At 33.7% G+C, this 111664-nt stretch overlaps 4 protein-coding genes and 1 long non-coding RNA gene across 7 annotated transcripts; 2 read left to right on the forward strand and 3 right to left on the reverse strand.

The window, feature by feature from the left end:
- Positions 1–831: 831 nt before the first annotated feature.
- Positions 832–9414, forward strand: LOC120355802. The gene is made up of 3 exons (XR_005573841.1): positions 832–1100; positions 2057–2226; positions 3809–9414. It is a non-coding gene; the product is annotated as an uncharacterized LOC120355802 (long non-coding RNA).
- A 1038-nt stretch (positions 9415–10452) lies between these two features.
- On the forward strand, positions 10453–51675 carry LOC111046435 (nicotinate phosphoribosyltransferase). 2 transcript variants are annotated; one of them, XM_022331984.2, is made up of 14 exons: positions 10453–10938; positions 14215–14385; positions 24067–24193; positions 25479–25562; positions 26343–26470; positions 31044–31162; positions 34357–34407; positions 37949–38142; positions 39235–39375; positions 39538–39662; positions 44540–44683; positions 45141–45277; positions 45975–46103; positions 48794–51675. In XM_022331984.2, exons 1-14 carry the CDS (start codon positions 10848–10850, stop codon positions 48869–48871), a joined length of 1719 nt encoding a protein of 572 aa, XP_022187676.2. In that variant the 5' UTR covers positions 10453–10847; the 3' UTR covers positions 48872–51675. The 2 variants fall into 2 exon arrangements, with proteins under 2 accessions (XP_022187676.2, XP_039300430.1); XM_039444496.1 differs by lacking the exon at positions 34357–34407.
- Positions 51676–52363: 688 nt separating this feature from the next.
- On the reverse strand, positions 52364–59378 carry LOC111046425. The gene is made up of 5 exons (XM_039444504.1): positions 59105–59378; positions 56045–56161; positions 55084–55319; positions 54211–54357; positions 52364–52898 (listed from the first exon to the last, which is right to left on the reverse strand). The coding sequence occupies exons 1-5, from the start codon at positions 59195–59197 to the stop codon at positions 52643–52645; spliced, it is 849 nt and encodes a 282-aa protein (XP_039300438.1). The 5' UTR covers positions 59198–59378; the 3' UTR covers positions 52364–52642.
- Positions 59379–61607: 2229 nt separating this feature from the next.
- On the reverse strand, positions 61608–77802 carry LOC111046433 (sugar transporter ERD6-like 8). 2 transcript variants are annotated; one of them, XM_039444520.1, is made up of 9 exons: positions 77427–77801; positions 76148–76342; positions 75285–75469; positions 73732–73954; positions 71883–72055; positions 66607–66846; positions 65247–65369; positions 63157–63270; positions 61608–61933 (listed from the first exon to the last, which is right to left on the reverse strand). In XM_039444520.1, exons 2-9 carry the CDS (start codon positions 76245–76247, stop codon positions 61670–61672), a joined length of 1422 nt encoding a protein of 473 aa, XP_039300454.1. In that variant the 5' UTR covers positions 76248–76342; positions 77427–77801; the 3' UTR covers positions 61608–61669. The 2 variants fall into 2 exon arrangements, with proteins under 2 accessions (XP_039300454.1, XP_039300461.1); XM_039444527.1 differs by having other exon boundaries at positions 61609–61933; positions 76148–76261; positions 77427–77802.
- Positions 77803–81041: 3239 nt separating this feature from the next.
- On the reverse strand, positions 81042–104682 carry LOC111046423 (sodium channel protein Nach-like). The gene is made up of 10 exons (XM_039444534.1): positions 104375–104682; positions 101633–101836; positions 100422–100596; positions 98960–99105; positions 97108–97384; positions 91040–91313; positions 88797–88856; positions 86956–87091; positions 84129–84226; positions 81042–81490 (listed from the first exon to the last, which is right to left on the reverse strand). Exons 1-10 carry the CDS (start codon positions 104611–104613, stop codon positions 81255–81257), a joined length of 1845 nt encoding a protein of 614 aa, XP_039300468.1. The 5' UTR covers positions 104614–104682; the 3' UTR covers positions 81042–81254.
- Between the last annotated feature and the right edge of the window lie 6982 nt (positions 104683–111664).

The raw sequence follows: 111664 nt of genomic DNA on the forward strand, positions 1-111664 counted from the left end.
ACTATACTCTTTGCAGATGATGCAAATTTCATCATAACATCTGAGGAACTAGAGAGCTTGAAGACTAGTGCGGAAAATGTCTTGAGGGATGTTGAAATATGGTGCAGGGCTAATGAACTTCTAGTTAATGTCTCAAAGACAAGCTTCATTAACTTTTCGATCAGAGAGCAACAAGAACACGCATCACTTCAATTTAGAATGTGTGATGCTGCTGTTGAACGGGTGGAGAACACTAAGTTTCTTGGCGTATTCATTGATCAGTGCCTGACCTGGAGACCACATGTAGAGATCCTTATAAAGAAATTAAATTCAGCATTTACACTCTTCACAAATTGGTTAGGATGTCTGATGAGAAAGTTGTTACCATGGCTTACCATGGCTACTTTGAACCCCTTTTAGTTTATGGTATAGTTGCATGGGGAGCTTCAATCCATGGACGTCGTGTCTTCCTCACCCAAAAGAGAGCCATCAGAGTGATGTTTCGTAAACCGCCACGCCATCCTTGCAGGGACTTATTCGCGACAGCGGGCATTCTTCCGGTCCCTGCCTGTACATTTATTTTTTGGTAAATATCCATTGTAAATGAAAATGAACGACTTGATATCTTCAAAACCACTGATTTACTAAACTAATTAACTAATAGTTCACTCAAGATTGATAATGGCGTAACAACCGAAACTAGTATTTCAAATTGTTCTATAAATCAGTGATTTTGATAATTTCAAGTCGTTTTCATTTTATATTGTTGTTATTTCGTTTCATCAATCCAATCTTTCAACTTGATAATTGATGTTGACGATTTCACTTATATGTGAAGCCAATTTATTATTTTAATTTAAGGACGTTTTATTTATTTATTCGATGATGCACAAAACACAATATTCATTGACTGTTTTCTGATTTGTTTCAGATTCAAGACACAATCAAACCTGTACCGACACAAGGAGTATCACGGTGGCGTGCAGTACCCGTGCTTGGTGTGCGGCCGCGTCTACCCGACCAACAGCACTCTCAGAGCGCATAGCATCACCCACAGCACCCTCAGGCCTCACAAGTGTCCGCTTTGCGAGAAAACATTCAAAAGAAATCAGGATCTTAAAGTGAGTAGAATCTCAAGTTTGAAAATCAAAATTTATTGTTCCATTTCAATTGTGAAATATCTATGTATGAAATAATGTGTTATTTGTGATGGCGCATCCACATGTTGGTCCAACGAAGGCCATTGTCAGCCAGCGCCAATGTGTGGATGGGTGGTTTGCCAGCGCTGGCTTTTACTTGCCTTTATTTACCCACGTTGAATTACCAGACTGGTGAAGGCTGGGCACTTGGGCAGTGCCAGCGACTCGGCCAAAATGTAGATGCGGCTTAAAATGTGTGAAATGTCTATGAAGAAACCGAAACAACCTCAACAAATTCAAAAGAAATTATTAGTTTAGACTAATAAAACTTCAAACTTTCAAACTTTCCTTTGACTTTTTCCACAGGTATTGTCTGGAAATGTTTTCTCTTAATTTTATTACTGGCCGTTTCTCATTTAGTGAATTTCCTCTCTTGTAAAATTGTGTACACTCATGAAGTTAGCCGATGAACTCTCATTACAAATGAATGATACATTTATCTGAATCTGGGTTTGATTAAACTTTGATAGTATAACTCACTTTGGAAATGGAGTTAAGTAAAATGTGGGAAAATGAAATTTTTAAGATTGATTGAAAATTTGTTTTTATTTGGTGTCAGTGGCTGTGTAGTTCAGATTATTTTACAAGAATTTCATATCTTGTATGATATTGTATCTGATACCATCATGTGATTATATTTATTGTCTATATACTGTATATTGCAAAATATTGTTTTTCTCAATGTATTGAACAATATTTCACTACATCACTCAAAATAATGTTGAATTCTTTTGTAATTGCATCAAATCCTCTCAAGCCCGTAAAGTTTGTAATATGATCAAACTATTTTTATTCCACTTATCATTTCATTTCAATAATAGTTTTGAAACGGTTCAAACGTGCAATATTGTTGTAAAGTATTTTTTTATAAATTTCAGTTCCACATAAATCAGCATACTGGTGCCCGTCCTTACAAGTGTCCCTATTGTCCGAAAGCGTTTGCCAGCTCGGGAAACTGCTTCTCTCATCGCAAGCGAATGCATCCGACCGAAGTGGAAAGAGACCGAGAAATGGCCGACGAAATAGCACGATGATCACAACATCTACGGTAATATTCACTATCATTTACTTCCAAATTAACTGTTTTATTGACTTGCAATTTTCAGCTCTATTGACTTTATCATTGAAATTTTACATGTATAACACTGTCCCGTCGACTGGAGTGACTGTCCCACCTCTCGGAAAAATATTCAAATCAATTTATCTCCTATCTCTGTTATCCGAAATCGATGTTCAACATTGATAGCCGTAGCCCTGATCATTATCGAGGTTCTACAATCGATATCTTGTCGAATCTATTCAAGATATTAGTTGTCGATAAGTATTAGTTGAATTATCGACATAAAACATAACTGCTTGCTTCATCTTGTGATTTCGTTGTCGGAAAACTTTGTACTGGAAAATTTATTTCTAAAAGACTTATGTTATCGGTGAGTACATATTATTTTGGTCTTTTTATTATATTTCAATTGGTATATTATTTGTAATATCCATAGTTGAACTTGTTAGGTTTCTGTTACTAGTTAAATACAATGATGTCACTTTTAGGTTGAACTTGGGGTGACTTTGTCCCAGTAAAAAAATTGTGACATTAACTTCGAAAAATACTAACTTTGTATAATGAAAAATAATCTTCAAACATTGCAGAATACAATAAAAAATATTGCAAGAGATTGTTGCAACTGAAGTATTGATTGCAAACGGTTTAAATCTCAACACCCCAAAATTAGGACAAAGTCACCCCGGTTTACAGGTATGTTTTTTAGTGATTATCCGCCATTTTTTCCGCCATCTTGGATTGAATTTGATTGAATTTCTTATTGTCGGGTCCTCATGGTATAAGGACCTTAAGTTTAAATTTCAAGTCAATCGGTTAATTAGGAATGGAGTTATCGTGTTCACAGACATACACACATACACACACACACACACACACACACATACACACACACATACACACACACACACATACACACACACACAGACCAATACCCAAAAATCATGTTTTTGGACTCAGGGGACCTTGAAACGTATAGAAAACTTGAAATTGGGGTACCTTAATTTTAACTTACCTATGGTAATAGGGCAAGGAAAGTAAAAATCAGCCTTGGCTCTCCCACTAGTATAAAGTGAATGAACAAAAGTCTTCCCAGTTCTATTAACCTTCCTGAAGGCTAATTACTAAGATTTCTTTTTTCTCTGAAAAACATGCTCACAAGTTTTTTTTATAGTAAATGTGTAATGTGATGTCTGATGATTAGAGATGAAGTCTAGAGAAATATTCAATAGTGGGTTTCAAACCACGAGCAGTCATTCTCATAATGCGAGTTCTGAAAGTAAGTTTTTTATATAATCTGAGAGACAAGAAATTATTAATGGTTGGGTCTCAGAGCTACTGACGGTTGACGATGTAAATCCTATAGTATTTCTTTAGTGTCACTTCTCTGATGGTGAGGCTACTTTTCTGCTGAATACTGCTCTGCAATAGCTAATGCTATTCTTTTAATATCACTAGTTTTTATTGAGAATATTAGCTTTTTCATGTGTTCTGAATTCAATATTTGTCACTAAGTGTTAAAAACTCATCAACTTGTTATAAATTTAATTTATTCATTTAATGATTGTTCCAGGTAAATCACTGTCATGGAGAATTTGAATGATGAATCAATAGAAATTACGCCTTTTATCGTAACCTCCAACCAAAATCTAGTCACATCAATAAGCTCAAAATCAATCAACATAGGCTAGAAGTGATGGGTAAATACTTTTTAATCGTATTTTTATTTGTACTTCTTCCTATTCGTTTGACTTTGACTTAATTTTTTATAGGATTTATTCATCTAATGAAGTATCTCATTTTTTCTTATTTGTATTTTCTTAGACGGAGTCAGATAAAGCCTCCTCTTTACCAGCCAACCTCAAGTTTCTCTAGTCGTCTGAACAAATTGGTCATAGAATTAAGCTTTTCTCTTTTTGAATTATTCTAGTCCAAGCTATGTTGGAGAACGGGAAATCCACCTTCTCTTTCATTACTACGTAAATAGCTTTATCAGCAAATTATTAGTAGGCATACCAAACGAAAACAAAATTAACATTACTCACAATTTACGTGCGTATATTGCCATTGGTAAAAACTTTGGATCAAAAATATTATTCAACCTTTTTTTCTTTTTTATTTGTTGAAAATTAATTCAATGAGTGGAATAACATTATTTTTTATTATTTTTCCCCACAACATTGTTTCTCTAGCTGAATTATTCTAGTCCAAACTATGTTGGAGAACGGGAAATCCACCTTCTCTTTCATTACTCGTAAATAGCTTTATCAGCAAATTAATAGCACCACACCAAAACAAAATCAACATTACTCACAATTTCTGTGCGTATATTGTCATTGGAAAAAACGTTGGATCAAAAATATTATAACTTTTTTCTTTCTTATCTGTTGAAAATTGATTCATTAAGTGGAATAACAATATTTTTCAATATTCTTGCCCACCACGTTGAAGTGGCATGTAAATATCAATTAATTACTGTAAGTTATTGACACATTAGTGCTCTGTTCCCTAAAATTCATTTTGAACTGATTATATTCTTAGTTTTATTTACAAGTATATTTGTATTCAAATAAGGATAAGTTTAAGACAATATAGTTCATTTTCAAATTATTCTTTTATTGCGGAATTCAAGTTTACAATGTCTCAAATATCTAACCTATTCGCCAAAGATTTATTCAAAAACCAAAGATTTTATACAATTAGAATAGAACCCTAATTTAGTTTCATAGTTACTGATTCATGCATTTCAGTACAAAAACTCACTAGTCCATGTCAGATCTCCTTCTCTTGCCAGGCATCAAACCTCATCCAAGAATGATAAATGTATTTTGTAACCAAAAGTAGTAGTTTCTACCCAAAATCTACCAAGCAAAAGTTCACTCCCACCATCTTAAACATACTGATCGGATATCTAGAAATTTTGGTATTCTTATATAATGACCAAAGTTCAATTTTTATCAATTCTTATTTAACATTTTATTTTTTGTTTAATATAAATTATCAATTCATAACTATTAATATTGAGATCCTAATTTTTGGTCAATTCCTTTTCTTTTGTTTAGCAGTAAGAAGTAAGTAATCTAGTCAATCATCAAATATATTATCTCCATTTTTTTATAGACACCATCACTTTGGCTTGGCTTTTGCCAAGGAATATTTTGGTTTTTTAAGATCATGAGCGATAGAAACTGTTAATAAAAGAGTATGGCCATTGTAGATATGCTATAAGTTATATATGCCGTGGTAACTGGCAACTCGGTTGCTTGAAATCTATGAAAAGTTTAGTTATGAGCTATAAAAAGTCCATGAATAAAAATAATAAAATACCATTGTAATGTTGACTGTTAGAATATTGATAGCTTACGGTATTTTAAGTATCATCCATTCACTTACTTCCATTAAAACTTATTAGGCAACATTTTACACACAGAACAAAAACACATGACATTCTTTATAAACGATCTTTGAAACTGTCTTAGCGAAGCACACTTGGTTGCCTAGTAACCATTCAATGCCTCCCAATTTGCCTAAGACCAGAATCCTGGATTGGGATTGGCTGTCACATCTGGGTGGTTCTACGATTCCTCAAATGAGCTTCCTAGGAACTTGTCGAGGGAATAGAGTGGGCTCCCCTTCAGTCATGTCTTCATTGTCCTTGCAAATGTGCAAATGTTCACCAAACCATTCTTCGCTGAGAACATCTTAAAAATCGTTTATAAACACGGCCCATAGTTTTTGCAGCTTCATTATTAATTCTCATTTTGAGCTAAAGCCGCAAACTCGCAAACCCTCTTATACTCGATCTTTATGTACATTATCTATTTCGTATTAGTCTATTATTATTGTGTGATGTATTATCTTTGTTGTATTTTATCAATTGCATTATTTTATAGAATCGTTTAATTATAAATTGAATTTAATGTTTTTTACGTATTATTCACAAGTATTATGTGTTTTTCTTCTAAGGTTTTCATTCTAACTTTAACTATTGGTAAATAACTGACTTTATGACTAGTACTGTACTTCTAAGAAGTACTATTTTTAAAGATAAAACCGTGAATCATAAAGTTCAGTATTTTATTCAAAAAAATAATACAGGCTATTCTATGAATTATTGTTTAGTGGTGTTATTTCGATCAATGTTCGTATTTTGTTCACGTCTTTCAAAAGTAATTATTTGTGTTTTTTAATCGTCGATTTTGCTTCGGTGTATTATTTGTTCAATGTACTAGCTTTATTACAATTATTATTTATTATACACATGTTGTGAATTACCACCAACATTACATAAGCATTAGTTGAATCCATATCGGTTTGTTTTATTGCCATAGTTTATATTTTATACACATAAATCTTTGTATAATGTTGTTGTTGTCTTAATCAGTTTTCAAGTTCCAAGTACCGTAATCATGATATTATAATAAATAATAATCTAATATTTTTACAAACATTAGGTAGGTATGCAAACTATATTTGCATTAATAATGGAATGCAATTATTATATTTTTATCATAATGTAGTGAAACTGTTTAACTTAATATATTGGTCGAGAATAATATAATATCAACTAAGTATTATATGTCGGAAGTAACAAAGACTTGATAATACCATAGAGAAACAATAGCATAAGTAGATATCCCATGGTATAGGGCGTTTATGTCGCAACTTTTACTGTTATCTCAAGCTGATAGTCCACGTAGTTCTTTCCCGTGAAGCTTTATGACGCTGCTAGTCTCTCATATTGTGCCGTTCATACACTTCGTACACTCCATGCCCGGTCGAAACAGTAAAAATTGAAAATAATCGACAGTAATCAGCTTGAGATAACAGTAAAAGTTGTGACATAAACGCCCTATACCATGGGATATCTACTTACGCTATTGTTTCTCTATGATAATACCATGTATTTGCAAAGTATTCAATTTATTTTTATGATAACATGAAATATTATGTTGAATTCAGACAATTCAGACGTAGTCATAAATATGTTATTATAAGAGTAGATAATGTAAAAATGAATTTTATTTATTAATATTTTTTTGAAAGATGATCATTTATTTTATTTATTCAATAATTAAGGTTTTTTATTATTAGAAAATAATAACTTGTGTGAGAATTGTGTGTAATACCTTCAACGGCTTCAAAAATCTTATTTCATTTTTTGAAAATGTCTTTGAAGTTTCTAATAGAGTGATCATTGTAAACAATCGCCATTCAGAAAACGTTGAAATTATTTGTAATAGTATTCAAGTCACTAAGAATACTAATATTGAAATTTTTGTTATTATTTTTCCTCATATTCACATCTTTTTGCTTTAAAATTATTCCGTTTAATATACTCACCCATAAAAATTGATTATTTGATTAATAATTATGAGAAGTAAATCAGTTTATTCCACGTTACATTATTTTTTTTTAATCAAATAACAAGTAAATATGTTTATATTAGTTACAATAGAGTATATTACCGGTGTTCATGAAAAGTGCAATTACAATATATTTAAAACATAAGCCAGCAAACAATAAATAATAGAGTACCTGAATTTTGAACAGTTCATTGTTACAAAGAAATACTGTAGAAGCATTGTCCATAGTAATTAATGTCGATTTTTCAGATGTGTGGTTGATTTTAAAGGTTTGTTTTTCAGTAAAATTGTATATTATATTATGTTTTGTCTTAGTTTGGAAACATATTTGGTAGAAGTAATTCATATTAAAACAGTGTTTCCAGCTCAAAAGCTACTTAGTATTGTATTTTAGTGGATATTAGATATTGTGAGAAACCCCAATTAGATTATTGACAACTGCTTCAATACTATGTTTATAGAAATAGAATACTACAATACCACCTCAGGAATTTTTTATTTGCATTTCCTTCAAAAATGTAATACAGTAGAACTCCAATTATCCGAACTATGACTATCCGAATCGCCGATTATCCGAATCACTTTAAGAAAAGAATTTGTCCAAAAAAGTCCAAGTTCGCTATTATTCTTCCCCCCGCGAAGCCAGTGTTTGCGCGTTCGCTCACTATTGTCCTTCCCTCCGCGCAGTCAGTGTAGTAAAACATGTGAAAAATATCATGTTTCTTTCATTTAATTCAATAAAAAAAATAGTGCAATATCAAAACGTAGCTTTTTTCTGTCCAATGGCAGTTTTTTTTAAAAACTCCGATTATCGATTATCCGAATATTTGATTATCCGAATGGGTTCCGGTCCCCATTAATTCGGATAATTGGAGTTCTACTGTATGTTAAACTCTATTATGACTATTTATATTCTATTTAAAATAATCGGGTTTTGAATATTGTTGTAATGAACTAATTTACAAGCTATTTTATATTTAATAGCTCTTGAAAAATTTGTTAACTTATTTTTTATTTCTTGTAACTTTTAATGAAGCCTTTTTATGAGAGTAGAAGAAAATTTTCAAGACAACCTGAGTTTATCAATACCTTGAATACCATGTTAATTTGAATAAAATAAATTTCCCAACTACCTTATTGGAATATATTCATTATTAGTGTGAGAGATCTAAAAAATACCTAGATAATACTGCGAAATTACCTTTTGCATTAGTTTAGTACCTATTTTGTTCAAGACTTTATAAAACGATTTCAAAAGTATTCTTTCTCTATGTACCTACTGTACTTTATTTCATCAATTTCGTTGGCTTATCTCATAATTATTATACTTTTACCTGAGCATGCTTTTACAATACCGTATTTATATCTCTTGAACTAGTTGAATCTATCTCTTCATATGTGAAAAATCTCTGTTCACAGAATCAATGCAATAAAACAGATATAGGCTTTGTTACAAAATGTGGGCTGGATGAATTTTTCCAGGGCTATTTCATTGCAATGTGCTCTTGCAAATTCATTATTGTAAACGTGAGTCAATAATTTCATGTGATTTTTTAGATTCTATCAGTTTAATTAGTCAAGTGAAAAAAATGTTTTGTTAAAATATTTATATTTACCCAATGTGTGGTACTACCACCTTATAGTTATCAAATTATTTGTCAGCAGTATCATAGTATAATATTGCAAAAGAAGGATAAAGCTGTCTTGTATGTACCGCGTACTGTGTACTGTGTTGTGTGTTATAGTTGTAAGCACTTTTGATAGAAAAAAGCATTGGTATAAAACGTGCAATAAAAATAACTTAATTTGACCATTTTTACGCTTTTATTACTGTTTCCCACTCAATAATTTATATATATCTTTTAGTGTTCAATTATTTTCTCTTGAGAGCAGCTGAATAAATCCAGAGCTTATTAATGCATAACTTACTAATAATATATTATATTATCCAAATAATTTATAACCTACTTAATAGCTATTACTTATAACTTCAAGTTATTAGTAAGGAATAGGGTAATCGATTTACTTAGTGCCCAAAAATTATCAAATGTATTTCCTTGAAATTATAAAAGTCTTTTGATAATTTTTGTGCAGGAGAGGTCATATATTTTTCTTTCACCGAATGACAGTATTCGCTCTGTTGTCAATAAAAGTCGCTGATGAAGAGTTGCATTGGTATTCAGGGTACCTACCGCGGTAATTATTGTAGTAGGCCATCAATAGCCTATTGGAATTTCATCTTGTTGATTATTTTTAGGAATTCAAAATCAATCGTATGGTTATATAATTGAATTTTGATCCTCGGTTGGAATTGCTGTACAGTATAAATATTATAATATATTGTAGAGCTCATCAACTTCCTAGCTGTTTCCCCTTTTGTCAACATTTGTGGGCACTGACTTTGTCTTCAAGGTAGTTGCAGTTGTTACTGTAGCTTGTAGTTTGAAATCTCGTTAACAATAATCAAATAATCACAGTTTGTAAGTAGAGAAACTACAGTACATTATAGCTAATATATTTGACTGTATTATAGTTAACACACTCCCTTATCCAATAAATTCAGTAAAAGAAATTCAAAAATTGAAAATAATGAATCTTTCAACGTTTGAATTTTGGCGCACAAACTTGGTAACGAGTAGTGCCAACTTGAAGTGAAAAAAATAGACACACGATTCTATTTGATGATTTTTTTAGCTTGGATGATTCTCATGAATAATATAATAAACATATCTTGAAATTCATCCATAAAAATTTATCTTATTCACTTTCTAATTATTTTAGTGTCTGTGACAATAGATTTGAGCAAAGCTATTTTGATGGCATTGATTATTTGATAACAGGTTCGCAGACGTCGGGACGTCGCAGAAGGAGAAGGCAGAGTGGCAGAAGCAGCCAGAAAGGAACGCTGATCGTTGAGGTTGAGTCAGGCTACAGGCACTTTCATTCGTTCGTTTGCGGTCGTGATAGTTAAAGTTGGTGATTAGTGTCGTGCTTATTATCTTTTATCAACGCTAGTTTGAAATATCATTGAATGAATAATAACTTACATGAATCCTGTCATATAAATATTTTAAATTGATCAAAGTCATGTGCGTTGAGGTTACTTCAGAAAGTTGAGGGGTGCAACTACATGTTTCTAATATAATTGTGCCTTACAATAATTAAATTGAGTTGCGGTGCTTTTGATGGTTATAATAATATATTTTAACGTACTAAATAAATGAAGGTTTGAAAAAAACAGTGAAAATGAATGCAGAACACGAAATGAGAATTGCCAATGAGAACTGGAAAACCCAGGCCCATCTGCAGAATAGGATAGTACAGCCTCTTCTAACAGGTATAACATTTTATTCTGGTTTATTTTTCATTTTGAATTGTCTATTTAGTAATTTCGCTTGAAACAATTAATTTTTTACAGGGAAATTATGGGTATTTTTAATGAACTGTATTGTTGCAAGAAATCTGGCTAATGCCTGTTAAATAGTCTCATATTTAGATTACCATAATTATTATACGGTATTGTAATTATTTCATCTTCTACTTAGAGTTGGGGAGGGCAAGTTGGGTAGATAACCTATCTATTATTTTTGAAATTGTAAAAGCCGCTCCACAAAATCATACCACAGTATACCTATTCTGTGATCATACTCTCCAGTACCGTAGTCTTTTAATATTTTTGATCAACCCACCATGCTCAATGACCATGACGTAATCCCCTCATTCAGCACGTTTTATTCACTTCTTGTCATACACCTACTTTTTACCTGTTTGGGACAACCCTTCTTAATATTTGTTTGGCTATCATAGCTCCCCCTTATGTGGGCACCCCTATGCAAATTCAATATCAGTTGTGACTGGGTACAATAAGCCAATAATTATTTTCATAGTTTTCTTTACCAGCAGGAAACACCGCTGGGTGCATCCCAATATTCCATACATGACAATTCCCTGGAAGAATGAGAGCCAATAAATTCTTAGGTAGGCTTAGTTTTCTTTGCTGGCTGAACCTCAATACTTCAGACAAGACAATCTCTGGAAGAATTAAAGATAGGCAGTTTCTACATTGTTCTTATGCATCCACAGTCTGAGTAGATAATAAGATGATCCGTGACAGCTTCGAACATAATTATGTGACATTATATTACTCTTTTGTGGATTGGTCAACTTATTCAGCATGAATTGGTGGAAATTCGATCAGTTTATTTCAATTATATGATGAATAATTTTGGTTACCTTATTCAGATTTATATAATTTTAATCTTCATTAAATAACAGTATTCAACAGTACACCATTCTGTAAAATACATTTTCATTGTTAATTAATGTTTTAGTAACGACAAAATAATTGAAATGGCAAATTAATAAAAACAATATAAAAACTCGTAGTACCATTTATTAAAAACTTTAAAATATTTTAAATATTAAATATCGACTAGTTTTGACCGTAGGTCAGTTAAAATAATCGTTTAAATATTTTTAAGTTCTTAATAAAGTGTACTACAAGTTTTTATATTGTTTTTATTAATTTGAACAAAAGTAGCCCATATAAGTAAAGTGATTTTTGAAATGGTAATTATGACTGGAGAAGAGCTGGTGGATATAATGCGCTGTCACTTGGAGGACGCTCCCACCAACCAGTCTCACTACCGCTAAGTGGCAAAGCATTCGCAGTCTTCTATTGCCAGACTTTATTGCAGACTTTACTTCCATTTATTGGTGACTCAGACTTGAGTCAAGAATGAAAAAGACAAATTCAATTGTATAAGAAAAACTTGTAATTACTGGTTGGATGGGAGATGAAGATTCAGTGAATGAATTTGGTTTTCCTCTAAACCTAAACAAACACAAATAATTTTCAACGCATAATCTATATATAAATAATCACAAAATAATCGTTTTGAGTTCTGAGTCTTTGTAACATGTAGACTATAAATTAAATTATTTCATGAAAAACTAAAAAGTTACTGACTTGTCAACAGTCAACGTATGGTGTGATAATTAGATACCGTATCAAGTATCAATGGTGAAGTGAGTGTGGTATGGCATTTGGGCCCTCATGATCTCGTACAACATTGTTGCATCGATATCATTGACTGTGGTCAGAAGGTCATCAGGGTCTATAAACTTCTAATTGTTTGAATATGACTCCAATAGGCCTGTATCATGTAAAAGAATATTCTCTTTTTCTTTATAGAACTACTACTATTATTAATATAAAAAATAAATAGCATCCATTACGCCTCTATATTCTAAGGTACTGGATGATAATTTTTATGTAAAATAAATTATATTAACTTGCGTGATTGTAACTTGGACTAGATTCTATCCAGGAATTTGGGTAGATAATGCGAAGGAGGACCAGAATTATAGTTAAAAATAGTTATTCTCAATAAAAGGAGAAGTTATAGAAAAACAATACACTTTAATCACAAAACGACTATAATTTTAATCAAAGTAACCTATTAAATATTCGTCTTCAATTTAACTCATTTGAAATCAATAATCCCTCTACATCTCTTCAGATGTCTTTAGCATATTTTAGTATTAAAAATTATTCCTTATATCCAATTCATAATGCTGTGTTGAAAAATTGAATTAAAATTTCAAGTAAAATGATTTGTAAGCTCTAAATAAAAATAATTGATTTTAAATTTGAAATGTGGTTTGGCCTTTATTTAGTAAACAATATAGGCTAGGCTGTAACAATATTGAAAATATTGTTCTCAAATATACTTCGGAAAAATTCTATTCATAAATTGATCCTAATAAATTAATTTCCATATAGAGTAGGTGCGTTATTTGTTCCAGTAAAGTGAAACAGAGAATCACTAAAACGGTACAGTAACGACTTGTTACCTTGACATAGTACCACGTTTCTGATTCATATGCATGAAATCTTTTTGAACGATTTAGTGACTATAATGGGAAATCGGGTAATTGCAGTATGTAACTCTACAAGGCTCCAAGTTGATAAATAATAATACAAGAAGACACTCAAGGTTCTTATTTACATGTGCATGAGAAAGAAAAAAACAATTAGAAAATTAATACCTGTTAAATAATGATTCAAAAGCACAGCCCAAAACTGATTCTTCCCCACATTAGTACCAAAAATTAATACATTCATTACTACCTCATTAACAATTAGATAGGCTACATTCATTATAATCTCATTAACAAGCAGATAATAATTTTCCAATAAATTCAAATTTGCTTCAGTATCTGTCGTTTCTCAAGCATTTAACCACAGAAAAATGTTTCAATTTTCCTGGTGAGCTTCGAATTTTCCCCTTAATAAAATCATTGTGACAAAACATTTGTATCAAATCATTGCATTATATTATATTTTATTGTTATTTCTTTATTAAGTTAATGAGGCTTAGCGTTAGTTCTTTGCTTGCATGTCATGAACTTTATTTCTATTTTTGTTGACATTGCTCAATCGTTAATGGCTTATTCCAATCATTCAAATAATTCAAAAATCAATTATTTAGTGTAACTTACTAAAACAATTTCTTGCAGATGTTACAACATACCAGCTATACAGAGTCTTTCTGTATTTTTGCAATCCTTATTCTATTTCGGTATAACAAATTACTCTTTTGTGTTTCAGATTTGTACGAGATTACAATGGCCTACGCTTATTGGAAATCTGGAAAGACAAAAGACTTTGCTATTTTCGATCTATTTTTCCGACAAAATCCGTTTCAAGGAGAGTTCACAATATTCGCTGGCCTAGAAGAGTGCCTCAAGTTCCTTCAAAACTTTCATTATTCTGATAGTGGTGAGTGCATTAACCATCTTTTTATTGTTTCTTTTCTTTTCACAAAAATGGCCTTCAAACAATATAAATAAAAAGCAAAATTCATCAATATTGTTAGAATCTTGATTTTTCTCTAATGAAATAAAATGTTCAACTTTTAAATTCCCAAATAAAATGAAATAGTCTGGTTCGAATTAGCCTTACTCAAAATATTTTACTGTTCAAAGAACAGCAGTGAACTAACAGAGATTGAGCTCAAATTTATTGCTGCTTCTCTGATCCATCATCGTAACTTGCGTAATACAACTAGACCATGCTGAATCTGAGTAATCTTATAAAAAAGTACGGATAAACTCTTAAAAATACCGAAAGTTGTTTTAATCCTTGAATGAAAATTTCGTTCAAAACAATTAGTATTGTTAATCTCAATGAATATATTGTTTTGAATGCAGCATGTTGTTGAGAAAATGAATTTCAAATTTCATTAAATTAGCGTGTTTTTAAAATACATACTTTTTATATTACTATTTTTGACTTTCCTTAACTTTGATTAAAATAAATAATTACTGCCTCCAATTTTTCCAGTTCAATGTATCGATAGACAAATGTTTTTCGTTTCAACACATTAAACATTCAAAGTAGATTCATTTATTCTTTTATCATTCACTCCTAGAACTGAGTTTTTAAATAGAATTGTTTAATTTCTGATTATTAGGTTTTAATACAAATTTTCTAAACTCCTAGTCTTCTTCGATCAGATTGTTGTTTGATTTGATGCGTTTGGTTTATCGTTCATATTATGAATTGAATTATAAGCAACGTTCGTTAGGTAAAAACCTGAAAATTGAATTATGAATTTGCATTATGTTCTGTAACTCCTTCCAAAACTAATATTTAACAGTAACTTGACTGTAAATAACTAATCTGTAAATCCTCAACCCCAGTATCATTGTTACAGAGTATCGTCATTACTTCCATGAAAAGTGAAATTTTAATAATCTATTTGAAGTGATTTGAGTTGTGATGAATCGTGTTTTTCCTTTCGTTTCGAATTATCTAATAGTGTATCGACTGGCTTGCGCAAATGTGTTTGACCTCATATTCCAGCTTCTAGTATTCGCAATTGGCCAGTTTGCCTTGAACGTGGCACACATTTGAGCTTTTTTTTTGTCAAGAATTTGATTTTGTTTGAACTGCTGTGCCATATATTTCACTTAACTCGGTATCAGTACTTTTTCCTAAAGGTGATAGAAACTAATTGACAAATTGATTTGTTAATTTTTTTATCTGACACTTGTTGTCTTAAATAGTTGAAGCTTTGAAATGTCGTTATAGATTTTCAAGTTATGATGAATTGGTGGCTCAACTACTAGATTTTTACTCTTTGATATGATGTGGAACTGCAACTCCAACCACCCCAGTTTATCGGCGGGAAACCCTAGTTTAGTGGAAAACCATAGTTTAGGGATTTACCCATTATTTTAACTGTTCTTTAGGCCTATTCATTTACTCTCTGAGAAGGGAAGGGAAGGGAATTCTATAGGCTATGTAAACTTTATTTAGGTTCATTTGATTTATTCAAGTTCATACTTCAAACAAGTATCAAAACCTCTGCTTGGAATAATTTTTTTGTTTCTTCTATTCTATTTTCTAATAACATTTCAATTGGTTTTTGAATAGTAACTTATAGTTATAATTATTCTTATCAGTGTAAATAAGTGAACTCTATTAAAACATTCATGATCAAAGCTATTAAAAAGTTATTGTTGCAATACGTTGTCAAATATGGATCAGATGAAGATTTATTCTTATTTACTCATTGTAGAGGCTAGCGATAACAATAATCAGACAGGCAAGATAAGATAACCGCTTTATCTTTCTTATATCGCTAAAATTATACAGTCCATTTATACCGCAACCGCCCCTCCATTTATACTTATTCTTACATACTTATACTCATCAACTAGTTCAATCAGTTTTCCAATGAACTTTATACTATATGTATTTAATTAACACCTTGAAATTTTTCATGCGGAAATGGCAGGAATACACAATAGGGTGGGCCGAAAAAAATAAGTTTTTTTTTTCGAAGTTGTAATAGCTCGCAAAAGTGTCTCTTTTGGAAGGGGAACACAATGAAATAAAAAAAATTAAAATCGGTTGACATCTTCCGGTCGCGCATGGGCACTAAAGTTTGTTAAAAATCTAAAAAAAAACGAAATTTTTCAGAATTTTTTTTCAACTTAAATGTTATTTTTTTGTGTTGTAATAGGTGAAAAATACTTAAAGTATAGCTTAAAATCATTGTGATTTTTTTTCATTTAGGTTAGGCAATATCTACCGGTGGCGCACGGAGCCTAAAATTCGCCAAAATATAGAAAAAATCACATTTTTCACAGAACATAACTTGAGCATTTTCAATCAATGTGGGCTACTTAAAGACAAGTTTGAAGAGCCTGATACAATATGATGGGTGAGTATAGAAAAACGAGCTTTGTACATTGTTTTTTTATGTCAAGAATCAAATTCATATGTTTAGAAACTACATATTTCCTTCAAATGGAAGAAAAGACGATACTTTGGTGATAGAGCAGGCCCACTTGAAACAGTATCGTAGAGTCATAAAAGAAGAGCACTACTCCCTTATTCAAGAACTCAGCTCACTCTAGATTGGTCATGTTACTCCAAACTCTGGAAGCTCAGAAGAAATCGTTAAATCTGTTATTTATATCTATCTTAACATGAAATATCTCTTGAAAACTTGATTGTGATTGGCTGCGATGGTACTGCAGTCAATACAGGTTTGAAATCTGGTTTGATACGCCGAATAGAGCTATTTTTGAGAAGACCTCTACAATGGGAAATTTGTCTCATACACTTGAATGAGTTGCCATTTCGGCATTTATTTGAACACTTTGACGGCATAACAACGGGGCCTACTTACTCTAAAGGGCCAATCGGTGAAAAGTTATCTAACTGTGAAAAGTTCCCAGTAGTTGCCTTCCAGATCATTGACTGTGAAATCCATGAAAAAGACAGACAAGTAGGTACTCAGTAAGGATCAGCAATATTTACTTGATGTTTCTAGTGCAATTAAATCAGATATTTGTGAAGAAGATTTGGCTGCTTGAGATCCAGGACACTTATCTCATTCTAGGTGGTTGACAAAAGCCTACAGGACCCTCAGACTCTATGTAAGTGAAGTAAGCCCCTCACCTGAACTAAAAAAACTCGTTCTATTTGTGCTACCGCTCATATATGCCAATGTGGTTTGCAATAGAAAAAGTAGACTATTCACTGACGGTCCAAAACGTGTGTACCAAACCATAAAATCAACAAGGTATTTACCAAAAGACCTGCTTGACATTGTTGATCCTGTAATCGAGAGAAACGGTTTTTTTGCACACCCTGAACACATATTATTGGCAATGACTCAGGATAACAGGAAACATATAAGAGAGCTCGGATTCCGGAGAATTCCATAGTCAAGGCAGGTCGATGAAAGAAGGAAAGCCATAAGAACATTTACCCCTCCAAAAATCAACTTTTGTGCACAAGACTACTTTGAATTAATCAACTGGATGGACTCCAATCTCACACTTTCATCAAATCCGTTGTTAAGGGACTTTACAGACAAAGCATTAAAAGCGCACATTGACTTCAACAGTAAATCCATCCCTGACTGGAACTCTACTTTTAAAAAGTTCCCAGTTCACACGCAGGCAGTAGAATGGTGCATTAAACTTGTCACCGAAGCTTCGAGAACGCTTTGTGAATTTCACAACCAAAATGGCTTCATAAGAGCAAATCTTCTGTCAAGATCGTCTATGGCCAATTACACAAGCAAAACAGATTTCAGAGTTCCATTTGAAGGAAAAATGTAGTTTATAAACATATGAATTTGATTCTTGACATAGAATTGGACAGTTTTGAAATTTAGTTTTGCTTCATTTTCTATTTCAGTTTTTATTGTCCAATAACATTCAACAGTTCCTTGTATTCTACAATTTGTGAAATAAAAAAACAATGTACAAAGCTCGTTTTTCTATACTCACCCATCATATTGTATCAGGCTCTTCAAACTTGTCTTTAAGTAGCCCACATTGATTGAAAATGCTCAAGTTATGTTCTGTGAAAAATGTGATTTTTTCTATATTTTGGCGAATTTTAGGCTCCGTGCGCCACCGGTAGATATTGCCTAACCTAAATGAAAAAAAATCACAATGATTTTAAGCTATACTTTAAGTATTTTTCACCTATTACAACACAAAAAAATAAAATTTAAGTTGAAAAAAAAATTCTGAAAAATTTCGTTTTTTTTAGATTTTTAACAAACTTTAGTGCCCATGCGCGACCGGAAGATGTCAACCGATTTCAATTTTTTTTATTTCATTGTGTTCCCCTTCCAAAATAGTTATTTGTGCAACTAGTGCGCAAAGTGACAGTTTGCTGCACCGAAAGAAACGTTTATGGAATGGTTTCTTGAGTGCAGCAGAGGAACTTTGCGCACGTATTTCACATTAAGTTTTTCCTACAGTTACCATTGAATATGAAAAGTGGGTAATTATGGGTAAAATTGCCTGAAATGCATCAAATGTAAATCTGTGTAATTTTATTATTAATAAATAAAATAGAATGTAGTATTTGTGTTTGAATGGCGGCTGTGTGCTGTCAACTGCTGTCATCCACTGTTGTCCACCCCATCAAGATTCTCATAACGTGCACCAGTCACGTTACCAACTTAATTTTGATTTTGCTGCACTGGTGCTCCATATAACCTACTAACTATTTTGCGTTGCCATGTTGAAAATCTGGAGTGCAGGAAAAATTTCTCCCGCACTAGAGCGGAAAAGTGATTCTTTGCGTTCTGTAATCACTGCAGCAATGGCCACTTTTCAATGTGACTGTAGGAAAACATGATTTTTGGGTGTTGGTCTGTGTGTGTGTGTGTGTGTGTGTGTGTGTGTGTGTGTGTGTGTGTGTGTGTGTGTGTGTGTGTGTGTGTGTGTGTGTGTGTGTGTGTGTGTGTGTGTGTGTGTCTGTGAACTCGATAACTCCATTCCTAATCAACCGATTGACTTGAAATTTTAAACTTGAGGTCCTCATACCGTGAGGATCCGACAATAAGAAATTCAATAAAATTAAATTCAAAATGGCGGAAAATTGGCGTATAATTTCTAAAAAACCATGTTTTTCACGGTTTTCTCGAAAACGGCTTTAACGATTTTCTTCAAATTTATACCATGGATAGCTATTTATAAGCCCTATCAACTGACATAAGTCTCATTTCTGGGAAAATTGCAGGAGCTCCGTAATATTCTTGAAAAAAAATGGCGGATAATCACTAAAAAAATTCACGGTTTTCTCGAAAACGGCTCTAACGATTTTCTTCAAATTTATACCATGGATAGCTATTTATAAGCCCTATCAACTGACATGAGTCTCATTTCTGGGAAAATCGCAGGAGATCCGTAATATTCTTGAGAAAAATGGCGGATAATTACTAAAAAACCATGTTTTTCAAGGTTTTCTCGAAAACGGCTCTAACGATTTTCTTCAAATTTATACTATGGAAAGCTATTTATAAGCCCTATCAACTGATATGAGTCTTATTCCTGGGTAACTAATGGGGGTACCACCTCATCTTTGAGAAATGGACTTTGTAGCCTCCTTCTCGTGCATGAGGTAGGTAGGTAGAGCAGTTCATAAAAATAACACATAGTCGAGATATTTCATTTGTGGAACAGCTGTTTTGACGACTTTTAAAAAATCATCGAATTTCAAAATTTACACAAAGGAAAAAGTACTCTTAAAACAATAATTATATATACATATATACAGAAGTCTGATAGTAGTTTCAAATATGTTGCCGCCAATCGTCATTATGTTATTCCCCTAAATTATTCTCGTTTAAGAATGAGGCTTACAGTTCAATGAACAAGGAAAGTTGTGTGAGTGTACCACACCAGATTTTTATAATAAAGACTTTGATGACGGTGACACTTACAGTTTTTCAAACCCGTGTAACTGCTATTTTTCAAATAATATTTTGTGAAATGGAATTCCGTCAATAAAAATCCACATTTCCGGACAATTATTATGGTTAATATGAACTTATGTTTTTGAACGGATTCAAGGATCCAAAGATTCAGAGAGCCTCACTCGTCCACCGAAGCTTATTGTGTGCCCCTAGTACGTTAGTTGGGCAAACCAATACCTGTGTCCTTAACAAGATCCAGGAGTTTCTTCCCTAACGGTCGTCACACCAACGTCTGCTAGCGGTAGCGAGCTCGCTCCCGCGGAGGTAGTTTTTCTGGAAGCAGTTCACACCAAAAAACGTCCGCCAGCGGTAGTTTGGTTTTGTTCTTGTTTTGATGAGGCTGGTTCTCTAGAAGTGGGGGAAGGCCGGCAACCGATGGCGAAGTTCTGGAGTTCGCTTTCCATGTTATTAGATTGGCCACGTCAGACCGAGCTCACTACCGCTAGCGGTACTCCCACTAGGAGACGTTTCAAAAGTTCGCCTGGCTCGCGAAGTGAAACTACCGCCGAGGTACTACCTCCGCGGTAGCGAGCTCGGTGTGACCTGCACAACTTAATAACATGGAAGGCGAGTTTTTTGACTTCGCTACCGCCGCGGACGCGAGCTCGGTGTGACCTGCCCTTTAAGGGCAGTCTAACCCTAAAAGGCCTACTAACATCCCATTAATCACCTGGTTGCTTGCAGCTAAACAGAGCCCTTCTTCTTGCCCCTAGTCTCTGCAATCCAGTATGATATGCTTAGCAGTCTCTTCAGACTAAATATTAATTCAAATTTACTCGTAAAGTAACTGCATGTAAATAAATTATATAATTAATTAAATGTGAGAAATATTCTCTGAAACGTTCATTGACTGTATTCAATTTGTAATTCCATTTCTGTTTTTCCATTTCAATTGTCTTATGATGCTTTCCTAATCAACTGTGTGAATTTCAAAACGAACAGTTAGGTACAAAAAATCGAAAATTAAAACTAATTAATTTATTTATTCACAATATCACATCGCTAATATTACATGCTTAAGGCCATCACACACCAGAGAAGACGTAGCTAGAAATTCACTTTTGGAAGACGTAGCTGTCTTATAACCCAATGTTAAATCGCTACGCTGGTTTGAAATGTACATATTGATTGACATAGCAGATTCGTTGCCTACGTCTTCCGAAGAAGTATTTCCAGCTGTTTTCTCTGATGGCTATTACAGTTACCATGATTTACAAATTTTTGCATATTATAAAAGTGCGTTTACACCAAAGTTATTAACAAAATGTTAATAACTTAATCATTATAGATTCTATTAGATTGAACATAACTTATCATATACATGATGAACATATGTTTTTGTCAAGTTCCGTTTAATCCAATAGAATCTATAAGTTATTAACATTTTGTTAATAACTTTGGTGTAAACGCAGCTTTAGTAGTAATATCACTGTATATCCTAGCATATGTTCCTAAATAAAATTGTTGGAGACATACAAATTTAATACTAACTTTGAAGATCAAACCAGAAGATTTCCTGCTATAAACAAAACATACCTTTTCAATAAAAACTGAAATATTGTATTGTATATAACTGAGACATATATAGGGTTTACATATTTTTCCCCAAATAAGTATGTAGTCGATACATAAAAATGAAACCTCTTATTGATTGACATCTGTTTGAAAATATACTTTATATCCTAGAGGTAAATCAGAAAAACATTTGGATTAAAAAATTATCTTATTGACTATATTAAACTGGAAATATAAATACAATTCTGGAACTTTATTTTTAAACTAGAATTTACAATGCTATTCAATAGAAATGAGGTTGCTACTATTTGTAGCCAGATTTATTTTCAATATACAGTAAGTTTGTGTTGTACATGAAAAGCTTATTCTATTGCATATACGGAGTCTATTATAAGAGTGAATTTATTGACAACCCTCCTGTAATTCAAAACTTGAAAATTTTTAGTACAACGAACTTGGTATCATGCCATGTTATCATAACTACTCCAGCCATCTCAGTAATGTTTAGTGGATTGTTCATGATTTTTTTCAAGTACAGTTGGATAAAGAACTGCAAATTATACCCATTTGAAACGTCAGTGAAGTAATAAAAGTTTTCAGGAAATTAGGTTGAAAGAATATTGTTCCGTGACCTACAGTAGGAGTAAAAATATTGTGCAGCATCATCGGGCTTCGTTCAATCAATGTTCATTTTTAGGAGTCTATTTCGTTTGCATGATGATGATGATGGTGATGATGTCGGATGTTGCTTTTCAATAGTCCTATTTACGAGAAGTCAGTTCTTGGTACAAGCAGCCATCAGCGACAGCACTTGTTTAGGCGTTCGTGAGAAATCCAAACTGTGGTGCCAAGAAAAGAAGCTACAAAGAAAGCAGCCCAACTAAAATGATAGACCGTTGTCATGAAACATCACTTTTGAATGCTGGCGCGATTCACGCTGTCAGGAGTTCAGGGACGCTGATCAAATTGTTTGAGATTTTATCAAGTTGAATAAATACTGGGTATTGATCGCTTTGTTGACTTGAACAGGAACTTGCAGGCCTAGGCGTTTGATTTATTGTTGCCGACGGAAAGTTGCCGCACATTCGTGGGGATAATTAATTACAGAAGTTGGCTCTGTAGAGATTCAGTTCAATAGACTTTTTAAAACTATTCAAAATTTATAGTCTGACGACCCTTATACCTAAAAGTTGTTCATTGTTGTCCAAATTGGTTTATGGCTGTTTCACTATCCAGGGCAATTACAGAAGTTGCATGTGAAGAACCCCTAAATAAAACTGGCGGGTGATTCCGAAAGAATTTGATGAGCTTGAGTTACCTTTTATTTTTATAATCGTTGTTATCAGTAAAATACAAAAAGTTCTATCTAATATCTTATACATTTAAAAATGAATTTGAAGATTATCAATTTTTACGCTAAGGCATTTTTCGAGATCTAGGTATTCAATAAATACTCTCCTTATTCTATTACTAAATCAATAGTTACCTCAAGAATTCTGTTTCCTCCAGGATAGGGTTTTCAATGATTAGACATACGATAAAAAAGAATACAATGATTCCCTAGAGAGCGAAGGTAGGGCGCAGTCGGACCTCTCTTACAGTCAACTCTTAGATAGTTCACACACAACACACTTAGTTGTTAGCTGAATGTAATGCTTGCACAAGATAGATTGGTATATATATTTTTAAATTATCATGTTACCATTTACGTGTTGTTAAATTATTAAGTTTTGAATGCTGCTGCATTCTGCAAGGAATGAGAGATATTTTTGATGATTTTGAAGTCTATATACAGAAAACTTTACTATTTATAATGTTCAGAGCACGAGGCAGCATTTATTACTAAGTTTTATTTTTAAGATTAAAGATTGTCGATTATAAAATGCAATTATCTACTATCCTGAGGATCTAATCTTTATATTTTCCGATTTAACTTAAATATCAACTTATCCTAACATTGAGAAAAATAACTATATCTATCCACAGATGAAATTCAAAATATCCCACATTGAGTTATTTTCAAAAGGAAGGAAACTATTAATTAAGTTAATTAACGATCGTTACTTTGTTTGTTCTTTCACTATGAATTTTACTAAGCTTGTTCTTTTTCAACCTGTAGACTCATTAGTTTTATTTTCATTTTCCAGACATAAAATATTTGAAGCAGACTCTGCCATCCTCAATAGAAGAAGAGTTCTTCGTATTCCTAAGACAACTGACAGTGAAAGATATCACAGTTTATGCTATCCAAGAAGGCTCAGTTGTGTTTCCTAGGTGAGTTGAATAGCAGACTTATTTATCAGCAATAAATAACTTTTTCATCTTTAATCAACCATTTTTCATAGAATAATTTAAAGTTTCGTGTGATAAATCTGTTTACCTACTATAATCTCTATAGTCTTGATCTTGAAATTCATCCTCAAAATTATTGAGCGTATATCTAAACATTGAAGTGATAGCTTATCTTGCAACTAGATTCAATCTTCTAATCAAGTTTCAAGAATTTGCCATTTTTTATTACTACTAATAGTTCTTCTGATCATTAAATATATTTAAAAAACTGTTTGGAGGGAAAAACAATAAAAATCAATAGAATATTAAGTTGTTTGGATTTAATATTGAATAACTGACCGTTTTAACTTTTCATAACAGCTATTGACCTCACATTGATTTGTAGTGTCAATTGACATTGAACTGTTGAAAAACAAGAAATCGATTGGTAAAGGCTTATCAAAAATGAACGCACTCAGTTAATTTTACGTGTCTCATTGATCAGTTTGACTTTGAGTTTTGGAAATAAAAATAATGTAATTTTTCGATTTTTTCTGATTAAGACCTTATGAGAAATTAAAATGTCGATCATCAAATCTAGTAAATGGATATAGATAGATATTGTAACTCTTCCGACGTATTTGGTGATTGCTTATATAAGAATAGAATTAAGATGAGCGGTCAAAATCAAAACATTGTTTTGCAAGAAAGTGCTCACATGAAATATTTTATATGAATAATTTAGAGATTTGAAGAAGTGACAGGTGTAATGGATAAGTGAGAAATGGAAACGCATATAAATTTCGATTACTATTTTTCACTCTATAATTTTAAAACTGGATTACAAGGTGAATCGATCTTGATTCATATACTAATTGATCCCAGATTCCTTATTAAAGTATTAATTTTACTCATTAGTACTGAGTTGAATATCTGTGGTATAATAGCAATGTTATGAAACCAAAGCGTTGCACGTCATGGAAAATAACTGGAGATATTATTTGACTCTTGAACAAAACAAATGACTCACTGTTAATTATTGTTATCATTGAATGTTGTGGCTCTAATATTATTGGAAATTCTTCAAGAAAATGCTTCCTGGATGTTACATGACGTTATCGATAAAACAAATCTTTTAACTAACTATACGAAATTATCATTTGTGTGAATTTTCATTTTATATTATTTAAAAAATATGTTATGTTTTTCAAAACTGTTTCTAATTATCTTGATAAATTACTGTTGTTTTTGATATTTTCTCATAATTTTGTGCTTTAATAATTTTCAGGGTTCCATTGATGAGAATCGAAGGCCCATTAATTATAGTCCAACTTTTAGAAACTACACTTCTTACTTTAGTCAACTATGCAAGGTAAGTTACAGGGTAAGGATTTCGGTACTTGCAACTTATACTGTTTTTATTATTTTATATAATATAGTATTCTTCTTTATAACCTATACATGGGAAATAATGAAATTGAATGTAGATATTAGACCCTATCAGACCCAGTAACAAACAAATTATTCTAAAATTAGACTTGAGTACACTTTTTCCACTGTTATGAATCTTCTATACTAAATAATTGAATCACAGTAACTGTGATTACTGTGTCTATGCAATGTATGAGTCATGACCGGTTTAGCTCAATATTTTCTCAATTTCTTTAAAGTCCCAATTTACAGGTTTGTTTATACTTCACTGTTCTAAAAATAAGGGGGAAATGCAAGTTTTTTAACTATATATGTCTACTGTTCTGTGTCCAACTATATAAGTCTACTGTTTTTGGCTACATTAATTAACATATATTAACATATATATCCAATTTTATATCCAACATATATTAATTGTCTTCCTTTCTAAATCTTAGCCAAATAATGAAGGCTTAGATGAAGGAAGTATCTCATCATATCCTGTCTTTCGCCGAGTGGTTTTTCCCAGGGAGGGTGTCTTATAAATTTAATCAATATCCATACCTTTTTGAAAGTTTCTCAATTCTTTCACTTGTGAATTATTTAAATTATTCTTTTTATCCATACAAAACACTTGTAATTTGCATTGTTAAAATACTATACAAATTGATAATTATTACTCTATTTTTGTTGTAAATTATCAAAATTCTCAGGTAAATCTCAATTGTATGTGTGATTTCAGTTTGATGGCAACGAACGCAGCCCGCTACCGTATGGCAGCTGGGGAAAATGTGAGATTACTCGAGTTTGGCCTGAGACGAGCCCAAGGCCCCGATGGAGGCCTCTCTGCCTCCAAGTACTCATATGTAGGTGAGTTTTTCATTCGGGCACCCTATGTAAACAACATTAATTCTATTGAACATTACTTGATTTCGAATTGGTGTCTTCGTGCCTCACAGTTGTTGAAATTGAGAAAACGACTATTTTCTATTAACCAGATTGCTGAAAATCTCAACCAGTTTGTAAATAATATAAATATTGACACTAATATATTTGCTATGAATGCCCAACTATGCAGTACTATCTTATTCACACCAGTCGGTAATGAAATATTGAATGATAGTAATGACGATACAGAAATTTGTAATTTAATATTTGTTATTAAATATTTGTTTATGTTCTTTGTATTTTATTCTATTTCTTTGATTAATGCAATCTAAGTATTATCACTGACTATGCAATAATGTTATGCTATATTTGTGTATTTTTATGCTATATAGACTAATAGAGTAAGTTATAAGTTTAGTTTCACTTTCGGTTGTTTTCCGTTGTCCAATTTTGAATTTTTGAAGTACAGTACTATGATTTTTTGAAGCACAATTAATTATTTTAAGTTATAATGTTTAATGTTGTGATTATAAGTGATTTATCAGTAACGAGTATTACAGTATTTGGTTGAAGGAGCATTATTATAGCATTACAAAGTACCGATGTTTGAAACAGTTGAAAGGCAAAGCTAATAATAATGACTAATTATAATTATATAATGCCAGGTCACTCGATATTATTATTATTATAATTATATATATAATTCTCAATCCTTATAATAATTTTTATACAAATACTTGGGTAGATTAAATTATTGAATTGAATGATTTTTGTTGGGGCTGATTAATAAGTAGGCTAATTCAAAGGTATAGAAATGATGGATCTTTTGTCTGAATCGTATTGTACTAGGACGTATGTCCTAATATCAGTTAATGATGACAATTCATTGACCAACTAATCAGTTTAGCTACTATTACTGGCTATTGGGATCATTCTGAAAGCAATTTAAGTGTTATCACCGACTCACTTAATTTTTATGACTGCTATTAACTTCATAATTCATCTACTGTCATAATTCCCAAAACGAAAATGACTTCAATTGAAAGATGCTATCTCTACCCGGTAATGACATGATACTTTTCTTGTGAGGGCTCACTTGATACACTGCGAGAATGAATAAATTACAATATCATAAAAAATAGAATATTAGGAAATACTCTTCCAAAAGAATAAGTTCAAATTTGAGCCCCCGCACACACACTCATCGATTTTTGTTCGTACGTTATTTTTCCGTCCTTATAAATATATTAGATTAAACAGATGATGTTTGTCAAGTTCCATTTAATCTGATAGAATTTATAAGAACATCAAAATATTATACGAACAAAAATCGATGTGTGTGTGTACGGAGCTTTAAGGAAGAAGCCAGCCGTACTTTAGTAAGCTTCAATTGCAACGAAGCTAACTCAACCTTGAAAATCAATAGTAAAATGAAAGAACAATAATTCAATGAAAACATTCATTTGTATAAATTCAATGTATACATTTATTTGTATACAGTTGATATCATTGTTGCCTACAAGCTAATACCATAGAGAAACAATAGTATAAGTAGATATTCCATGGTATAGGGCGTTTATGTCGCAGCTTTTACTGTTATCTCAAGCCGATTACTGTTGATTATTGTCGAATTTTACTGTTTTGTTGGGGTGAGAATGTATAAACGGCACAATATGATAAACTGCCAGTGTCACACAGCTTCACGGTTAGAATTACATGAACTATCGGCTTGAGATAACAGTAAAAGTTGCGACATAACGCCCTATACCATGGGATATCTACTTATGCTATTGTTTCTCTATGCTAATACCAACATCGATAACCGAAGGGTAGGTGTACACCTGTTAGTCACATTGAAGTATGACAGCCGTAAGGTCCATTAATGGCTTAAATTATATATTCAAGCAATGTGGGACCTTCCCGCAAGAGAGACTCCCCATCAAAAAAGCTATATGTATTTGATTTTTACCTGTTAGTCAAGATACAACAGAAAAAGGAAATGAGACAATACTTCTAATTGATTCTTACAACACAGCATTTACCGATTAGTGATTGTATCAGTGTGTGCCGTTCCGTAACGCCCAATGAGACGATTACTGCGACCTATGAGTCTTAAATTTTCTTGTCCCAACTATCACTGTGACCAGTGTGCACCCAGCGTTATAGATGAATAAAGCTTTGACATATAAATCTTGTTAGCTATAGGATATTGAGGTACTCAACTCAGAAGTTTCTGTGATACAGGAATAAACGACATCCACACTGGACGTGCATAAAACGGCGCGCTATGTAATAAATTTATACGCCTAAGTATGGCTTATTTCTGTGTCCTTACAGCGACTTGAGTAAGTTTTATATAACAGGAGGCGAGTGGTATCTCATAGACGGAATTTTCATGGGGTTGAATGTAGTTCAGCCGTATTGGTTTGAGTGGCACGAGCATAACTGTCGCAAGTTGAAGTTGGTGATTCATTTGTCATGCGACAGGGTCGGTCGGTCGCTATTAATCACGGCAATGACATTGTTGAGTGTCCCGGGTCCCGGGTCGCGTGACCTTGCTCACCGCACAAACTTTTTTGTTGAGATTTAGTTGCAGTTAATAGCCACTAGAATGCGCAGGCAACTAACGATGTGACTGTCAGCGATGGGTCGTTAACGAAACAGTTTATAAATTGATATAATGTCGACTAGTTGATCAACTAATATACTGTATTAACTTATACTTATCAGTCATGCTATTGTCGCTATTCTACTGCTTTTCTTGGGTCACCGTTTGTGAATATACGTCAACTAGTAGATAAACTAGGCTATCAACTTGTTCATACAACGTATACTAATCAGTCATGTTATAGTCGCTATTACACTGCTGCTTTTCTTGGGTCATCGTTTGTGAATATGAATATACTATTTGATAACTAGTTTAAATATTATCTTGCTTTACTTGGGTTATGTCTAAAGCGATATCCTCACTGTCATGACAATGCAAATTGTTATGCCAAGCTGCTTAGTCGTCTTGTGTCGATTGGAAATGCCACTTGACGGTTCCTACCAAGAAAAATAATTGTTTCAAGTCAAGGTAGCAGTGATCAATAATGCATTTGAAAGAATGATACTTCTTTTACAAGATGAAACATTCAATCTATTTTACCATTTACCGGTTATCAACCTAGAGGGTATCATTGATATGTTTTTTTCAACTATGAGATTGAATGCTATTCTTTTTTGGCCGTTCTTATTTATTTATTTTTCGTGTTATTTTCGTCTGTACACTTACGTACACTCACGTTGTGTACGTCTGTACACTGGAAGCGTTCTGAAGCCTTTTAGCTTAAATGATTTTTTATTACAACATACGGACTCTCCTAGTTTTTCTCTCTCCAGCTGCAGAAGGTTGGCAAGGTTCATTTGTACAAGATCTTTAAAAAATACTAGATGAATCCTAGATCAATGAATAAAAATTACTTCAACTTGAAAAATCAATGCCTTGTAGTTTCAGTGTAAAATTCTGTATTTAGGAAAGTGTAACTCAATTCAATTTATTTTTTCCTTCTGAATACAATTCAAAGCAGTTACATAGAATCTTAAGCAATAAAGTTTATACAATTCAAGAAACGATATAATATACTCACTAAAATCAAACAACAAAATATAGAACTATACTAAACAATAAAACTCTTGAGCTATCACAATTTTATTCTTGTATAAAATTCTTGTATCAGATAGGAAAGAGCTTACATAGGCAACAAAGGCCTGTGCGTAAGCTCGATTTCATTTAGTATGATTTCATATCATTAGTTTATAAATTGATTTCATTGGAAATTGTTTGGATAAAAAATTGTCTAGTAAAAGGTCGTTGAGGAAAGAATTTATGTTATTACATGCTAATGACGATACATTTTCTCGCTTTCAAAATCATTTTAATAGAAAGATCGAGCTTAAATTAATCTTTTGGTTAACTTGAAGAATCAACATGATTGAAACAGAAAAAACGCTCTTTTGAATTATTGGAATTTAAAACTCATTTCAAATTTTAAAGCCCCTCCGCACATTAAGACAGTAGAGAGTAAACTAGAAGCCGCCAGTAGTGGCAGTGCCATCACACAGGGACATAGCGTTGGAAACTGTTCTCGCTGGGACAATAGACGAAATTTCAGAAGTCGCCACTAATCACCAGGTCTGTAGTGGATGTAGAGGTCTGTAGAGGGGCCAATATTGCCCCTCTGTGCAGAAATCTTGAGAGGTGCTATACAGATATTTAATATGCTAAGCTAATTTTAAAAAACATAATGGAAGTTTTTCATAAGAAATTGATCTAGCGCAAGTTAATAGTAGTCATACAATATGATATAATCTCCATGATTTCTAAAATTTATGTAATCGGAAATTCTGTTTTATATTCTTCCATTTTATTATTTACAGGCTCTCGCAGCCTGTCGATAACGTTTACTGAGTAGAGTCTATGGTTGCTGACAGAAACCCAACTCTCACAATGAAAATGACTTTCGATAATTCATTGTTAGCATTGAATGATTGATAAATGAATAGTGATTTTCAGGAGGATTCGATGGAACAAGCAATGTGCTGGCTGGCAAGATGTACAATATCCCAGTGAAGGGGACCCACGCCCATGCTTATATCACATCGTTCAACGACTTCAATGAACTTCAAACCAAGGTAATTGACTGCAATGCTGTGTACCTAGTAGATTGAACTTGCTTCTCTTGTGTTCACACCACTTTCAGTGGTGTGACTTTTATCTTCTTGAACTGTTGATTGCGTTTGAGGCTGAACATTGATTTTATGCTAGTTTTCTTGACTATTTGATTTTCATCTCTCCTAAACAACAATATAAAAATAGTTATTATTGCTTCAACTCCAAATGTGCAGACTTATGCTCCTCTGTATTCTGAATTACAGTACCATTCTTCCTAAAGACTTATATCCTCTCAATCGTTATACTTAATCTGTTATGTTTACTGACTTGGAGTCGAGACAAAAGAGGCGTTTTCAGACGAGTCGGCACGACACGACAGTACAGGAAGCTCTCCAATTGACTGATTGGGTTGGCGTATCGAGAATCAACCAATCGGAGAGCTTTCTGTCCTGCCGTGCCGTGATGACTCCTCTGAATAAACGCCTCGTGTATCTCGGCCCTTATTCATAAAAAAACATATAACACGTCTTATTTCAAACTGCTCACATCCTAATTTATATGAACAGCCCTGGTAAAACCCTGTTTCAAATTCCCAATACAATAAAAAAACAAACCAAAATTTCAAAAACCAAATTAGAATTCAAACCATAAACAAACTTTATTAATATTATGTTGATATGACAGCAACTTGAAGTCTTAGGCGATTCAGTTGTTTAATTTATTTATTAAAAATAATTAAGAAATTGAAACTGTATTTTCATAATAACACATCCATTAGAAGCCATTGTTTGACTTCTAGATTAATTTTTTGACTTTTCTAGTGCAATCGATAATAGTTACTTGAAGCATTGATTCCTTTTGGCTAATTCTCTGGGTATGGGGACCGGTGCTAAGGAAACATTGAAACTTTTTATGTATTTTTGTAGATTGGAAGCAGTAGGTATAGAGTAACACTAACAACAGTATCTTTTACAGAGAATCAAGCATTACGTTAATCAAAATATTTATGGAGATGCAAAATACCTTCAGAAGGTAAGAGGCGCAGGCGTTGGCGTTATGTTAGCTGCAAGCTGAACAAGGAGCGCATACACCGTACTTGCTCGCACTACGACTGTATTGCTCATTGCAATTGCGATCTGTATTATATCGGGGAATTCGTTAAACTTCTGGAGATTACACTTGCCCACACAAGTAGAGCAATGTTACATGCACATTAGGCTTGATAATGTGATGCTTGCTTTTGTCAAATCCATACTAATTGAACTTTAAAGATGTCTGTACAAAATTTTATGGTTTCAGTGAAAAATGTAATTTCTCCAACTTAGTAGCCAACGTCCACATTATCAAGTTACGGATATCTTTTCAATCCTTGATGAACCGAACCAATTGCTTTTTTGTGGTTAATGATGTTTGAAAGTTTCAGGAATTGAACACGGTATTTCGGGGTCCAATTGGAATGGAATCACTAACCCCTACTTTACAAAATTACAATTTCTTTTCAAATTTTTGATTACCTCCTTCGAAACTTTTGTATTCAAGATGAATTCTGCATTTTATTGAAGCTTAACCGTCAATGAATAGTGAGACATCCTATTAATAATTCTCTTATAATGAGATCTCAAGAATAATAGTTTAAATGACACCATTTCATGATTCCTTGCCCATTCAATATTTTATAGTTATCCTTTCATGTAAGCCATGTTTGTAATTAGCAATACTGTAAAGCATAAGTCTGTGGATTTGAAGCTTCAGAAGATATAATTTTATTGAACAATACATTAATTTTGTTAACGCTAAAATCTTTCAAGTCTTTTACATCAATACTTGATGTTTTTGCAATCAGAGTACGGTAGCTGAAAAATGTTGACATTTTGTAAATTTTCGCTATTGTTGATTTGACCAATGTCTTCCTAATGATAGTTTATAATGTTAATTAGTGACAGTTCTAATAAAGGAACTGTTAACTTTTTAAATTATTAATATTCGAAATAAATTATTATGTTGACGTTATATTGAGTCACATTATTAACTTTCTAATATGTAATTTCCAATAAACAAAAAAATTTACATTGAATATTTGATACAAATTTCCAACAAGTTTTGACAATTTTTAATCTCTTTTTTTGTTAGTTTTTCTTGAGTTTCTTCTCACTACTGTTTGTGTTTGCTCTTTAGCACTTTCTTGGTTTTGAAACTATTGATTGAATATTTTGGATTCCCGTTTGCTTGCTTTTTATTGTTATTAGATAACTGTTACATATTTTTATTTGAGTACATTTTATGGTGGCTTTCACACTAAGGTGAATTTCAAATTAATCAGCATAAAATAAGAAAAGTTTGAAATGAATAAAGCTGTTCGATTTAAAGGAATTATCTATTAAAATTTCAACTCAGAAATAATTTTGCATATCATGTATTGGTCGGATGGGACTCAATGTCTAGTTGCATAAAATCCAATGAACAATTATAAATCAATTTCAATTATTGCTATTTTTCTAATGAACCATCTCATAAATGCTGATGATTGAACGGTTCCCTACTTTTTATTCATTATCATTATTACAATATATACAGATTATAATAGTATAATTCTATAAAAATAGAAGAATCTAGAGACAGGGGGAAAAACTCGAAACAACAGTTTTAACCTTTTTCAAGTTTTAATGCTTTCAACCAAAATGATGCATCGTTTCCTTCTGCTACTCACTATTTATCTAATTATTTTTCAACTCAATTCGGTTGTTGCCTGACAAGTTCTGTGCTATCTAGCTAAGATGTATAATGTAAATTATAATTAAAGAAGAATATTGTACAAACTTAATACTTGAAATTGAGATTCGTTCATCTAGATTGTTAACTTTGTGTAAAAGCCAACCTGAATCTCTTCTGTTGCATGCCAGCTATTGAACCGAGTGCATTACTGCAATGTGAAAACTATTTGTGTAATTCGTAGTGTAAGCATGGTCCTAGTAGACTTGATTTGAGTTCTTTCATTTGCTGTCTGTTTTTAAGTCTTCTCTAGATCTGTCAATTTCTTTTCTATTTACGAGTGTTGGTGTGTTAGCACGCAAACAATTCCAAACCTGATTTGAAGTACAAATTAACATTTTTAAATAAATGAAAAACAACAGCGACAGTAAATTGAATGAGAGCTTGTTTAAGTGATGAGTGGTCAGAGAGTTGTGTAACTGTTTTTTGTGTATCTCCATCCCAGCTGGCAGCCCGTCGCTTCCTTAGCATACAAGACTTACTGAGCAACGAGCAGGTAGGGGCATCAATCCACTTGCAATGCGAATGCTCTCCCTCCTACTACTTTCTCTCTCTCTCTCCTCTGTATGTATATACATTTTTAACAAAGTATTTAACAAACGTTCAAAGCTATTCCTACAATGTATTGCGCATAGCATTTTCATGTAGAATACATGGTGGCATAATATTCTTTTGTAATATATATTTTTCTCATACTTGTCATTTTAGAAAGCCAGTATTTCTTGCAATAATGTTCGCTTTTAAAGTTGTACGTATTTAAATACCGTAACATTATTTTCAAGTAGAAATAGTATGCGATGTAATACAGGTTTTGGAATCTTAAATGTTTTAATCTATATTATATTAAAGCTGCATTCTATATAATAATTGCATACTCACATTGGTTGTTGAAGGATATTATTATTATATGCTTTAATATTTGAAATGTTGTAAATCAATAGGGATCCTTATCAAATTGTTAAAAAAAAATTAAATTAAATTAGTTACTATGGCGGTTACTCAACTAACAAATTATGTGAATCCTATTAATATATTATTATCACAATCTATTCAATTCCTAAATCTCTCTGAAATAAATAATATATTCTGATGATAATAATAATATGAATCATCTAATACATTTCATACCATATTAGTACAGTTGTGTTTTGCCACAATTAATAAATTCGACGTCCAGATTTTATTATTTTACAGCATTAAGAATGCATTAGAATGTTGAAATCCTGAATACATACTGGATTTACTTAATTTTGATAACCACTTCATAGCTGGTATTAGTTTTTTTCCATTCAGATCTTCTTTAATTGATTTTCAAAATTTTATTCACAGTAAATAAAAATAGACATGCTTATCATGAGTGCAGCTCATCAACCAAGTCCTTCTATTTTTTTAATAGCATAAAAATTGTTATTGTGAATGAGTCGAATCTGGTTTCCAAGCAATCTGCACCCAGAATCCAACTTTTCTCCCATTTTTTCTCTCCTATACAAATCTTTGTTTCAATCCTAAATTCCAATTTACCTTAAATACAATGTATTCTAGGTACCATGCTAAATTCTGGTGCGGGCCAACTGAGTACTTTTAATATTTTAGAGTTTCATCACTTTGATTAGAAAATTAATTGAAATATTTTTTCAACGCAATCCAAATTTGAAATAAACATTCATATAAATATTTTCTAAATTGAAAACAATCACTCAATTATTTAATATTCTGTAATTGAGAAATATTCCATTAACCTACAATTAGGTGCTCCTACTATTTTAAATTTTTGAAGTTACATTATTTTCAAAGATACTACACAATCAATTAGTACTGTATCATATTTTTTCAAATTATTTTAGTATGGCTTCTTATAAACATTTCTTAACAATCTGCATGCCAAGCTTTTGAATCGCGCGCTTAGAGCTTCATGGTTTCTGTTCGTATAACCATTTTCGCATTGTATGGCATATTACATTGCTAATCTACTAAAATGGCGTTAAATGCACGATCCCGCTTAGTATGCATAATGTATTGCAGAATTCAAATATTATTCTTTTTCATATTTAAAACTGAACTCAAATAAATCACTTTAGGGTTGAAATCAAAACTTCCTTATGAGTGAGTGAGAAGAAGCATTCATAGAGTTTAATAATTTGAATTAGTTGAATTTTTCGATCAAAGTTGCATTTCAAACACCTATGTGCTGCAAATATCACACATCAAAATTGCTTTTAAATGCTTTCGCCTTGACATAAACTCAATTTGCTTTTATAGAATCATATTTTCTAAGAAATAGACACATTCACTGAGTTTTCATCTGTTGAAAATTCGGATCAATTAGAATTAGAGTTTCTCTTTCTGGGTGTATTTCAAATCTGGGGCTTAGGTACTCATTTTGCATGCTTTTACGATAAAGACAATTTTGAACAAAATTCAACCAATTTATCTATATATGAATATAGATATTATAATGAATGATTTATAAAATAGCTGTGGAAACATAACATTGAAAAATGAATCACCATTCAATTCATTTAGTTGTTTCACTGAAATATGCTTGTCCCAATTAGAAACTAATTTGAGTGAAGTTAGTTACGTGTAACAATATTGGAAAACATAAATCTTATTCAATATTTTTCTATAGTTTCACGAAGTTGTCTCAACAAAACATTAATATTTCATGAGAATATTGTTTGAAGACAGTAAGCTAGTATGCTAAGGAGTATCATAAGCTGTTTTAATATTGCTTTTATTTCAATTATCTGATTTGAAACTTGAAGTAAAAATTTAAGTGATTTGATACTTAAATTTAAAGTATTTGAAAATTTTTAATTTAAATTAAAAGTGTTTCGCTGCACTATTATCATCACATAATTATCACATCTTTCATTTATGCAAACAAATTCAGATTAATAATTAAATGTTAGTTAACTTCCCAAGTATAATGTATCATAATGGTTTTCTCCACCTTCAAGTAATAAAGTTGATTAAATACTATATATGCTATTTTCCTCCAGAATTTAGATAACATTACAAATTTCAAAATACTAAAAGATCACACTATAATATAAAACATATCGAAATGAATATATCACAACCTTAAGCAACTAGCCTACGTTCAGTACGTAATATCTACGGCTGGGCGTACACCGGTTAGTCAAGACAAGACTAGTCACGTCTAGTCACAATACTTCACATAGTTGCTTACGAAGACATGTCTAATTGCAATGACTAATCAGTGTGAGTTGCGTCACAAGCAGCGATGACTAAACGTGTCTGATCATGTCGTGTCTTGTCTTAACTAACTGGTGTGCGTCTAGCCTAAGGCTGGTCACACACCGATTAGTCATGACAAGACTAGTCACGTTTAGTCACAATACTTCAAATATAGTTGCTTATTTCCATAAGCAACTTATTTCCATTAATCATGTCTAATTGCAATGACTAATCAGTGTATGTTGCGTCATAAGCAGCAATGTGACTAAACGTGACTAGTCTTGTCTTGACTAATCGGTGTGTGACCAGAGAAAAGATAGCATAAGAAGGTATCCAATGGTATAGGGCGTTTATGTTCCAAATTTCCCTGTTAAGCCGATAGTTCAAGTAGTTATTTTTCGCGAAGCTATCTGACACGGGTAGTCTCTCATACTGTGTCGCTCTCACACTTCCACCTGGCCAAAACAGTAATAATACTAGACAGTAATTGAGTTAACAAAAGTTAACAGCTTGAGTTACCAAAAAAAACTTGAAATTTGGAACATAAACGACCTACTCTCTGTAACTTCGTAGGTAGTATTCAAATACAATAAAAAGCGTCATATCCATAAGGAGTATTCCGGTCCGCTTCTCTACAGTTTGCAAATGAAGCAAAGATTGTCCCAGCAGTAAAGAGCAGAGAACTAATGAGAGAGCGCTCATTCTCCCATTGCAGTTGTCTATACCATGGGATCACTTCTTATATATATATATTTTTTTTCTAAGTTAATTATAGAAGTAATGAGGAAATATCATCTTAGTGAATGTGGTTTATAAGAGTTGTATTGTGTTTAAAGGTGCTGCTAGACCGTAACACAGGCGAGGACAGGGACCTCCTGGTGTTGGCGCTGGAGTGGCGCACCAAGCTGGCCACCATAATGGGCAGTATGGCCAGTGAGGCTTCTGACGGAGAACTCGCTGCACTCATCTCGTTCGCCATCGCCTTTCCCGATGGATTCATGGCTCTTGTTGACACCTACGATGTCAAACGGTACCAAAAATACATCATACATTAAATACATTATCTCATCTTATCTTATTGACCGAGCGAAGTGAGGTCTAAGATTCAAGTCGACGGTTTGGCATTTCTCTTAATGTTTGAATGTTTAAATGTTGCGCATTTACGGCGAAACGCGGTGATAGATTTTCATGAAATTTGACAGGTATGTTCCTTTTTAAATTGCGCGTCGACGTATATACAAGGTTTTTGGAAATTTTGCATTTCAAGGATAATATAAAAGGAAAAAGGAGCCTCCTTCAAACGCCAATATTACAGTAAAAATCAGACTATAGAATTATTCATCATGAATCAGCTGACAAGTGATTACACAGATGTGTGGAGAAGCCAGTCTGCTGTATTTCCATAAGGTCTATAGTTTCAATCAGGTATTTGTGGATGAGAATACTGCGTGAGGTCTACTGTTCACAGAACTACTAGTCTTATCTATCAAGTTTAATAACATGGAGATGTTGTGGTGGACAACAGAGTCCAAAATTGATTTTAAAGAAATAGGCTATTCGATTATCAAGTATTCATTAATATAGGGGTCCGCCACGGGAAACTGATGTTTCTCAAATTCACAACACTCCTCTATTTTGAAATTTAAAAATAGTTCATGGCCAGAAATATGTTTTTTAGAACATGCTAGTTGAGATGACTAACCCATGTAAGAAAAATAATATTAAGATGGTTTCCATTTTCACGCTTACAAATAATGTGAAGACGCTCTGAACTTTGCTTCTACTCTTGACGATCGATCTGAACGACGTTCTGCTCTTTAGCGTGTTCCAGTTCGCCCAACGTACGAGGCTTGTTTTCATCTATGAGAAATAGGGCAAGGAAGCTGGAGTGGTGCTGGTCACATAAACCTATCAGACAATAAGTAAATATACGAATCTAATCTTGCAGTATCTCATATTCCACCTTAAAAATACAAATTCATGTTTGATAATTGATGCTGTTTGTTTGTTTCCAAACAAAATAAAAATTCATGTTTAATAATAATTGATGCTGTTTGTTTGTTTCCAAACAAAATAAAAATTCATGTTTAATAATTGATGCTGTTTGTTTGTTTCCAAACAGGAGTGGAATGCTCAACTTTTGTGCCGTGGCATTGTCGCTCAATGATTTAGGTTACAGAGCAATTGGAATCCGCATAGACAGCGGCGATCTTGCCTACCTTTCCAGGAAAGCTCGGGAAACCTTCAACAATATTGCTAGAACGTGAGTATGGTTTCAGTTCATTTGAAAATAATCCATAGCTTTGTTGACTGTTTCAAGAATATATTCTCTTACGTCAAATTGATTGTTGTTTTACTGATTTTAGTGAAGCTTTCCTAGTTTGAGAAAACGTTCCAATTTCTTATGTTTTTTCTCACCTCACAGATACGGCATTCCATGGTTCGAACAGCTGACAATAGTGGCGTCCAATGATATCAACGAGGAAACAATATTAAGTTTGAATGAACAGAACCACAAGATTGATTGCTTTGGGATCGGAACTCATTTAGGTAAGCCAAAACATTCATCCTTGAAACATTATTTAAAAAATTGTCATGTCTCAAATCAATGGGATTAAATCTTTTACAAGACTCGTAGCAAAATGTTTTCTTGAATGGATTTGGATGGAACCAGTTTTGGTTTGCAGGATATGTTTCTTGTCATTGAAATATCGTCATAGTAATAAATTTTCCACCAAGGCATCTTTCAATTCAGTTGTAAATTCAAAGGATGCCACTCATAACATTGAAAAAGAAACTACAAGTGCTAGTCATTCCTATGAATCGTCAATTGGCAAATTGGGAAGAGATTGGTCCAACTGAGAGTATCTAAGTGATGAACGCTTAGACCAATTGCCATTTGGCATTTGCCAATGGCCATTTGGAGCAAGCTTCACCTATTATTGAACTAGGGTTAGCGAGTTCTCACTTTTGACTTACTGAAGGCCAAAGTCGTTGTTCGTCTGTTTGTATGTTCTACAACAACTTGATCAATCAGCTTCAAATTATGAACACGTATTCTTCGAAACTTTTCACAGGCCAAGTTCGTTGGACAACAAAATTTACTCACTCCTTCGTCTTTTTCAGAATATAAAAATAACATTGAAAGTGCACAAGAGAAAAATTTGTAATTTAGTCAGCTAAATAATTCATTGCATGCAATTTCTACAGTTGTTTCATCCATTTATTCATTACATCAGCTTAGGCTATTTGGAAGCTATCACACAGACAGTCCTTCATGCGCTGACACATGATTTCAGCTGGTTACTATACAACATAATTTACAACAACTTTTACATCAACAAACTGATACGGGTTGAGATATCAATGTGCGGTTTTCGCCATTTATTTTGTCTTGGAACTCTGTATAGAAATCATGTATCAAATGACCACCTTCTCATATCAAAAAATGAATTTGGATTCATATGAGGGTCAAAGATGTTGAAGCGACAGAGGTATTTTTGAAAAGTGATTTTTCATTTCAAATAGGATCCCTAATAAATCCTACTGTCAAATTATTCTTGTAGGAGAAATATTTCATCGTTTTAGCTGTATTGTACTGACTGAAGCATGGCTGAATGACGAGAGTGATCTCTTGGAAATCCCAGGGTATAAGCTACTCAGATCTTACAATAGCCTAAATCAGTGCGATGGTATAGTCGTATACATAGATAGTAATCTCACAGTAACATGTGATGAGCTCCAACTGGGTGGTCTGGCCACCTGTCTGTCTATAGATTTTGACTGGGAGGGAACTCCCTGTCAACTTCTTGCTGTATATCGGAGTCCAAACTCCAGCTTACCTCGATTCTTAGTAGCTCTCGAAAATCATCTCAATTATTTAACAAATAGGAAAATGCTAATTATAGCCGGAGATCTGAATTGTGACATTTTAAATGTGTTTCCGGGTTCGCTGGAAGAGAAATACATTGATGTGTTGAACGAAGTAGGACTAACAGCTAGTATAGACAAGGTGACTAGGCCGGCCAGCGGTACTTGTATAGACCACTATTTTATAAGACTACCACAATCCTTTCAAGCCTCTACAATAATAGTTCAAACAGCTGTCACTGACCACTACGCAATATGTATGAATATATTCTCTAATAAGAAAACACAGCACACAAATAAGGATGAGTATTTTTCAAAGGTTGATTGGCAATCAATCAATAATTCTCTTTCTTTGCAGAACTGGGACTCAATTACTAGCGAAACTGACGTGAATGTGGCAACACGTCTGTTTACTGAAACTATCCAGAAAACTATAGAAACCAACACTAAAAGAATTCAGGTTACTGCAAAATATACAAAATTGAAGCCATGGATCAGCATTGGTCTAATTCAATCTATCAGGCACCGGGATAAATTAAAAAAGAAATTGAATAGACAACCCTTCTGTATCAGCTTGAAAAACGAATTTCTCCAATACAGGAATAGACTCCACTCTTTGATTAAACTTGCAAAATACAATTATTATAAAAACAAAATATATGAAGCCTCCCACAATCCCAAAAAATTCTGGTCAACTGTAAATGAAATATCTGGAAGACCTACTCAGAAAAATTCTTTCCCTATAAATGTGCTTATACAGGATGGGCAAGCCACAGGACAACATAGTGTTTCAGATGTTAGTAATGGCTTCAACAAATTCTTCTCCTCTGTGGGGAGGTGTTTGGCTGATAGTATCACTCCCAGGGGTGAGCCAGCAGTAAACGATTCTTATCATGCTGTCGAGTCTCGGTTTGAGTTATCAATGTGTCACACAAGAAGAACTCAAGCAGGTGGTTGACAGCATGAGGGGAAACAGCGCACCAGGCCATGACCGGATTCCTGCAAGAGCTATTAAAGAAAACGTGCTCTCACTCATACACCCTATTCACTATTTAATTAATTGAGTTTACAAACAGGCAAATTTCCAGATGTACTCAAAATCTCCAAAGTTATCCCTATCTACAAATCTGGCCCCAAAACCAATTACAGTAATTACCGTCCAATCTCTCTTCTGGCAATAATTTCAAAAATACTAGAAAGATGTGTGAAAAACCAATTAATGCAATATTTGACCGAGAATAATATTTTATCAACATCACAATATGGTTTCCAAAAATCAAAAAATTGTTCAGACGCGTTTTTTGACCTATCTAAACATATTACTGAAAATATTAAAATAAAAAATAAATTGATAATTACTTACCTTGATTTGGCAAAAGCCTTTGATTCTGTTGATAGGGAGAAACTCATGATAAAACTGGAAATGATTGGACTCAAACAGACCTCCTTACAGTGGTTCAAGAGTTATCTACAGGACAGGTTTCAATATGTCCAAATTAATGATAATATGAGTGGCCTGGAAAAGGTTGATTACGGAGTTGTTCAGGGAAGTACTCTGGGGCCTCTACTCTTTTTGATCTATGTCAATAACCTACCGCTGCTGAACATCAGCAGTAAACTTTTTTTATTTGCTGATGACATAGCGGTGGTTTCTACAGGTAGGCATTGGGATGAGGCGTTCAAAAATGCAACAACCGACCTAGCTATGATAAAAAGCTGGTTCGACCATAACTGTTTGACCATAAATACGAGTAAGTCCAAGTACATGCCTATTGTAACCCGTGGTCAGCAAGATCCAGGCCCCAGAGTCATGAAACTTCACTCATGTGGAGACCCAACTTCTACCGTGTGCAACTGTGAAATCTTAGAAAGAGTAAACCAATACAAGTATCTGGGCATAGTAATTGATTACAACTTAAATTGGAGTCCACACATACAGTTTATAAAGCAGAGGCTCCGAAGATTGCTGTATGCTTTCAATCAACTGAGCCAGGTACTGAGCTTGCAACATTGTAAGACTGTCTATTATGCTTTCGTTCAGTCTATCATACAGTACGGTATTCTCATCTGGGGAGGACTGTCACCTTCTCTCCTGGAGCCGCTTGCGGTGTCGCAAAGACAAATAATTAAAACAGCCCTGAACAAACTATACCGATACCCAACTATACAACTATTTTCAGAATTTCCTGTTTTAAACATAAGGCAATTGTATATAATTTACCTTAAGAACAATAGTCATAATATTTTGCCAGAAATTCTCCATACCGATCCTACTCGGTATAGATTGAATTATGGATTTGCGACGCCGCAGGTGGTTCACGGAGTGGAGCTGAAAACACCATTCTACCTGGCACAGATGGTATATCGTAATCTGCCTGCAGAGATGAGAGACTTCGAATGCAGTATTGCTGTTTACAAGCGTAAGGTCGAGAGGTGGCTCTACTGCCTGGGGTGGGAAATGTCTGAAAGCCTGCTTCATTCTGTTTATATGCACTAAAACCTATCCTTTATTTTTTCTTCTTTTTTTTTCTTTAGCTCAGTTTGGTCAATTTTTGCTATCCTACTCCTTTTATATTTTTATAAATTTTACAAGGAAAATCGCTCTCATAAAGATGAGTCCTGTGAGTCCGCTGGTCTAATTTCCTTTTTTAAAATATGTCTTACTTTAGTTAAGTTATAAGTCTAGTTATAATGATTTAATTTTCCCATTTTCTCCCATATGGATCTGAGAAGTCCCGTTTTTTTCTTTAATTTATAGTTTCATATGTCGCTGTTCTGTTCTCTACAATCAATCAGACTTGTGTTGTTCCAGACTTGTGTTTTCATATTCCTTTCATTATATTGATAATAATTGGCTACCGAGAACTCACCCCTACACACAGACGTATAGTCTTGTAGAGGTATTCCAGTAACCAATTTTCAAGTGTCATATTTTTTGTAACTGTGCATCTTGGAATAATAAAGAATTTGATTTGATTTGATTTGATTTAGCTGTTTCCATGATTCTCTTCAACTCTGTATTATTAAAAGTTGCGGGTTTCAAAGATTACAATTCAACAGTTCTTGAGCGAGTTTTCCAACCCAGGGGGTCACTAGTTTAAAAACCATGAACTTGAAAATTACTTCCCGGTGGTAAACAACTGAAATTGTAGGTCATTCATCTCTCATCATTATCATTCCTATTGCCCAATTCAATGAGCAGTGGGTATTGCGATTAGCCCATCACTTGATCTTGTTTGATTAATGCTTGCCTTGTATTTGATTTTAATACTTGGGTCAAGCGTTGGTTTTGAGCTTTATCAATTACTACTATAGTGAGGTCCACGTTATAATGGCAGTGCATAAAGATAGAAGAATAGCGATGCCGATTCTCTGCATTGATTAATTATATTTCTACATTTTCAAAAACATAATTGGCATCGTTGTGGACCTAGAAAAGGATAGTACCACTTTGGCTTTGTCGAATGATAGACAAGGCAAAACCAAAGTTGATCAAATACTGTCATTATAAAGTGGACCTCACTATATTTTAATTGATAATTTTATTGTGTTTGCAGTTACATGCCAAAGACAACCAGCCTTGGGTTGTGTTTATAAACTGGTTGAGATCAATGGCCTACCAAGGATCAAGCTGAGTCAGGACGTGGGCAAAATGACAATGCCGGGCAGAAAGGACGCCTACCGTCTCTATGGAGCCGATGGTGAGTCACTCACTCTTCTAGAGTTGGCCTTCTCCTCAAGCTAGACTTGACTTGAGAATCGACAAATTAATAGAGTGGATGGATGCAATATTTTAGACGTCAACAACGCCTTGCAACATGTTGATGTTATCAATATGCCAACTATTAATCAGCTCCTAGTCAGTAGTTTTTTTCAAAGTGACATTCAAAACTTTAAAAACTAATTAATTTAACTAAAAGTTGAAAACTCGCCTAATATAGTAGAACCACCATTGTAACAAATTGTTGGAAGATTCAATAGACATCTCAATAACAAAACTGTTTCAAATGAATAGTCTCAAGGTTATGATATATGATTAATGATAATCATTTAATAGATATTATTGTTTTTAGAGTGATTTGTTTATTGTAATACTTATAGATATTGCCAGTTGAATATGCTTAGTGTCTATATGAAATGTGTGCTATTTTGTACAAGGTCATGCGCTGATTGATATAATGATGAGATCGGTTGAGTCAGCGCCAGAGGTTGGAGCTAAGGTGCTTTGCAGACATCCGTTCCAAGAATCTAAACGAACCTACGTCATACCTTCAAAAGTGGAACCACTGTACAAGGTAAGTGCTGGAATACCTCTCTGAAGCTCTCTCAGTAACGGAATATTCTCAATGAGCTCTTAAGCTGTTTTCATTCAAAACTCTGAATTTTTTCAAAAATGTTGTTATGATTTGGATACAGATTATATATAAATATTAATTCAAAATCAAATTTTGAATGTATTTTTGCAACCGACAGCAGCTAATATTCTCTTATATTGATATTTAAAACAATCCAAGTTCCCTTTTTGACGAAATACAAGTTATTGTTGAAAAACTACTGTGAATATCACTTTACGTTACTTGCACTATATTTTATTACAGTAGTATATTATGTTTTATATTATAAAACTATATTACATACACTATAACTACTTGAACTATATAATTATAGAATATCACGTGTAGCAACTGTTATCAATACTATCTTACCATCTCTAATTGCTAGTATTAGTATTAATTCTATTTTCTATATAATATTTGCTGTTGATGTTGATTAATGCACTATAATATTACTTGATAATTTTTCAAACCTTAATAATCCATTGTTAATGGGGTCTATTGTAATATTGATCTTACTACTCTGTTATATCTGATATCCAAAATTATGTGTAACCATTTTTTTCAAGTGGTACGGTCATGATCCTAAAGACGGTCCTGAAGACTCTAATAAAATTTCAAATCAAGAATGAATAAATTTTAATGTATTCCTTGACAGGTTTATTGGAAAGATGGAAAAGTGTGCGGGCCTCTGCCAAGTCTTGAAGAAATTAGGGACCGAGTGAGAAATTCCCTCGAGACATTGAGGCAAGATCACAAGCGAAATCTCAATCCCACTCCGTATAAGGTAAATATCATCGCTTGATTTGTGTGTAGTTATCATCATAATTCTGAACTTTTTAATAAAAAAAGATTATAAAATAAGTTTGATTTATTCAGACAAGTGGAGAAAATCGTGTGCAATGCTAAAATGCTGATAATCTGAACGGTCTTATCAGACTTTGATGTTTTTGAAAATGCACACCAATGAATGAATACTGACGGGATTTTGTCATAATATGACAAATATTATTGTTTATTTAGCAATGCACACTGAATACAAACTTGTTTATTATGGAAAGTTGATTGATCTTTAATATGAATCTGTTGATTGGTTAATCTAAAGCTGCGTACACATATTCGCGCTTCCGACCCGCACCGAGCACGCTCCTCCCTCGTACCGCCCTCGTACCACCATCGAATCACAGTCGCTCCTCCTACGCACCCATCATGAACGTTACGGAAGATGTTAGATCTTCTCGCGTTCCCCGGTCGAACCACTCTTGGACCCCGGTCGATCATCAATCGCTCTGCTGGAGTGACGTTCGGTTGCGGAGCAGAGCGAAAGTCTGTACGCACCTTTAAACTGTCCTAATAAAATTTATTAATAATAGTTATTTGTATATCTAGAGTGAAAAGTGCTGTTTTTTCTCCCTGAGGGAAAAGTTTGAAGCCCGAGGCGAAGCCGAGGGCAACAATTTTCCTGAGGGAGAAAAAACATTTTTCACTCGTGATATACACAACATTTTTCCTCCACCTACATTTTTATAAAAACTGTTAATAAAATAATCTTTAAAAACGTATGTGACCAAACAATGTGTTACAACATAATCTAAAAAGTAAACAGAAACAGCTGGCTTGTAATCACAGTTCTCCTCCGACAGCACTATCTGTCGGCTAAAGTTGTAACAACAATGACAGCCAAAACTACAGCTATGATGAAGTTCCCGTTTCAAATTTGATTAGTTAATAAGTAATATTCGTTTTGAATAACATGGAATAAAAGAAAAAATATATACATTTTTTTAGTATAGTGATATGAAGTTTGTGATAATAATTTCAGCATACAAACATAAATTTTATGTATCGATCAAATGTTTGGTTGAGGTATTGAATTTAGTTGGTTTAATGACTACTCTATATGCTTCCTCATCTGAGCTTAGACCTTCTGACCTATTCCAAATGTACGTTTTTAAAATAGAGATGCTTCCCATGTTATTTAAATGGAGTCACTTTTACTCCCTAGGGAGTTTTTCTGTTTTTTGTGCGAAAAAGTGACACTTTAGTATCATGTTTCAGGGAGTAAAGTAAGTACTTTTGACAGTAGGTGGAGGAAAAAACATTTTATAGTACAGCTGATATTAATAGAAACAATATGAAAACTTGTAGTACCCTTTATTATTAAATATAGTACTACAACTTTTCATATTGTTTTTATTAATTTGTACAAAAGTAGCCCATTTAAGTGAAGTGTTTTTACAGCTGATATTATATATATATATATATTGTGTGAGTTTTGTAAGTTAAATTTTTACAATTCCAATGGAAGACATTTTAACCAAAATTCCAGCTACTGTTTATTCTCTTCTCTCAAACTTTCCAAACAGTATTATAATATCACTATGTCTGAGTTATTTTCAATCCGAGTTCTGTTCTAGTCGTTAGGGTCAATCCACATAAAGCGTTTTCAGATAGTCGGCTGGGCAGGAAGCTGTCTTATTGGCTGATTCCCGTACGCCAACCCAATCAGCCAATTCAAGAGCTTTCTAACCTTCCGACTCGTCTGACAATGCTTGAAAAACGCTTCGTGTGACTTGGCCCTTAGTGTGTGATTTTCGATTTGGTTAATGAACTACACTTCTGTTGCGTTCGAACTGCAAAACTCTTCAGAGTTTAAGCATTGAATAGAATTGATTAGATCTTTCAATCATGGTATTAAACAATAAGTAAATAAATAAATAATCTATTTATTACCATTTGATTTACAATAAACATTGGTCATTGTCACAAGTATACAATCAACAATACAAAAGTCTACACAGCTAAAACACAATTACATCGAAAATTAACATCTTAAAAAAGATTACAAACTAAGTTCACACAGCCTAGATCATACACAATAGTACCAGATTTACATAGATTGTGAAATGTTATAAAATTCAGGTACCTTGTAAAGTCCACCTCTTATTAGGCCTTTTCTAACTCTATCTTTATATTGGGTGGCATCTAGGTCTCTTACCAATGACGGAAGGGCATTATAAAATCTGAGAGATTGGGCCCTGAAACTTCTCAATGATGCGCTGGAAGAGCTCCATTCGACACCTATATTACTTGCCCCTCTTGTATTGTATGTATGCATATCAGAGTTGAGGCTAAATTTATCCAGGTCATTTTTGATATAACACAGACATTCCAGGACATACATAGAAGGAAGAGTCAGAATTTTATTCTCAATAAACAATGGTCTACAATGACTACGTGGCTGTTCATTGTTTAATATTGTAATGGCTCTCTTCTTTAGCAGGAAAAGTTTACCAGCCAAAGGACTATTTCCCCACAAAATTATACCATAGGCTAGGTGACTGTGTATAATCGCAAAGTAAACTGTTTTCAAGACCTCTATTGTCACACTTCCAGCCAACCTTCTCAGTATAAAAAGCCCTCTCAGTACTCTATTATAAATTAATATTGTAATGGGACTGGTGAAATGTGTTGTAGGTATCTGTGAGTGCAGACCTGTACAGTTTCATACACGATCTGTGGCTGCAGAACGCGCCAATAGGAGAGCTCTCATGAAGTGGAGCCGAGCAATAGGAGACTTGGGCAAACCTACAAAGTCCTTGGAGCGAGGGAGACCTCCCTTCTGATTGGGTGATTTGGTGGCGGGGGCAATCGTATGCTGTGATTCTAACCTAGAAACGAAGTTTGGAAAGGAAGCCAGGTTAAGTTAAAGGAAGCCAGGTTATAGGATAAGTTGAGACGCTTGAAACGTCTATAAGTCACACAATAGAACCATTGCTCCCTTATGGGATCAATCTCCACTTGATTGCGATCATCAACAACTGATTAAGCACCAATAGAAGTCCATTATCACAAACATGTCAACAATCTCATTAGAATTCTGTAAAGAATTGAAAATTTCTATTATGAAATTCAGCACAAATTTCCATTTCCATTAGGCTGTTTGATTTATATTTATATATAACTTCACTTAATTTGTGTTCATATTTAAATTTGTTAGGGGTTATTATAAAATTAGTCTTGTGAAATAAATATAGATTTAGTTGGTACACTCATTATTTCCAGTGGTTACAACGTAATAGAACAATATATGACTTATGTGAAGCACATAAAAGTTTTTGATTAATTAAGAGAGAAATTTTTAAGATCACTCTTGTGGTCATAATCTTGTTACAATAATTTTAATTATAATCACTAGAATCTAGGTATTTCAAAATCAAAGAATATTTTAATGAAAGTTATTATTCTATATTTTTCTATTTCTCAGTCGATTTATGGTTTTTTATTCTTTTATCACAAATTAAATTAATATTTTAGATAAAGTTAATTATTGTAAACACCTAGTGATAGAGGTAAATTTCTACTTCCCAAATGAAACCAATTCTTCAAGAAGACGGATCAATGATTTCTCTTATGAAATGGAAGAAAATGTGAATGTTTATCTTATATCAAGGATATTTTAGAGAAATTATTCTAAAAATACACAACTTCATACTATTTGATTATCATTTTCCAATTCTTAAATAGTTTGCATAGCTGCTATTGTATACTATCAATGATTTTATTGTTCTAGAACAATAATTACAAATAATGTTTAAGATTAGCTGTTATTTTAAAATACAAATTACTATTTTTGATCAAAGGTTTCAATATATTTTTTAAATTATAAAATTAGATCACCCATTATTGAATGCATGTTTATGAATGTTTGTAGTTATTTAGTTGTGTCATATCTAAATGTATTTTATTTTCTTCACGTGCCATTTAATCGTGCTATAATGATTGAGGAGCAAATACAGCTTCTTCTTGTAGATAGTTTTCAATAGTACTTATAAAACTTAATTTATTGTTTACTTAATTCATTGCATGTACTGAATAAATTCATTGAAATCCACAGCAACAATTTATCTGATCAAACATAGCGACTCAAATTTTCATTGATAATTTCAAGTAATTATTATTTATTTATTTATTCATATGGCTTTTATTGGCAGAGAGATCCTTTAGGATGTTCTGTTTTGCCGTATTACAAAATGTCATTTCCTATTTCTTCAAGTTGGGTTCTTCAAGTTTTCTCACGAAAAATTTACACTTCAACTTCCTGAGCTTTTATTTTATAAAGTTTAAAATAAACAAAAGTTATTTCTAAACATAAATTATCTTTAAAAAGCAAACAAATATAAAATGTTGATAATATTAAAGCTGAAAATTTTACATCAATCCAAACCGTATACAAGTTCACTATTTCTTAATAATTTATTGCTGCTTCAATTTTAAATGCGATTGGATATTTTCAGAGATTTCAATGAAATTTTCAAGTAATGAAATGACTAGGTATTGATTTGAAATGTCCATACACTATTCGAACAAAATAGAAAACAATTGAAATGTGAGAGATTTTTATTTTTCCATTAAATAATTCATTAGGCACAAATATTAGTTTAGTAATTATTGAAATAACTTTTTTTGTAATACGTGCTATGTTTTCCAGTGATTGTATTCAATAAATTCCTGAACTCTCAATCATAATCCTTTTACCATGACAAATTCCGTCAAACTTACTAATAAATAAATTTATTTGGAATACTGTAATAACCGGTATTTCAATCAAATATCGAATAAATTACCAAATTCTGCTATTAATTAATTGATTCGTTAATCTGTTACATTTTAACAAGTATGAAGTTCAGAATAGTGGATTTTCATCTTAGGTTGATTTCAACTATTAAAATTTTTTTTTAAATCAGTTATTTATTTTTTGAGAAAAATTGAGCTGTGGTTCATTGATAATTTATTTAAACAATTAAGTGGGGTTGAATAGTTATACAGTAATGTATACGATCCCATTATATTGTAAAGTTTCACTAAAACTTTGATGTTAGAATATCTTTTTATTGTGGTTTTATCTTTAGGAGTCTGACATCTAGCCTGCAGTCCAAAGGCAAACATAATAAATGGAAAGAATTATGAAATATTTGCATGATGGATTCGCAAAGCTGTGATACAATTTTAATCGTATAAATTAATAACTCTTTTCAATTTGAAAACAATTTCGCTAAATATTGAATGTTTTTTATTGGTTACCAATGTCAACTTTCATGAGCTTTTTGATATGAAGATAATTTTCATTTTTAATGCATGTACCTGGTTATTATGATAATAATATTGTATCACTTTTTGCGATTGTATAAACATAATAAGTGCAATTATTTTTGTAGTCAATAGCTCATTCCATGTAAATGTAATAGGATAATAGATTTGCTATCATGCAAAAGCATTAGTGTATTAGCATATTTTTCTTATGTTCAATGACATAAAATAATTTATGCTGCAGTAATAAATAGATTTTAAAAATGTGAGATTGTTGTTTTCTATTCATCTTGAAAACTCTTGGAACATATATTATATATTAAATACAGTTATATGTATTTATTACGGTTCATTATGATTTAATTGATCTGCTATTCTAGACATTCATTTAATGTCTATCATTTGCCTTTTACTTCTTGATTTATGAGATTTGTCTCAAGATATGCTTATAGGTGGCCAAGTCTTTTCTAAATACTACAAATAGGGTCCTAAATCTACTAAAAAACACAGAAGACCCAATAAACTTACTATATTCAATAATGAGCTCATACTGTATTAAGTATGAGCTTCATTCAAGCGATGCTTATGGAGGTCAAATACTTTTTTAAGACTACATAAATTTATTTAATGTATTGGGTCGGGTGGCTGCAGAGACTCTGCTGCTGTCACGATACACTTAAAATTCCTGACCTCTTTTTTCAATAGGCCTTTCTTCTATAGGAAGCACCCTTTAAACGCCGTCAAATGATGTTCCATCACAATTTTTATTATTCTGTAAATAATAATTTATTATTTATTCCAAGGGAGCTCAAATCTCCTTTCAAAATTTCACCTAAGACCAAATAAAGTACTCTAATGTATCGTAATGTGCATCGAACAATCATTGTTCATGATCTAATTATTCCTACAGACTACACCATATAGAAATGAACACATAAACACAAATAAATGAACATATGAGTTATACATACTTTTATTAATATCACGATTTAAACAGAAATTTGTACAGGATTTTGTATAGATAATACTGTAGTATAAGTCTCGTTACACACACATCGATTTTTGGACGTACGATTTTTTGCCGTCCTTATAAATTCTATTGGATTGAATATAAAATATATGATGTGATCATATGTTTGTCAAATTCCATTCAATCTGCTGGTAGAATTTATAAGTACGGCAAAAAATCGTACGTCCAAAATCGATGTGTGTGTAACTGGCTTACTAGGGCATCAATCACATGGGCTGTGTTGTGAGGTACTGTATACCGGCCACTCTGCTGTATCCGATTTTCTCGAAGAAGGCTCTTGAGCGTGCGTTGTTGTCCATGATGCAAGCGTGCGGCGAGATGCCGCAACCAGCCATGGCCTTGGTGAGTGTGCGTGTGGCCAGCGACGCATAGCCTTTGCGCAGGTGCTCCCCCCGCGACTGCAACACCCCCACCCCGCCGTAATGGGTCACCATCACCCACGACAGCAGCAGACCGTTCTCCCTGCAGATAGAGATGGAAACCATGTTTTTTTCAAAATTTATCGCAACGGAAGCAACATATCGATGGCGTACAGATATCGTAGTTAAAATACCTATACTCTGATATTCACTTTCCTTTTTGGGCTAATGATTATTGAAAGATTGAAACACAATAAAAGCCCTCTATTTAAAAACCTTTTATCAAGTACCCTCTATTTTATTGTAGCATAACTAGTTTCAACTCTTCAAGAGTCATTTTGAAATAAAATTTACTGAATTTACTTTTTTTAAATGGCCCTTGTAGAGTTGAAACTATTGTCTGTGCAAACCTTGATTTGCAGCATTAGTCTTACGGAATACAGCGCTGCCAGTTTTCACAGAATCCAGAGAGCCTGTGAAATATTGTGTGAGAGGAAGAGTGAAAAATAGAGCGTAGTAGGCCTTTTTAATAGAATCAGCATGAAAACGGCAACCGAGTACTCTTGTTCCGTTGTTCCATTGAAATAACATTAGCCATAAAGCCCAAAAAATGTCAAATTGTCAATCGATAACGTAACAATAAGTAAGTATTATCTGTTATCTGTCTGTAACTAAACAGAAACTATAAAAACCAACTCTGAAAGTTGAAACCAGCTTAAAGCCCCGTGCTGTAAACTAATGACTATAGTTGTGTTATACTCAAATAAAGGGTATGATAATTTCTATTGCGTTTCTATACGGGCCCTATAGATCGTCATAATAAATTATTCTGATCGAAGCTCTCTGTATGGCTGGGCCCTATATGCCGTGATGACCTGTTTCAAGGTCCCTATAATGCACATATTACGGATGCCCATTTCTGACAGTTGGACTTCAGTAGAAAATTGATAATAAATTAAGTGTAGTTTGCAGTCTCGAAAAGGATTGGCATTATCGTGGATATCAAGTAAAAAACAGAATGCAACCTCATATAATAATAGGAAATATCAATATATCAAAGACCTTAAAGAAGCATAGACTCACATGCAGTGCTAGTGTCGTACTTGGAATTGAAATCGGCCATTGAGGGGGCAACCTATGAGATTATTACATACCAATGCCTTTGTAATCTATAGTATTACAAATATATAGATATAATATCTCGTGCTAAAATACCCCAATGGCGGCCTTCAATTTCAAGTAAGAGCTATCATTGGGAAGGCATAGGCATTGTGGGTCTATATCTCTTTAAGGTCGGGTCTATATCTCTTTAAGGTCGCAATATATCGTCCCAAAAATATCGGAAGGAAAAATCGATATATTTTATCGATAATTAAGATATTTCCGTTTTATCGATATTTAGTTGTCATTCCTACCTGGAGAAGACTCCATACGAGCCACCCAGCAGCGCCGAGTCCAACAGCTCGCCGTAACTGTAGATGTCGTTGTGTGCCCACACACTGTAGATGTACTCCAAGTCCTTGCCATCTGTCACCGGCTCAATTCTCACTTCTTCTGTCGGCCTGCAATATCAAAACGTTTCACGTTGATCTTTCATTCTTGTCCTCCATTTTCAAAAAAAGAAACATCTAAAAGACTATGCATCCGCATAGCTCACTATAAGATACCTTCTGAAACAATTTAATTGGGTTTCTAGCATGTCGAGAATTTCCTGTTCTATGGTAAAATTTTATTATTTTCTCATTAAACCAATTGGAAAGTTGCCGTGCATACTAGATATAAAGAAAAAAGCATAAGAAGATATCCGATGGTATAAGCAATACCTACTATTACTAAGTAATAGTATGTAGGCATTGGTATAGGGCGTTTATGTTTCAAACTTCACTGTTAACTCAAGCCGATAGTTCGATCTAGTAGTTCTATTTCGTGAATCTATGTGACGCTAGTAGTCTCTAATACTGTGCCAGTCTTACACTCTCACCCGGCTTAAACAGTAATAATAGACAGTAGTGGACAATAATCGGCTTGAGTTAACAAAAAGTCGGCTTGATATGTGGAACATAGACAACCTATACATGGGATATCTTCTGAAGCTATCTTTTCTCTATTATAGTATTTACTAAAATATATAGGCCCAAGCTACAAAATGATTGTTTCAAATTGTAATGTTACGTCTCACATTTGCTTGATATTGATATAGAAATCAATCAATGAAATTAACGTTTGTGATTAATAAAAATGAATTAAGCAGATAATCAATTATCATAGAAATATAACTATTTACATACGGAATCTCAATGTTAGCAGCTTGTTGTATATCCATGTAATATATGCCACTGAATGAGTAAGGTTTTGAAATGATGCCTCTTGCTGCTATTGACCGTTTCACTACACCAATATGCCTGTCAAGTATCGCCTCCAGAACGGGTCTTCTACTCCAGTCAATTTTCATACTTGTTTTCAGAGCATTTTCCAGTGCATCGTCGTTGAGAGTGTACATAACAATCATACTGCTACCATTGTCCTAGAAAAAGATTAGATAAAATTATGTTTCCATAGTATCATAGAATAAGCACACAGGATTAGCTTATACTTGCTTGATGATATTATTGAAGTGATAATCATAAAACTGAGAATAATAAGATTTTAAAATATTGTTTAATTATTGCTCGGAGAAAAAATGTTATGCTTGATTTTTTCCTCATTATATTCTGCAGAATAGCTATAGAACTAATGCAGCAGCAAACCTCTAACTCGCTTCATCAGATAGCGGCATCATACTTTTCAACACTCGACTCACCTATCTTCTCCGCTACCCTCTACTCTACCTCTCCCGCTTCACTTCAATGTTCAACCCTTAGGCTATCAAAATGAATTACATAATATGCAATAATTTTCAAACCAAAATGAGTATTCAACAAAGTATCTTAAAAATGCAAAATTCTCCTAATATTTCAATAATTGGTAACAAAGCATCAAGTAATAAGGATCCTTCAAATTATTTTTATCAAGAACTAGCCCCGTTGATTGGTACCGTACCTAATTTCCTGATTCTGTTAATATTGATAACATTTAGACCGAAAAGAAAACTGGTAGAAAAAACAAGCACGATGTTTCAAAAATATTCAGATTATATATTCCAAATAAATGAGCAAAATAAATAAAATTAAATATCAATCTAAATGAATTGTCTTTCATTTGTTAAATTGCTGAAAAATTCCAATTTTTCAAGTTTGATACTGTACTTACAGAGTATTTTACTCCTATAAATGTCCCATCACTCAAACAATTTTTCGTGGCTAATAATTGTATTTTCAAATTCTTCTTTCTTCGCCATTCTAATGATGTTTTGATGAAATAGTAGACCTGGAAATCAGTTACCAAAAATAAAGTTGCCACTGAGCTTAAAATAACTCATTATATATAGCTTATAATATTATAATAATATATTATACAATACGGTATATAATTACTTATTAAACTTGAATTTTAAAAAACTTTTGAAGTGAAAATGCACTTACTTTTTGTATAGTGACGATCGTTTCGACCTGTTGTTGGTCATCATCAGACTGTGGGAATTCACTCAGATGACAAGGCTATGTGTGGTAAGGGATGAAGGTGGTGGAATAGGTTGTGGTGGGGGTTGGGTTGGTGGATATTTAGTGCGGCGGTATTTTGAACTTTGGACTATTTTGTCAAAGAGTGTGTGGGAAGAGAAATTTATTTGATCATTTAGGAGACTGTTGGGAAACTGTTTTGTGTGGTTGTAGATTTCGTATTGTTCTAATACATTGAGTTTTCTGCTTTTTTGAGAGATATGGAGGATTTCAAGATTGGTGGCGATGTCTGTGTATGTGTGGTTTGTGGATATAATATGGTCAGCAAAGTTTGAGTGGCTATGTGGTTTATTAATGGCTCTGATGTGCTCTTTGTATCTGAAAGTCACGTCCAGTCTGTCCGATATACAGTTTACTACAATCATTACATTTTAATTTGTAGATGCCTGGTTGCTCAAATCTCTGTTTGTTTGTTTGATAATTTTGAAAATGTTTCCTCAGTGAATTTGTTGTTTTAAAGGCAATTCTGTATTTGAGTTTTTTAAAAGATGATGCTACTTTCTGTGATTTTTTGTTGTAGTATGTGAGTGTGATAATTTTTGGTCATTTTCCATATTATTTTGGTTGATGATTTTGTTCTTATTTTGTGGAGTAGGTTGTCAACTAGAGTGGATGAGTATCCATTTTGTTGGGCAATGAATTTGATCGTGTTGAGCTCTTGGTTGTAATCAAATTGTGTCATGGGGATATTCAATAGTCTGTTGATCATATGGTGGAAAGCTGCATGTTTATGTTGGGTTGGGTGGTTGGAGGTATTGTGAATTACTGTGTCAGTTGTGGTAGGTTTCCTGTATATTTTAAATGTTTTGAAAGTATGGTTTTGTTTAAATATGGTGATGTCCAAGAAATTGATTGTATTATTGTTTTCCAGTTCTATGGTGAAGTGCAAGTTTGGGTGTATTTTGTTCAGTTTGGAGTGAAATATTTCAGTTTGTCTGGTGTTTCCTTTGTATAGAATGAAAATATCATCAACATATCTAAACCAGCTGATGATTCTGTCAAACTGATTGAGAATGTGTTTTTGTTCAATGTTGTGGATGAAGATCTCAGCTAAAATGCAAGAAATGGGGCTCCCCATGGGGAGACCGTTTGGCTGGAAATAATATTGGTTATTGTAACAGAAGTAATTCTGTGAGGTGACTAGGTTAGTGAGATTTACAATTTCATTGATATGTTCAGGTGGTGTATTATTCTGTTCTAGCATTGTTTTAAGGAATTTTACAGTTTCGGGGATTGGTACATTGGTGTATAAATTTGAAATGTCCAGTGAAGCTATTGTGGAGTTTTGTGGTATTTGGATTTTCTGAAGTTTTGTGGTGAGATCAATGTTGTTTTTCACTGCAGTATGATTATGAAAAGTTATGTTTTCTCTTATGGTGGTATCTAGTAGTTTGGCTAGTTTGTGGGCAGGTGCTGTTGTGTGATTGATCAGTGGTCTTATTGGTACATCTTGTTTGTGTATTTTTGGGAGGGCGTTGAGTCTGGGTGCTTGTGGGTTGATTTGTTTGAGAAACTTTTTCTGGTTGTTTGGGATTATGTGCTTGGTTTGGTTGATGGCATCTTTTATTTTTGTTTGATATGTGTGAGTTGGGTCAGTTGAGATCCTCCATATCCTCCATATCTCTCAAAAAAGCAGAAAACTCAATGTATTAGAACAATACGAAATCTACAACCACACAAAACAGTTTCCCAACAGTCTCCTAAATGATCAAATAAATTTCTCTTCCCACACACTCTTTGACAAAATAGTCCAAAGTTCAAAAATACCGCCGCACTAAATATCCACCAACCCAACCCCCACCACAACCTATTCCACCACCTTCATCCCTTACCACACATAGCCTTGTCATCTGAGTGAATTCCCACAGTCTGATGATGACCAACAACAGGTCGAAACGATCGTCACTATACAAAAAGTAAGTGCATTTTCACTTCAAAAGTTTTTTAAAATTCAAGTTTAATTTTAATAGTGAAAAAGTATGGATATACAACAGAGTAATTACTTATTTTGAACTCAGTGAATGTTTCCAATTGGAAATTATCAAGATATTTGAAAAGAAATATGAGAGATACCGTAACTTATATCTGAAAAAAGTGAATGATGATAAACATAATTATACAAAACAAATTAAAGTTGAAGTGGCATCGGTGATAATACAAAAAAATCTCAGTTGAGATGCAAATACCACCAACAATATATAATGATGAAAGTTTGAAAAAACAATTGAAAAGTATTCTTAAATTATTTCTGACTCCTTTTTAATATAACCTACCGATAGATTATCATTATTAGGCTGTGTTATATTGATCCTAAAATATATTTTTTATCTGAAATAGAAGATAATATTTATCATTGTATAAAGTCAAGTAGCCTCTACTCTACCCTGTATCTTCTTTGATGACACTATATTGACTATAAAATAAAACTACCAAGCAGTCCTGGTAGAAATAAATAAATGAAATGTTCTTCTATACTAAAGATTAAGGTAATATCCCATTATATACTAATCATGATTTAAGACTAAATAAATGATATCATAAGTTCCTTATCCTATTATATAAGTACCTAGCTTAAAAAAGTGCAGTGGTTGTTACTCGGTTACTCTACCTATATAGGCTACTCTCATTATCATCAGTAATAATAGAAATTGATAAATTATCATCTAGATTGAGGATATAAACGGAAACTTACATGAATAGTGTTGGGCCAGTCTTTTTTCAGCACTTCCTCACAGTAGAAATTAAGTTCTTCCTCAGGAAGTTCGATGAGAGGATCACCCACCATTTTGCGCAGCGTGATGTGAGAGGAGAGGAGAGCTCAAACTCAAACTTAGTATTGAAACTGTGGTCAGGTTAGCGGCATTCCAACTGATTCGGCCACACTGTCAAGGTCAAACATCTCCCGCTATCAACGATGACCTCTTGTTCTATCTCACAGCATGAGCTCTTGTTCTTGTTGATAAAACATCTGAGAGAACGCGCGCGCGTTCAGATTATTCAATTTTCATTTGTGATCAGCTTGACCTCCACTGAAGTCTGCAGAACGGAAGTATTTTTTGCTGTCGTTTACGTTGTCTTCCGGAGTCTCGTTAGCGTTTACTTGTCGCTCCAAATTTAATCTTCATGAGTATGAAATTTCATCAATCTAATTTAGCTTAAACAATCGTCACATTCAAATTAAAATTTTCTCTTGAACTGAATAAATTTATTATCATCAAGATGATAAATTTTATGAATGACTCCTCTTATTCTTTATCAATAATTAAATTAATGGATCAAGAATTTCATAAATTACCTTGATACTACTTCTTTATCAGACAGTATACTGGAATATATAAGGTAGCCCAATGTAATGGAATACAATGACAAAATTATTAGACTACATCTAATAAATTTTATAATCTAAGCCTAATGTTAGCCACTTACTTGATTGTAAAAAATCTGGTGTGGCGCACTCACACAACTTTCCTTGCCATTATGAAAATTGATCACCTAACGCTAGTGTTCACGCGCATCTCAAGTCTACTATTCAAAAATCTGAGCCAGCTGGTGACAGGACAATAATGCTGGAGACACACGAGGTCTGCTATCTGCTATCTCTTCATAGTGAATTATTTAATAGAATCAACAGTTGCCAACAGTTTGCAATTGAATAATCACATTTTCTCGAATTTCGAGCTTATTTTCAATTTTAGGTGAAAATGTTACTGAACATTAATTGTAGAGATTTTCATGCTCAATCTTTTCCATTTTAATTTTTTTGTTCAAATTGTATCAGAAGCCTAATAATTGGGAATCTAAAATCAAACTTTGCATAGATGGGGCGCAGCTCCTGAAATTTTTGAAGATATGGGACTTATGGCAGTTGATAGAGCTTATCAATGACTATTCCAGGTATAAATTTGATTAAAATCGTTTGAGCCGCTTTTCGAGAAAATCGCGAAAAACCATGTTTTTTATAACCGGTGAAAATACCGCCATCTTGAATTGCATTTAATCGAAATTTTTCGTGTCGGATCCTTATATATTTGTAAGGACAAATTTAAGTTTCAAATTTCAAGTCATTCCGTTAATTGGGAGTTGAGATATCGTGTACACACACATACAGACCAATACCCAAAAACCACTTTTTTGGACTCAGGGGACCTTGAAACGTATAGAAATTTAGAAATTGGGGTACCTTAATTTTTCCGGAAAGCAATACTTTCCTTACCTATGGTAATAGGGCAAGGAAATTAAAACTATAAAAAATCATATTTTTCATTAGGAGATTTTATATTTTAACATTCCACTTGATTCATAAAACTCATCTTCATTATTATGGGATGAATAATACTTAGGTACTGTACTAGTTGGTATTGAAATTTAACTTCATCCATCCTCTATTGAAATATTTCAATAAATAGAATTCTGGAAGACTTTATCAAGGATAAAATAACAAAAACCAAATTGAGATTGATGAAATCGTGGGTAAAACAAAACTATTATTTAAAAATTGAGAATTGAGTTGGCTGAATCACCAATTTTTGGCAATATTAATTGTGTAAAAATGATTAAAACTCTACAATTTTTATATTATTTTTTTGTGCAAGTACTTGATTATTGATGAAATTCAACATCCATAGATTATCATCCATCAACAGAATTGTATAATTTGTACTGCTGTTATTTAGATTAAAAATTGTATTTCTTATTGTTAGAACTCAAGGCTTCTTTTTCCAGTCACGCCAAAAACTATTGTAATTTAATGATTATTTTATTTGTAAAAATATTTCTTGTATTTGACAATAAAATAAATGAATATTTATTGCCTACGTAAACCCATTTTAATTTTCCTAGCACTAATAATAGACAAATATTTTTGACCTAAAGATGAATATTATGAAGTTTCATATGGATAGGGAATCTTAATCTGTTTTCCAGTTCACTTCATATCATGTTTGTTAATACTATATAAGTATATACCTATTGTTTTTAATCATATTATTTGTATTTTTTTGTATTATTATAATATGTAATAGAGAGTTGAGTGTAAGAGAGCACCCCAACTTCGCTCTCTAGGAAAAAATAAAGGCAGTCATTCTATTATATTCTATATACATTTTATATGATTATATTTATAAGAAATGCTCTAAATGCTGATTAATTATAGGAATTTTGTTCACATCCAACAGAGAAATAAGAAATATCATACACCAATTTTTGAAAATGTTTTATATTATAAAAGTGAAGATTAACATGAATAATAACAATTTAGTTAACAGCTAACTGGCGGCGTCGTTGCTGTTGGTTTTGTCCGGAATCTTGAAATGAGAGAGTCAATTTCAGTCCGTATTTCACTTGGGTTGCTGTCTTTTGTTTCTGGTATCACACTCTTAATATACAGCACTAATGCTATTGTCAATAGAAGAAAGTAGACACCAAAAAAGTTGTAGAAATATCTTATCGCCAATATCAGTCTTTCCGAGGCGAATGATGCGATACCCCAAAAGAGGACTGCGTTTACAGTGAAGGAAACAGTCTGCAAAATGAACGACAAGTCATTCAATAAATCAAAAAATAAAATTAAATGAATAAGATTATTCTATGAAAATGCATCAATGGAATAAATTAAAATGAGAGAATACAATTATAATATCTCGTAATTAACTATAGTTAATGACGGAAATAGCATGAACAACAATCTGAATACTCACCGTCTACGTATTAAAAAAACTGAAAAACAAATGTGATTATCAAAAACCCAGGCCAAATGAAAAATTGACACTATTTGAAGATACTTTAACAGTTATTTTTAACTCATCACTTACGTTTATCATTCCCCATTCCATGCCTAGCTATAAGAATAAAACATATACAAGAGGCAAGGCAAAATTATAAGACAAACTAGGTACCTATTGTCTTATTATTTACTGAAATACGTTTACGTATTTAAATTTCAAAGTAAAAGTACTGTATGCAGATTCACAGTTGAAAAATATAGTAGTATAAAAATATCACATAAAGCTTAATAATCAACAAGGAAATTAGTTACTTATGAATAATGAAGAAGAACCATTCATGAAGAAAGGACTAAAGCATTTATTTTGAAATATCAAAAACTGGAAAAGACAAAAAATCATGGGTATATAGATATTTACTCTATTCCAATGTAGAAAAAAATCAGGTAGCCTGGTTCTGAAAGTTGAAAGCTTGACATGGTGATGTGTTGTGTAGGTCTATGGTGAGGTCCACGCTATAATGGCAGAGTTTGATTAGCAATGGTATTGCTAATACCTCTCTGCGCTATCTCTTTCTAGCTTTGCTCTGTTGCCAGATAGTCTATTAACAATGTAGAATTAATAATTAATAAACAAAATATTTTATCTTAATTTTGTAAATTTATTATGCAATAATAAAAAAATAAAATTTATTGCTTAATAGAATATAATTGATTATTTTAAACGAGGATGAACAGTTAATATTACATCAATAAACCTGTATCTCTTACCGTCTATAGAAGGCATTGACAAGGCAGAGGTTTGGCAATGTTTTTCTCCTATCTTTCTCCACTGCCATTATAACGTGAACCTCACTATAGAACACGATATCCCAGAACAGAGTTATTGTGAAAATACAGAAATATTGAAGCTAGCAGAGTTCTGGTTCTATGAATATATATTTTTTGTAATTGATGCAGTTAGCTGAATATTCAATTAAGAGACTTCGAAATCTTCATTCACGAAGAATTTGAATGATGTTTACCTTATGCTCAGGTGCAAAGAGGTCACCGGCAAGTATCCACGGGATCGTTGCAAGTCCAGCTGAAAATGCTCCAATGTACAAGAATAATAACGGCAACAAGATGATCTCGAAGCCCTGTAAAATTATTGTCGAAATGAATTGATGGCAGAATAAGATAAATTGATCAATAGGGTTGATATATGAGATTCAATTGTTTTATAATTATAATTAATAAATTCAATTTATGAAGTACTTTTAAAACAAAATAGTATGTAAATGTGAGAGTGCAAGAGAGGAGAACATTTGGACGTCCAAGGTATTTGTATGAGGATTGGATTGAAGAGATGGGACTGAGAAGAGGTGACTTTTCCAGAGATGAAGAAAATGGTGATGGATAGGGAATCACGGGAGAAATGGACTGATGCTACTCCAACACAATAATAATAACACTCTGGGGAGAGACAAAGAAGAAGGAGTTGACATACCACAACATTGGTCATTTAATATTATAAGAATTAAGTGAATATGTGGGTAATAATAGAATATCATATTGTCTATATGAATAGACTGCTCATTGAAATAAGACAACTTAATTACAAAAGGTTTAGAAATGTGTTGGAAAAATTTCTTGTAGATAATCCCTTATACTCTGTCAAAGAATATAATTATGAAGAAAAAATTATATCCAAGGTATTTTGAAATGAATTAAAAATAATGTAGATTTTTGAATAATGTCTATATTATATAATACCTGTATATTATATACTGTATGGAATGTATATTTGAATTTGCTGAGTCCAATGTACTGTAATTGTTTATTGTGGTGTTTTATTGCTTTGTGTTGACTGGCCTGTATGTCAAATTGTGATGTACTTATTGAGGCTAATAAAGATATTCTATTCTATTCAACGCCCAATCATTTTTACATAATTTTGATAAACATAATAATATGCTGCTACAAAAATTTATTTAAAAAAATTTGATATTGAAATTCACATATTATGATCATCCTACATTTCCATAATAATTAAACTTGAGAATTTGATTTCATGTTGAAAATTCAACTAATATAATATATTATATTAGGTAGGTATATTTGAAGCTTGCTTCAAATAATGGTACTATTTGCATATCTGCATCGGTTCAGATGCTGCAGAGGCTCCTCTACACTCACCATAATATATTGTAGATGAATATTTCTATTTCGAAACACAAAATACCATTCAAATATCAATCACACACAATACCACGCTAATAAAGATATTACTCCCAACTCAGCCCTTTAAATGCCGTCGAGCTGAAACTCTTATTTTTTTCTAACTTTAGTTTTAATATTTATCATTATAATAAACTTTGTTATTATTATTTTAAATTTCATTATCATTCATAGTTTATATTTTTTTCTATTATTTCCAGTGTTTTCCTCTGTCTGATAATTTGCGACTCCTCCCTGCACACGAACAAATCATCCATTCATGTAATCCATAACACTGTTATATTTTGTAAATACCGGTATGTCATTTTTTATGAATAAACTAATTTGAATTTAATTAAAAATTTAATAGGACAGTAATAATCAAAATGATCATCTCCCAGAGGTTTCAATTTGGGTTGCTCTGAATTAATATTATTCCACTAGAAGGTAATTTAAAGTGAAGGTTTTGATTAACAATAAAGGGTAGTTTACGTACCGTACATTACTTTACGTATTCTAGCATTGTTGACAAGTTATAGCTTATAGGAAAACTGTATTCAAAATTCACCCAACTATTGCATATTAGTGCATTTCAAATATTAACATGAAAATCGAATATACATATTCCTGCTTATATTTTCAGTAGCGGAGAAAGAAATTTCAATAATATTGAGGTTATATCTTAAGGTTACAATTTCATGGGAGTACTTTTAATTTTATCTGTTAAAACCTATTAAATTATTACTGTAGGGTAGGAAATTTCCAAGACATTTTTATTCCAATCTAATTACTTTCATCCTCATCGCAGTACATTACATTTCAATACTCTAGGATCTCTTGTTAGGAAGGATTCTAGAACATGATCATCTTTAATAATATTTTATCAACAATTAATATTTTGGATTAGCTAACTCACAGAAAGAAATGGTGCAAACATCAATGGAACTGCAGAAATTGAAATTCCAAAGCTAGAAATATATAGCATTTTTCGCCTTCCGTATTTCTCTATGAGAAATCCGCATATTCCCATCACAATAAGCTGAAAAAACAACAAATTATCAATCTATCAATACAGACAGTATTAGTTCCAGAGAAAATGTAAATGATACTATGTTACTAGAATATTATGATAATTTTCGGATTTCTATTTATATTCATGACTGAATGGGGTGATAGGTATCCACCATAGTAATAACATCTAGACTGTGCGTGTATTCTAAATATTAAGGTTTGAAATAGTTTTGGGCGAATGCCTGTTGCTTTTACCTGAATTGAGTATGTATATGGATAAATAAATATATATTAATGAATACACACGAATGAATATGAATATTAAATGCAACAGTAGTCAGTAGTCTGGAAAAATGCTCATCCAATAAAATGATAAAAACATTGATCTCAATAATTGATACCGGCATGCTATACTGTATAGTTTTCATATACCTATGTTTTCTTTATTCAGTTTTTTGAAACACTGAAAAGGAGGAACTGCTATAGTGATCTTCACGTTATAATAGCAGTATTTGATTGGCATTGGTGTTGCTATCCTTGTCTATCATTCGACAAAGCAGATAGCGCTATCCCATTCTAGCTCCCCAACGCTGCCAGATAGTTTTTTAAATAAATCCATTTAAAAATAAATCCATGAAAAAATGAATCAACTAGCAAAATATTTAATCTCAATTATGAAAATTTATCATTGAAAAATATATTTTCTTGAAGAATAAAATATAATCACCGTAACTATTTTAAAGAAGAATGGATAGTAGTTAATATTATATCAGATATACCGGTATTAGCTATCTTCTATAGAATTCAGTGACAAGGCAGAGAATTTGCAACGCTCATCTCCTATCTTTCTCCACTGCTATTATAACGTGAAAATCACTACATCATTATCACCCTTCCAAGCTTACTGTATATCATACAAGATCATCTATATTGCCTCCAGTAGACTATATTTCCTGTTCTAAATAGCGCTTGCTCAATAATTGATTATTCTGTACCGGTATGATATCTGATGAGATACGATACCACTTATATAGTTTTGTTGGTCTCCTATCAACCTTCTCAAACCTTTTGTGACTGATTATTGGAATATAGGAGATTCACACCTACTTTATAGCAGCCTCTAGTTTGAATTTGAAAATGTGCGTTCTACAGCACATAGCCTACTGTACTGTACTTTACTTGTCATTATCATTCCGTTCTCATATCTATAGGATAGCCTGTTTTTGAAATGGATTAACAGTAGAAACCAAAATGAGCCTACTTACCTGTAGTGCTAGATTGACTCCAAATCCGAATTTGATAGCTTCATTATCGCCATGAACAGTGTTGTGATGGTAGAAATGCCTTTTTATCAAACGATAGTTGAAGCTATCCACAGCAACCAGACGACTCAGTATTGTGAGTCCAGCTGTTATGAGAAGAGGAGTCCTCAAGCTCTTATCTTTAATATGAGCTAACATCGACTTTCTATTTTTATTAGATTCTTTGATCAATGCAATCTGAGTCTGAAACAATTTAAGAAAAAACCTTTTAATATCATTTAAATAATCATAAGTGCTGCGATGAATTAGTTTATTCACAAATTTGGTGTTTTGCTTCGTAATTCACATGCACATAATATAATTATAACTCTGTACACTAGTGTACTTGGTGTACCGGTTGCACAACAGCCGGTTAAATTTTAACCGTGATTAATTCCACGAGAACCAATCAGAGAGGGCGTTTTTGAAAAGACGGCTTCTCTGATTGGTTCTCGTCGAAATAATCACGGTTTTTATGAAAATTGAACAATATTATTTGAAGAACCATAAATAAATGAGTTAGCCAGTTAGGCCTATACCTGGATAATTTAGCACATTGGTCGATTCAATTCATAAGTTACGGTACTGTTTACCCAGATCGAATGATGATGACTCAATTTTTTTTGCTAGAAATCTTTTCGTGGGAGGACTTCCACTTTCACGCTTATCAGTGCAAGATAACAGCCCAGTTGAAAATAACTGTCATTCGTTTTATCTGTTTCCTACCACTGTTCCTGAAGTTGTCAATGTAATCAAAAGTTTGAAGTCTAAAACGTCATCCGGTTGCGATAATTTTAATAGGTACTAAATTAATAAAAAATATTTCGAATTCTATTGCACCATTTATTGTTCATTTGTTCACATGCTGAAAAATAGATCATTTCAGGTCTCAATGGGACACAAGATGAGCAGAACTAGAAGACTGGATAATGGCCTGCCTCAAGGCTCTGTTCTGGCTCCCCTTCTCTTTAACCTATATGTTTCAGACCTTCCCTGTTTTAGGTCCAGAGTCTTTGCTTATGCAGATGACATAGCCCTTGCCACACAAAACAAGGACCTGGAGAGCAGCGAGGAGACCCTAACCAGTGACCTGGATGCTCTAGCAGTTTATTGCTCAAAATGGAGACTGTGCCCGAGCATGGGAAAAACTGAAGTGTCTGCCTTTCACCTGAATAATAAAATGGCAAATGCCAAGCTGAAGGTGACAATGAGCAACACTAAACTGCGCCACAACATTTTTCCAAAATACCTTGGTGTTACCCTTGATAGGACACTCTCCTTCAATCAACACATAAAAAACATGGTAGCCAAGGTGAAGACGAGGAATAATTTAATACAAAAATTATGTGGCACCACATGGGGCTCATCTCCATCAACTCTGAGGTGCTCAAGCCTTGGTCTGGTGTATTCTGCTGCCGAGTATTGTGCTTCATCCTGGATGAACAGCTACCACACTAAGTTGTTGGATGTGCAACTTAACAACACAATGCGCATTATTACTGGAGCCCTGAGAACAACACCAGTTCCCTGGCTACCTGTTCTTAGTGGGATACCACCGCCCAATCTGCGCAGATGTCAGGCCCTACTGCGACTGCACAACAGGATATGCTCCAGCCAGCAGCTCCCAATTCATGAGGATATCCCAGACCTGAACATGAGGAACCTCAAATCCAGAAAGCCAACAATAAAGCTGGCAGAGCGCCTCAAGAGTGAGAACTTTTGTTTGATGGAGAGATGGAGAGAGGAGGCACCCCCTATAATTCCAGATGCTCTCAGACAGTGCACCAGGCCACCAGGATTTGACCTTCCTAGACATGCATGGGTCGCATTAAACCGAATCCGAACATTGCACGGTAGATGCAAAGCATCTCTTTTCAAATGGGGCTTTATAGACTCTCCAGGATGCGATTGTGGAGCTCCATTGCAGACAATGAAACACATTGTCTATGAATGTGACAGACGTGCCTACCTGGGTGACAGTAATGACTTTACTGTGGCAAGCCCTCAGGCGATCCAGTACATTTTAAATTTGTACGTGCACTTGTAATCAGTGCGAAATTACAAGGACTTACAAATAAGGAAATGCCATACGCTATATATATATGTTCATTTGATAAACCTAAGTTTTGAAAAAGGTATTTTCCCTGTGAATCTCAAATCAAGTGTTATTGTACCAATCTTCAAAAAGCAAAACTCAATAAAAATAGATAATATAAGACCAATTAGTTTGCTTTCAGTTTTTTTCAAAAATAATAGAAAAAAATATGAAAGTAAGATTGACTAATTTTTTGCAAAGAATGAATTTTATAAGTGACAAACAGTTTGGATTTCAAAAAGGCAAATTAACCGAAGATGAGTTGATAAAAGTAGCAAACTATATTTATAATAATATTAATGATAAATTGAAAACTACTGGATTATTTGTGGATTATAGAAAAGCTTTTGACCTAGTGGATCATGAGCTTTTATTGAAAAAAATGGAAAGTATAGGAATAAGAGGAGTAGCGCTAAATTGGTTTCATAGTTTTTTAATGGGTAGGAAGCAACAGGTGCGCGCGCATTGGTGACCATCTTAGTGAACCGGAAATGGTAAAAATGGGGGTACCCCAGGGGTCAATACTTTCGGCAACCTTGTTTTTGATATTTATCAATGATTTATTAGGCCAGAATTTCAATGGTAATGTTTCTGCATTTGCCGATGACATAGCAATTTTTTATACTGGTCAAAATCCTCATGATATTTACAATAAGGTAGTTCAGGACCTTGGGCTGCTGAGTGGCTGGTGCTTTAAAAATAATATGGAAATAAATGTTGGAAAAACAAAGTATATAAATTTTAGTACCAGACCATTCGATTTCGACTGTAACTTAATTTATGATAACAAAGAAATAGAGAAAGTTCAGCAATTCAGGTATCTTCAGTTAATCTTTGACGAGAAAATGAGATGGAATTACCAAATTAATAAATTGCATAATAAGATGACAATGTCAATCAGGAAATTTTATTACTTGCGAAACTTCTGTGATGAAAAAGTGTTAAGAATGCTATACTATGCATTGGTACACTCGAATTTGCAATATGGCATAACATGCTGGGGTGGAACCTTTAAAACGTTGATAAAACCAATTAGAACTACTCAAAATAACTTTATAAGAATAGTTCTGAAGAAACCAAGGCGTGAAAGCTCTTTTCCACTTTATAAAACAATTAATGTCTTGCCGGTTCAGTATCTTTTTGTATTCAGGTTTCTGCGATTATTCTATGAAAAAAGTGGAAATACGAGTACAGATAACTTGATTTATAATACTAGACGAGCAGTTTCAAATTTTTTTAGATCTCAAAAAGTTAGTACAATGATTTTCAAAAATTCTTTTAGTTACTTGGGTACACAATATTTTAATAGTTTGCCAATGGATATCAGGAAATGTAATAATAAGAATACATTTTTAAAGAAAATTAAAGCATGGCTATGGATGCAAACGGATGTTGATGTTCTAAGAATTAACCCGGTTTGAAGTTTTTTGTATTACTGTTTATTTAGAGTTGATTAGAAATTCATGAATCCAGTTGTTCTTCAGTTTGGGTATTGTTTTTGTTTGCTGATTTGTTTTTTTTTTAATTGTATGCTTGTATATCATTGTACTGTACAGAGATCTACTCATGTATGTTGTCTTGTTATATAATATGATTTTTTGCTTCTTGCTGGTTATCTTGGCTTGTTAGGAATAGTGATTAAAGTTTACAGGATGCTACAGAAGTCGTGCGCTAAAATGTCTGTAAAGTGATGAACTGAACTCAAAAAAAAAATTAATTTATGTCTTAACAATTTAGTAATTACAATTAAATACAATACTAACAATGACCACACAACTTGTCAAAGTGGTCATATAATTTCCAAAACTTAAAATGAATGTCAAGTTAATTTTATGATGGAAATAAAATTATTTATTTATTTATTTATTTTTATTTCTTCAAAAACCCTTTATAAACTGAGGTATAGGCTACACACGTAATAAAATACCTGATGGGTACAGAACAGATGCATACATCAACAGTAATAGAACTACTTTTCTAAAGGAGAATAGAAGAAATGTTGCTTGAAAAAAATGAGATGACATTCTGTGATTGGTGAAAATTTTTTCTCAAGAAAGAGTGCCTGACTAATTGGAATTGTTACGTACGATCATACATAATGGCGGATTTGTGGGGTATAACAGAAAAAACTTTCAGTGTTTAAATGGTACACGGTACGGAACCATTCGTTATCTAACTTATATTTCACTTGAAAATTGACAACCTGAAGATAGCAACCCAGTCAAAAGATCTCGTTTTTAAAGTAAGTAGCTTTTAATCACAAAAGTTGAAAAAATGAGGGCTTGTCTTCAATTTATCAAATTTCAAGTGAATTAATAATCACACAGTTCGTGATGGAATCAAAATTTATGAATCTCATTTTAGTTTTTATTCAATGATTTATTGCATACAATAATTCACTAACAATGGACACAGTTCACTAATTAGAGACTCGATGACATAATCATGGCAATATAGTGATTATCATTACAAATATAAAAATTGAAATGTAATAAATCACTTTACTAAGTTGAATTCGATAATGCTGATTAAATAGTATTCTTGCCAATAAATAAGGTAATATTAATTTAATCAACATTCATAAAAAATTTAGTCTGCTTCACTCAATGATCTCAATTACTCACTAGATATCACCCGATTCAATATCAATACAATAAAAAAGAGAATTGAAAATAAATCAAATCAAAGTAAAGCTACATTAGGCATTGTAGTTTAATTAGCTTTTGAAATTGATAATGTCAACGTATTTTCAAAAATTTATTCAACTGATTCGATTGTAGGCTATTCCTCAGTTATCTGAATCTTTTTTAATAGTGGTGAAAAAGGAGAGGAGCCAGTTACCCTTTCTTACTTCAGAGGTAGGCATATATTAAATACATGTTTCACATTTCATCGGCCTCATTGTACCAATTGAAGGAATTGGGACAAGTTCAAAATCTATGTAAAAACTACATTAACCTTGAGTGGTATTCTACAGGAATTTCATAACTGACTTGATAGGCATCAAACTTGAGTGGTATTCTACAGAAATTTCATAACTGTTGACTTGAATAAGATACGGATAAGGGCATTTCTCCAAAGTAGAAAACAATTATTACTCAGTAAGTTGAGTACTGAACTGTTAACTTAATTGTGTCGGACTCACATCGACTAGATCCCAGTCGCCACTGAAAAACTCCACACTTCTTCGAGCGTCAACTTCTCGGCCGACTGAGAGCAGATGGTATGGCGACTCCGGCATCCACACGAAAGTCAGCACAAATATCAGAGCTATCAGGAAAGCAAAAGATGCCGTCGATGCTAAACGTTCCTTGGGATCTGTTATCAACAGAATATATGTAGAATGGAGAGGATTTATTATGCACATTATTCAAAAATAAAAAAAATATTGGATTTCACGAGAATGTTTTTTCCAATATGCAATAATATTCTCATTATCGTTCATATTTTATCTAAATATATATAGACCTATATATTATATATATTTTCAATGACATCTTTTGCAGGACTTCACAAAAATTTTAATGATTCAAAAGAATTTGTTCTCTGTGAAGAATAAACGTTCAATAGGGGTTTCCAATTGGTTGAAGTATATCATATACCCTACAGTTAGTTACGTGATGCAGCTTGCAATAGAAACAAATATGATGAATAGAAACAATAGATGAAAGAATAGCAATTCTTTTCCTCAACAATAAAGTGAGGAATGTTGGAAATTTAGGAGAATCCGTTGTTGATTCTGAATCTTTTCCTAAAATTACAAGTATATACGAGTTACGAGCCCCCTAGGCCCCCCTTATAAACGCCCCTGTATGGATTCAAATAGTATTTAAAACATTTCAAATTTTATATAAGTAGACCAACTACTTCAAAAGTGAAAATGTTCAATGGGTATAGGCTGCCCCCTGTGGGTTGGGGGAGCATTGAGTCGAACATCATACTCAAGAATGTGTTGAAAACTAGAATCTACCCAGAGTATCCCTGCTTGTCGTAGGAGGCGACTAAAAGGGACCCCAAGGCAACTCCAGAAGTTGCCTTGCTTTCAAACCCACGGGATCTGCCCCATCAGGGCAGTTTCGGAGGGCAAAAGACCAGAGATGGATGAAACTCCAGGCTCAAATGTAGGTCAAGAGGCTAAGTCGAGGGTGACTGGATGCCCTAGAGCCCGACCCCTCCTTCAGCGGAAGGACCTACAAAAAAGCCAGGAGTGGAACTCACGTAGGTCACGTGTTTGTGGGTGGAGCGGTCAAAACTCATTGCTCAAAGAAGGGCGGCCATTCAGGCAAAATTTCTTGGGAGAAGTGAGGCTTCCAACCCTGCAGAGTTTCGGAGAAGCAAAAAGAGAAACCCAAGAGACCAGAGATGGGTGAAACTCAAGGCACAAATGTGGGTCAAGGGTGGTCAGGCGCCCTAGAGGCAACTTGGCCATTCCTTCCTCAGCGGAAGGACCTTCAAAGAAGGCCAGGAGTGGAACTGACGTAGGTCACGAGGACTAATCAGTCTGAAGAGACTGCCAAGCATATCACACTGGATTGTGACAAGCAACCAGGTGATGAATGGGATGTTAGCATAGGGAAAACTTCTGGTTCCTGTAAAGGACACAGGTATTGGTTTGCCTAACGAACATACTACTTTGGAACACAATAAGCCTCGGTTGACGTGTGGGGTTCTTTGAACCTTAAAATAAAATAATAATGGGTATAGGCATGACCATCTATAGTTACACTATAGATTGGCCATGGTATGGGTGTACATTCATTTTTTTCAACTCACTTGATTTTTACTCATCACTTTCAATCTATTTTACATGGTGGGCTATAAATGAAATGGAATAACATACTAAATGTTAATTTCTTCAGTTTAATAGTGTGTTTCATTCCATATTCCAAAAGATGACATTACTATTTCCAACAACTATCAACTGTAACTGATTGAAAAACTTTTTTAAAAAGTGTCACATACTTTCGAAAAATGGTTTAAAATGGGTGACTTACTTCCGAAAAATGTGACCAATTCGCCGGCGATAAACAGTTGATAGAATAGAACGATGAGGATGGCTCGGGAGGATTTGTCGGCAATGTCCGAGATGTAGAGTGGCACAGCGACTGTGGCGCCACCAGCGGCCAAACCACTAAGCACCAGGCCTGCAGCCACTGTCCACGCATTCGCCAACATGTACAGCACCCACACTGGCAGCATAACAAGCCCAATTAGAATCTAAAACCAAATTTCAAAAATACCCATTAAAGGCGGGTTCACACTTAACATATCACAGTCACCAATGACCGGTACAGTGAAATTATAATTCCAGTGAGTTTGAAAGGTCCCATTAAAACTTATGGGAGTCATATTATTACTGTAATGAACACTTCCTTTGATACTGATATGTGGGTACTAAATAATATTGAATAGGTTCTATAATAATATTGACATTGTTTTTTTACATGAAATTCAACCATGTTTGTCCCAGAGACATGTTTTTATGAGTGGAGATTTGTGAAGGGGATGGAAGAAAACTTATAAAATACTCAATACCCCCGTCAGGAGTGAGGTACAAATTATGCTATATGAGGTACTAAATAGTACGAAATGAGTACTAATATTGGTATTGTTCGTTGTTTGAAATTCAATTATGGCCAGTAACATGCTTTTCCAGACAAGAGGTCTGGATAGGGGAATAGGGGAATAGTACGAAATAAGTACTAAATATTGATGTACATTTGAAGTTGAAATTCAAAGATGGCCGGGCTGAGAGATTATTGTCCTCAACAAATTTTTGTTAATTTTTTAAGCAACCTACAGAAGAGTACGAAATAGGTACTAAATATTGTTACGGGTTTCTGCACTAATAAAACAGCACTTGATGCGATTTATACTGATTGACACGGTAATGATCTAGAAGCCCCCCTGCCTCAGCCATGTTGTTTACCAGAAGATTCTAGGAAGCATTTGCCATCGGTCGACAACTCTGTCGACCGGAAGATTCACACTGAAAGATTCCAGAAACCCCTTGCCTCTGCTGCCTCTCTAAAGGCCTCATCCATAACAATATATTGATGAAGTTCAGAAGTTAAAAACCAACCAATGTCCCAGGCCCGGCACTTTAAAAATCTTTATGAATGAGATACAATAGTTTTTTTTGAGATACTGTATAGTACGAAATGGGTAGGTATAAGCATAGAGAAACAATAGCGTAAGTAGATATCCCATGGTATAGAGCGTTTATGTCGCAACTTTTACTATTATCTCAAGCCAATTACTGTCGATTATTGTCGATTTTCACTGTTTTGACCGGGTAAGAGTGTATGAACGGCACAATATGAGAGACTACTAGCGTCATAAAGCTTCACGGGAAAGAACTACGTGGACTATCAGCTTGAGATAACAGTAAAAGTTGCGACATAAACGCCCTATACCATGGGATATCTACTTATGCTATTGTTTCTCTATGGTACAAGTTACTAAATATTGCCATAGTTTGTTTGGTAAAATTCGAACATGGCCGGACCAGCGACATGCTCATTGATTGAAAGGCAAGATCGCTCACCAGAGCAGCTTTGCGTCCAATATGGTCGGATATGAAGCCGAAAGTGATGGCGCCAACAATGGCGAACATGTATGAGATGAAGTGGTAGACTACCATGGAGCCATACTCGGTGCGGCCAGTGGTGGCATCCACGGACATCATCATCCAACCATCCAAGGTGCCGGCCGCCGTTCCAGCCAGAGACGCTGTCACAACAATCAGTCCACATAATCATGAAATGCATGTAAGCTATAATAACACATCATGATGGAAGGTCTAATTAGGTATGTATATTATTTATTACATTGAAATATCAAGTTAAATTATTCTTTTATGAAAAATATTTAGCTGTTTCCATAATTTTCACCAACTCTGTACAATTGAAAGTTGCGGGTTTCAAAGATTACAATACAACAGTTCTTGAGCGAGTTCTCCAATCCAGAGGTTCACTACTAATTACCTATTCTATTCACCCTCAGGCGACTCGAAATTATTTATTACATTTAAATATCATGTTAAATTATTCTTGTAAGGAAAATATTTAGCTGTTTACATAATTTTCACCACAGGCAACTCTGTACAATATTGAAAGTTGCGGGTCTCAAAGATTACAATACAACAGTTCTTGAGCGAGTTCTCCAACCCAGAGGGTCACTAGCTATTCACCCTCGAACGAGTGAATTCAATATTTTCATATAAAGAAATAATTATTTATTTCCTCCCGGTATTACTGAATCAATGTCTTGAATGATAGAATGGTACGGTACAGTAAATAGAATTGAAAAATGTTCACAATCTAACAATAATATTGTGATTCAATAACATAGTTGAACCGAGTTATTGTATTATTAGTCATGATACACATAGAACTTCATAGGACTTACCAATTAATACTGCTTGATACTGTCGATGCTTGCTGAACTTCAAGGTTGCTTCTCTCTCAATCGAATCACTCCTGAAGATAGTATACCTTGTTCCACTCATTTTTGTTTTTCAATCTAAGAATAATATTTGAATAGTATTACTCCATCAATTCCAGGAGGGGTAGCGAAGGTTTAAGTATTTTGAGATAAGTGCGCCTATAACAAAAAAATTCACAAACTAGTATTTATGTGCAGAATAAGTAGAATCTAGCTTGGTGGTCTAGTGAGATCACGCTATCAGCCACTATTTTAAAATTGAGAAAAGCAAGAACTGGTAAGATAGTGATGAACTGGATAGGATACTGAAATGAGCAAGAAGATTGAGCCTATATCTTTTTATACTATTATGCCATTTTATCATTGATTTGTCATCTACCTAGATATTTCTTTCTACTTTCCTTATAAAACTTAATTTTTGTTTCTTATGAAATTTCCTTGTTATCGATTCTATTTCAATACGGTTCTCTCAGAATGCACTTTTCATCTTTGACATAAATATTATAGAAGCTTTGCTAACGTTATGTGGATATTAAACTCTATTGATTATCCACTAAACATTAAATACAACGTGTTTCATAATTCCATTTCATTTCTGCACGTGTTTTCATTATAATATTACTTCAAGGATATAACTATTCCACAAATTTTCCAAGTCATAAATTCCCAACGATATAAAGAAATTCAAACTTTATCTTTTCACAATAATTATTATTACGAGTATCAGGATTCAGGACGGTATTTCGCTAGAAAATACAGAGAAATCTCACAAGAAAGGATTACAGGAACTACCGATGATAACGAAAACTATGGATCGAAACCTTAAACAGAAACTAATTTAATCAATTTATTCTATATCTACTTCATTGTGCGTATCCCTCTTATTTCACAAGAAACAGCAATTTTCTCTGTGAAGCTATGAGTGTTAAAAGGAGCTATGATGTCATTTCTCATAATAAATCGAGCTAGATTATTGAATGAAGTACGGTATTTTTCCATCACGGAAAGATTTTTTTACTGGAAAAATTTTAGACTTCATTATCTTATTTTTGTCGATTTGTCACTTGAATTGTCACTCACAGAATTCATCTTAATTTTTTAATTTTCTTGAATATTCTATGTTATCAGCAACAATATCAACATCAGAGAAATTGTAGTATGTCATTGACCAGCTATATAATTCGAATCAGCTGATGCTGGCAATGTCAGAGTCAACACCTATTATAGCTTATAAAACACCTACCGTCAAAGTGATGATCACAACACAACTAATGTATTCCAACACTATTATAATCCAAGCACTCAGTCGCAAAATGGAGGAGCAGTTTTATTGCAAATTCACAGATCTAGCACTGCATCTGAGTTCACATTTATGTAGATGCAGATGGACTTGCCCATCATCCAGATAGCTGCTAAACGAGTGAGTGGGACTCCTTGATTACTTAAGTGCTGCTGGCCGGTCGACTGGTCACTGTGAGATATGACTCTGACCCCTGTCTCATCCACTAGCCTGCCTCAATTCACTAGAATCATACAAATAATAGAGAGGCGCATATCTTCCATTTATGGAACCATACTTGTTTAATCGTGATGCGTCGACAGTGTAGGTCACTGATGAACTCTTTGCGTCCGCCTATCATCAACTCATTTATTCAATTTTGATTGTTGTTATCAAATAATTAATTAGAAGTGATTCAATAAATCTGCCAGATAAATTGAATAATACAGATTGTGTTTCACACTAAAAAAAATTAAGGTACCCTAATTTCAAGTTTTCTATACGTTTCAAGGTCCCCTGAGTCCAAAAACATGATTTTTGGGCGTTGGTCTGTGTGTGTGTGTGTGTGTGTGTGTGGTGTGTGTGTGTGTGTGTGTGTGTGTCAAATAATTAATTAGAAGTGTTTCAATAAAACTGCCAGATAAATTGAATAATACAGATTGTATTTCATTGATAAGTTAGATTAATTATGTGTTTAAACCTCTAGTAACATGGGTTTACTTTAATTATAAATATTAATATCTAGTGAGCCTCTTGCTCATGAGCTGCTGTACTGATTTTGAAATCTGAAACTTGTGATGTTATAGGCTAATATATTATGAATGAATCAATAAAATTTAATAGTTTAGGGTAGTACATAGTTATGTGGTTAAGTTTGAAACACAATTTTTGACCCCACAGCTTTTTTAAACTTTTGAGAATAATTAGAGAGGGTGAACATATCAAAAGTCCCCTGTGCTGAGGGGGTGGGGCTTGTTTGAAAGAACCATTTTTGGCTTTTAACATATATCTCGGAAAAGCACTACACTCTTTCCAAGATATAAGCGTTCAAGCAGAAAATGAAGAAATGCAAATATTTCAACTACTAAGCATGAGGGTTAAAGATGAGGACTTGGGATATGTTCACTTTCTTACTAGTCCAAGCAAAGCTGTGAAATGAAAAGTTGTGTTCCAAACATTCCCTCCAAATTTCTCTGTCAACTGATTTATTGTTGCTAAACTGAAGATTTCACATCACTGATTACTAAAACTGCTGCAACATCAGTCGTAGGGAGATACGTAGAACAGTAAAATTGAAATGAATAATTGAAGAGAATTCAATGCTACGGTTTATGAGCTCATAGCACCGTTTTCTCAAAAAATCTTTGCAAAAGTTTTAAGGCCAAGAAGGTGAAAAAATTGTAGGCTTTTTCTAGGGGGTTTCTTTCAAACATCACAGTCATCACACCTTCAAGAGCGTAGGCTATATCCCGAGAACTATGAGAGATATGGAAAAGAATACCAGATGAAACTTGTAGGAAAATTTGTAAACTTTGATTTTGTATAGGTAATAATGCAATAATGCACGCAAGATGCATACTTTTCGAGATATAGGCCTATGCGAAGAGTAAAAAATTGTACTTTCAAGCCACTCTCACTTTCTTTGGATAGTTGGGAAATTTGATGTGTTGATTATCCTTGAAAGAGTTGCGGGGTCGAGAATTGTGTTCCAAACTTTTCCCTCTAATGCCCGGTTTCACAAACCTTGACCAAATATAGCCTAGCCATGGTCAATTAGACCATAGTCAAAATTTGATCACTCGTTCAAATACAACTGTTCCACCAACCTCGGGATTGATCAAAACTCCGTCGGTCAAATCTGAACATGGTCAACTCTTGTAGCTGTACTTCTCTGAAATCGGCCAACATGTTTGCTGTCTTGCTATTGGCTACATCTGACTTTGATGGATGTAAATTACTGAAATATTGCAATTATTCAATTGCTAATGAATTATTATTATTGAAAGAAAATCCAAATTAAATGCTATAATATAGTAACACCCCATGATACTTAATATCAGTTTTGCTGCTCATATTCAGAGTAATTTGCAACTGAATGCTTTTTTAACTTTACCGTCAGGCCGTCAAAAATTCAGATTACACTACTTTTTCCTGTAGGCTACTTACTGAACTGATTTTTCTTCATATTCATTATTTCTTCATATCGGGGCAGGCCCCCTGGGCTCCCTTCTTATATACGCTCCTGGCACAGACGTTTTGTATAGTCACAAATATTATAATAATATCTCGTATTTCAAATATGAATTGAATAAACTCGTACAAAGAGATTTACGAATCACCATCAATTTTGACTATTTTTATGAACAAAAGAACATTCCAATACTAATGAGATACTGTTTAATAAAAGAGTAGAGCAAATCTTTTCCAAAATCTTCCTTTATTTTCTATACTATAATAATTTACTAATTAAAAGATTCCGAGAACGAACCTAATAAATAGCTTACTACAACTAAATTCAATCGCACTAAAAACTTTGAAATTTTTCATTGCGTTAAAAACATGACTCCCACAAACAAGCAAGGAAATTGATTGAACCATTCTTTTGACCGTGTTCAAATAATTTGATCGCCCGTTCGGCGGTAGTCAAACTTAACCATTGGTTTGACCGTGGTTAAACGTAACTGGTGTTGGTAGAACGAATTATTTCTGATTTGACTAACTGTTAGACTTTAACCATGTTCAAATGCCTTGACCAAGGTTGGTGAAACGGGGCATAAACCTTTATTGAGCATTCATTGCCTGGACCAATAAGTGAATAATGGCCAAGGCACATTAATCGTCGATCATACAAACCCACAAGCTACAAACTCGAGGCTCTATTCATCAGGAAGAACTCGCTACGTTCGTTCAAATATAATGAACATGAATAATATGAATACTATTCAATGGAAATATCAAACTAGCATGAGGATTTTCCATTTTTTAAATTATTTATTTCTAATTAAGTATCCTGCTATTTCCTATATAGTTGTTATCCAACAATGCCAATACTGAAGTAAAACTAACTTTCTAACTCAATCTTCTCTAGCAGATCTTAGAAACGAACCAAATTTTATATTCTATAAAATACTATTGGAATTTAGATGATTTGCAATGTTTATACATAATTTGATTTTTTCACAAATATATTGCACCGTATTTGTTATCATACGAGCAGGCCTCCGATTCCAAGAAATCTCTATTATATTCATACTCTAGCACACAATTAATTTAATCATCAATTTAGCGAAGTATCATACATACGTTTTTGTTGGGGAATTTCAATTAACAACTTATCATAAACGACGAGAAATGTTGTGGAACTAATCAATCAGAAACATGATTGAAATTGATCATTAATGCTATCACAATAGAGATTTCCCAGAAATGTGCAGTGAATAATATCATGCACGCAATTATCAAATATTTTATGTGAGTTTTACTAGGAAAAGAATTCCATAGAATCACAAAAGACAAGCTCATCAATTTAATTTTTTCTTAGCAATAATAAACCAATTACATTGATAAACAAGCGTTACTTTTAGGGAACTACGTCACATATCATAGAGAAAAGATAGCATGTTTGTCTATGGTCACATACATACTGGCAAATATTAAGCATATGCAGGCTTATTATATTCAATAAGGTATTGTGCTTATAGTGTACGGTGTTCTTATAATACAACATACCAGATTAATTCTATTATGTATGACTATTAAATGTATATTATTATGATATTTCATGAGATGTAGCTAATCGTATCCCGCACGAGCCAACTTTTGCTGGTAGTTTTTCATGACAACAAAGCATACTGGAGGCAACTGTTCCAACTTTTTTGGAGGTATTTTCGTCTCAGGCTCCTTCAAATCTCTGTTCAGCTTCCATTCGTTGTAGATATGAAATAATCTGATCGTAGAAAAATAAAGGATTTCTACACCACTCAGTACTGATCCACCAAAAAACAATCCAGCGATTCCTCCAATGCTCACTAAAAAGACAAAACATCACAAAAAAGGTTATTGAAAAGTTCTAACAATAAAAGCATCAGTGAAGAAATGAAAGTTAGCTTGAGGAATTTGAAAGTTCGTTTAAATTGAAGTTTTTATTATTTAAATTTAGAGAATTTAAACTATCACTAACCATCCCCTCTCTATCAAAACTCAATGAAAGGAGCTTATGAAAAATTTAAACTCCCTACACCACTGATGAGAAAAGAGTTCAAATTATTATATTATTCTGAATCGATACGTATTTTTGTGATTGTATCATTAAACTTTGTGTTTATCAAATACAGTGTGTTTATTGAATTCCAATATTCAATGTTTAATTAGTTTAAACAAATTCCTGGAAATGAATTACTATATATACATACATTACCAGGCTAGGCGCACACCAGTTAGTCAAGACAAGACAAGACATGATCAGACACGTTTAGTCACAATACTTCACATTGCTGCTTATGTCGCAACTCACACTGATTAGTCATTTCAATTAGACATGTCTTCATAAGCAACTTATGTGAAGTATTGTGACTGAACGTGTCTGATCATGTCTTGTTTTGTTTGACTAACTGGTGTGCGCCTAGCCTTAGGCTGGTCACACACCGATTAGTCAAGACAAGACTAGTAACGTTTAGTCACAATACTTCACTAGTTGGTCATGTCTAATTTGCAATGACTAATCAGTGTGAGTTGCGTCATAAGCAGCAATGTGAAGTATTGTGACTAAACATGACTAGTCTTGTCGTGACTAATCGGTGTGTGACCAGCCTTAGTTTTCCAAGGAGCTACCAACAGCTACAGTTTCTGGATTCTTCTACCCATATTACTGGAGTCAAATCCACTAGGCGTGGATACTGTAATCACTTGGATACTAAATCTCTTTCATGTAGAAGACTTCATGAATAAGTCATGGCTCCTTGCTGGTGTCAAGTACTCTACTGATTTGTGTTATCGGATGCTGCTGAATCGTAATGCTGTAATCTTCTTGTGACCCTCTCCAACTGCTACTTTATCACAACAATTTGCCAAAAATCTTGAGCTGCGACTCAGTCTTGCTTCGCATTAACTAATTTTAATAATAATTGAAATACAAAGAATCCGGAATGTGTCACACATAACAAAGCAGTTTCAAAATTGAAAAACTTAACTGACTGTCATTCTCTATAATCTACAACAATTGAAAATATCTTCACCAAACAAAGATTCTGATCTTTTATATAACATAGACATCTTATTAATTATATCTATTGAGAGAAGACATTATCATTTGAGCGAATTAATGGTTTGCACCTGAATAAGATTGCTAAGGTGAGAATATTATTTGAATCAGGCATTTCATGATTTGAAGGCATCTATTCATTATCATTATACATAAAAATCCTACTTTCTTCCATGTTCATTTTTAATCTGCTCTCTTTCACCAAAAGAACTCTTCACCCAACTGTCTTGAGCCTCTCACTCATCTTCCGAGAGAACCTATTGTTGAACAGGGGATAGAATCCCGAAAGCTTTCCTTATAAAGAATCACCTCCCACACAACAGTACCTACTTTTGAGGGCGATGAGCCACAGGTGGTTATTAAGGTTGTTGCTGGTGACAGCAATATATTTACTTGCTCGATGTTAGTAATGGTGCAGCACCGACTCTATTACGTAGTTGAATAGCGAGTTGTCATCACGAGTAGATAAAACATGGTGACAGGCTAAGTGCACCATCGTCCCGACCACAACACACAACTTGTCGACAGTCATTACTCCAGTCCGTTGCCATAGTTACCGCGTGTCAACAACAACCATTTGCCCAAGCAATGACGGCGATAAGATACCAAAGCTCTTCCCTCAAAGAGAAGGCTATCTCCTCACCCCACCCCCACTACTACGATCCCCGCTCAAAGGAGAAACTGCACTTTCTTCTAACAATGAATACAGCAGTCCTTGAAACTAACGAAGTGAGCGGCTCAGTGGAAGAAAATAGCCTCCAAACAGAAACAGTGTGAATCACTAGTTTTCAGGAAATTGGAGACGCTTCAAGTGACAATGCATTCTTCCCAAATTGGATTTGAGGAGAGATAAATGCTTAAAGATGGAGTCTGAATTAATTGTCAGTTTGGTGTAAGGTTAGCATTCCTGACAGGCAATTGGGAGGTACAGGGTTCGATTCCCGGGCTGGCAAATAATTTTTGGATAGTAGTTCTCATCGAATTTCCATCTGCTGTTAACCCTGTTGTCAATGTCTGCAGTAGCAGAAGTCTTTGGGGTGATTTGCAGCATTTATTTAGGATTTTCGTTAAATAATAATTAAAGATAAATGCGATTCAATCTTCCGAAATATTTTTTCGGGTGTGTTTTTAATTGCTTCAAGTCTCATAAATCGCTAAGCGCTGTTTCCTAAATGTTTCCCTGAATCGGTAGACTGGAATTGTAATGAGTCTACTAGCCCTTATGTGGGATTTATTAATTTAATTGGTGGATGAGTATTTGTGTTTAGTAATATTGGCAAGGCTATCATTAACGTCATGACTGACCATCATGACAAAGGGATTAGCTGATTGGAAAACGGATTATACTAGGGATAGGGATGCTCACAACTCACAACACAGTCAATACAGTGTAACTACCTACTTACCTATCAGATCAAGCCAGCCGAATAATACGTCTGACCTGTAGAGGATGCATGTTCTGGAGCGAAAGTGTACGTCTAACTGTATTTCATTGGATGAATTTCTGTTGAAAAATGAGAGAAATGGACTTACACATAGATTACAAATTCAACAAGAATGTTTTAAATTAAACTCCACGAAGAAATTTATTTTATCCGCAATTAGTTAACAATAATTTAATATATATTGTTTGAATGGATGTTTTAAAATATGTATTATGGTTATGAATAGTGCTCAAGAATGTTTCGGAAGCATAGGCCAATTCAATAGTTTGAGTTCGACCGTTTTGTATATGTGTATGTATGTCAAAAGTTGTAGAGGGAAAAGCATGTAACAAAGGTCCAAATATTCAGCCTCTAGCATGAGATTTATACATTTGCTTCCACGGTGATTTCCCATTTGCTGTTTTATTGGTGAATTGATTGAACGTGTAATTATTGAGAGTGGTCCCACACATCATCACTCCGAGTTCAAATAATGTATTCAATTTGGAAAACGGTTCTTTCCACAATATCCACCAGTCGCTGTTTTCATGAAGTAAACCCCAGGGCATACTGCTGGTTTTTCTCGCAACTTTTCTTTCGGATACGGAAAATGAGAGGAATCCAATTTTTCCAGAATCCTGCAGAACTGGACAATGAATAATTGATGGGATACTTCTGAGCAGTATTCCAAGTGGGCTTTATTATCATTATTAATATAACCTTCCTTAGAGAATAACTATACAGATGCTACAGAAGAGGCCACAGCTATTGATAAATAAGAAATGCACTTTTTTTAAAAATGTTCTTGTGATACAGCAGGAAACAAATATGCATATTATTTGCGTTCTAGAAAAAACGTTGTATGAAATATGAAGTAAAGAAGTGCACTTTGTTATTTTTTGCTCATGGCAAACATTTTCAGTTTCACGCATCGTACTTGGAGAGCATGATACTTCTGATGCTAATTGAAAACACGGTTCAAGCATTTTCAACTCTTTATATGGTGGAAAACTTCCACTCCATTCATACAATTTGTATAAAATTATGATAAAATAAATCAAATTTTATTGGATGTGAGGTCTACTCGTATATTAAGAATAATATACAAATATATTATCTATATATATATAAAAGCGAAATGGCACTCACTCACTCACTCACTCACTCACTCACTCGCATAACTAAAAATCTACCGGACCAAAAACGTTCAAATTTGGTAGGTATGTTCAGTTGGCCCTTTAGAGGCGCACTAAGAAATCTTTTGGCAATATTTTATCTCTAAGGGTTGTTTTTAAGGGTTTAAAGTTCGTCTTTTAGCATGTATATTCTTCTTCTCCTAATCTCTTAATTATAATTGAAATTTCCATATCATATGTTACTATAGAACTATAATCTAGATAGAGTACCTCTTCGAAACAGTTGTTAACTGGTAACTAAATTAATAATTTTGTCAGGTTGGCATTAAGTTGAGTTGACTTTGTTAGGTTGGCACCAAGTAGAAGATTTAAATGCATTTATCGCGGAAAAATTGATTGGGCACTGCTACTTCAATCCTGGGAATATTATATTACTATCAGTCAGGCTCGCTTCGCTCGCCATATCCGTTTAGCCAGCCATTTAGTATGGGGTCCAGACTGGATTGTCCTAACATATGATAAAAATGCCCAAATGAATAATGCAGGCGAGCGAAGCGAGCCTGCTGATCTTATTTATGGACGATCCAGTCGGGGGTCCAGGGGGCGGAGCCACCTAGCTAGACGGATATGGCGAGCGAAGCGAGCCTGACGGCTAGTTGTATATATATAAGGGTACATTTGGTACATATAGATGGGTATATATTGTTTATTGGGTACATTTGAGTATACCCAGAAACAAGTGATTTTCTTGAGGTGATTTGAGTTATAATCTGAATAAGAAAACATTTGAGCAGATCATTCATTTTTTTGTATGTAACTTGTATAACATGCTAGACAAATTATATCATGGATATGGTGACACCAAAGTTATGTTGTTGAAATACAATCCAGTTGAGGCGAGATTCAATTTATGTATTTTTGTACTCATAGAAAAATAGTTATATTCATATTTAGTGAGTATTTCTATTGTGTACAACTTGAACGTTGAGACGATAGATGACAGACAGAATGGAATCGAATCCATTACTGGAGATGCTCTGTGATAGCAGACCAAGCCAACTCTCTGATCAATCTATTTTCGCCGAGATGAAACACGTAATAATGAAAATTGTTTTAGAAGAGCAGCTCATAAATTTATCGAGAAATTCGTTTTTCCACTCAAAATGTTCCAACTGATCAATCTATTTTCGCCGAGATGAAACACGTAATCATAAAAATTGTTTTAAAAGAGTAGCTCATACGTTTTCATAAATTTATCGAGAAATTCGTTTTTCCAATCAAAATGTGAATATTTCAACATAAAATTATGGTGGATTCTACTAAAAGCGCTCCAGTAATGTACTGAACAACATTACTTTGATGCATTTTTAATTAGTCAGTAGGCTACGCGACATATAGAAGTACTTTCTCCTGGTGTTCAGCGATTTTTTCATTGATGCGAGTCCATGAATGATTTTTCCACATATAGCCTAATTCACAATTCACAATTCAGAATTACTTTGTTTTGTCTTGGGGGTTGGGGACGAACTTAGGATGCACTAATTTTTGTGATCAATTAGAGCCAGCATCTTACAAATTCCACTTTAATTTTGTTTAAATGGTCCTTTTGTTAAAACAAAATTAAAATGGTATTGATAACATCTGTGTCTCATTTATTCATTGTGAAGACTTACACATTTTGTGAAGTAGTAACTTCGGTGAGGTATTGCTGGGAAACACAATCGGCAAAGCAATTACAGCTCATTCCCTGTTGAATGTGGTTGTAGAAATGTTTCTGTGTTGTCTCTGGAACCTCGTAGTTGAATAAATCTGTGAATGGACGTAAATTTGATGTAATAATATACAAACTGCCTAGTATTTCAATGCCTTGTCACTTCACTTTTTCTTAATCCTATCATATTACGCGAGCAATTTCTGTAGATCTGTTTATATTTTTATATCTGGTTATCTTGTTATTTATGTTCAACGGATCTCGAAAACTGCTCTAACGATTTTCACGAAATTTGGAACATAGTAGGTTTATGATATAAAAGTTCGATTGCACTAGGTCTCATCCCTGGGGAAACTCGCTGAAGGACATGAAAAGGACAACAATTATTCATCCTTGGAAAAACAGATGATAATTTCGTCGTCTGTTGAAACAGAAGATGCGTGTGTGGGAGAGAGACAGAATTATTTCCAGCTGTGTAATCAATCAGCAAGAAATATTATCTAGAAATTTTAATCGACTTGATCAAAATAATCTGATTTGTTGACATGACATGATAATCATTCTAAACTAGAGTATATCATAATTTTCAAAGTTATTCATTATTTGATAGTTTTAAGTGATTAGTGAGTGTTATTTTTTTATTCAATTTGGTTTGTAAATAATCTAAATTAGGACTTTTTTGTTTTTAAATGTTTGGACAGAAAATTGAACCTGAATTCAATTGTATGGTACATAACCTACTTTCTGGACTATTTATAGTGTATAAATCAAAATTCGGGGAAGAAACATTTTGGGCTGTGCCTGTTAGTCCTTCCCCAGTAATTTTAAAGAATTGTGAACTGTTTATCAATAGTTTATAATATATAAATAACGGTGCCCCGATATTTATATTGATTCATAATCTGTTTCCAAGTTTTTGTTGCTTCGATAGCTTTCAAACATACACAATATATACCAGAAATGTTCTCTTTGACAAGATGGAGTCTTTGACTCCCGAACAATTATTTGAATGAATAAAAAAAGAATACCACTTGGTTCCAAATTGGTTCCACCAGGGAGTCACTGAACCGAGGTTTATGGAGGATATGAATGTACATTCTAAGACTTTTTTCAGTAGCTATGGATCATTCTTCTGCTGGGAATTGTGTGGTTTTGTTGCAGCGTTCTTAGAAGTGGGAATATTCTCAAAAAATGGAAGAAATTCTCATGGGAACGAGACCAATTATTCTGATCTAAACCGTCTCGTTAACAAGCGGAACTTGAGCAAACAAGCTTACAACATTGACTGAGTGAATGGTGAATGGAAGCTATTTCTCGAGAGATTGTCAACCAGTTTTCTACAAGCGAGCCTGAGAGTTTTTTACACATTTTGACAATTTTCCACTTCTGGAAAGCGCCTCAACAATAACACGCATATTGACCATGGATCTAAGAGAAATATAGGTTCATCGCATTCTAAGTCTTGTTAGGTGAAATCGAATACAGCATGCCAGAACCTCCAAATTCAAAAATCTATTGAATCCCAGACTGTATGAGCACCAGTGTTCCAGGTTCTGTCAGTTCAATTTTTTTGGATGGGATTGACTTCATGGATTTTCGGCTTGTAGAGCTAGTTTCTGTTGAGAAGGAAGCATATTGGAAGTAGACTACTGTTCTGGCAACTGAACAATCATTTTATGAATTGTTGATACTCGCTTATTCAACTGAGTTTATATTTGTATTCTCGCTAAGTGTTGAGTTACATAATGCATGAACCATTCATATAATTCCCTCAAATAAGTAAGAATCAAAGTAAACACTTACCATTATATAAACTCAGGCAAAGCAGTCCTTCAACCTTGCATGGTGGATATTCGGCATGATCTGCAATAACAAATCACTGTCTTCTAAAATGAATGACCCAATGGAGCAAATCTGTTGCAATTCTCCTTCACATCAACATCTCAAATATTCAAGATGATCGAATGAAATACTCTACACAATAAGTATAGGTATACACAAACACATTACCATCGTACCGTATTTTCAAATTATCTCCACAAATAAAATGATAATCAATCACAAAAAGTTGCATAATATATCTGAATTATTAATTAATGTTAACATAATAGATTGTTGAACGTTTTGAAATGGCAAATTTGAATTCCTTTTGAAATGAGAATAAATAAGATAACTCTGAGTAATTTTTCACTTTCTTCTAGAGTAGAGTATCATTGATATCAATTCCTCAAATTGCTTTTGCACTCATGACTTCATTATATAAGGTGAGAGAATGAAAAAAATCATAGTACTTGACAAGTAACATTCTGCGAAGCTGTTACTTCGGTGAGGAATTACTTCGTTGGGGTTGGACGCTTGCTACTTGAAGTTAAGCTACCCTTTAATGTAAACTACGCTTTAGTTAGCAGAGCTGCATCAGATTTATCATTTGATTAAATACACTAATCATATTGGTTATAATCTGCAAGATGAGTTCAACCTACAATGAGTTTCCTGGAAGAGAGAATTTCAAATTTAGCGAAAAAGTTCAATTAGTAAAAGTATCAAAAAAACATTTTGGGGGCTCTGAGAATTGATTGAGGCAATAAAATGCATGCCCATCCCTATCCAATGCAAAACATTTTCAGCCTATTTTTGCTTTATATTTACGTGGTTACGAGAAGTTATGTGCTGATCGAAAAAACCTGTAGAGATTTCAGGTACTCGCTTCCCCATCATATTGGTGAATAAAATGGAAATAGCCGCCGGGTTTTATGAGTCTGCTAAAGAATGGGAGTAACACCAACACCTATACACCTAACCCATTTTACGAGCCGTTAAACCTCCAGAATGGAGGCTCAGCTCAGATTGAAATTCGCATTGCACCCGCTACATGTCCAATAAGACCAGCAGTGAGACTGGAATTACAGCCACTAGTTTGGCTCTGAAATGTCTTTCTTCTCCTGTACACTCTATTATTACTCTTATTCCTCTTCGCAGTCTTCCTCTATTTTTATTAGTTTGATTCTAAATCATGTGCTCATCTTTCACCCTCTTCCCTCTCACTGTAATAAATATAGTAGAAAATTGTGATATTCTTTTAATATTGATGATGATCTACGAACTTTTTATGAGACTGCAAGGAAAATACGAGAATCACAATATCATGAAAAGAAGAAGACATTTTTCCAAGGAAAGTCATGTTACTTTTCAGCTACATAGTTCGTCGTTTGACATTTCAGTCTATTAGATTTTGACAATTTATGATTCACAGCTCAATAGGAACTATATATTCTGAAACCATAATTTATTTTTTCGTATATTGGGTGCCACCTACAGGAAACCGCTACAGCTCCAAGTTCTGTACTTAACAATTTTATATTTTCTGTATTGTATAGGCTAAGCACAAAAAATAAATCTTGTAAAATTATGCCATACCGATCAAAAGATAATAAGTTACTCGTGAATATGAGATAATTTTGGAGTCTCAAGTCCGGTTTTTAAGGACACTTATTGAATTTGATAAACCTTTAGATTCAATATTGATTCAATGGTCGATTAGATTGAACAATTATCCTAAAAATCAGGCCCAAATTTGGTAGTATATATATAATATTGATTCGAAACCCTACCATATTATCATAAGGCATATAACCACAGAAGAAGGAACCAGAAGAAGGATATGATTTCTACTCCATGATATAACTCATCAAATAAGGTCACATTCTGCAGTGCTTTTTGTTTTTGTTGACTTTGATATCAGATGAGTTATAATTACATCTAATCAACCTGATTTCTGCAAAATGATATTGTATTCCAGTTCTTATAAAACCTTAGTACTGAGGTTTGACAAACAATGTATTCAAGGAGACATATAAGGGGAACCCTGTTGTCTCCATCCATGTAAATGAATAAATAATAAATTACCATTGAGTTTCTATTCTGATTAATATTTTTTCTCTTCTGAATCTGAATAGCCACAGAGAGGCTATTTATACATGAACCTTCATCATAAACCTTTCACTTATACCTTCAGACATGAACTTCACCCTCGGACATAATATTACCTTTGGACACAAACAGGAAATCGGGAGAGCAGTTGCAGAACCGCACGGTGTAGCGTTGCCAGCAGTCCTGCTGGCAGTTCTTGCTGAGGTAGCGGTGGTTGGCGAGGCTGTGGCCCTCATCCGAGTAGAGGCACTTGCGCAGTGAGGGGGGGATGGTGCGCACCCTCTTCGTGGTGTAGATGGCGTCGCCCCACACCGAGATGCCTGCAAATGTGCCAGACGTCACCATCATGCTGCCTCCACTCGGGAAGGCCTGCGGGTTTCCCACCATCACCTGCAGTGTCATTGTTCAACTATTCACTGGACTCGATAGCAAAAATTGCAGCACGGGGCTCTATGATTAATGCTATTTCAATATAATTATAACAATAGGAGCACATGGTAGCACTCCACTACTCTGTCCATGCTACAAACTATGCAAGGAGAAATCGGAAAATTACAGTTTATCTAAAAAAGCTCTCACATCAAGCTTCTTCAGGTTGGGAAGCGAGAATTTATAGATTCTTGAGGCTTGATTCACTAAACTTGATAATTACAAAATTCTTATTTATCAAAAAGTATGAGAAAGCCTTTCACATCAAGCATCTCCAGGTTGGGAGCCGAGGCCAAAGAAAGGCTTGGAAGTAGTTTGTTTTGGGGCGACGATATGAAAACCGGCACTTGATGCTTTGATCGATCAGCTTCAAACACAATCATATTCTTCGAACCTTTTGTGCTCTTCGAACAGATCAAGTTTGTTGAACAAACAAAATTTACCGACTGCTTTGTCCTTTTTCAATGATAGGAAACAAGAAAAGGATAGGCTATCAATATAAGAATATGAATGGCTCTTATATTATGTATTGTGTATGCAATAGATAGACAGAAAAATCATACACGACTCATTAAATATGATATATTGTAAATTGATTCCAACCAGAGATTTCAAAACAACAGCTGGTGGAATATATGCGGCATTTGAAAATTATAATGTGAAACTTTCTCAGTCGAGAAAATAATTGAATGCTACACCAGAAGGCGTTCCAGTACACCAATCAGAAGAGAGTATGATGAGCTTGTAGGCGTGGCTGGCTGCCATTCGTCCGTTTTTATATCAATCCCGTTCTCTTTTTCACATACACTCTTTTCAACACGTAAACTCTCTCTCTTTAAGGATAGTATGTTAACGGGAAGGATATTATTGAGTATCATTTTCCAAGAATGGACCAATCCACCATACACATCACCAATATAGAGTAAGATATGAAGCTCTATTGATTCACGTGATAATATAATTATTACAAGTTTCAGATTTCTAAATCAGTACAATAGTTCATGAGCGAGTTCCTCGGCCCGTGGGGCTTACTAATATTATACTTATTCATTGTTATGAAAGATAGTGATGGTAAATCTTCATGAAATTGGGATTTTTATTACCTATTTGTTCAAATAGAGAAACCAGCTAATCATTCTTCTGTACCAGCTAACCGGTAATTCAGCTCCTCGTAATTTTTTCCAGTAGCCTACATTTTTCTATAGTGAGGTCCACGTTATAATGGCTGTGTTTGATTAGCAATTTGTATTGCTATCCTTGTCAATCATTCAACAAAGCGGATAGCGCTATCTCTCTCTCGCTTTGCTCTGTTGCCAGATCGTTTTTTAACAATGTAGAAATATAATTAATTAACAAGATATTTTATATTGATTGTGAAAATTCATTATGAAATCATTGAAAAATATAATTTCTTACTACTTGATAAAAAATCTGGTGTGCGCACTCACACAACTTTCCTTGCCGTTATGAGAATTGATCACCTGACGCTAGTTTTCACGCGCATCTCAAGTCTACTTATAAACAAAGATCTGAGCCAGCTGGTGACAGGACAATAACGCTAGATACATACTAGGTCTGCTATCTCTTCATAGTGAATCATTTAATAGAATCAACAGTTGCCAACAGTTTGCAATTGGATGATCACATTTTATCGAATTTCGAGCTTATTTTCAATTTTAGGTGAGAATGTTACTGAGCATTAATTGTAGAGATTTTCATGCTCAATCTTTTCCACTCAAATTGTTTCGTTTAAATTGTATCTGAAACCTGATAATTGGGAATCTAAAATCAAAATTTGCATAGATGGGCCGGAGCTCCTGAAATTTTCACAGATATGGGACTCGTGGTAGTTGATAGAGCTCATCAATGACTATTTTAGATATAAATTTGATCAAAATCGTTGGAGCCGTTCTCGAGAAAATCGCTAAAAACCCTGTTTTTGACAACATTTACGCCATTTTAGCCGCCATCTTGAATTGCATTTGATCGAAATTGTTCGTGTCGGATCCTTATAGTGTAAGGACCTTAAGTTCCAAATTTCAAGTCATTCCGTTAATTGGGAGATGAGATATCGTGTACACAGACGCACATACACTCATACACACACACACACACACACACACACACACACACACACACACACACACACACACCCACACAGACCAATACCCAAAAACCACTTTTTTGGACTCAGGGGACCTTGAAACGTATAGAAATTTAGAAATTGTGGTACCTTAATTTTTTTTGGAAAGCAATACTTTCCTCACCTATGGTAATAGGGCAAGGAAAGTAATATAATTGATTTATTTTAAACGAGAATGAACAGTTAATGTAACTGCAATAAAGCGATATCAGTTACGCTTCATAGAAGGCATTGACAAGACTGCGGATCGGCAACGTTGCTCTCCTTTCTTTCTCCACCATTATAACGTGGACTTCACTATAGTACTATTTCTCATCCCTTTTTCAACCGTATTAAAATTAGAATATGTAGAAGGAAAAACCTTCTGACGCTCCCAAAAGCTTGAAGACAGTAATTTTGTTTCTGGCGAAAATGACTGTATGAGGAGTAATGGAGTGTAATGCAAAGAGTTCATCTCATTATGTCATTTTTTGACGACGTCGACAGTCTCTTTTGTGCGCTTTTTAATTATCCATGTCGAAATATGAGGGCGAAAATAAAGTACATTAAGAGAAATGAAACTTTGCAGTAGACGTCCTTCATGAAGGGCTTCCTATTCAATATTGGAGCTGAAGACGAGGAAGTTGCAGATTGATGATAGAAAATTGATGCTACAATACTGCCATAATATTAGAACACAATCTTTTTACTATAGTTAACTACACGAAAATAGTGTGATATAAATTGGAATAGCTGAGTACGTCCTCACCCCCCACCGGATTCATAGGCGTTGCCAATTCGTCTAGTGCATTATTAAAAAGTTAACCAAATTCTCATTTGTAATTAGAATTGAATAACGTTGATCAACTCTTAAGCTGGGGTTTCGTTTGTGCGTAAATGCCTTCGTCGTTCACGACAGGGTCAGGATCTCAGATTAGGCAGATTTCACTTTGTATTTCACCGGATCTCGAGAACGGCTCTACAGATTCCCACGAAATTCAGAATATAGTAGGTTTATAATATGAAGATTCGACTGCACTAGGTCTCATCCCTGGGAAAACTCGCTGAAGGACATTAAAAAGATAATTATTATTCATCCTTGGAAAAACAGCTGATAATAATTATTTCGTCGTCTGTTGGTGATGGAAGTGAGCGAGCGAGTTCATGTGTGTAGGGCTGTGTCAAAATTATGACTCAGCTGTTGAACTTTTGTAATCATTCAATCAGGTACTTAGTGTCGGTTGCAAAAAGCTGGGTTACTCTCAATCCTGATTAATTCCAGTAGATCCATCTTTTTACTCTCCTTGCCCTATTACCATAGGTAAGGAAAGTATTGCTTTCCGAAAAAAATTAAGGTACCACAATTTCTAAATTTCTATACGTTTCAAGGTCCCCTGAGTCCAATAAACTGGTTTTTGGGTATTGGTCTGTATGGGTGTGTGTGTGTGTGTGTGTGTGTGTGTGTGGTGTGTGTGTGTGTGGTGTGTGTGTGTGTGTGTGTGTGTGTGTGTTGTGTGTGTGTGTGTATGAGTGTATGTGCGTCTGTGTACACGATATCTCATCTCCCAATTAACGAAATGACTTGAAATTTGGAACTTAAGGTCCTTTCACTATAAGGATCCGACACGAACAATTTCGATCAAATGGAATTCAAGATGGCTGCTAAAATGGCGAAAATGTTGTCAAAAACAGGGTTTTTCGTGATTTTCTCGGAAACGGCTCCAACGATTTTGATCAAATTCATACCTAAAATAGTCATCGATAAGCTCTATCAACTGCTACAAGTCCCATATCTGTAAAAATTTCAGGAGCTCCGCCCCATCAATGCAGATAGATTCCCAATTATCAGGCTTCAGATACAATTGAAACAAAGAAAATCAAGTGGATTAGATTGAGCATGAAAACCTCTACAATTAATGTTCAGTAACATTTTCACCTAAAATTGAAAATAAGCTTTAAATTCAAGAAAATGTGATTATTCAATTGCAAATTAATGTTGATTCTATCAAATCATTCACTATGAAGAGATAGCAGACCTCATGTGTGTCTCCAGCGTTATTGCCCTGTCACCAGCTGGCTCAAATATTTGAATAGTAGACTTGAGATGCGCGGGAACACTAGCGTCAATGATCAATTTTCATAACGGCAAGGAAAGTTGTGTGAGTGCTCCACACCAGATTTTTGAAATGGTCTTCTCTGATTTGGTTCACGTGAAGTTAATCAGGATTAAATGATGATGCGGATAGGTATGCGCACTGCAATTGAAAACAATGCATCAAATCTAATCGACCGATATGTGCCGTCCGTCCGATGACGATCTGTGTGCGCCTAACTTTAGTTGGCAACGTTGCACTCAAATTTACAATTTCCATCGGACTATTTTCGTGCGGTTGCCTATTATAAAAGCAATCCTAACAATAATGTTGTAGATTACATTCATAATATCCATAAGCTCCAGAGTTCCTATTATATTTTCTAAGATTAATTTTATTAATGAGAGACTATAATGATCCTTATCATAGACAAACATAAAATAGGAATAGAAGATTATTTTTTATTTATATGTTGTGTTGAGTTTTAATTGGTTATTGAGTTTTGTGGTACTACTATTCAAATTTATTTTGTGAAGGAAATGTTCTACCTGTTAGTGGTTGGGAAATTATATTGTGGTGAGATCAATATTGAGTAACAATATTTTTATTCGCTTATAATATATTAGCCGTCAGACTCGCTTCACTCGCCATATCCGTCTAGAAAGGGGGCTCCGCCCCCTGGACCCCCGACTGGATCGTCCAAAAATGAGATCAGCGGGCTCGCTTCGCTCGCTTGCATTTTTTATTTAAGCATGCTTTATTCCATCAGAAAGTACTGAGAAAACGCAAAAAAACTGAGAAAAACGCTAATTTTGCGCGTATCTTTAAAGATATATTATAGTCAACTCATTACACAATTTTCAGACCCTAGCTGAACCTCTGTAGCAAATTTAAATATTTTCTGTCTATTACATGATGAAAGAACTGAGAAAACGCAAAAAACCGTTGATTTTGGGCATATCTTTGGCATTATTTCAAATTCCTTCTATCTAACACCACATCATTACACCCCAGCTGAGCTTCTGTAGTAAATTTGAACATTTTCTGTTCATTTGTTCTGGATAAAGCTGAGAAAGCGCAAATAAACGCTGGAAAAACGCAGATTTTGGGCGTACTTTTGGCGTTATTTCAAATTCCTTCTATCTAACACGACATTATTACACCCCAGCTGAGCTTCTGTACTAAATTTGAACAATTTCTGTTCATTTGTTCTCGATAAAGCTGAGAAAACGCTGGAAAAACGCAAATTTTGGGCGTATCATTGGAAATTTCTCCAAATCCGTTCTTAGTGCGCCTCTAAAGGGCCAACTGAACATACCTACCAAATTTGAACGTGTTTGGTTCGGTAGATTTTTAGTTCTGCGAGTGACTGAGTCAGTCAGTCAGTCAGTCAGTGAGTTAGTGCCATTTCGCTTTTATATATAATATAGATTTTTCACACTACCTTATTAGTCTTATTCATTTGATGAAATCATTTTTTTGTCACTCAGTAATTTATTGTAGAACAAATAAAAAGTCAAGACTGATAAAAATCGCCTACCAGTATTCCAGGCTGAGTGACAATGCTGGGTGGCAGTTCCGCCCTGGTGGGCACTTTGATAGTGACCCTGAGTCCCGTCCAGGGCCCGGCTCCCGCCGTCCGGCGCGGTCGCAACTCCTTAGTCACGTGATCAGTGCTCTCTCCCTCCTCACCATCATCCTTCTCCTCCTCCGAGTCGAAAGTGAGGTTCTTGTAGAGGTCACTGTTATCAGGCACCGATGCCTCCGGCTGCACCCAATACGGCTGATCGTCATCCAAACCATAGTTCCAACTGTACCTAAATATTTAAATGTTCAATTTCTCCCTTAGAACTACTTGATAGTTTTCTTTCATGATTACTAATGAATCACTAGACAGTGAAAAGTGTACCAATCCATAGTTTGGACACTTGATAATGGTATGAATACCCAAACCGGTCGTGTCATACAGAAAAATAAAAAGGGTACTTGTAAGACTATAAATGTTGAAAGTGAATTCACCAGGTTTTATCTACTAGACTAGGTTAGTTAAAGATTTTTTCTTCTATAGTATATATATCATCCACAATCCGGCACATTATACTATAATAGTATTCCATAGTAACTCCATAACAGTAACGTAGCCACCATTTTGAAATGTGGTGTCCCCTGATCCGATTTTGGGTCCCCTATAGACATTATCTAGAGAAATTTGATGATGCTATCTTGGTTTTTGAGCCTCTTTTTCGGGCTCATGGAGGGGTGGAGGTGTTTTGACCCGGAACCCTTCCCTTTCGCTATGCCACTGCTCTAGAATTCATTTTTTATAATTTGTGAAGTGGGCTGGTAGTTTAGGATTTTCCGATTGGATGCTAAAAACTAACTGTACAAGAAATTCTAATGGATACTTACATTTTTCCTACACTGCTCATGCTACGATTTCGATGTGCTAATTGCAAAGGTTTGTTGAATGATGAGAAAACAACTTTGAAAGATAATTCTGAACTAAGGCCCATGTCGAATCGTGTGTTTTTTATATTGGCGAAAATATTTTCTAGTGCTATTTTACTTGCACTACAATCATTATTCGTCATTCTCGTCCTTATTTTTGGGGTGAAAACTAGTTCGGGATGAATAATCAAGAGTACAGAGTATAAGTAGTCTATAAATGTGAGATAATACTCCAGGATTTGATCTTAACAATAGGAACTTTGAGTTTCAATTTCAAACTTCAAACTGCGTGAGCAGGAATAACATTAGAATATCCAGTCGGCTATTGAAAAAACTAAAGCTTTACGAGCAAGTTGGCCAAAGCAAGGCAAGCTCTTTGAGTAGCTGAAGGGATTTAGTAGAACTAGTCAACTTGATAGTCGAGGAACCCTTGACAGTTGACAGCACAAACCTTGAGTCCCTCCTCCCTTGATACTTAGTCACAAGATTGACTCCCAAATCGTCTCGGGAGTTTTGCTACCTAGGCGTGAGAACTTCTTACCCTTGATCTTGCGGTTGGAAAATCTTGCTTGGAAATGTCAAATCCAATACACAATTTCGTCCAATAGGTGAATGTGATTTACTTTTGGTTGGATTCATAATATACAATCTAATCTACAAATTCTCTATTCATAATCTACAAATTCAGTTGTTGGGTCGTCCTAATAGTTCTGATCATGACAGTGTTGTAAATATAAAAATCATTATGAATTCCACTTTTTATAGAATGAATCAGAATTGAAATGATAAGATGAAATCATTAATTTCAAGAGTCGAGATTAAACATATAACCTTTTATTACAAATCCCAGAGATTAAAAAAATACGTAACCAATATTCAACCATTTCCCAGTTGGGAAATGACACTTGCATTTGAAAATGGATAGTTATAAAATGTCTACTCACTTCAGTGAATATTCAGATACATCAGAGTTGAATGAATGACAGAATCCAAATTCAGACTTTTGCACCTCGAATACTTCACAACAGTTGAATTCTTGGTTACGCCACCAGCATTTATACAGAAAAACTTCTGTGCATGGCCTCATTACCTGGAAATAACAGTCCAAATCATATTTCAAGCTTTTCCAATTGTCAGTCTACACCGCACTTTTCAGACTTTTCAGTCACTGCACTCTTCCTCTGATTGATTAAAATTACTGATGTTCAAGTACTCAATCAAATTATAAACTTGGGTTTACATTTCACAACATGAAGGATTAATAATGGAATTTCTAATCTTCCAGCGAACATAGTCGATAAATAATATGCTATAGAAGATGGAGAGATTTGTAGAAAAACTTGACAATTTTCTAAACTTTCTCAAGATTCAAGAAGAAGTTTTCCGAAAATTTCGTCAACCCATGAACGAACTTGACCCACATCAGTTGGGTTGAAGTTGGTAATCGATTATGTCAGGTACAGAGTGCCAAGTTTCTAACAAGGTGTAAACGCCAATCTCTATGTAAATCGTGGCAACTGCAAAGCAGCCGCAGGTTTCCAGTAATTGGAATGCTATTATAGTCAGGAAACAATGAGCGTTATTGAATCTCCCCTATTTGATGAATGAAATCAACTTGATTATTATCGTCATTGATGGAGGTAATGAAGTTTGTTTAAGTTAATGAGTGCAATACAGAGTTTCCTCATGGCGTAATCAAAATAGCCCACGCTAAGTGACCTATATGAGCAATACAATAACCAATATTGCAATACTGCTAGTTAGTTTGAAATACTACTGGTTCGACTGATGAATGCAAAGTTTTTATTCATACAAGATATCAGTTGTATAAAATACCCAACCATCTTGGTTTAGCCCCAATCGTTTTGAATTTAATTAATCTATGCATTCATTGATACACAATCATTCTCAACGTATTATGAATGATTGAGGAAGGAATAAAGGCTTATAGCCCAATACTGTTTCACTTCCAAATTTTGATAACCTAAGCTTTTTGATTGATTCCCCGCATCATCATACAAGATAGAGGAAAAATGAGAGATATTTGAGTTCATTGGTAATTTCGAATTGTTGCATCTGTTATTTCGTGATCCATTGTATGAACTCCAACTTGGAGGAAATTGACACTAACTAGCTGCAAAATGACATGATGACTGTTAATTTATAGTATAAAGTAGACAGTTGACTGATTCCTCATTCGTAAATCATTAAAATTGAATAGGAAGACTAGAAATTGTCAAACCACAGATGTATTGAGAATCGAGATACCGGCTTCGGTTGTTACATTATTATCAATCTTTGAAGGAAAATCTTTATAAATTAGAAATTAACTCATCACATTTTATTGAACCTTATTCGATAGAAATGATAAATGCATTTGACTCTGGATGCAAAGTAATCTAATACCTTCAATAGAATATCCGATAAGTTGACATTCCTTATTTCATTGAAGTTCTTCTTTGACATTTTGCGAACTCCGTCCATTACATCGAAATCTCCGAAAGTCATATCTGCCAATGCTTCCAAAAGTATTTTCAGACCTACCATAGAAGCTTTTTCGCCACTTGGAAGAGGAATATCACTGGAAAATATGATTATTCTTATAGAAAAAAGGAATACGGTACTGTCACGAATAGTGAGAGTAGTGTTTGATTGCAGTGTAACCTTAAATACATTGAGAAAGGTCATTCTTACAGAAACTCCAGACATTGGACGATGAAATATTCACATGTGACCCCTATAAAAAACTCTGCAGATGAAATGTATTATTGTGAATGTAGTATTATGAATGTAGTATTATGTACTATACATTCAATTATTTCCTTCTAAAATAGAAATACTACAAAACTACGATTATCTACGGTTAACAGTTCTATTCAATAAGTTCAGTCAGTCCAACCAATCAATTGGAAAATATATTCTCTCCCAAATGAATTTTTCTCACCATTAGTGATAAATTTCCACTCTCTTATTTTTTAACAGTTTGTTGACTAATTTAATGAGCATTTTTAGTCCGATAACCATAAAAAATTGACAACAATTTCAGAGGAATATTGAGAAAAATAGTAGCTTCCACACATCTTATGGATGTAAGAGTTCAAACATAATTTATTTGTGTGTGACTTATACTCACAAATAAAAATGTAGTAACTAGAATATTATTCAAATTAGCTGAGATTATTTGCTAGGTGGTTAGAACTGAGTACAATATATTATAGTTATGTTAAAACTTAATAGTTAAGCAAGAGCTTGGGATGACAGATTCAAATTCAGTATGTTGTTGGATTAATTATAATTATGATTTGTGATTGTCAATAATTTGTGATTACCCTCTCATTCCCATGGTATTTTGTTTTTTACAAGAATAAATATTACACAGTATTTTTTGAATATTCTCCATAAATTTTTCACTATCTGATTTCAACCATCCTTCAATGATAAGTCATAAAGGTACCTATTCAATTCAATTTTTTAATAGCTTGTTAATAGTTTTTACAAATCTGGTTCATGAATTTACGGATTCCATTAGTAAGAGACTATTGACATCGAATTGCTCATCCACCCAGCCTGTTTCTTGGTTTTAGTGTTGGATCATTGACATTGAATTTCTAATCTACCTTGGTTTTAGTGCAGTTACTCTTTTCCAATCGACTCTGCTGACGTCACAGATGGTCACTGATGGGAATGCCACGTTCGCATATTCATACTGAGTGGTTTCGACCACAGTCGCCGTATCTTTGTATTGGTATTTGCGCCAAATGTCATAGGAGAACCGACAGGTACCAATTGTTGCAAACACGGTCAACAGCAACCATAGAATTCTGTATCAAAATTTGAATGATAAATGATAATCATTATATCAAAAACTGAGATAAGATGAAGATATAGAATTTTAAAATGGGTGAATTCCTTTTTATCAATCATACCAGGGTAATGAGGGCTATACCAGAGTACCTTCCACAATTCAGTTGTAATGTTTTGTTGTATCCGTTCATCTGTCAACCAAAGAGATACAATAGAAAATTATCATGTAAAAACTATAAAACAAACTCTGTACATAGACAAGGCACCTCTTCGGTTTAAACAGAGATAGATTACATGTTTGTTTAAACTCGGAATGAGACGCTTTATGATAAACTTCATATAATCACAGATGAATTTATTATTGGTCCTTAGGGCTAGGATCGCATTCTCCAAAGTTGGTTTGACTATTGAATCCGTTTGATCCGTGAATTTTTGCATTTATTATAATGTGTTTCAATAAGGCCAGCTAGAATTCGAGTCAAATTTTTCGTTGATTCGAAACTCTTTGTTGGATTATTCACGTATTTCCTACTTGTATACTTCTCTCTAAAAAATGATATCATAATAGTTTAAGAAAATCTACTCTCTTTTATTCCAACCTATTTCGAATTCACCCTTCGTCCACAAATGGATCCAATATTGCTTTTTTGATACAAAAATGATAGAGCTTTGAGATAGATTTTGAAAATAATTGTTTGATGATGGATATCATGTTTTGTTTCTTTTTAATGGATATCATCTTTTTTCTTTTTTTGGAATACAGAGAATACCTCTTACAAATTCATTCTATCCCAGGTTTCAAGCCAGAAGTATATGAGGATATTATGATTTCAAGCTTCTCCCATTTACAATAATTTGATAACACATATATCTCGTTTCATTTTCTGGCATACAGAGAATACCTCTTAAAAATTCATTCTATCTCAGTTATCAAACCAGAAGTATATGAGGAATGAGGAAGTCATTCCTCACACTCCCACTAAAATCCTTCATTCTCTTCCTTATTAATTTCTACCATCTTTCAAGGAATCTATTTCTTCTCCTCTCCATTTTCCATGTCATTTTTACTAAGACTTCTCCGCTCCTTTCATAATGTGAATGAGAGTGTGTTGAGCGGGAGCAATATTAGAAAGCAGCATGCATACATGAGTTACATACACTCTGCAAGAGGGAAGTCGCTAGCTTCAAAGGAAAGTCGCGAACTCACGGCGTGGAGCGAGGTTAACTTATATTGCCAAATACTCTCCGACGCTCTTATTTATTGCTTTTTGTTAACTTGGCGCAAAGAGGCGAAGAGCACCCAACATAGGTGCTTTCCAACTTCTAACACACATTATTCCCTACTATGCAACACGTTATGTCGAGAAAAAAATGTTTTCATTTGAAAGTAGTTTTGCATCTCACATTCCATTTAATTTTGTCAAGCTCTTGCCTTGAAATTTCCATTGATTATGGATAAGAATGGCAAAGGTTTTTGCCATCTTATCTGTTGGTTACTTGAAAGTTCTAGAGGCTACTCTTTCATTCTATTCTTGGACCCAACCCCAGTTTTGGCAGCCTATATTATCAGGCACACTTCTCGCTTTTTAAAAAAATGCATCCTTCAATTTCTGTATGTGTATGGCTATAGAGACTTTTCTATTTTCACCAAATGTGTGTACCTTATCAGAGCAATAGCTAACAGGGGTCTGGCAAACAACTCTGCAATGAACAACTATTTATGGGCGAGTTGTTAGCTAATGGCTCTGTTAGCTATGGGTGACTTTATACAGCGACTTTGCAATCGGGCATTTATCAATCAAATTATGTAAGTGATGTAGCTACACTAGTGGAGTAGTACTTGTTTCATGAAGCTCATTGTTACCTTCAAAAAATATTTTTGATCTCGCAGTTCTGCTTGAGTAGTCAACAACATTTCGGATACATGCCAATCCCAGTGCATGGCGATCGAATAAGGCCATTCTATCATAGAATAGAAAATTCAGTTTAATGGTAGAATTTTTGGTGACAGTATGAGGTGAAACTAAGTAGTCTGTAGTGAAGAGATCCAAGGGAATGTGTACTAATATTGAGTATGCCTTGAAATAGTCAATTCCAATTTTTAATAGATTAATTCAATTTCAATTTTAATGAATAATAGATAATTCTTCAACCATTGATTATTATTACTGTTAGGGGAATATAATATGTATCCTCTAGAATCTAGAGTCTATAGATTGGTTATATGCAAAATGAAGAATTTTATGTTAATTTTACCTCATATAATATGAAATAGTCAATGAATGATTATTGTCATCATTGACAATCATTGACTATTTAATGTTGATAGAAAATGACTAATGTTGGTAGTCATTGACTTTTGTAAATAGAATAGAATGACTACGTTTATTTTTGACCCAGGAGGGCGAAGTTAGGGTGCAGTCGGCTCTCTCTTACACTTAACCCTCAAAGTCAATGAATGATTTCAGTATTCAAATGAATTTAACACAGAAGTGAACTCATTTAGATTTAATATTTTTGTCACAGGGCTTCATGAATATATTTTGATGACTGACCTTTCATACGGCCGTCTGTCCATCCTTGTGATATGTGCCAATCCATGCAGTGAACAATTGCGGCAGAACTCCTCAAGAACTGTCGACAGAAAGCTTTCTTTTATCTGCTCTTTCAACTCGTTTTGAATCTTATTGACGATGCCATTGCGTACCTTATTCCTACGCAACAGGCGAATAATTCTTACAGACTGCAGTTTGCCTTTGATGTTGGCGTTCGATTTTCTCACAACAATCACCATTGCTAACCAATAATATCTGGAAGGGTAAGAATAGTATAGAAATGATGTATAGAAATAGTATAGAATATGTTTGAAGAATTCTTCTTTACAGAATACATCAATAACATATTTTTATTTTGAATTATTGATGAGATTGTATCCACTTTGGTGATTCAACACTTTTTCAAGATAAGGGCTTTTTTCTTAAAGAAGTTCTTATGATCGTGACATCAATACTTAGAAATGCGGATACATTTTATGTATACAATCAATCACAATTTATTATTTATTATATTGTATTCAATAATTTATTATATTGTACTCTCAAGTAAGAAAGCTGCAGTCATGAAGATTCCAATGATATGTTCTTTTTCAGTGGATTTTTTTTATCTCTGAAGCATAATATAGGATTCAAAAATTTCAGATAGAGTCTATTTTGTAGAATCAGTGAAGGTGCGTTTATACCAAAGTAATTAACAAAATGTTTATTTCTCCGTCCTTATAGATTCTATTAGATTGATCGAAACTTGACAAACACTTATGTTCATCATGTGTATTGATAAGTTATGTTCAATCTAATAGAATCTATAAGGACGGAGAAATAAACATTTTGTTAATAACTATGGTGAAAACGCAGCTTAAGAAAAGTAAAATTAAGTCAGGAGTAAAGTTATAACTTCTCAATAGCAGCTGTAGATATAACGTTATATCTCCTGTTTGAAAACAGAGTAGAGTAGAGAGGAAGAAAGAAAAATGTAGGCTTGCTGATGAGGCTTGCTTGAGATCATATAAAATATCAATGTGATTTTTCATGCTGTATGATGAATCACTGTGTTTAATCGCACATAAATTGTTTTGCTCTCGTCTATTTTAATTAAAAAGGCACTCGATAATTGATAATCATGTCACCCTCGAACACTAACGTAATTAATTAAATTTATGAAGCTTTTGATTTGTGAAATCAAACCTTCAGAGAATATAATAGACAGATAATAGCAATTTCATCAGCTCCAAAATAGAGACTCATAAATCAAATGTTTCAATAGTAGACTATTAATGAATTAATTCGTGTGTAAACAAGTCCTTGAATTGTGATCTTTCAAATGCTATGATAACATTACAATAACAATAGAGCTCCAAGTAATTGTTTTATTCAAAATAATATTCTGGTTTTCACTTTTATGTGATATCTTCACGATTATTTATACAGTACTAATCATCAATCTAATTTTAGCAATGAACAAATAAGTATGATGCAGGGAAACTCATAACTGACTTTTTGGATACAAGCTCATTCCTGGATGTGTTGGTATTTTCTGTTAGAATGTAACCTACCACAAATTTCACCATCATAAATAATAGAACTCTACTTTAATGAAACACTTTTATAAAAAGAATATTACACTCATATTTTTAATTTTTAGTTTACAATGAATATATATTTCTAATTTGTTTGATAGAAAACGTAGAATTTCACCAAGTTCAAACAGAGACAAATAATCTAGGTTAGTAATTGTTGAACAGTAACTTTGCTCTATGGTTCAACCTAATATCCAATTCAAATGAAAGAAGCCCATTCTCAATTGTTATTCATGAACAAATAATGAGCTGGAGATATTGTAATGGTAATGAACAGTGGACAATTTATTTCGAATCAACATCACCTCGAAGTTTGTCATACAACACAATTTTCGATTTCCCGAGGCGACCAATGAAAAATCAGTCAAGCGTTTCACATGACATGTGAATGCTTCCATTTACAGAGAATAAATTCTCCACTGGTGTTTGGGAAGCAACGAGAAGCAATATAATGAATTTCTTCCCATCTTCTCATACGAATAGTCTTACATAGTTTTTTTAGAAAAACTCTAAAATTTGACCACTCTGAAAATTTTAATATTCAACTAAAATGTAACATAATTTGATAAAATTCAGGGTGGGTAGGAATGGTAAATCAACATAATAATCACAATGATTATAGTAGCTTTGAATAAATAATTCTGAACTTGTAATTAACTTATTTGCCAAAAAATAAAATCATGTTTGTCATATATTGTTAATGTAAAAAGGGATGATACCGTACTGTCCAATGCTTTGAGATCGCGGCTGTGTTTGGTTGAGCCATTTGAACGGCTCATATAATTCAACATCTTGGTTGATTCAACTAATATCTTGAACTGCTTCAATATCTTGAACTGCACTTCAGTCAGCCAATAAAACTTATTCATTTGTGAGGATTATCAAGATGAATTCTATTTCAATTTATAATTACTATAATCAATTGTGTTTTGTGCCACATTACAATATCTCAATCCTATACTATTAAACGAACAGTTTCTGTTTATATGTTTAGATGTTCAGATGTTAGTAGTTTACCGGATCTCGAAAACGGCTCTAACGATTCTCACGAGATTCAGAACAAAGTAGGTTTATAATATAAAAATTCGATTGCACTATGTCTCATCCCTGGGAAAAATCGCTGAAGTACATTGAAAGGATAATTATTATTCATCCTTGGAAAAAAATCTGATAATAATTATTTCTTCGTCTGTTGATAATGGAAGTGAGTAGTAATTTAAATGTCAATGTAATTTGCGATGGATAACAACTAGTAACAGTTACGATTCAGTTATGATTAAATAACATATAAAAATAATCATAATCATAACATCAGTTATGATTATGATAACAGTTATGATTCAAAGAGACTGTTTGTTGTGTCCAGGGATTTTCATCACTGCATAGAAATGATGCTATGTGATTATTGATGTTTAGAATCAAGCTTGTTGAAAGATTTTGCATTGAGTACATCGGTAATGTTTTCAGAACTATGACAAAAGAAAGGAAGCAATCAGTTTTTATTTATTGAATCTATTTCTATTATTATTGGCTAAGAATTTGAGATTATTATTATTTCTTTCAATTGTTTTATGTGTTAGTATTGTTGTATGTAAATATGTTAGAATAGCTTATGCTTGTAAACTACAGCAGTAGAAAGTCAACTTTTTCTTTCTTGTATTGTGCCTATTGTTGTAATGACTCCTCGTCTAAACACAGACTTGTTCCATATTAGTTATTTTCAGGGAATATATTGTAAAATGTACTTTCTGGATATAAATTGAATTTGAATTTGTATTTTCAATGAAGTTATCACTAGTGACTTGTAAAGGATTTCCTGCTTAAGCCCCTCGTAAACAACCTTGTAAGAGATGGATTAAAATCAAATAGGATTATAGTCATCACCTCTGAACATTTGTGAAAACAAACATTTTTTTAGAACTTTCATCGATTTCCCCTGTGTAAGCTGCAGTTCTTCACGTATATTTCAACACAGCTTTCACATCCGTATTCAATATACAGGGTAGAATTCTTAGTAAGCGCTGGAATTCCGGGAAGAGATGTGGAAAATTGTCGAATGAGGCGTATCAAGTGGGATTATTGATTTCTAAACCATGGATGAATGTTGTTGGAAAGTACTTTTGGGCACCTTTTTCCATGAAAAATGGAAACCCTGATTCTTCAATAGCGATCTTATCTGAGAAAAATCGGATTGATGAGAATAGTTAGTTAGGCGAGTTATCAAAGAAGCTGATAATCTGATTCATGAATTCTTTGTGAAGCAATTTATTCAGAGAGATTTTATTTCAGTAATTGGAATAATGCATTAAATCCAGTGAGTTCAGTTATTGGAATCTTGATGAATTCGTTGTAGCGACACGTCACATAAATCTAATTTTTTCACACCGTGTACCATACCTTAAGAGTTGAGGGACTATAAATTTAAGTGAACGGATAAAAAAAGAGAATATTTATTTCACTATACTCTGTACAAAATTACTTTTGACTTGGGATGGACATGCGCAGCAAAGGAGGCATAGAGCGGTAAGGATACAACGGCGGCGATGTTGCCGTTTCAGAACCGGCCAGCGTTCTCTTATTTCTAGTGAGTATTCAAGCGCTCATGCTAAACTTACGAAGTTTCCTCTCTGCAAGCACTGACTCGACTGAATCGACAAATTGGCAACTGCGCTTCCACCCTATGACTCCAGAATTATATCTATTTAGTATCCATATTTTATCCATCTATTCTATTCCAAATTCTATCCATGCACTGTGATTGGCTGATCACCCTCCATTTCTCTGCGCCGCATACTCCTCCAAGTCAAAAGTAATTTTGTACGGAGTATAGAGACCAATGAATGACAAATTCTTCGAAAAAAAACCGAAAAAGAAACTATATGCTACATGATTGAATCCACACTTTTCAACAGAGAAATACACATTGAGGAAATAATTCACTACATCAGAAATATCGGGTGAATATTAATTTCTCCCTGAATATGTGAGATTAGCACAGTAGTAACCAATGTACCTGGAATACATTGAAGGAATTCTAGGTACATTGGTAGTAACAAGTAAGTTAGCTTAGAGAGTGGTCACTGTACTGTTATATAAGTTATATGCATAAATCCAAAAGCAATGGTGAAGAAGTGTTGAGTTAGAAGCAAGATTGAGTAAATAAAACACCAGATTTCCTATTACAGAAAAATCCTAATAGTTATTGTATAATTTCTAATTACATTTATAAGTTACACTCACACTTACATTGGTGAGTTTAAGCTTTTAAAATTATTCTAATAAGCATTAATCAATTAAATAGTATATTTCGCACCTAGAGCAGAAAATGAGATTTTTCCGGCTCGAAATCGGTTTTCAAGTCTGAGGCCGTAGGCCTAGAAAAGATTGAGAGAAGGAAAAACATTTTTGCCCATGGTGCGAACGCTATTTTTCGCCACACAGAAAAATAAACAATATAAGAATATGAGAATAATTGTTTATTAAGCACTTCCGAAAGCAAAAGTGGAATGTGATAGCTCTAGCAAGTCTGAGGTAATATGAATATCAGGAAATTGTCCAAGTATTTTTATTTTTTATTCTTATTTGTCTAAATAACTTAGAAGATGATGTTCAATTATGTGGAAGGTTGAGTTTATACTTTTTTATTCTTTCAAATGACAATAAGATGATATTATTATGTTTTAATTATTGAATAATGAACACAAATAATGAAAAGTTTTTTGATCAGCTGTTTTTTGATCACCTTTCTTAGTTCCATGTTAGCGGCTGGAAAGAGTACTCTTTCCGGCCTAGGCCGGAAAGAAACCTGTTTTGACGTCAGACGAGAGTCGTCTGCAAACAATGTCTTTCAGATCTACGTAGGGACTGGAAAACAGCTGCTTTCTGTGCAGTGTGGCGAAAATATTATTTTAAAAATCCGTGTTTCGGATGGACACGTTAAGTCGTCGGTCCCGGCTGCCTGAAAAGCAGTCGTTAGGTCATGTCAGAGACCCTGAAATTGATCAGTTGCGACCTGAAAACTCTGACACCAGACCTGAGCCAGCCAGGTCACACGATATTATTATTATTATAATTAAAATATAATTTCCGTCTTATTATTGAGAAGCGTGTGTAATGGATTTATTTCCATTTCACAAAAACGAAAAACAAACAGCAAACTACAATACATCTTGTGAATAGTTATTACTCTCATGTAATGATGTAATACATAACAACCAGAATCACAAATTGTGATCTGTAATAATAAGGGTACTCAGAGAACACTAATGATACATGATGTCGACTTTTAATATAATGAAACTACTGGATAGAATAATAGTTTACAAGCGCTTCTATCGTAACAATTTACTTACCAGAGAATCATTAATGCAGACATTTGCATCACTTATTGTGTGTGGTTAACAAACTGGTAGTTCACTATTTGTGATGTTCCGTGAGAATGTGGAATATTGAATATCTTTTGTCAATGTGGAGTCATGACATTATTTTCATTCTTCAAGGGTTCACATGACAGGTCACACCAATGGTGCAGGTTGATTTGACCAATTTCAGTTTTGAACAGCGTCTCTCTCCTATTATATTTGACAGCTTTTGTATTTGACACAAAACAAACTTCCCTTTTGAAAGTCGTCATCTAGTTTTCAGAACTCAAGTTTTCTCTCCAAGTGTTTCCTAGTGAGAACGTTTTTTTCTTTTGTGCGAAATTTTTCAACTATATTCACCACCAATTAAAAATTTTCATGGTAAAGAATGAGAGCTTTCTAGAGGATGTATCATTATTGAAATCCATGCAAACGAAACAAAAAATAGTTAGCATGGAAGTAATATTTTAAGCATGATGATGAGATTAGTTTAGCATTATATTATGTAATATAGTTTCTCACCCCTCAGTCACTCATATTCCTAGAACTGAAGAGTCTCTTTGTAGATTCATTTGTTTCATGGCAATGGTTTCAATAATAATCAATGGTTTCCATCAATAAAAATAATTTTGAAAAGTACACAGAAATAATATTTCACTAGAAACAGATATGACCTTAGATTTGAATACAAACTAAAATTTAGGAAGCCGAATCCATGATTAAGAAACATTTTTCCAAGGAAATTTACACCAATATTCATTCAAACGATTTAAGAACGGTTTGAGTTATCCGAGAACGGAATGAATGTGAAAAAGAATTCTTACTTGGAAATGGTTGACAAATCGTTGACATAGACGCATTGATATGGATAATATATTCGGAATTGCTCTAAAATATATATCTAATATCTTCAAAGCTATTAATAATCTTTAAATCTATATCTAATATAATTTATTTGAAGATTGATATTTCAAATTAATGAAAGATAAATTCAAAAATGCAAATGCTTTAAAGCCTATCAAATGAGTCCACACGAAACAGTAAAATCCGAGACCTGAAGAACTGGAACCATGGAAAGGTATGCTCGATTGGGATGTCAATATGACTCCTCCTCCACTCTCATTCCAGAACTCTCTCACTGACAAACTGTCAACCGGCTTGTGTCGTTTGAAAAAGGCTGCGAAAGATTCTATTCCTCCACTCAAACCTGCAAATAATTCATGCATTGCATGACATGATTACTCCTGCTACAATTTTCCATCCCCATGGAAATGACTGGTCGTATTCGTAGTAAACACTCATGAAGCATTACGTTTTTTTAATGAATATCAAAATGAGTATTTTATTTGCTG

This window comes from Nilaparvata lugens, chromosome 1 (genome assembly GCF_014356525.2).
Source record: "Nilaparvata lugens isolate BPH chromosome 1, ASM1435652v1, whole genome shotgun sequence".
NCBI classification, from domain to species: Eukaryota; Metazoa; Arthropoda; class Insecta; order Hemiptera; family Delphacidae; genus Nilaparvata; species Nilaparvata lugens.

Bases quoted from the DNA above. Each gene is read 5' to 3' on its own strand.
- LOC111046435 (XM_022331984.2), top strand. From the start codon at position 10,848: ATGAATGCAGAACACGAAATGAGAATTGCCAATGAGAACTGGAAAACC. The intron at 14,386-24,066 runs GTGAGTGCATTA...TTCATTTTCCAG, and splicing joins CTTTCATTATTCTGATAGTG to ACATAAAATATTTGAAGCAG. The intron at 45,278-45,974 runs GTAAGTGCTGGA...ATTCCTTGACAG, and splicing joins AAGTGGAACCACTGTACAAG to GTTTATTGGAAAGATGGAAA.
- LOC111046425 (XM_039444504.1), bottom strand. From the start codon at position 59,197: ATGGTGGGTGATCCTCTCATCGAACTTCCTGAGGAAGAACTTAATTTC. The intron at 55,320-56,044 runs GTAAGTACAGTA...ATCTTTTTCTAG, and splicing joins TTATAGGAGTAAAATACTCT to GACAATGGTAGCAGTATGAT. The intron at 54,358-55,083 runs GTATGTAAATAG...TTGATATTGCAG, and splicing joins GCTGCTAACATTGAGATTCC to GCCGACAGAAGAAGTGAGAA.
- LOC111046433 (XM_039444520.1), bottom strand. From the start codon at position 76,247: ATGAGTGGAACAAGGTATACTATCTTCAGGAGTGATTCGATTGAGAGA. The intron at 75,470-76,147 runs GTAAGTCCTATG...TTGTTGTGACAG, and splicing joins GTATCAAGCAGTATTAATTG to CGTCTCTGGCTGGAACGGCG. The intron at 72,056-73,731 runs GTAAGTCACCCA...TGTTGATAACAG, and splicing joins ATTGGTCACATTTTTCGGAA to ATCCCAAGGAACGTTTAGCA.
- LOC111046423 (XM_039444534.1), bottom strand. From the start codon at position 104,613: ATGGTGATTGTTGTGAGAAAATCGAACGCCAACATCAAAGGCAAACTG. The intron at 101,837-104,374 runs GTCAGTCATCAA...ATTTTGATACAG, and splicing joins GACAGACGGCCGTATGAAAG to AATTCTATGGTTGCTGTTGA. The intron at 97,385-98,959 runs GTGAGTAGACAT...TTAAATATTTAG, and splicing joins GTATCTGAATATTCACTGAA to GTACAGTTGGAACTATGGTT.